A 113,393-nucleotide genomic window follows, 5' to 3' on the forward strand; every position below is an offset into this window, starting at 1 on the left:
CGCCGAGTGAGTGAGTTTACCGGAGGCCCAATCCCCTACCCTATTCCCTTCCCTACCCTCTCCAATTCCCTTCCCATCCCTACCCTCCCCTATTACCCTATTCCCTCTTAAAAGGCCGGCAACGCACCTGCAGCTCTTCTGATGCTGCGAGTGTCCATGGGCGACGGAAGTTGCTTTCCATCAGGTGACCCGTTTGCTCCTTTGCCCCCTTATTTCATAAAAAAAAAAAATGGGACAGTCTGATACTTCAAAACGAAATACTCTACCAGAAATGGGAGAAGACTAACGGCAGAGTGTTCAAACTGCAGATAGTTGCCCCAAGAACGAGAGTACCAGATGTTCTCCATGAAATACACAGCATAAGAGTCAGCAGGTATTTCTCTCCAAATCCTTCGAACACTAGCACGTTACATTATTATAATAATAAGTGTGACAAAGAAATATGCCAACACAAGACTCACACACACGCAGCAAAACTATTATTTTACTAGCAGTTGATTTTGAGTATATTGGTATAAGTACTTTCAATTGTTTCATAAATCATTATATTGTCTTGAAAACACGTGTGCGTATACAAAAATACATTAAAGCTAAAATACCGAAAAACCGGTATTTTTCTCTTTAGCACCGGTATTTAAAAATTGTCTAAACGGTGCGGTATTACCGGTTTTCCGGTAATACCGATTACCGGTATCCATGCCCTAGTTAAAACGTATTTATGTGAAAATTTTGTATGCGGCTATAAAATTCTTATGGTTTAGACGTGGAGATGAATATAATATTATCTTTCATTTGAAACCAAAATATCCTCGAAGTGTGACTCCTAATTCTTTAAAATGGTACCTGAAAATCGCTGATTTTTGTGAAAAAATGTGATAGCGCCCTTAAAAATGCGAGCGCATTCTCGTGATTTCGCGCGTCCGCGAGAGACCAACGCTGATTGGTCTCGCGCAGTATCGCTGAGGTAATGTGTGCGTTACGCTATGGAGTTAAGGTTGAATTTGTTATGTTCAATATTTTTAAGTCGTTTAGATGCGCTTCGAATCTACTCTACATTACAATACAATACAATACAATACAATACAATACAATACAATACAATACAATACAATACAATACAATACAATACAATACAATACAATACAATAACACTTTATTGCACACCATAAAATACAAAATAAAAATCATATTACATATGAAAACATGTTCTGATTATGCACAAAAGGCGAACTTATTGCTAACAAGCAATCTCTTTCAGTCAACCTTTTGTTTATCGGATTGTCTAAAAGAGATTGCAAACATCGTGTAGGTGTACAAACCTAATTAACAAAGAAAAGGTGACTTAATTAACAATAAACTTAAAAATAATAATAATAAATTTATGTCTTATTTAAGAAATGCTGTCTTAACTTATTTTTAAAAATATTAATCGTATAGCGCGACGAATTCCAGTGGCAGTGAGTTCCAAAGTACTGCAGCACGAACAGTAAAGGATTTAGAAAATAGGGAAGAGGAATGGGAGGGGATTTCAAGGGTCAGATTGTTAGAAGAGCGTAACGATAATTGGTGGGTGTCACGTAGGAAATTAAAGCGATTTTTTAAATGTAAAGGAGTGGAAGGGTCAAACAGGATATTATAAAGGAGTGAAAGAGTGTGAGTGTCACGTCGGGATCGAATAGGAAGCCAGCAAAGCTTTCTGCGGAATTCCGAAACATGGTCATATTTCCGTAATCCAAAAATAAATCTAATGCAAACATTTTGAAGTTTTTCCAGTTTATCTATCAGCTCTTCTGTTAAATCGATAAAACAGACATCAGCATAGTCCAATATAGGTAACAGAATTGTGTATGCCAGGGCAATCTTCGTAGAGATTGACAGAAAGCTACCAAGTATACGAAGAGATGCATTAGCCCGAAAAACTTTACAGCTAAGAGCATCAATGTGAGGCTTCCATTATAAGTTAACGTCAAATGTCACTCCTAAATATTTAACGCTATCCACAAAAGGAATCGGGGAGCCATCGAAGCTCAGTAGTGGAAGTTCCTGCCATATTATTCGGGAGCGAAGCTTTGGGCTACCAATAATAATAGCTTGGCTCTTGCTGGGGTTAACACTTATGCCAAACGATTTTCACCAGCTGGCTCAGTAGAGGAGGTCTTTAGTGACGCGATCAACAGCCTCCTTCAGATCCTCGACGAGAGAGTGCATGTATACCTGGAGGTCGTCAGCATAAAGATGATAGGATGATGTTAAGTGTCAACTGATGGAATTAATAAATATGGCGAATAATAAAGGAGAGAGGACACCTCCCTGTGGTACACCAGCGAATAGGTCAATCCAAGAAGAAAAGCTGTCATCGCTGCGAATTCGCTGTCTGCGGCCCCTTAGATAGCTGTCGAACCATTTCATAACACAAGGAGAAACGTTTAGTATTTTCAAAGCGGCAAGTAATATGTCAACATCAACTGTTCCAAAAGCATTTGTGAAATCAAGAAGGGTTAGGATGGTTAAAAGACGTTTATCCATATTATTGCGTATCAAAATCAAAATCAAAATCAAAATTGTTTTATTTCTCAATAAATTTAAAATAAATGTTTTCAGAAAGTCCTACATGATGCCTACCACCGGTTCGGGAACTAACCCGGCGAGAAGAACCGGCGTAAGAAACTCGCACGGGGCCCACTTTTTTACCAAAAAAAGTGAGAAAAAAATTAATCTTTTAAAATAAAGTTTACAATTTTGTAACTAAATATTATATACAATATCCACATACATAATAATTGTAAGTCCTATAATAATGAAGAAGTAGCCTTGCAAGAAGCCATCCTACTCCCAAGGTGTGCCATCGTTTATGAAATCATTGACCTTATAATAGGCTTTGGCACACAAACGTTCTTTAACTACTTTTTTAAATTTATTAATGGAAAGATTTTGAACGTTTTCTGGGATTTTGTTGTAAAGGCGTATACATTGACCTTTAAAAGATTTACTGACTTTACTAAGTCTGATCACCGGCATATCTAGCTTGTGCTTATTTCTAGTATTCCTAGAGTGAATGTCACTTTTAACTTTAAATTTACTTATATTTTTTCTAACATATATTACATTATCCAAAATGTATTGAGAAGCAACAGTTAGAATACCAATTTCTTTAAATTTATCTCTCAGAGATTCTAAAGCAGACATTTTATAAATAGAACGTATGGCTCGCTATGTCCTCTGATATATTTAACAAGGCCGTGGTTGTGCTATGACCTGAACGAAAACCGGATTGATAGGGATTAAGGAGATTGTTGGTACATAGGAAACGGTTAAGTTGATGGTAAATTAAACGCTCAAAAACTTTGGACAGGAAGGGAAGAATGGATATAAGACGGAAGTCAGTAATAACGGAAGGGTTAGACTTTTTTGGGATAAGAATAACATCTGCATCCTTCCACATAGAAGGGAAGGTGCAAGTACGGATGGAGGTATTAAAGATACAGGTTATCGGAAAAATTAAAGAGTCGAGGATTGAAATAATCATTTTTCATCCAATGCTATCACAACCTGCGGCATCAGAATTAATAGATTTAATCGCACGCTTTGTATCGTCTATAGTAACATCATCGAAGGTGAACATAGGGACATCGTGGGCTGGTGTATTGGATAAAGACTGAAGTGTATCGCCCTTTGTTGCGCTGTCAAAGGAAGGAGGAGGTGAAAAGTGACGAATGGCTGCGTCAAGGTCCAGGTTGGTCAGTGGGGGGCTGGTGCTATTTTTACCTATACCAAGTGACCTTAGAAAACGCCAAACGCGTGAGGGATATTTTTCTTCTATAACAGCCTTATGGTAATAACGCCGTCGAGCATCCCTGCATGCTTTGTTGCAACGATTACGAATGAGACGATATGTTTCCTTATTTGCATCAGACGGCTCCTTCCGGAATTTAAGTCTTGCGTTATTCCGTTTTTGCTGCAAAGATTTGATCTCCTCAGTTAGCCAAGACGCTGGACGGTGCCGAATTTTAATGGGTTGAACTGAAGCGTGAGTGTCATACAATCGTATTATTGTGCTATTTAATAAGCTCACTTGCTGATCTAGAGATTGAGCTGCTAGAATTAAGGACCAGTCTACATGCTGTGCATCCTCCTGTAGCTTTGCAAGATTAATCTTAGAAGAGTTACGTTGCATGACTATTTTGGATTTACGCTTGGGAAAATTATATTATTTCTTTATATTCAAAGAAACGCATAAATCAGATCATGGTAAGAGAAGCCAATTGCATTGTATTGACCATGCTTTTCAATTGCACAAGAGGAAGAAACCAGTATCAGGTCAAGAAGTGAGGGTTCGCAATTGGGAAAGAAATGCGTAGCGGACAATGGTAAAATTTGCAGATTTGCTGCAGTGGCAATGGATCTGAGTCTTGACGCCCGCCAGTCATTTTTTATGAGGCATGTATCAAAATCGCCCATTATTAAGACTTTGTCGTATACAGGGATTAACTTGTCAGTAATATTCTCTAACTCTGCAAAATAATTAATCTGAAGTGAGGGACTGTAAAACACTCCTAGAAGAGATTTAGTATTTGCAAGAGTGACTTCGATAAACAAGTACTCGGGTCCATTTTCAGGCTGTGGAGAAGTTAGAGCAACATTATATGGGATGTTGGACTTCAGATAAATGGCAACACCACCGCCCGTTCTGCTAGAACGATCATGTCGGATTAAGGTATACCCCGGCAGTGAAAAAGATTCGGATGGATGACACGACTTAAACCATGTTTCGGACACTAAAATAGCGTGTATATTTTGATTATAAAAGGAAGAGGCAAATTCGTTATAGTGTCCTGGAATGCTTTGGGCATTAATATGAGTCACGTTAAACTTTTTGGAGAGATTTGCGAAAGTGAACGAGAGAGATTCAGTAAGAGGGGGAATACTTTGGTAACTGTCGTTACTGGATAAACTCTGGAATTCTTCGGAACTGGATTCAAAGCTATCGCTCAGATTAATATTATTTGCTTCTGTCATTAAGTAAATAATAATAAGATAATAAGTATACTAGTCACCAATAAGCAATACTAAAGCACCATAACTCAAAAGCAACTAAAAGCATATTATTTAAATGATAAAAAAAACATTACACAAAAAAAAAGAATAAAAATCAGCCATAATAGGTATAACACATTAATATTGATCAATATAATAAGTACTTAATATTAACTGATCAGGAATCTCAAACTCAAACTTTTTTATTCAGAATAAATTTTTGCAAATATTCTCTGAACGTCTACATGATGCCTACCACCGGTTCGGGAACTAGCCCGGCGAGAAGAACCGGCGTAAGAAATTCGCACGGGGCCCACTTTTTTACCAAAAAAGTGAGAAAAAATTAATCTTTTAAAATAAGGTTTACAATGTTGTAACTTAAAATTATATATACAATGTCAACATACATACATAATTGTAAGTCATGAAATATTATGTAGAAATAGCCTTGCAAGCAGCCATCCTACTCCCAAGATGTGCCATCGTTTATGAAATCATTGACCTTATGGCTTTGGCACACAAACGCTCTTTGACTACTTTTTTAAATTTATTAATGGAAAGATTTTGAACGTTTTCTGGGATTTTATTGTAAAGGCGTATACATTGACATTTAAAAGATTTACTAACTTTACTAAGTCTGATCACCGGTATTTCTAGTTTATACTTATTTCTAGTGTTTCTTCCGTGACTGTCGCTTTTGGTTGTAAATTTACTAAGATTCTTTCTAATATATAATACATTACCCAAATTTATTGAGAAGCAACAGTTAGAATACCAATTTCTTTAAACTTTTCTCTCAGAGATTTTCTTCAGACATTTTATAAATTGAACGTATAGCTCGCTTCTGCAGCACAAAAATCGTATTAATGTCGGCAGCGTTTCCCCATAAGAGGATGCCATACGACATTCTACTATGAAAATAACTGAAATATACTAGTCTTGCTGTGTCTTTGTCAGAAATTTCCCGTATTTTTCTGACTGCGTATGCTGCAGAACTGAGCCTATCTGCAAGATTGGCAATATGAGGACCCCACTGTAATTTACTGAATTTCAGAAAATTAAAAAGTACTCTAGTTAGTATAAGTTGACCCTAAGTTTTGGGTTTACCAATGTGACAATTTGATCATCGGAACTATATTATACACAAATAATATAGTTTTATTAATGTATTTTAAGTAGTTTAAGCATATTTTTTATGCTGAGCTGATGAGATTCCATGTGGAAATGCTATAATAGAACGAAAATCACAGAACAGAACTCTAGAGCCTTTAGGGAAAGATGTTTTCACTTCTCGATCATTTCATTTTCAGCATAATATTATACAGTGTGTGGAGTGGCTTGGAGTTCTTTAAGAAATTCAGAAGTGGTAGGGACCCAGAAATCAGCTAAGTAATGATTTTTCATATTGTGAAGTTGTATCCTAAATCCAAAGTCACCAATCACTATGCAGAATAGATTAGTCTTTACAGAAAGCCTTATACATATTATCTAAAAAGAGTGAAATTATTATTTTTAACAAAATAATAATTTCATTTTTAACAAAATATTTTGTCATAAAATTCACGATTCTGAGCTGGTACTGACTTTAAAATTATGAAGATAGCATATAGAAATACTTGAGGCTTAGGCAAATTCTGAAAGAGGCACTACTAAAGAGAAAGAATTATTCATTACTTTTTAGTTAATTTAAGAATAAGTTTAATATAATTTTTTCACTTGGAAACCGGTTTTAATTTTTTTGTAAATAATAATTTAAGTCAGTTTTAAATAAAATATAAAATAACTGCTTAGTTAGATGCTACCTAGGGGTTATAGAAATAAAACCTCACATGAAAAAAATAAAATGAATATAAAGGAAAATAATTGATAAAACTTTTAGAGGCAAGTAGAATTTCACCAAAAGAGTGAAACAATAAACTTTGATTTTGCATTGTTGTTATTTGTCGAGGCATTGGTCATTAATTTATTTGATGTTGTCATTACTATAAATATTACTAGCTGTTGCCCGCAAGTTCGTCCGCGTGAATGTATGTTATTAACATCGAGATTTAGAAAATTGAACACCCATCTACGACTATTTTATTTGGATCTATATTACACACGAAATTGTACATTTACATCAAAGTCCCAGGAAACTTGAACCTTAGATACTTATCGTTTTGAAAAATCCTTTTTTTTTGTTTCAGTTGTACCTATGATGACCCCTAAAATTTTTGATAATTTTTCCATTTCTGTATCAAAATCGTAATGCGGTTAACAGACTACATCTACTTACCAAGTTTTAATAGTATAGCTCTTATAGTTTCGGAGAAAAATGGCTGTGACATACGGACGGACAGTCAGACAGACAGACAGACAGACATGACGAATCTATAATGTTTCCATTTTTTGCCATTTGGCTACGGAACCCTAAAAACGGGACCCTATTACTAAGACTTCGTTGTCTGTCCGTCTGTCTGTCTCCAGGCTGTATCTCAAAAACCGTTACAGGGAGAGTTCAGAATTTTTTACTGATTGTGTATATCTGTTGCCGCTATTTTTTTTTTATGAAATAAGGGGGCAAACGAGCAAATGGGTCACCTGATGGAAAGCAACTTCCGTCGACCATGTACACTCGCAGCATCAGAAGAGCTGCAAGTGCGTTGCCGGCCTTTTAAGAGGGAACAGGGTAATAGGGGACGGTAAGGAAGGGAAGGGAATAGAGGAGGGTAGAGAAGGGAAAGCAAGGGAATAGGGGAGGGTAGGGAAGGGAATAGGGTAGGGGATTGGGCCTCCGGTAAACTCATTCACTCGGCGAAACACAGCGCAAGCGCTATTTCACGCCGGTTTTCTGTGAGAACGTGGTATTTCTCCGGTCGAGCCGGCCAATTCGTGGCGAAGTATGGCTCTCCCACGCTATAACAACAAGTACTGAAAACAAAATAAAATCAATATTTAAGGGCCCATACAACAAACATGATTTTTTTGGCCTTTTTTGCTCGATATCAATAATGACAACAGGCAGGCTGTTGAAATTTTCACAGAAAAAAAATTAGAATATAATTTAAATTTAAGGGGGCTCCCATACAAAAAACACAACTTTTGACCTATTTTTTTCTCTATAACGGTACGGAACCCTTCCTGCGCGAGTCTGACTCGCACTTGGCCGATTTTATTGTAAACATGGTATCAAATTCGGGCAATCTTTACAACAAAAAAATAATTTTGAAAATCTGACCATTAGTAAACAGTAAACACTAACATTAAGTAAACATAAGTAAACATACAATCGTTTTAGGACCGGACAATGTGCGGCCGGGCTATACTCGACTGGTTTAGCCCGGCCGCACATTGTCCGAAATTTCTGATCTGAAACAGTTTAACGTTCGCGCTGTCTCTTACATTTTGTACTGAGCCGAGTGAGCTCGAACTCGCCGGAAGGATATTTCGGATAGTGTGCGGGGTGGCGGTCCGGCGAAATTCAACTGTTTCTGATATGATCAGATTCGGACAATGTGCGGCCGGGCTGAAACGGGCTAAGCTCGGTCGACTGCCGTCAACTGCCGTCAACTGCCGCCGACATGTGCCATCAACTGCCGGCGACTGCTGCCGACACATGCCGCCGACTGACGTCGACTGCCGCCGACACGTGCCGTTCCTCTGTAAGATGCCTTAGACTGCTCAGTGAACCAGCACAAATATTAAATATTCGAATAATTTATACAAATATTTATTCGAATGATTCTTCCGAGCTTAAAAACGTGCAATGTATTTTTAAAAATATTTGTAGATTTGTGATTTGAGGATTGAGATAAAAAGAAATTGTTTCGATTGAAAGTTATGGTATATTTGAAAGCGTGACGCAGATCGGTCGGGAGACGAGATAGATCTATCATATTTAGATGATAGCAGGACCGCATCCGCAACCGCCGTAGCCGAGACCGGTGCCGTAGCCGAGACCGGGGCCGTAGCCGAGACCGGCGCCGTAGCCGAGACCGGCGCCGTAACCGAGACCAGCGCCGTAGCCGAGACCGACGCCCTCGTAGCCGAGGGGACCGGCGGCGGCGTAGCCGAACGGAGCGGCAGCGATGTCCTCCGCGGTGATGGCGACGGCGCCGCTGCCGCAGTTGTAGGCCACGTTACCGGCGCCGGCGGTGGGCAGCACTCCCTCGAGACCGACGGTGCCCAGGAACGGCAGAGCTCCGGCGACAGCGAGGGCGCCCTCGATGGCGTTCTCGGAGGCTACGGACACGCCGACCGGGGAGATGGGGGAAGCGCTGGAGATGGCGAGGCCGGGGCCGTTGGAGGCGGCGAGGGCTTGAGCGGGGGCGGCGTATCCAAATCCAGCGTAGCCGGCACCGCAGGGAGCGGCGGCTAGTGGGGCGGCGGCGGCGCAGGGGGCTGCAGCCAGAGCTGGGTAAGCGCCCAAGCATTGGGCGGATATGCTCTGAAATACAAATTTTACTTTAAGATCTCTAGATTCTCGTTCTGCTAGGAATCTCCATCTTTCCCTGCATCTTCTTCTTTATATTACTCTTCAAAAATCAACTTTGTTTGTCAATTATTCTAATTACCTGGATGAGGAGCGCCTGGGCGCAGACGAAGAGTACGGCTTTGAACATTTTGACTTGTGTATCAAGGATCGACTTGACAATGTCCTCGAAACTGCTGCGGGTGCTTATATATTAAAAATACAATTAATTTATCGTTCGAGTTATGTTACAATGATCAATATTGGGAAAGAATACGTGACGCGAGGGATTTGTTTCTGTGGGTTAATGTGTTGGAAATTCTTATCTTTGTCTTTCAAGGTCGTGTTATTTAATTATGACGCTTCTGTCGAGGTCGTCTCTTGAATCATTTAACTAAATGACCTTGACTTCAATTAGAAAAGAAAATAGTGTCATTGCCTTTCTTCGTTAGTTATTTTTAAATAATACTTAGCATATTTCGACTAAAAATAAAGACCCTACAGTCATTCATAGTGACCATATTAATATGATTTTAGGGATATACTTAAAATTAAACTATGCAATATTTATTTAAAACAAAGATCATGTTTCGTGACAAGAAAGGTATACCAAGTTCAAAAAACATATTTGTCGTCGTCTTCCTAATTTATTAAATTGTATTATATTCTGTAAAAGTTAAAACATTGTTTACTTTTGCTGTATCAATATTTTTCAAGGATACAATATGGTGATAAGTGGGCGCTTTTGAGGCTTCGTATTAATCACGTATTTGATAGTATTTTAGTATAATATTTTAAAAGCATATAAAAAGAGGAATCAGGTCACTGGAAATCATTGTACACAACACAATTCAACCAAAATGTCTTTCGCATTCGTTGTTCTCGCCGCTTGCCTGTTGCAGGTAATTTTTTAAAAACCTTAATAATAATTGATTAAACTTTAAAAACAAATTAGTAATGAATCAAATCAAGCAACTTTTTCATTAATTATTTATTTTTCAGGGAGCATTCAGCCAGATCATCGGCAGCTACGGCATCGGTGGTTGTGGATATGGAGCTGAACTCGCCGCCCCCTTCCGCCTAGCCGGCCCGTACGGCTACGGCGCGGAGATCGCCGCCCCATTCGGCTTCGCCGGCCCGTACGGCTACGGCGCTGAGATCGCCGCTCCCTGCGGCCTCGCCGGCTCCTACGGCTACGGCGCTGAGATTGCTGCTCCTTTCGGCCTCGCCGGACCCGGCTACGGCTTCGGCCCCTACGCCGCCGGCCCCGCTTACGGTGGCGCTGGTATTGGCGAGGTTGCCGTGGCCGGCGAGCTGGGAGTATCCGGTGCCACCGCTGTAGCCGGCCAGGTGCCCATCCTCGGCGCCGTGGAGTTCGGCGGCATCGTGCCCGCCGGCGGCGCGGTCTCCATCGGCGGCAGCTGCGCCTGCGGCTGCAACGGCCCCTACTTCTACTGAAAACCCGCAATAACAAGTGCAACCGACAAATAAAACATCATTATCCTCAAATCTCTTTTGTTGAATCCAAACATAAAATTAATGCACATTTATATACTTATGGTGAAATAAAACCAATTTAAAGATATCCTTTAAATCAACTAGTACTAATGAAACTTTACAAAACGAAACCAAAGGTTCTGTATTCTTAGCTATATAAAACAATTATTATTATATTTCAAGGCTTTAACAGTTGGATGTTCCCAAGTCTCTGGGAGGAGGGAGGGACCAATAATTATCGTTTTGTAGAGTCAAATTTAATGACATGAAAACAAGACCTTAGATACGTGACAACAAGCCAAAAGTGGGATATTAATTGAGGTCGATATCCAAAGCCTAAGCAAAATATCTAAGTAAATCGTCAGTCACGTAATATTTGACTGACGATTTACTTAGATATTTATTTAGATATACGTTTGTTACATACTTAATAGATAACTCATAACTATATTATTTTTATTGTTGTTAGGGGTATTTCTTCTTACAGATATTCCTTGATATGCTCAGGTCAATTTAGGATAAATAATAATATAATAATTAGATATAGGGAGGCTAGGGTAGCTCAGAACTAGTAGAGAGCTTTTTGAGCCAAGGCGCGAGTGCGGAAATATATCCGTCCCCAATTTAACTCAATCGCAGCAAATTGGCGCAGCATTTCATAAAAACGTTGTAGTAATTTTGTTGCCTAGATACTGAAATAAACAAACGATAAAAATATACTTAATATGTGACATTTCATATTGCTGACCCCGACGTGGTACTGATGATGATGAATGTAATTTGCATAGTAGCATATTATGCTTTCAGTTCTTAAAATAGCGCCCTAGCCCCCAACCCCCGAACTTATATCCATAAGGAATCCGAACTTCTCATAGTATCTTCGGCACCATAGCATACCATGGTGCAAAATCTTACTTTTTGGTAGCATAATATGCTTAGGATACTTCTCATAAAACTAAAATCACCATGTGTTTCCATATAAATTTTGAGGAGATCCCTCGATTACTCATGGATCACATCATCAGGTCACCACTTTTGTTAACATGATACAAATTGGAGTGAAACCTATTACAACAAAAAAAAATCTAAAATCGGTTCTCAAACGACGGAGTACTCGTTGAACATACAAAAATAAAAATATATCCACAGCCGAACATAATATACTCGTAGTAATATGACTTATAAGTAACTTATAAGTCAAGTTGGTGCACAAGAACTTTGATAGGTATTATGGTTATTTCCAAAGATCTTGTCCACCTGCCCCCAAGCCTTGATTAGTAATTAATGATTAATGATAATAATAATAATAATAATAATAATAATGAAACCCATAATAATTATGGGTTTGATCATTATTATTATTATCATTGCTAATATTTGTAATCCACAAAATCGCCAAAATTTCAGCGATTTTATTTTTATAGAGTATTTTTTTACGTCCGTGAGAGAAACAACAAAAAAGTGTAGTAAGAAAACGATTTTAAACGTATTAATCACAATTAACCTCTATGGCAGGGGTTACCACTTAGTTTCGCCCGGGGTCCGTTTTAAGACATGAAATGACCTTCGCGGTCCACACATTTTATATAAAAAAAATACAAATTTTATTAGATATCAATGAGAAAAGTATTTTTAGATATCAATGAGAAAAGTAACCATTTTTGTAGCTAATTATCTCTCTGAAGTTTGGAGTGAAATATTGGTGCAAGCTATAATATTGACATTAAATCCTGGAGATGTTGAAGTCCTAAGATGAACGAAGATCATCTTCGAACATGCTTGGTCCGCACACTATGGTCCGGATGCGGACCGCGGTTTGCCATTTGGTGACCCCTGCTCTATGGTATTAACAATTATTGTTAACAATAAATATATTTGTTTTTAAGACAGCCAAAGAACATAATGTTGAGCTCTTAGAAGATATCTAATTCTATAATTAAGAAAACAGGAGCCCAAAATTGCAAACCCGAGTACATTTCTTAATAGATTAGGCTGGTTTTATAGTTATGCGTTTCGCAGCGCCGTTGGAGCGCGCGCGTTCAAAGCTGTAACAAACGTATGGACGAACGGCGCTGCTCAAGCGCGCGACTTTAAAACGCTACTACTACCCCCATACATCTTCGAACGCGCGGCGCTCCGACGGCGCTGCCGAAACGCTTAACTATAAAACCAGCCTTAGAGTCAGTCGATAAACACGTTCAAGTTATTTCAAAACTATGTCTCTAGTAGTATTACTCTAACAAATATAAAAACAGAACTATTTCTTTGGTGATCATTGTGTACCTAACAGTCAAAACAAACATGTCTTCCTTCGCATTCCTCATCCTCGCCGTACAGGCCTGCCTGCTCCAGGTAAATGATGATCCATGCATATTGCATATAATTCAAAGTCCTCTTGACTGCGTCAAATGTGTGTGAACCATCAACCATAATCACCACATTTATAGAATTTGAAATGATCTATCAATCTATCTATCAATCAATTTGTTGTTGAAAACACGAGTCTCTGGAGTATGGATACGGGAAAAAAATATGTTTCATAACGTATAATGTTATTATTGTCCGATAATCGTAAAACTCATGATCTATGAATATTATTTCAGACTGCCTTCAGCCAGATCATCGGTGGGTACGGATGTGGCGCTGAACTCGCCGCCCCCTGGAGTCTTGCCGCGGCCGCCCCCTGCGGCTACGGCGCGGAGATCGCCGCCCCCTTCGGCTTCGCTGGCCCCTACGGCTACGGCGCCGAGATCGCCGCTCCCTACGGCCTCGGCCTCGCCGGTCCCGGCTACGGAATTGGCCCCTACGGCGCTGGCATCGCCGGCCCCGCTTACGGCGGCGCCGGAGTCGGCGAGGTAGCCGTGGCTGGTGAGCTGCCAGTCGCCGGATCGACCCTGGTAGCCGGTCAGGTGCCCATCCTCGGTGCCGTGGAGTTCGGAGGTGCCGTCCCCGCCGCCGGATCGGTCTCCATCGCCGGCAGCTGCGCCTGCGGCTGCGGAGGCCCCTATTTCTACTAGATTATGAACTGACCAAATATAGTATTATTATTATCGACTGATATTCTCTTCTCATTTTACTACCTTCTTCTTAAAAATATTTAGTTATATTTATTTGATATAATAAAGAAACAGGAACATAGCAAGAATGAGGCCGACACGTAGAGCTTAGGATACCAAGGGCTAGAACTAGCTTTGTAAAATCTATTGCTGTTTCCCTAACCTCAAGCCTCCCCCCCCCCCCCCCCCCCCGCTGAGCGTGATAGAGACAACTGCAACTTGAATTGAAAATTATGAACAGAAAAGGACGATTCGTTGTTCCCTGATTTCTTCTCCAAAACTTAATCGATTTAAGTGCTTTTTTCGTTTAAGCTTAAAGCAAGGCTTTAGAGTGTGTTCCTGTTTTATTTTTTTATGTAAAATCTAGCCAAATTTGTTTTCTGGATGTTTGAATACAGCGGAAAATCTGGCATTTTTTTTGGATTTTTGAACGTACATATCTTTTTAGGGTTCCGTAGCCAAATTGCAAAAAACGGAACCCTTATAGATTCGTCATGTCTGTCTGTCTGTCTATCCGTTCGTATGTCACAGCCACTTTTCTCCGAACCTATAAGAGTTATATGCTATAGAAATTTGGTAAGTAGATGTAGTCTGTGAACTGCATTAAGATTTTGATACAACAATGGAAAAATTATTAAAAATTTGAGGGGTCCCCAACCCCATAGTGTGAAAGGCCCAACAACTGAAACATAAAAAAAATATGAAATGTTCCTAGCCGTGATAGTTTTCCTTTTAAATTCAGCATATTATTTCCTACTCCCGTGAATTTTTTTACATTTCCAGAAGCAGAAACCCCACATGATGGGGTGGACGTGAAAAAAAAATTCAACCCTGCTTGATGTGTAGGGAAGGACCATAAAAAACATATTTTGTTAAGATTTCATGTACCATTTTGTCGACATCATTAATTTATACATTCATGCCAAATGACAGCTTTGTAGGTCCTTTAGTCTCTGAGCAAAACCGCGGACAGCCGGACAAACGGACAGACAGGCCGAAACTATAAGGGTTCCTTGTTGAATACGGAACCCTAAAAACGGCCCTAGGGTCTCCTCATCTAAATATATTAGTTACAGTAAGTAGTAAAATGATATTACTGTGGTGCATTACGGTTTTATAATATGTACATATATCATCTGAAATTACTAGATTCGTCGAAGCGACCACACAACCAATCAAGCATTTAGGCTGGATTTTATTATGCGTCCACGCGAACGAGCGGTTTGGCCGCTACACTACAATATCACAGTGATCACAAGCAATTTTATTGTATGTAAGCCTTGGGAGTCTTGGGGTTTGGCTTAGTCATAGTTATAATGGCGATTTATTTTATAAATTATATCTTAACAACTAATAATATTTAAGGGAGTACTGAACAAGCTGTATCTCGGAAAATACAGAGCTTGCTAAATGCTACTACATAGGTAAGGTAAAAGAAGTTCAAGAATCAAGACAAGTCTTGGCCTTAAGAGCTTATGCTTAAACATACCTTTAGTTACAGTAGTAATATATTATGTCGCTATGCCCTAAGACCTAAGTGTCTAAACACACTAGGCCGAAGTCAAGCTTACGCGGCGTAAATTCCGCATACGTCCGCAATGTCAAACGCATACAAAATACGGACGGAACGCGACGAAATAGTGTGTCATCGGAGGTCATCGGTAATTTAAAATACATATAGTATTGCGGGCGCGGCGTTATCATGCGGAATTTGCCTAGTCTAGTGTGTTTAGACACTTAAGTCCCTGTTCATCAATATATCTTACTAATATTATAAATGCGAAAGTCCGTTTGTTTGTTAACTTTTCACGCCTAATGTCTAAACCGGTGAGCCGATTTTCCTGAAATTTGGTATGGCGATACTTTGAGTCCCAGGAAAGGACATATAGGATACTTTTTATCCCGGAAAAAGGTACGGTTCCCTCGCGACAAACAAATTTATGCGTAATGGAGTTGAGGGCGTCACGCGTTATCTAGTAACGTTATAGTTTAATAAAAAGTCGAAATATACCATCATCAAATAATACCATAGTACAGATATTATTACGTAGTTTAGTTGAAATAATATACGAGTTACAATGTTTGGTCATTTAATTTCGTTTGTAATTTGTGCTGTTAAGCAATTTCGTTACAATGTCACTCTTAGTAACAAATAAAAATACTATTAGATATTATATTATACAATTTATACAATACTACCTTACTAAGTATAATGTCGGCATTAATAAAGTTTGCATAAAATATGTTGACACTTGACAAGAATTTAGTACGGTTATAAAATTGAATTTATTATTTTTAGCTAAGTAAGTTATTTTAGGTTAATAGGTAAAACTGTCAATCATCAATAATTTGCAAATAAAAACTTTAATAAATTTATTAATTCAAGGGCGCGACTACGATCCACGAATACGTTTTTCAAAGTTAAATATAGATGGAACAACAATCACTACTTAGTATAAAATATAGTAAAATCGCGACTCGCCATAAGACGAAGATGTACTATCGAAGAATCGGTAAGAATCGGTTGGTCGGATTATGTCAATTCAATGTAAGTCGTGAATCGTGATCTGTCGGCTGGGTTTGACAAAAGGCGACCAAATAACATAGGTCCGCCATCACCCTATGAATCAACTTCTCTGATAGTACCAAAATATACGGCTCAGATGTCTTAAAAGGAGAGAAAGCTAAAATTTTGTCAGGTAGCAGGTGCTACGCTTATTTCAATAAAAATAGCATAGACAAGTTTTCATCGCTAATTAAGGTGATGAAGATTCCATGTCTTGATTGCCTAGTAGATAAGTACTTTTATTTTTGTGCGTGTACATTATAACTTTCAAGTTTTAAATTTAGGGCAAAGAGAGAGAGAGAGAAACATATTATTTGTAGGCAAAGCGTTTTACTACAAATTGGGTCTGCGAATTTTTGTAGGACGCAAAGTTTCCGAATTATCGCGAAAAGGAGGTTTGCACTCTTTCCTCCAAGATGGGACCGAGCGCACGGGCGGCTACCTCACTTGGGGTTAAGATTTTATTGATCGTCTAAAAAAGGAATACCTATTAAGCCCTTTAAATTGTATCATTTTAATTAACTATACAATTACCTAGTCATGGCAACTGAAGAAATGTTTAACGGTGTTATTCTTCGCAAGGGAAATGTTTCATGAATGGTTTGTTATTTAGAATGTTTTATGTAATGTTCTACATATTTTCACAAAAGAAATGTCACGTATTTTGAATTTCTCAACCAATTGATGGGTTTTATATAAAAGTCAGAATTGGTTTGGGACATCATTGTAATTTGTAGAACAACAAATCATCAACCAGCAAAATGTTCGCCCTCCTCCTCCTCGCCATCCAAGCTTGCATGCTCCAGGTAAATTCCTTATATTTAGTCTTATTTTTCTTTGCCTTCATTGACTTTAATCTTTTCAACTTCTGAAATTTTTAAGCTAGGTAGTTATTAATCATTTTTTTATCTTCACATTTTACTTTTTATTTTTTATGTAACTTACATTGGTTCAGGACAAGGTTGTCGTAAAATGTTTCTCCATTTACCTGTGGCGATTTTCTGACCAGACTTTTGAAATGTTTTAGAATGTATACAGCCAGTGCGCTGGAGCTGCTTGGCCCGCCGCTGCGATCGGCGCGGGCGCGTGGCCCGCCGCCGCGCTCGGGGCGGGCGCGTGGCCCGCGGCCGGCATAGCCCCCGCCGCGTGGGAGCTGGGCGCCCCCGGGCTGGCACTGGCCGCACCCGCCGTCGCCGTGGGCCCCGCCTACGGGGGCGCCGGCGTGGGGGAGGTTGCGGTCGCGGGTGAGCTGCCGGCCGCGGGCTCCACGCTAGTGGCCGGCCAGGTGCCCGTTCTCGGCGGCGTGGAGTTCGGAGGCGTCGTGCCCGCCGCCGGCACCATCAGCATCGGCGGCAGCTGCGCCTGCGGCTGTGGTGGACCACTAGTCATCTAAATTAAATAAATAAGAGTTATTATTATTATATTGTTTCCTTTTATTTTCTGGCCCTATATCATCTACTACCTGTATAGAAATTTGGAGGATTAATCTTCTTCTTTTAAGATAATAGAATATTATATACACGCGATAACCAAAATTAGCTATTTGACCGAGCTTTGCTCGGTATTCGATAAAACATGAATAAAATCACATTTTCTAAAAATGATTCCTAGCTAGATCGATTTATCGCCCCCGAAATCCCCTATATACCTACTCAATTTCATGAAAATCGTTGGAACCGATTCCGAGATTCCAATTATATATATATATTATATATATATATATATATATATATATATATATATATATATATATATATATATATATATATATATATATATATATATATATATATATATATATATATATATATACAAGAATTGCTCGTTTAAAGATATAAGATAAGATAAAGATGTCACGAATGTTCGGCCGAATATTACGTATTACGTACTATTCGGCCGAATACCGAATACCAAATGATGTAAAAAAACCACGTTATATTACTCAGAATTATGTATTTATTTCCAAATTACAACACTTTAGTAATTAAAATTGATCAGTGGTAAGTTGTGATGGATAAAAACAAGCTTTTCAGCATATTTTGGTAGCAAACGATTACGCTTTTTAACCGACTTCCAAACAGGAGGAGGTTATATGTTCGGCTGTGCCAGTTACAAAAGTTTCAAATATTCTGGCAGACTGAAGATTCAGCTACTTATATCTGGTACCGACTTCAAAATTATGAAGATTGAGTACAGAAGTACCTAGTTGAGTGTTACCTGAATTCGGAAAAAGGCATTATTAGATAGGAAAAATTATTTAATACTTTTTAGTTCATATTATAAGGATGTTATATTTGTTTTTAGCTTGGGAGTCGGTTTTATCATCGTAAATGTTGCCAGCCTCAGAAAACAACCTCTCACTATACACGCTACATCCAGGAGTTAAGCCTTTGCTTTCGAAAGGTTTGGGTATTGTTTTTCGTTTGCTAACCACCACTTGTAAGGATCGGCCTTCCGATCTAGGCGAACTGTTTTCAAATAAAAATCCAACTCGTTTGACGAAAATGACTCGTTAGAAAACGCAACGAGGAAAACAGGTTGCTACTTGTCTCAATCCAACTACCGCGCCCCCGAAAAGTATGTGTTTCGTGCCGAATATTCGGTATGAATAGTGAATTGACCGAATATAAGTATATATATATATATATATGTATGTCAGTGTGTAACAAAAAAAAGTGATAATACTTAAGGGTGTGTACGTGTTCCTTGTAGAGAGTTCACTGTGAAAGTAGCAGCTATGAAAGACGAAAAAATTTGACGCTCGGGCAAGGGCCCGAGCGTCACGAGTTTCCCCATACAAAAGTGAAAAAAAATTTTGGTCTTTCAGCGCTGCTACTTTCACAGTGAACTCTCTACAAGGAACACGTACACGCCCTAAAGTATTATCACTTATTTTTGTTACATCCTGTATAGTCCTCCTTATCTAAAATATTTTTTAATTCACAATGCATTTTACGTACGTATTGTCAGTAAGCGTTATCAGTCAGCATTTACCAATAACGCGCGTGTTCCCAGCAGTAGCAAATCAAAAGTTATGTGGGACAGTTAACAGTTTATAAAATTATAATCGGGAACACATTCTGTTTCATTAGCCAAGCCCCAACTATGGTTCTTCGAGGCATTCCCTCTCTAAAAGCGTCTTAGATACACTGGCTTGTAAACTCGCATAATGAAAAATACTTAATCATAGTTTGTTTATAAAGTACTTAAACTAACTGTTTAAACTGTTTGGAATATAAAAAGTTAAAAACCAAGAATTATAGTAGAGTGATCGAGCTCATCAAGTGTGCTTATTTCCGAAACCTCGTTGAAAATCAACTTGTTTTGACTACGAAATCTTATCCTGTTATGAACAGACATACGCTCATGTAAAATTTAATAAATGAATTATTATTTATTATAATTTCATGTTCAATCAATTAATTTAATAGGTATTGACAACGACTATTTTGCTTATCGCGTGTATATATTCTATTATCTTAAAAGAAGAAGATTAATCCTCCACAGGTAGTAGATGATATAGGGCCAGAAAATAAAAGGAAACAATATAATAATAATAACTCTTATTTATTTAATTTAGATGACTAGTGGTCCACCGCAGCCGCAGGCGCAGCTGCCGCCGATGCTGACGGTGCCGGCGGCGGGCACGACGCCTCCGAACTCCACGCCGCCAAGAACGGGCACCTGGCCGGCCACTAGCGTGGAGCCCGCGGCCGGCAGCTCACCCGCGACCGCCACCTCCCCCACGCCGGCGCCCCCGTAGGCGGGGCCCAGGGCGACGGCGGGCGCGGCCAGCGCCAGCCCGGGGGCGCCCAGCTCCCACGCGGCGGGGGCTATGCCGGCCGCGGGCCACGCGCCCGCCCCGAGCGCGGCGGCGGGCCACGCGCCCGCGCCGAGCGCAGCGGCGGGCCATGAAGCTCCAGCGCACTGGCTGTATACATTCTGAAACATTTTATAACGTAGATTAATAAAACGCCACAATTTACAACAACCACGAAGCAAACGAACTCTATTTAAGTAGCTTGTTGACCAAAGTCATCGAAGACAAAGAAGGATAAAACTAGATAAAAGGAATTTACCTGGATCAAGCAAGCCTGGACGGCGAGGATGAGGAGGGCGAAGAAGGACATGTTTGTATCGACTGAGTTCATTATACAATGACCGGACAGCTCCTACTTTACTTTTTATATTATTCAAATGCTACATAAATGTTTCTTGTTATGTAATTTGTTGAGGTACGTGTTTTCTTTCTACTCTTAGTGGAAATTTTTAAAGAAATTGCTAAATCCATTAAATTTTCTTTAATTTTCGTTTTTTTTCAATATTTCATAATCTATAACTGATTTATTTTTGCCTTTGACAAGTTTTAGGTTCGTCCGTTATTTGAAACAATGGAAATCAGATTCTAAATAATTGTGTGTGTGAATTGTTATTTTAAACCCATTGTTTTTATTTTGGTTACATCTGCATACTATTATTAATTATAAATAACATAATATCAAAATGTTTGTTTTGAATATAACTTATTTACTTACTAGCACAGAATAGATAATAATAGTACAAGTTACTAGACTAAAATACAATAGTATTACTAAAATATTAGTATTGATATTGTTATTGATTGTCCGCAACTTGTGTAGATGGAAAAATGTATTTAATTATGGTGTTGGTTGTAAATGTTTTGTTATATTGCTTATCTTATAATGTTTGTTGACCTTAATTATATGTACAACTTTAATTATTCATACTGTTAATTAGTTTCTATTTAAGTATCTAGATTTTACACAATTATTGAATAAATGTATATTTTCCTTTAACATTGTCACGTTACTCGTAACTCAATTGACGCTTGCAATTATTGAACTTAGGTTGTTAACCCTTTAAGTCACGTAGTATTTCAAAATTGGTCGTTTTACATCATGCAATTTCTCCAAATGAGTATATATAAAACAAAAGCTTTCATTGACCGTCACTCAACGTAAATAAAATAATAACAATGGTTGCTAAGGCCCTCCTCGTCCTCTGCGCTCAAGCGCTTGTCCTCCAGGTGATTAATTCATAAACCAAAATTAGTTCATTTGTTTTTAAAAAAGTCTGGTAATTGAGGTATTTGAGTTTTAGTTTGCGCAAAGAGTTAACATTATTTTTTATTTTTCCAGAGCATCTCCGCCCAGTGCATCGGAGCTTACCCAGCTCTGGCTGCAGCGCCCTGCGCCGCCGCCGCCCCACTAGCCGCCGCTCCCTGCGGTGCCGGCTACGCTGGATTTGGATACGCCGCCCCCGCTCAAGCCCTCGCCGCCTCCAACGGCCCCGGCCTCGCCATCTCCAGCGCCTCCCCCATCTCCCCGGTCGGCGTGTCCGTAGCCTCCGAGAACGCCATCGAGGGCGCCCTCGCCGTCGCCGGAGCTCTGCCGTTCCTGGGCACCGTCGGTCTCGAGGGAGTGCTGCCCACCGCCGGCGCCGGTAACGTGGCCTACAACTGCGGCAGCGGCGCCGTCGCCATCACCGCGGAGGACATCGCCGCCGCTCCGTTCGGCTACGCCGCTGCCGGTCCTCTCGGCTACGGCGCCGCCGGTCTGGGCTGGGAGGGTGCCGGTTTCGGTTACGGTGCGGGTCTCGGCTACGGCGCCGGTCTCCCCTACGGTGCCGGTCTCGGTGGCTGTGGATGCGGTGCTGCTATCGTCTAAGTGCTATTTCAGCCTACAGTTTCAACATTATGCCTTAAGTAAAGAAAAATTCCACAAAAAATACATTTTTTTCTTAAATAAACGTCTGAATGCAAGACTGGGGCAGGATGGATTAATGTTTTATATACACTTTAAGCTGTGGCTAAGTATAATGTATAAACATTCCATTATTGATTTCAGTGTAACCCACAGGTTACACTGAAATCAATAATACTGAATACAAAATCGTAACAATTGTTATGTTATGATGTATCAAATTACGTGGGACAAACAATCTTTGTTATGTCTAGCAATATCACGCGATTAAGGAAATAACTACCACCAAGCTGAGCAAGTACTGCGAAACAATATTCTTCACGTTCTGCATCTGGACAAACTTTGAAAATTGAGTTCAATCCAGTATCCCTATAAATAATACAGGACCTAGATTATTCCGGGTATTATTTGTCCGGGTCCGGGCAAAACGCAAGTTAAGTTGTACAAGTTTCTCTACATATTGTTAATAGGCAATACAATAGAATGCACCCCGTAAATGCTAACAGGAGGAAAATTGGACAAGCACGAGCAGGCAAACAAAAAACTGTATGCCTTGGAAAAACCCAAGCGGTAAAAAGATAGTTGAGAACAATGTGTTACTTTTTCTTCCTCTTACCTAAGAGCTGCTTGTACCAGAGTGTCGTCTACTGGACAAGTTAGTCCACGTAAGTGGACAAAAAGTTGGCACGTGCTGATCGTCCATGTTTCTAAGTTGAGGAATAGCACGTGCCGTCTCTAAATCCTTACTGTTATTCGTACATATTTGGCAGTGTTTTTACCACTGAGGCAGTTTTTAGGGTTTCGCAGTCAACAAGGAACCCTTATAGTTTCGGTTTGTCCGGCCGTCTGTCCGTCTGTCTGTCTGTCCGCGGTTTTGCTCAGAGACTATAGGACCTACAAAGCTGCAATTCAGCAAGAACGCACATATGAATAGTGCCGATAAAATGGTATACAAAATGGGACCTCCCCTACACATCAATAGTAGGTATCGTTGGATAGGTTTTTAAAAATATTACGAGTATTCATAGATAATTTTTCGATTTAGGGATTTCATTTGTGAAATATATGAAGTTTTAAAGTTAAAAAAATCGTTAGAGTCCAGTGTCCTCCTCCCCCCCCCCCTCTTCTACCAGCTAAACGGTTGCTTCTAATTATGTGAAAAAAATTCACGAGAGCAGGAAATATGCTGAATTTAAATGGAAAACTATCACGGCTAAGAAGACTTCAAAAGTTATTGAGTAATCTATACTTATAATATTATTTAAAGCGGAAGAGTTTCTTAGTTTGTTTGTTTGTTTGAACGCGCTAAACTACTGGTCCGATTTGAAAAATTATTTCAGTGTAATTTATCGAGGAAGGCTATAGGCTATATTTTATCACGCTAAGACTAATAAGAGCGAAGAAATAGAGCAAAATGTGGAAAAAACGGGAGGAAATTATATGAAAGGGCTTATTTGACGCGCTAATCTCAGCAAGTCCGATTTGAAAAATTCTTTCAGTGTTAGATAGCCCATTTATCGAGGAAGGCTATAGGCTATATATTTTATCACGCTAAGACTAATAAAAGCTAAGAAATAGAGGAAAATTTGGCACACCGCACAGATAAGAAGTAGACCACGTGAAGGATCAAAGACTATTTTTGACCGACTTCCAAAAAGGAGGAGGTAATACGTTCGGCTGTATGTATCTTTTTTTTTGTATGTTCAACGATTACTCAGCCGTTTCTGGACCGATTTTCAAAATTCTTTTTGTGTTGTATAGGGTTTAACTCTAATTTGGTACCATGTTCACAAAAGTGGTGATCTGATGATGGGATCCTTGAGGAATCGCAGGACTCCTTGAAATTTATATCGAAATTATAGTGATTTCAATTTTTCTGATGTATTTGAGGCACATGCTACGAAAAAGTAAGACTTCATACCAGGTTATACCCTGGATCCGAAGGTACCCAACAGAACTTTCGAATCTCTATAGATACATGTTCGGGGATTTTCGCGTTGTTTCAATCACTGAAAGCATAAGCCAATATATCAATTTGATTAATAAGTGAAATTTAAGACTTCCAAGGTAAAAACAATAGTAATATGAACTAAAAAGTATTAAATAACTCTTACTCTTTAATATTGTCTTTTTCAGAATTCGTCTAAATCTCAACTATTTCTGTACATACTACAGTCTTCATTATTTTGAAGTCGGTACCAGTTAATAATCGTGAGTTCAGTCAATGTCAGAATTGCTGGAAGAACTTTTGGGACTGATACCGACTTCAAAGAAATGAAGACTGTAGCTACTATGTACAGAAATAGTTGAGATTTGGACGAATTCTGAAAAAGGCAATATTAAAGAGTAAGAGTTATTTAATACTTTTTAGTTCATATTATTATAGTTTTTACCTTGGAAGTCAGTTTTAATTTTTTGTTAAAAATAATAATTTGTAGACTAATTTGTCTGTGAAATATCTAATTTACGCGCGGAACTTCTAGTTGAGTAATAGTCGATCAATTAAAAAAAATGTATTCGGCGAAGTATTATAAAGGAACTTTTCGTTCAAATTCCTTTGAACGTAACTGAGATGATATTGTTGTAGTGTAAAATACGTTATAAATGTATTCAGCGTATATAAATGTATATTTAAATATAAATAATTGTATATAGGGCGCATATAAATGTATATAATTTTTGATTGGTCATTGACCAATTGTCTCCAGGCGGTATCTCAAAAACCGCTACTTCTGGACTTCTGAAATTTTCACAGATTGTATATTTCTGTTGCCGCTATAACAAAAAATTGAATTTGATCCATTAGATCAAAAGTCTGCGATGGCCAGACCTTCCTTAGTTTCGGAAAGCTGAAAATTTACCTGTTTGTGGCCTTTACAGAGGTGAAAACGACCAGCAACTATGGAGTTTCGGACGCAATTACTCTAGGAGGTATCCAGTTCTGAAGGTCTACCTGACCTTCGAGAAAGAGTAGCTCAATTTCATAGCTTATATTCTTCGCGGTAAGTGGAGGAATCTCGTGTTCCAGTGATATTTTTGACAATTTACGTCCAACTGCCACACACCCTACCCTCGTAAATGCACAATTAAATGCATGCATTTTTATATATAATATAAACAAAGTGCCTACTTTGCCATAGGTAAGCAACGAGAAAATCGTTGTATGAATCATTAATGGGTTGAATTATTAATTTTATAAAAGGGTGCAAAATAATAAAACGGGAATCGGGAATCATGGTTTATTATATTTTATGTTGTAGGTCTTAGGTGGGATGTTCAGTAGAAGTAGGGGCCGTTGCAGCCGCAGGCGCAGCTGCCGCCGATGGAGACCGCGCCGCCGGCGGGCACGATGCCGCCGAACTCCACGGCGCCGAGGATGGGCACCTGGCCGGCCACGGCGGTGTTACCGGCCACTCCCAGCTCGCCGGCTACAGCAACCTCACCGATACCGGCACCGCCGTAAGCGGGACCAGCGGCGTAGGGACCGAAGCCGTAGCCGGGGCCGGCGAGGCCGAAGGGAGCAGCAATCTCAGCGCCGTAGCCGTAGGAGCCGGCGAGGCCGCAGGGAGCGGCGATCTCCGCGCCGTAGCCGTACGGGCCGGCTAGGCCGAAGGGGGCGGCGAGTTCAGCACCATATCCGTATGAGCCCAGGCACTGGCTATATACAGTCTGAAATAAGAAAAAATATACGTAAAGGAAAAGCCACAAGGATCATGTTTTGTCCTTTCAGCGAGACAAATTCAACCTATAGGTCACTGAGATCGTTGTCTAGTAAAAACATATTTACCTGGAGCAGGCAAGCCTGCACGGCGAGGATGAGGAAGGCAAAGGAAGACATGGTAATTGCTTGTACTGACTGTCAGGTACACAATGATTCCTTTACAGAGCAACCCACGTTTTATAGCACTCGCCCTATCTCTCATTGGTTGGCATATGTTTTGAAACAACAATATCCTCACGTCGACAGCAGGAGTAATTAATGTAAAAAGTGCTTTATTATAATTGATATAGCGTACATTCCTACTGCTCAAATTGATATATTAGAATTTAAAAGTTTTGAATGTCACGGATAGATGAGCCATTAGGATTAGCCAGGATTAGTAACGGCCGTTCCCAATATTCAATCTATCTCTGGTTTGACATACAACCGATCGCAGCTAACATTGAATTGTCATAAAATATATGTCTCTAATGTCTAATGTGAGCTATTCCTATCTCTAGTAGAGCAAAACCAGAGATAGATACAATATTGGGAACGGCCGTAAGTAGAATCACCAGTGACAAACGGGCCCACAGGAATAAGTTAAAAGAATCAAAATATAATATGTTTAGATATGCATCATGCGCATGTTTAATGTAAATAAGTAATAAAAATGAAAATGATAGACTTTACAGGATGTTTATTATATTATGTGATTAACGAAGGAATTAACTAACCATGATCATGCATAGCCTCAGCCCTCATAAATACTATTGGAAACAATCGAACACAAGTTTGCCACAATAAAATATAAACTAGCTATTTGACCGAGCTTTGCTCGGTATTCGGTAAAACACGAATAAAATGACATTTTCTAAAAATGATTCCTAGCTCCGATTTATCGCCTCCGAAACCCCCTATAAACTAAATTTCATGAAAATCGTTGGAGCCGATTCCGAGATTCCAATTATATATATTATATATACAAGAATTGCTCGTTTAAAGATATAAGATAAGATATGTATAAACCGGCGTGAAACAGCGCTTGCGCTGTGTTTCGCCGAGTGAGTGAGTTTACCGGAGGCCCAATCCCAAACCCCTACCCTATTCCCTTCCCTACCCTCAACTATTTCCTTCCCTTCCCTTCCCTACCCCTATTACCCTATTCCCTCTTAAAAGGCCGGCAACGCACTTGCAGCTCTTCTGATGCTGCGAGTGTTCATGGGCGACGGAAGACTTTCCATCAGGTGACCCGTTTGCTCGTTTGCCCCCTTATTTCATTAAAAAAAAAATTATGTCATTTTTATGAAGTAGGCATATTGTAATACGTATAATTTAATTTTTTCCCGTGGTGCTTCCCCCTTTATTTGGACATTAATGTCATTCCAATTTGGCTGTCTCCCGCTTTGCTTGGGGAGGGAAATTGGATATCTCCTACTGCTCCTAAATTTCTTCTGATTAATTTCGTTGCGGGTCCCAAGACAGATTTAGCTTGTCCCTCGGGCAAGTATGTTTTGTTGAGACTGAGATCATAATATTATCAAAGGGTTTTCGTGGTTGATTACTACTGTTGATTCTGGCGACACAGGAGTTGCAGTGGTGAGAATGTGTGGTGGGCCTCATAACTATGATCATTTTGTCTACATTTGAAACCCGAACAAAATGCAAGGTAGTGACTTGGCAGCCAACCGGGTATCTGTTATATTTTTTATTACATAGACAAAATGTATGTTTGTTTACTCGGTAACAATGTCACGTTTACATTTCTTCAATGTAACAGTAACATGATAAGAGATGAACAAACAATATATAAACGTTTGTGAGGGCAGCGGTAACATTGTCGTACTGCACAACAACAAACATGGTCGCCAAAGCCGTCCTCATCCTCTGCGCTCAGGCGCTCCTCATCCAGGTACTTGTTACAAATCGAAAATTCATATAAAAAAAGCGCCATCAGCATATACCGTTTGCCAAGGAATATTGGTTAAACCATAGGAAGTGTAGTAAATAGCAGATATAATAGAATAGGCAGTTCGAAAATTTGAAAGAATTGAATTGACTCTATGAAACTAAATATATTCTGTACACATTTTCAGAGCATCACTGCTCAGTGCATTGGAGCTTACCCAGCTCTGGCTGCAGCCCCCTGCGCCGTCACCGCCCCACTAGCCGCCGCTCCCTGCGGTGCTGGCTACGCTGGATATGGATACGCCGCCCCCGCCCAAGCCCTCGCCGCCTCCAACGGCCCCGGCCTCGCCATCTCCAGCGCCTCCCCCATCTCCCCGGTCGGCGTGTCCGTAGCCTCCGAGAACGCCATCGAGGGCGCCCTCGCCGTCGCCGGAGCTCTGCCGTTCCTGGGCACCGTCGGTCTCGAGGGAGTGCTGCCCACCGCCGGCGCCGGTAACGTGGCCTACAACTGCGGTAACGGAGCCGTCGCCATCACCGCGGAGGACATCGCCGCCGCTCCGTTCGGCTACGCCGCCGCCGGTCCTCTCGGCTACGGCGCCGCCGGTCTGGGCTGGGAGGGTGCCGGTTTCGGCTACGGTGCGGGTCTCGGCTACGGCCCTGGACTCGGTTACGGTGCCGGCTACGGAGGTTGCGGTTGTGGTGCTCTCCTCTAAATTAAAAAACACCTAATTGTACTCAAAATAGAAAGCAAACTAAAATACTATGTTTTGTTTCTTTAATCTATCTTCAAAAAATAAATTATTTAGACAATTATTACGAAAATTCAAAAGATTGAAAATAAGATATTTAAAAGATAAATTAATTAAATTTTGTCTTTATTGTATTGTTATAAGCCCCATTCTCTGAGATGATATCTAAGGAAGGACTCCATACCGAGAATGAGCATTGAGCAGAATAATTTTATTTTATTTATAGATGAATCCTATGGTTTGGCTTAATGAATCGGCATCATATTTAGAGGTGCATCGTAATTAGAGGATTTATTAACTATTATTGACATGTTGAAATTAAGCTTGCCATTTAACACAAGAGCGAAATTGCGAACCTCATTGAATTGAGTAATTCTATGGTAACATCGTCTTTATATTATATACTAGCAGTTGCCCGCGACTTCGTCCGCGTGGACTTCAGTTATTAGCGCGCGATGTCAACAAAATTGGTGTCAAAAGCTTTTATGAAAAAACCCTGGTACCCCTTAAATCAAAACAGTGTGCACATCTACGAATAATAAAAACTAAGGAAAAGTAACTCCGTCAAAAAACATGCTCCACAATACTTGTCAAAAAAGTGTACCTAATGGCCTGTATTCACTTTCATTAGTACAAGTGCAAGTGACTAGTAATTGTAGTATTGTAGTGCAAGTCGTGTCAAATTCTTATTTAGTGATAATTTAGTGGCCTTATTTAGTAAATTTAGTAGTAGCTGTCAACCAGCGAATGTTTTTTTTGTCAACCATGCGAGTACGGCCGAACATCGAGAAGCGAGCTTGCAATTGCAAGAAGTACTCAAAGAAGTATTAAATGCGGTGCTGTCTGAAACGGGAACTCTTTTGGAAGCTTTTGTACTTTTAATATAATAATAATATCATATCTATGGACGCTTCACACAACGTCAGTCTGGCCCCGTGCTAAGTACCTGAAGGACTTTTGTTACGGGTACCCGACAACGGAAATATAATCTATATCTATACTTACTAATATTATAATTCTGCAGAGTTTGTTTGTTTGTTTGTTTGAACGCGCTAATCTCGGGAAGTACTGGTCTGATTTGAAAAATTCTTTTACTTTTAGATAGCCTATTTATCGAGGAAGGCTATAGGCTATATTTTATCACGCTAAAACTAATAGGAGCGGCGAAATAGAGGAAAATGTGGAAAAAACGGGGGAAATTATATGAAAGGACTTATTTGAACGCGCTAATCTCAGGAACTACTGGTCCGATTTGAAAAATTCTTTCAGTGTTAGATACCCCATTGATTGAGGAAGGTTATAGGCTATATTTTATCACGCCAAGCTTAAAAAGAGCGAAAAAATAGAGGAAAATGTGGAAAAAACAGGAAAATTATATGAAAGGGTTTATTTGAACGCGCTAATCTCAGGAACGACTAATCCGATTTGAAAAATTCTTTCAGTGTTAGGTAGCCCATTTATTGAGGAAGGCAATAGGCTATATTTTATCACGCTAAGACTAAAAGGAGCGAAGAAATAGAGGAAAATGTGGGAAAAACGGGGGAAATCATATGAAAGGGCTTATTTGAACGCGCTAATGTCAGAAACTACTGGTCCGATTTGAAAAATTCTTTCACTGTTAGATAGCTCATTTATTGAGAAAGGTCATAAGCTATTTTTTTATTACGCTAAGACTAATAAAAGCAAATAAATAGAGGAAAATGAGGAAAAATCGGGATAAATTATATGAAAGGACTTATTTGAACGCGCTAATCTCAGGAACTACTGGTCCGATTTGAAAAATTCTTTCAGTGTTAGATACCCCATTGATTGAGGAAGGTTATAAGCTATATTTTATCACGCTAAGCTTAAAAGGAGCGAAAAAATAGAGGAAAATGTGAAAAAAACAGGGAAATTATATGAAAGGGCTTATTTGAACGCGCTAATCTCAGGAACGACTAATTCGATTTGAAAAATTCTTTCAGTGCTAAATAGCCCATTTATCGAGGAAGGCTATAAGTTATATTTTATCACGCTAAATTTAATAAAAGCGAAGAAATAGAGGAAAATGTGGAAAAATCGGGATAAATTATATGAAAGGGCTTATTTGAACGCGCTAATCTCAGGAAGTACTGATCAGAATTGAAAAATTCTTTCAGTGTTAGATAGCCCATTTATCTAGAAAGGTTATAAGGTATATTTTATTTCGCTAGAACTAATAAGAGCGAAGAAATAGAGGAAAATGTGGAAAAAAGGGGAAAATTATATGAAAGGGCTTATTAGATAGCGCTAATCTCAGGAACTACTGATCCGATTTGAAAAATTCTTTCAGTATTAGGTAGCCCATTTATTGAGGAAGGCAATAGGCTATATTTTATCACGCTAAGACTTAAAGGAGCGAAGAAATAGAGGAAAATGTGGGAAAAACGGGGGAAATTATATGAAATTTGATGAATTATATGAAATCTTAAGAACTACTGGAGCAATTTTTATGTTATTTGGCAAACATGAAGAATAGACCACGTGAAGGGACATAGGCTATTTTTTGCGGAACAATGTACGGTTGCGTGAAATTCCTATTATTTATGTAATAAAATCGTAGGAAATTCAATTCTGTACATTGAATATTTTTGTACAATAAATAATACTTGGGATGTGTCATGTGATCTACTATGCTAACGCGCCCGTGGTCTAGTGGTTAGAGCGTCGCTCTCGACTCCGGAGGTCGTGGGTTCGAATCCCGCGTTGGAAACATGTTATTTCCAAGTTTGGTTAGGACAATGCAGGCTGATCACCTGATTGTCTGACAAGTAAGATGATCCATGCGTCGGATGGGCATGTAAAAAGTCGGTCCTGCGCCTGATCTCTCGCCAGTCGTGTCGACCGTTCCGTCCCACTGGGTTATGAGAGTAAAAGGAATAGAGAGTGCTCTTGTGTACTGCGCACACACTTGGGCACTATAAAATTACTCCTGCGTACCCGGCCTGGTTTCAATGAAACCGGCCACCGTCACCGAAACCGGTGTGGGGAGTATTATTTATTATTATTATTATGCTAACGCGGACGAAGTCGCGGGCAACAGCTAGTCTATACTAATATTATAATTGGGAAGAGTTTGTTTGTTTGAACGCGCTAATCTCAGGAACTACTTGTCCGATTTGAAAAATTCTTTTACTGTTGGATAGCCCATTTATCGAGGAAGGCTATAGGTTATATTTTATCACGCTTAGTATAATAGGAGGGAAGAAATAGAGGAAAATGTGGAAAAAACGGCGGGAAATTATTTGAAAGGGCTTATTTTAACGCGGTAATCTCAGGAACTACTGGTCCGATTTGAAAAATTATTTTACTGTTGGATGGCCCGTTGATCGAAAAAGGCTATAAGCTATATTTTATCACGCTAAGACTAATAGTAGCGAAGAAATAGAGGAAAATGTGGAAAAAACGGGGGAAATTTTATGAAAGGGCTTATTTGAACGCCCTAATCTCAGGAACTACTGGTTCGATTTGAAAAATTATTTCAGTGTTAGATAGCCCATTTATCGAGAAAGTCTATAGGCTATATTTTATCTCACTAAGACGAGGAGTGAAGAAATAGAGAGAAATGTGGAAAAAACGGGGGATATTATATGAAAGGGCTTATTTGAACGCGCTAATCTCAGGAACTACTGGTCTGATTTGAAAAAAATCTTCCAGTGTTAGATAGCCCATTTATCGAGGAAGGCTAAAGGCTATATTTTATCACGCTTAGACTAATAAGAGCGAAGAAATAGATGAAAATGTGGAAAAAACGGGGGAAATTATATGGAATTGCTTATTATCTTATGAACTACTGGAACAATTTTTATGTTATTTGGCAAACATGAAGAATAGACCACGTGAAGGGACATAACCTATTTTTTGCAGCAAAATGTACGGTTGCGTGAAATTCCTAAATTACGCAAGCGAAGCCGCGCGGAACATCTATATAATATAATAAAATCGTAGGAAAGTCAATTCTGTATCTATATTAATATTATAAATGCGAAAGTATCTCTGTCTGTCTGTCTGTCTGTCTCGCTTTCACGCCAAAACTACTGAACCGATTGCAATGAAATTTTGTACACAGTTATTCTAGAGTCTGAGAAAGGACATAGGCTACATTTTGATGTGGGAAAATATCTTATTTCCATGAAAATATCGATGAAAATTAATTCGCATTGCGCGTGGCCAGCGCTCATCCCGGGGGTCCTGGGTTCGAGTCCCGTAGGCGGAACAAAAAGTTTTCAATGTTCCTGGGTCTTGGATGTGTATTAAAATAATATTTCAAAAATCTTAAATATATTAATTTATGTATAATATTATAAAAAATCCAGAAATATATCGATGCAATGAACATTTTAGTTCTAATACGATTCAACAGATGGCGTTTTATTTTTTACTTCATTGTAACTTAACAAGCTGTTAACACTAACAGACATTGGTGAAATTGGGGCTAAACCTATCAATGATAAATAGTTTAAGGGTAAAGTTGTGTAATTGGGGGGCTAAATAAGCTTTAAAATTTGGCATAAAATATAAAGTTTAATATAAAAAATGAAGTACTTATTGTGTGCACACTGCACAGCTGTATTGATTTAAGGGGTACCAGGGTTTTTTTATAAAAGCTTTTGACACCAATTTTGTTGACATCGCGCGCTATAAACTGAAGTCCACGCGGACGAAGTCGCGGGCAACAGCTTGAATATTTTTGTACAATAAATAATACTTGGGATGCGATCTACTATGCTAACGCGGACGAAGTCGCGGGCAACAGCTAGTATTTAATACTTTTATACTTACTGGACTAGATGACGCCCGCAACTCCGTTGCGCCAAAAATCGTTTATCGCGCGAGTACCGTACATTTTCCCGGGATAAAAAGTATCCAATGTCCTTTCCCGGGGCTCAAAGTCATATCCATACTAAATTTGAGCAAAATTGGTTTAACGGTTTGGGCGTGAAGTGGTAACAGACAGACATACAGATAGACAGAATATACATAGACAGACAGACACACTTTCGCATTTATAATATTAGTATGGTAGGTATACAATATATTGCTTAAGATTTTTATTATACTATATTATACACTTAATATATTTTCATACACATCCAGTCTCCAGACCCAGGAACATTGAAAACTTTTTGTTCCGTCGGGGATTCGAACCCGCGGCTTGAGCTGCCTTTGTATTAGCTTCATGCACTCAACTAATTGAGCCACAGAGGTCGTCTCTTTATTTTGATAAATTAAAAACTTTTTTAAATTGAAAGAAAAAATAAATTAGGTATAGTGATAAATTGATAATTATAATTAATTAGCCCCCACTATTTCCATTGTCCGCAGAATGAATTCAAAATTGATCAAAAAATTAAAAAATGGTCCATCTTATTTACTGGACCAAGAGCCTGTGACGGCCAGGCCTTCCTCAGTTTCGGAAAGCTGTATTTCAACATTCTGAAAACATTTGCTTCAAATTTATTCAGAAATAAAACAATGTTTATTTTTTTTTTGTTTATCTGAAGGTCTACCTGATCTTTGAGAAAAAATAAAGCTCAATTTCATAGCTGGCAGGCACGCTGCGAGTGAAGGGAGGGGCGCGCGGGACGTGGGTACTCGCACTTGCACTCGCAAAAAATAGAACACGCTTTTAATCACGTTACTACGCAGCCGACTAATCACTTGCACTGATCAGTTGCTGTCCACACTTACTTTCTCCTAATCACTAATGACCCGCACTAGTTACCTGCACTTAATCACTAATTAAAGTGAATACAGTTCTAATCACGTTACTACGCAGCCGGCTAATCACTTGCACTAGTCAGTCGCAGTCCACACTTACTTTTTCCTAATAACTAATTTCCTGCCCTAATAACTTGCACTTACTACTAATGAAAGTGAATATGGGCCTTCAGGTACACATTTCAATACATTTGCAATATTTAGGTGACCTTGAGCGGTACTAGGCTGACGTTACATGACAGATCAAAAGGAACCAAATCTAAAACGGTAATAGTATGGGAGTTACGATTCCTTAGTTTTTATTATTCGTAGGTGCACATAATATTTCAATTTTTTAAATTAAACTTTATATTTTATGCCAAAGAAGAAGGGGCATTTTTGTATGGGACCCGTACCCAAGCTGTAGCACGTTGAGACATACATCAAATGAAAGGGCTTGAAAAGTTGTACATTTTCTTGTATGACATAAAACCTCTAAACCATGGGAGAAAAAAGTTAAAATACTTGATTGTAAGGAGTGAGGGTTTTTGATATTTTATTTGGGTGGAGATATGTAGCCGTATGGCCTTTCGTGTCAAACAGACATAATATTATGACGGCTATATTGACACGAAAGACCCGACGGCTACGTAGCTCCACCTGATGACAAATGAAATATCGAGAATCCTCACTAGTCACTGTTAACGATTAAAACTTTAGGGCCTGTTTCACCACTTCTTGATAAGGCTATCCACCAATTAACTTGATAGATCAAGTATGGAGAATCTGTCAAAAAAGTTATGAATAGCCTGTTAGGCAATTTATCAGAAAGTGGTGAAACAGGCCCTTAGAGTTATAATCGTTAACAGTGGAATTGTCAGAGGTTCTTCCGTGTGCGTGTCGTTTTTGAGGTTCAAAATTATTGTACCGTGTAATTCAACAAAAGTGTACCATTTTCACACCAACGCACAACGTATATATTAAGCTATCTAATTAATGTTATTAAAAAAAACAACATCGGGTCATCAAAATAATGTATAAAAGATGTGCTTAGTTTGCAAGAAATATTTATTTGTGAATTGTTACAGGTACGTGTGATAAGAAATATCTTTATCTGTTTACAGGAGAGCAGCACCACAACCGCAACCTCCGTAGCCGGCACCGTAACCGAGTCCAGGGCCGTAGCCGAGACCCGCACCATAGCCGAAACCGGCACCCTCCCAGCCCAGACCGGCGGCGCCGTAGCCGAGAGGACCGGCGGCGGCGTAGCCGAACGGAGCGGCGGCGATGTCCTCCGCGGTGATGGCGACGGCTCCGTTACCGCAGTTGTAGGCCACGTTACCAGCGCCAGCGGTGGGCAACACTCCCTCGAGACCGACGGTGCCCAGGAACGGCAGAGCTCCGGCGACGGCGAGGGCGCCCTCGATGGCGTTCTCGGAGGCTACGGACACGCCGACCGGGGAGATGGGGGAGGCGCTGGAGATGGCGAGGCCGGGGCCGTTGGAGGCGGCCAGGGCTTGGGCGGGGGCGGGGGCGGCGTATCCAAATCCAGCGTAGCCGGCACCGCAGGGAGCGGCGGCTAGTGGGGCGGCGGCGGCGCAGGGGGCGGCGGCCAGAGCTGGGTAAGCTCCGAGGCACTGGGCGGAGATGCTCTGAAAATCAAGTATTCGAAAATGTTTTCAAATGCTTGCAGTATGTCTGGACTGTTGCCACTGAGTTAGATTGTTCGTTAACACGACTTTAACATTATTTTGTGATAATTTTGTAAATAACATAATTAGCCATATTTTAGCGGTCAAATTTGTACCAAGTACCTGGATGAGGAGCGCCTGAGCGCAGAGGATGAGGACGGCTTTGGCGACCATGTTTGTTGTTGTGCAGTACGACAATGTTACCGCTGCCCTCACGAACGTTTATATATTGTTTGTTCATCCCTTATCAAAATCGTGTTACGCTGAAGAAATTGTTCGATCGAAATAAACGTGACATACCGGCTGGAACATGACTGGGCAACATCAAGGTCACTGTAATTTTGTTTACGATACTTTTTATTTATCAAAATACTACTTTCATTTGCCATTTTTTTTTGTTATTATTATCATTATATTTTATTATCATTATATTCCAACAACGATTAATAAAAACTCAGGGTCTGTAGTGCGAGTGCAGGTGATAAGTGCAGATGATTAGTGATTAGGAGAAATTAAAGGACTTGCACTTATCAGTCAGTGTCCACACTTTCTCGTGATTACTAATCAACTGCACTTATCATTAATCAAAGTGAATACAGGCCTTAAGGATGAGTAACTGTTTCAAAAAATTTGTTCCGCGAGCTACAAAAAGAGACCTGAATACATGCAAGGATTATGTGTAATTATTATAATAGAACATCTATTATAATAATTACACATAATCCTTGCATCGTCACCTCTATTATAGAAGTGACAATAATTATTTTCAACGGCTTTATTTCATTTCGAGTGGTATTTGTAGCTATTGTCGTGCTATTGTCACATTTTATTTTAGTGTGCGAAAAGGAACCAAATTCAAAACGGTTGAAGTATGGGAGTTACGTTTCCTTAGTTTTTATTAATCGTAGTACCTATTCTAATTAATTTATTATCATTGTGTTTCATCTGCCCGGGCGTTAGAAATTAATGAGACCGTAAAACAATAATAATTATTAATAAATATTAAGGTGCCGGTTGGCAGCGAACGACATGAAGCAACCGCAGACGACGAGTCGTCGCAACAGTTTGTATGTATTTCTATGAAATACCCAGCGCAGCTAGCGACACGAAGCAAGCGAGACATTCATAGAAATACATAGAAATGACGTGTCTCGACGACACGTCGTCTGCTGCAACTTCATGTAGTCGGTTTCACCTTTAAGTTAAACTTTGACGCTAAATCTCATGTATTGCAAAAAATATATAGAAAGCATTGTACTGTATAGAAAGCAATCTTTTTTAGCTACCAAGGTTGGTGTGAAGTGTGCACAAAATATTTAAAAATTCCGCGTAGACAAATCAATAAAAAACGTGACGTTACCATTATTTCAAAACATGGTAAACAACGCATGCTAGAAGATACTAATAATTTAGTTACTATAAATACCGACCACTGAATGTAGTAAGCATTGTGTACCTACTGAACTCAGTCGATACAAACATGTCTTCCTTCGCATTCCTCATCCTCGCCGTGCAGGCCTGCCTGCTCCAGGTAAATGTCTCGAGTCAACAGTTGGAGAAGGCAATCGTGTAATTCATGGTACAAAAATGTAACTATGTTTGACATTTTTCAGACTGTATACAGCCAGTGCCTGGGCTCATACGGTTATGGTGCTGAACTCGCCGCCCCCTTCGGCCTAGCCGGCCCGTACGGCTACGGCGCGGAGATCGCCGCTCCCTGCGGCCTCGCCGGCTCCTACGGCTACGGCGCTGAGATTGCTGCTCCCTTCGGCCTCGCCGGCCCCGGCTACGGCTTCGGTCCCTACGCCGCTGGTCCCGCTTACGGCGGTGCCGGTATCGGTGAGGTTGCTGTAGCCGGCGAGCTGGGAGTGGCCGGTAACACCGCCGTGGCCGGCCAGGTGCCCATCCTCGGCGCCGTGGAGTTCGGCGGCATCGTGCCCGCCGGCGGCGCGGTCTCCATCGGCGGCAGCTGCGCCTGCGGCTGCAACGGCCCCTACTTCTACTGAACAATTCCTACTACGGCTTTAGAAAATGAAAATATATAATTTATGCAAACGTATACGGTGTTAAGTTTTTCTCTCACTATAACTAATTAATTTTACTCCCTCTGATGTTATTTTTAACCCCCGACAAAAAAGAGGGGTGTCATAAGTTTGACGTGTCTGTCTGTCGGTCTCTCTGTCTGTCTGTCTGTCTGTCTGTCTGTGGCATCGTAGCATCCAAACGGGTGGACCGATTTTGATCTAGTTTTTTTTGTTTGAAAGCTGACTTAATTGAGAGTGTTCTTAGCTATAGTTCATCATCATCAGCCTGTTCCGTGATGAAAAATCGCGGTTCATCTGGTTCGCGAAGGGCGTTTGGCAATTTGCAGTCGTTTGGTGGGCTTTATTGCATTCTAGTTCGTGACATTTATGAATATTAACACATTAATGGAACGTTGACCTGCTGCTGTAGCATCACCTGGTAATCAATAAGATACCCAACTCCTCACCAACTTAGAGCGATGGTTTCGTGTTTGGGCTCATTTTAATTGCGACAACTAGTAAGACGTAGATAACCAATAAATTTTTGCATGCTGCTGCTGCAGCATCACCTGGATTCTATAGGAGCCGAGCTCCATATGAACCCAAAGTGGAGGTTTCATGTTTGGACTCATATTGACGGCCTCATCCAAAAGGACATTCCTAGATGGTATTCATTGGGATATAATATGATCCTGTTGATAGGAATTATTCTGCACTATAACCAACACAAGTTTAAAAAGCATAAAATAAAATTAAATTAAGAAATTTAAAAAAACCCCCGCCTAACAACTTTCAAAAGTAATGAAATAATATATTTTACTGACTTTAAGTTTAAATAATTCCTAAGTGTAAAGTGATATTCTAGTCCATAATTGTTGTCACGGTGTGTCGGGGGGCCGCTAATGTAGATGTTTGATTTCACATAAAAAAAATATAGTTTAAAGGTCAGTTTTCAGCAAACTAAATCGAGACAATCAGTGACATGGCGATACAAAATGCAAAAGACACTGTTGGCGGTCCCCCGACACACCGTGACAACAATTATGGACTAAAATATCACTTTACACTTAGGAATTATTTAAACTTAAAGTCAGTAAAATATATTATTTCATTACTTTTTAAAGTTGTTTGGCGGGGGTTTTTTAAATTTCTTATTGTGTTGGCATTCGATGTTGTTACGTCTTTTATTACGTCGAAATACATCTTTCAATTACTTGCAAACATTGATCAAAATAACAATTATTATTTTTAACAAAAAATTAAAACCGATTTCCAAGGTAAAAACAATAATAATATGAACTAAAAAGTATTAAATAACTCTAAGGCTGCGTTTCCACTGAAGCGGAGCGGAGCGGAGCGGAGCTTAGCGGTGCCAAATTGACCAATCACCATGCTCGAAATCTCCGCTGTCATTCCGCTGGAATAGCACGATTAGTCATTTCGGGCACCGCTAAGCTCCGCTCCGCTTCAGTGGAAACGCAGCCTTACTCTATAATAGTGCCTTTTTCAAAATTCGTCTAAATCTCAACTATTTCTGTACATACAACAGTCTTCATTACTTTGAAGTCGGTACCAGCTAATTTTATTGTGAGTTCAGTCAATTAAGAATATCTGAAGCTTTTGGGACTGGTACCGACTTCAAAGTAATGAAGACTGTTGTATGTACAGAAATAGTTGAGATTTAGACGAATTCTGAAAAAGGCACTATTATAGAGTAAGAGTTATTTAATACTTTTTAGTTCATATTATTATTGCAAATAAATATTATTAATTAGCAAAGCAAACAAATCTTTTAAAGGTCAATGTATACGCCTATACAATAAAATCCCAGAAAACGTCCAAAATCTTTCAATTAATAAATTTAAAAAAGTTGTTAAAGAACGTTTGTGTGCTAAGGCTTATTATAAGGTAACTGATTTTCTCAATGACAGCACACCTTGGGAAAAATAAGCTGACAAACCATAGGCCGCTTCTATAATATAATTAATGGCACTACATTTTTACATACTTAGTGTAATTTAGCTTAAGCTATTATTGTTATTTTCCACCTTTTTGGTAAAAGCCAGTTTGCGCCCAAACCGTGCGAGTTTCTTACGCCGGTTCTTCTCGGCGGGGTAGTTCCCGAACCGGTGGTAGGCCTCATGTAGACACGTCGACATTCTATAAGTGTTAACTTTGTTAACCTACTTAGAAATAAATATTTTTCATTTCATTTTCATTCATTGTTTTTACCTTGGAAGTCGGTTTTAATTTTTTGTTAAAAATAATAATTTCACTCTTTTTAGTTATCTACAAGATAAGGCTTTATGCTTAAATAACCACTACGAATGTTAACTATTTACATTATGTTACTGTAAGCGAAATTGTGGGAAATGCTTGCAGTTATCTAAGTGATGCTGCAATTTAAACACATTTATCTTTAAAGGTTCAGGAGTTCTGTTCAGTGCCTTTGGACCAAGAGACACCTTCGTATGAACTTTCTCTTATTCGTAACATATGTTTAAGTTACTAGAAACAACATTTTAACCACTATGAGTCTTTTGATAAATTTCAAGGATTTTCCTCGATTGCTCATAGATTCCATCATCAGCTCACCACTTTCGTAATTATTATACAAAATCAAGATTATATCCTATACAACAATACAAAAATTTTGAAAATCGGTCCACAAACAGCGAAATAATCATCAAAAACATCTGCTTCGATGAAAAAAACCCCGAAAAGAATCAATAATTGGGTCATAATGTGATGACCCATAATCAACGGGCTTTGGCCCACCACACATTCCCACCACTGTATCTCCTGTGTCGCCAGGATCGACAGCGGTATCCAACCACGAAAACCCTTTGATATGATCTCAGGGAGCCCGAGGGACATGCTAAAGCTGTCTTGGGACCCGCAACGAAATTAATCAGAAGAAAATAGGAGGAGTAGGAAGAATTCCAGATTCCCTCCCCATATAAAGCGGGAGACAGCACAAAGTTGCAGTGACCGAAAGTCAAAGAACTGGAAGGGGGAAGCACCACGGGAATAAACGTTAATAATAATAGTGACTACTACGCTAGAGCTTAATTAATTTACTGTGTTAGACTGTTGCCAGTAGTAATTGTGACAAAAACGCTTGAAGGCACGGAAGTTCCTAGCGCTGTCCACGAGATCACCGTAGTATGCGACACCAGATGTAAAGAGTAGGTTGTTTAGCATTGTAGTTCTTTCGTCCTGCCAGAGACTGCACTCCCAGAGAACATGATGAGCTATTTGTTCAAACATGTTGCCTTCGGTCGAGCACTCGCACATGGGTGATGCTACTAGATTAAATCCGTAGAGTTTGGCCTTAAAATTTCCATGACCGGTCAGGAATTGAGAAACGCAGTGATCAATATCCATCCAATGTTTGGATAGCCGTTCACGAATATTAGGGAAAAAATTATAAAGATGTCGCCCTTTGGTGGAACAGTCCCATCGCGTCTGCCATTCGGAGATTAGGCTTTGCAAAGAGTTTTCTAAAGGTTCAAACAATCTTGCTATTTTAATTTTATCCCGAGCGCTTAAAAAAAACGGGTTGTCAATGTTTTATTATGATAGTACATTGTCGCACGACGCTGAATCTCAAGGTCAACGGGTAAAACTCCGGCTAGCACGGGCAAGGCTTCGGTGCGTGTGGTTCTGTAAGCTTTGCACAAGAATATAAGAGCAAGACGTTGGCTTTGTAGCAATTTGCGACGAGCCGCGCCGATAGTTGCTCTGTCGGCCCACACGGGGGCCCCGTAGCAAATGCTGCCAAGGTAAGTAGCAGTGTAAATTAATTTTAAGATTTTGAATGAGAGGCCCCATGTCGACGTAGATATTTTGGTAAAGGAGTAAAAGTTGCGTTTCGCTTTCTCACCGGTTTGAATTATATGTTCTAAAAATGTAAATTTATTTTCTAAGTAAAAACCAAGATAACAGAGTGACTGTTTGCGTTTAACGTTAACATTGTCAAGTTTGATGCTAGGGGAAGATATAAGGGATCCTTTTAAAAGAATTTGGTAAGTTTTTTGCACGGCGAATTTCAGACGATTACGCTTACCCCAGTCAGATATTAAATTAAGACTACTGTTGGCTTTAGACTCAATTTCGGAACGCGAGTTTGCTTGAACGATAAGAAACTCATCGGCGTAACCAACTAGTATACAAAGCGGTGGAAGTGGAAGACTTAACAAATCGTCGAATCCCATGTTCCATAATTTAGGCGAAATTACCGATCCTTGAGGGCAGCCGCAAGTTAAATCTTTGGCGTGTGTACAATGTCCTAGACGAAGCTTAGTTTGACCGTTAGAAAAGTAAGAATGTATTATGGAATAAATATTGCAGTAACACCCTCGATTTTTTAGTTTTAATAGCACCATCGGCCACCAAGCATGGTCGAAGGCCCCGGAAATATCTAATGAAATGGCGACCACATATTTAGTTTCCGACAAGTTAACTATTTTTCTTACTTCTAACGCCGCGTCAACAGTCGATTTCCCGGCAGTGAAACCGAACTGATGGCTATGAAATTTAGGGCCACCAGGAAGCAGGCGAGGTACGATGAGACGTTCTAGTAATTTACCTAAGCAAGGCAGTAATGTTATCGGACGGTAAGATTTTGGGTCGTCAGGAGGTTTGTTTCCCGCTTTAGGTATTAATTTTATGCAACCGGAACGCCAAATTTTTGGAAATATACCTTCTGCGATACATCTGTTGTAAACATATAGAATCGATACCCACGGTATAATTATGATCGTGATGATAATGATCAATTAAATTGATGTGTTGGCTTATGCTTTCAGTTGTTTAAACAACGCCGAAATCCCCGAATCTGTATCTATAAGGATTCAAAAGTTCTGTTGGGTACAACCTGGTGCGAAATCTTACTTTTTGGTAGCATTTACCTCGAATGCTTCAGAAAAAATCAAAATCACTATATGTTTCCATACAAATTTCAAGGAGTCCTCTCGATTCCTCCTAGATCTCATCATCAGATCACCATTTTTGGAAGTCGGTAAAAACCATAAATCGAAATACATATACAACACAAAAAGAATTTTGAAAATCGGATTACAAACGGCTGAGTTATCGTTGAACATACAAAAAAAAAAGATACATACAGCCGAACGTATAACCTCCTCCTTTTTGGAAGTCGGTAAAAACCGTCTTTGTCAACAAACCGTCCGTGTACAATAATTAACTAGATATTTACACCACCTGGACCCAAAAGTCCAGGGACAGCGAGGCCGTGGGCGGTAGCCGATGTTACACCATAATTTACACGAAAAATTACGCCAGACCCAAGTGTTAAACCTCTGCCCTCAGTGTAATTCCCGATTTACCAACTGCCTCTAAGTCCTAAGACCAAGTGCGTAGCGGTCTTTTAGGTCGTATGTATCTCTTGATACAACAAACGTTTTCCCCAACGTCCATGTGCCACCTTAATATTTCCTGAAGCTCTAAATGCCGTACTTTTGTAATATTTAGACATTAATTAGTATAGTATTAAAAGATGTAAAAGTTATAACGATTCAAATAAAATAAAAAAATACGTATAATAAATAAAAATTAACTTCAAAGATAAGAAAATAGATAGAGTAAATTTATAGCAGCAGCAATAGCAAAATGGTATTACTCGTATTCTTCGAGGGCCGAATCTATTCACACAATATCATTCATTTAGAGTAAGAGCTAGCGAAAGCCAAACTTTTATCATTTTAAAAAAGCTAAAAGTTCTCCTGTAATTTTTTTCTATAAGAACGACCAGGAGTTTCAGTCGCCGTTACTTTATAAAGTATTAAGTTCCCTCGAAGAAAGAATGTCTGGCTATCGCTGCATCTTTGGCTGATTGCAATCTGGAGGCCAACACCGAAACGGCGCATTCAAATCTTCGGATCCGACCGAAAACCATGATGTGACCTTACTACGAAGTTACTTCGGGATCCTATCGTCTATCGTAGACTAGTATCTATCGTAGTTACAAACTTCGTAAGCACATGAAAAATTTCGGTCGGCCCGAACTTTCGAACGAAAGTATTTCGGAGGAAACAGCCCGATCATTCGGCCAAAGCATTGAATTTTTCACTTCGGAGTAAGCCTCCTGGGTAATAGTAGTTTTGACAATACGATAAAACAAAAAACATTTAAACTCATGACTAGCCGTATAGACGGATAAAGATGATTGTGAAAAGCACATACCTGTTTTCCAACTTCTCTTTAGTGCGAATTTTGTCCATCTTGCAATCCTTTATGTCACAACACCTTTTTTGAAAACACTTGCACAATAACAAACACTTCACTAACCACTTTGGTCTATGAATCCACCATCAGAACTTATTCCACTTCCAAAATATGGCTAATATTTTGGACTGCAACGGTCTTGTCTCATGAACAGCTTATGTATTAATATGTAGTTAAATTCCAACAGAATTAGCTGGGATTAAAGCAACGCATTATTTTATAAGCATTGCTAAAAAGACGTGTAGTTTGATAATTGGATTGGTCTGATTAACCTGGATTAACACAATGTGACGTATTATTTGAAGATACAAACTTCAACTTCCTGAAGATTCCATTTGTCTGGGAAAAGGACGAAATCCAAAAGTAAGCACAAGTTATTATTAAATGAAATTCGAAATTTAAACCATCGAGTATAACAATGATTTTTATTTGAGAAAACTAAATCTAGTTAGACCAATTATTTTACAAGATTGCGTTGCAACCACAACCGATGGCTCCGAGGCCAACTCCAAGAGGTCCGACTCCGAGACCGGGTCCACTGATACCGAGGCCAAGAGACTGGGCACCGATGCCGAGAGGACTAACACCGAGGCCGAGAGGAGCGGCGAGGATGTCCTCCGCGGTGATAGCGACGGCGCCGCTGCCGCAGTTGTAGGCCACGTTACCGGCGCCGGCGGTGGGCAGCACTCCCTCGAGACCGACGGTGCCCAGGAACGGCACTGCTCCAGAAACGGCAAGGATACCATCGATCGCGTTCTCAGAGGCTACAGACACGCCGACCGGGGAGATTGGAGAGGCGCTGGAGATGGCCAGCCCGGGTCCATTTGATGCGGCCAAAGCGGAGGCGGGACCGGCGCAGCCCCAACCACAGGGAGCAGCTACCAAGGGGGCAGCAGCGCAGGGAGCAGTCAACGTCTCCAAAACACCCAAACATTGCGCAGGGATGCTCTGTAAACCAAAAACGTTTATGTATTTCTGGAATCCTTATCCATTCCCTAACAAAAATAATATGAAAAGTAACAATTAATTCACCAGAAATCAACGACAACCCATAATTCCACTAGTGGCCAGAATAATAATTCAATAGTTATAAAAACTTTATGTCTCAGTTTGCAAAGGAGAGAGTACTTCCAATTTCTTATCATAATTCCTGTTAAACATTATTTAACATTTTGTTCAACATTTTTAACCTAAACTGTCTGCTGAGGAACTCGATTCATTAAACTGTTGTTTGTGAGACTATTATTAAATTTTATGGGCTCTTTAATCCACTTTTGTTGGATAGACATAGACATACCTGGAAGAGGAGTGCCTGAGCGCAAAGGATGAGTAGAGCCTTGGCGACCATTTTGATTGTAGTTGAAGTGGACAATGTCGCGCTACACACCGGCCGCGGTTTATATTGTTCATTTATCACACATAATATGTAGAAATTTCGTCTCGAGTAAGAAAGTATGAATGTGTCGTCAGAAAGTTTCGTTCATTCATTTTCAATAAAATTGGTAACTGACATGAATAATTATTTTTTTACTATATAATAATATGTATTTAATATACATGCTTCTAATTTTAATCTTTCAAGGACAATGATCTATGAATATTCATCACTTAATCTGTAAAACTAAAGAGACCATACGAATAGCTTAAATTAAAAGAGGCGTTAAATGTATTAAAGTTTTACGAATCTTCTACTAATATTTATTTACTCTAATAAGTAGCTAGGCGTAAGACATCTGCAAATACAACTTACAAAATTCTTATTTTGCAAAGTTTTATACAAAAGTCTGATAACTCAGAAATTCTGTGCTTATGTTGTGGTAGTAAATAATATGTTATTATTGGTTTCTTAAACATTTAAAAATAAAAAACCTATGAATTACTTTCTCTTGAGATCTTGATTATCATGCTCGTTGCTACAAGAACAAAAATGAGGGGTGCTTTACCTACTCAGGTAAAATTTGCCTGATGTAACTTTTGCTCACCATTGCTATACTAAAACTTATGAGGTTTATCGAGCATTATAGTAAACGTGACGTGATTAAAATTTTAACAGTATATATAGCCCAGACCGAGCAGGACATCATTGTGTACCGAACTCAGTCGATACAGACATGTCTCGCTTCGCCTTCGTCGTCCTCGCCTGCCTGCTCCAGGTGGGTGTCATGAGTCTTCTCGGCTATGGAGGATATTCTTCCAAGAATATCCATCATATAACCGAAGTTTGATTACAACAAGTGAGATATTTACCTACTGAGAGAGAAATGTATGAGAAAATAATTAAGTAACGTTTTGATTCTAGAATGTATACAGCCAGTGCATCAGCGCGGGCTGGCCGGCCGCCACCATCGGCGCGCCGTGCGGCTGCGGCGCCGAGCTGGTCGGCCCCCTCGGCCTGGGCATCGCCGGCCCCGCCGGTCTTGGCCTCGCCGGCCCCACTGGCCTGGGTCTGGCCGGCCCCCTCAGCCTCGGCATCGCCGGCCCCGCTGGCCTGGGTCTGGCCGGCCCCCTCGGCCTGGGCGTCGCCGGCCCCGCGTACGGCGGCGTCGGCATCGGCGAGGTGGCCGTGGCCGGCGAGCTGGGAGTGGCCGGTAACACCGCCGTGGCCGGCCAGGTGCCCATCCTCGGCGCCGTGGAGTTCGGCGGCATCGTGCCCGCCGGCGGCGCGGTCTCCATCGGCGGCAGCTGCGCCTGCGGCTGCAACAGCCTCGCTGGACCTTGGATCATGTAAAGATGTCTTTGAGCTACCCTCATAGACATCTTTACATCATATCTTTTTAATCGAAGATATTAGGTGTTAAACGACTGACAGTTCCTAGGACGATGTAAAAATATTTATGCTTTAATTAATGTTAATTTATATCTGGGGGCACGGGAGTGCCCCCGCCAAGATGAGCCAAGCGAAGCGCGCAAGGGAACTACCTACCTTTTCTCGAAACGTTTCGTCGTATTTTTGAACCCTCGTAACTTTGGTTTGAATAATGTCAGATAGTTGAAATTTTTAAGATATAATGACATGGGTATAGTTATTAAATGCGCAAATTTCGAATATCGTAGCTATTATACTTTAGATTTTATAGGTGTCCAAAAATCCACAATTTGGTCACTGACTCACCGATCATCAAAACTGTTAGGGTACTTCCTGAAGTCTTAGAAAGCTGAAATTTGGTATGTAACATAATATTAGTACTGAAACAACATAAAAATTATCAAACCCAACTTAACCTATATCCGTACCATTATAGAGCAAAATTAGGCAAACATTTGTGTTTTTTGTATGGGAGCCCCTTTTAATTTTTTATTTTATTTTAATATAATTATTAAATATTAAAGTAGACATATAACTAAGGACTTTGAGAAAAAATCAAGTACCTACCTGTTGCCATTATTTATATAGAGCAAAAAAGGCCAAAAAAATCACGTTTGTTGTATGGGAGCCCCCCTTAAATATAAATTTCATTTTGTTTTTAGTATTTGTTGTTACAGCGGCAACAGATATACATAATCTGTGAAAATTTCAACTCTCTTGCTATTACCGTTCTTAAGTTACAGCCTGGAGACAGACAGACGGACAGACATCGAAGTCTCAGTAATAGGGTCCCGTTTCTACCCTATGGGTACGGAACCCTAAAAAATGAACCAAAAGAAAAAACAACGTAAACCAGCTTACAAAAAGAAATGAAATCCCACCAAAAACATTTTCATGTAAAAATATTGCCAAGATGAGAACATAATATTATAGTTCGTCGTGTCAAAAAGTAGTGAGATCTCATGTAGAGCCTAGCTTCTAACCTTACATACTCAACCCTAAATCTAAAAACCTTAATTTTACCCTAAAGCGCGGCAAAATATTTGATAATAATATTATAATGTGTCAGCCGCACGAGAAGAATCTAAAAACTCTACGCATTAGTCAAAATCGGTGGCTTGGCTTTTTTGTTATTCGCCAGGGCTTTGAACTTAATACACAGTAATGATAAATGGCCAGGCCACCGATTTTGACTAATGTGTAGAGTTTATAGATTCTCCTCGTGCGGCTGACACATTATAATATTATTATAAAATATTTTGCCGCGCTTTAGGGTAAAATTAAGGTTTTTAGATTTAGAGTTGAGTATGTAAGGTTAGAAACTTGGCTCTACATGAGATCTCACTACTTTTTAACACGACGAACTATAATATTATGTTCTCATCTTGGCAACTTTTTTACATGAAAATGTTTTTGGTGGGATTCAACTGTTTTGCTATACTTTGACGCAAAGTTTAGTAAGGCTAGAAGTAGATGGCAGAAAGATGTTTAAGGACCAACTTAAACTTCACTTACACCGAGAGGAGACTAGAAGAGGCGTGTCGCAGCATGCCTACTAGCAATACAAAATTGCCATGTATTTAATATTTCAATTTTGTATTGTTTTTATTACTCGTTTCAGTGTGAACTAAACCTTACTCTGCCAATTACCTGTTTTTGTAAGAAGTCCTTACAAAACTGAAATTAAAATAAAGATTTCAATACTAAATATGATATTGTGTAACTTACAGATTTTTTCCCTTTAAACCTCTAAAACAAGAATCTATTTGCTTAGCAGCTAGTATCTAACGCCACCTCAAAGCTGTCGGTCATATTTAAATGTGATTTATCTCTTATTTCAAATTGGTCGAAAAGCGCCTTCCTGCATTCGGCTCATATCTGCAGGTAGGGTTGCCAGGCGTCCGGATAAAGCCGGACACAGTCAGGCTTTCCACTTGCGTGTCCGGCCAAAATTAAAGGGAGTCCGGCTTTTGTAGACCCTAGAATCTAGATATAAAAGTCGTACAAATTTTATACGGTTGACGGACACCTAATGAGATGTAAAATTGTAGAGCTGTTAGATGTTAAATCATTTTAATAAAACAGAAAATCTGTACACGCTACCGAACGTATTGCGAATTGCGATACTAAAAGTTTAGATTCTAAGTACTCGATAGCAAGTTTCCGGCTTTTTTGCACTCATGTCCGGCCAAGCTGACTGCTTTGTCCGGCTTTTCGGTCTAGCAACCTGGCAACTCTATCAGCAGGTGTAGCATGGTCACTATAGAAACGGTTTCTTTCTACGGAAGAATAGATAAAGTGACAGTTAGACACGACAAAGTGACATTTAGACGATGGAAATCCGCCATTTTGTCGATAAAATCTGTCAGTTTGCGATTCTTTCCCATGTCTACTGTTGTTATGCTAGCCCTACTGGTGCAACCATGATTGCGAAGAATTCTTATTCTTATTTTTATTCTTAGGGTGTGCATGAATCCCCTGTATATGCAGTGTTCAACATGTTTTTGACGGAGTTAACTTTTCCTTAGTTTTTATCTAGTTTTTATTATTCGTAGATTCTGACACTGTGTTGTGATATAAGTAATAAGCAAAAGAAGACCTATACGTACTCGTACGTGCTTTTACACAGAAATAAATAGCATTTCTTTGTAAACAATAACATTGTATGAGAGTTAAACGTTGATGTAAATCACGTTGACCTCTATTTTTTAATTGACGCAATTCTTTTAAATCCATGGCAATTTGCATTGCAAAATTTTCAGTCTCTGAATAACAAACCATTTTTGACCGACTTCCAAAAAGGAGGAGGTAATATATTCAGCTGTATGTATTTTTTTTTGTATGTTCATTGTAGAAAAGTTGTAGTTAAAATCATTTTATTCCAATTTAATATAAAAAGTTGGGACTTCATTATATTTTGTAGTTCATCACGTAGCTTTCAATGTTTCACGATAAATCCTAGCGTAATATTTCTTGTCTTGTCCTATATAATAATTTATTTATTTATTTATTTAATTCAGGCATCTTGGCCCATATTATAAATACCTTATAGACTAACATACATACAATTATACTAAAAACTAACACTAATACTAAAACACTAAACACGTATTGTCTGCGACGTGGGGCGCGACGTGTTCGGAAGTCATCCTCGGAACCTCCTGTAGACGACTCCAATCGGCCAGAACTCCTCCTCGAAAGCCGGTAGATGGTGCGTCGGGACTCTCACCACAATGGAGCTAAAATTCACTTTGTGGCGGGACTCCAAGCGCTCGACCCTCAAGATGAAGTTGGTCTTGCTCCTGATGTAGTCCACGACCTGCTCGACCGTCGTGGACCAGTGCAGCCTGGACACGTAGGTACAGCGGCGTCGCGTACATGTCCAAATATAATGACTTTAGCTATAACTGGAACCAAACATTATTAGCTTGAATAACGAAAAAAAACAGCCCCACGTTGGGCGCCAATTGTCACCTGGTCCGGAGCAGGGACAATAAAAAGGAAAGAGAAGAGATAAAGAAAAGAGAATTTAACAATTTAACAAATTTATTTAAACAAAGAGAAGAGAAAAGAGAAACCTAGACAGTCGGAGAGCGGGTACGCGGGTAGGAAGCCTAGCCTCAGTCTATTTCGTAGTCTTTGGAAGTCACGGGTAGGGACACTACACTTATCTGGGTCAGACAGCGACTTGCGGGACTCCAGCTCCTCAGGTCTCCGTTGACCTTGAGACAGGCGCAGTGTCGATGGCCAGATGTTCAGGACCCCGTCGGTGGCAGCTAGTTCAGTGTGTGGTAGGTGCGTCAATCAGACGGCATGAGCAGCACGTGGTCGACTCCAGGCGGAGCAAGGTGGTTTCTCCAAACGGAGCAGTCGTCCAACCGGGACGGCAAAGTAGTGAGGTCCAGAGGGAGCACAGCAAAGTAATCCGGTCCGGTCCGGACGGAGCACAGCGGTCCAGACGGAGCAGCAGTAGCAGCCGGGATAGAGCTGAGCAGAGTTGTCCGGGACAGAGCACCCCTGGAATGTTCCGAACAAGAGTCTAAGAGGAGTGTTCACGCTGTTGATGACCCCCGCAAGCACGTGTTCTCCACCCGAAGACTTCGAGCACGTGGTTGCGGAGTCCATCACAAACATTAATTTCACAAAATACTAGCGAATTTTAGAAAAAACTTTAAAATACGTACGACAACAAAAGGTCTTTAACCTTTTGTTGTCGTACGTATTTTAAAACTTTTGACAATGACAGCCATAACTAGGTCATGGTCAATTTTGTTATGACAAATAAAAGATAAAAATATTATGACCACGGTAAAAGAACTAATACAATTAATATTTCAAATAAAATGTACTTTACAAGGTTTAAGAGTTGAACTGATTACAAAAAAAGTTGAAACAAAGAAAGTTGACGAACACGTGGTCTGTCACCAAAAGAGATTTTACAATCTAGACAAAATCAAAGACTTCTGTTTAAACTGATGTAGACGGGCCATACGCACCAAATTGTCCGCCGTTCCAATAGAGCTAATTCACACCGTTGCAGTCAGTCTTCACTGGCGCGCTGTACGCGACGGTCGTATGCGAGTGTGTACGGTTAGCAAATATTTTTTTAAACAAACTTAGTTTTATTTTCAGATACTAATTAATGTAATCAAAGGGCAAAATGCTATCTTGTGTAAAAATAAAAAGATTTTGAAAAAAAACATATAAATAAATCTTCAGGGATTACATTTCACAGGTAACTATCATAGTTGTTCACGATAGATGAATAATTTTTACCTGGCTACAGCAAAGCAAAAAGTAAGAGTTATGTGTCTCACAGGCTATGTTTGTATGTATGTTTGTATATGTTACCGTTAATTTACGTATGCCAGTTAGAGTGAAAATTCTGGGTGAGTAAGTTAAAGTGCAAAAAATTGATTATATTCTTACATTACTAGACAATCTGCAGAATATCTAGGTAATCGGCAGTCTACCGACCATGCACGGTATGTTGCATAAAAGAGGTTCTTGTTTGAATAAATCATATTATTTAGTTGTAGGTTAATGTCCTAAAAATTATATATTGAATATAATTTTTAGGACATTAACAAAGGAATAAAATATTAAAATTTAAGTAACTAAAATATTACTGCACTGATAAAATATAACAGATCAAATCAACTACAAAAAAAACAATAATAAACAATTAAAAACAGTCTAATGTTAGTTAGCCATACAGGCTACGGTCTACCGGAGAGGTCTGTGTCTACCTGTGCAGGTATGCCTGCGCAAGTAAATCGGAATGTGTGTGGGAAATGGGAATAGGCCTGTGGGATCCCGATAAATTGGAAAATGATCTTTGAGTATTCATAATATTTTTAAAAAACCTATCCAACGACATCCCACACGGTCAGGTGGACGCTAAAAAAATCACCCCCGCTTGATGTGTAGGGACCTCCCCTACCATGTTTTTTTTTAGAATTTATATACCATTTTGTCGGCATCATTATTATGTGCATTCATGCCGAATTACAGATTTGTAGGTCCTATAGTCTCTGAGCAAAACCGCGGACAGACAGACAGACGGACAGACGGATGGACACACCGTAACTATAAAGTATAAAGGTTGTTGACGAGGGAACCCTAACAAAAATGGTCGTCAGGGCTCTCCTAGTTCTCTGTGCCTAAGCACTGGCGCTCATTCTGGGATTCACATCTTACGAAGCGATATTGAAGAAATATTTTAAGGATAAAGGAAAAGGGGGTATAGTCCTATAAAAGACTTAAACGCGTACGGAGCTGTTCCTTTTTAACATAAAATGGAGTCGTCTATTAATCATGTGATTTTTTTGGCATTTTAACCTGCCCTATGTCCTCCCCTATATTCCCTTGGTTCCCTACCCTATATCACGTGTATTTTTAGTACCTACCTACAAAGAATCTGATTTTTTAAACATTTATTATAAAATACAGGTTTTAGTGTCATCAAATTTTACTATAGAAAAAATTAAAAAACTACCTATCGTTAAGAGGTAGACACACTACAAGCCGCTTTCGAATTTGTACGCGTTTGACAAAAAAATAAATACACGTATAACGCCGCTTTTCCGTTCAGTAAGTATCGCGTATTAGCCAAAAAAAAATACCCCTGGTATATGAAACACCTTTGACCCACAAAAATTCACGTGTGTTGATGATTGTTTTGTAATATTAGGCGAAAATATATTAATAGTATAAATAGGAGTAGCGCAGCGTCATCACTATTAAAGGTCTACCAGAATCTGATGGCAAATTTTGACAGCAGATTTTCAAAAAATATCCTTGGTTATTGGATAAATTTTTATATTTGCATGTTTCATACACAGAATAAGCCGCTACAAGGAAAAAAAAGGATCAAAATGTTTTATTCCAATTACCCCGGTATTGCTAGAGTCAATTTAATTTCTCACTTTTTAAATAAACATGAGTTTTCTTTCGCTTCTCATTCTTGCATTCGTAGTCTGCTTGCTCCAGGTAAATGAATTATTAAATTTAAAGGCCAAAGTTTGGATGTGTGGTTGTTTGTTACTAGAGCGTCCGTGGCCTACCGTGGGTAGACCTTTGGTTCGCACTCTTAGAGGGTGCAGGTTCGAACCCGGGTAGAGGCGTGTACCTATGAGACATTTTCTGATCTCAAGTATATAATATGGTCGCTCGTATGGTGAAGGAAAACATCGTGAGGAAACCCGCACATAGTTGGTCCCAGACGTATTGACTAGTTCTTTCCTCTGAACTAGGCCGACTATGATGCGAGGACATTTAAAAATCTTGTCCCAGGCACTACAGTATTTGAAGAGTGGTTACCTCGCTCTAAAAATACTGTATAAATCATCCATAACGGATGTAAAGGCCTAGTTTTTTGTTTGTTACTCTTTGACGGAAAAACCACAGAACGAATTTTAATAAAACTTTACAATAATATATTTTAACCGACCTTCAAAATGAAGGAGGTGTTATGTACGTTTTATTATTTTCAACACCTTTTATTTCAATTTATTACTCCGCCGTTTGTAAACCGATTTTCAAATTTTTTTCTTTTGGTGTATAGGTTATCATCCCAATTTGGTACCATATTCATATAAGTGGTTACCTGATGAAGTGATCCAGAAGTAATCGAGGGAACTCCTCAAAATTTATTTGGAAACAAGTGGGGACTTCGGATTCGTGAGCAGTATTCTACAAGTAAGATTTTGCACCAAGGTATAACATGGTTCGGAAGGTGCTGAGAGCACACCTGACTCTTTAATAAAGTTTGGGAGTTTCAACGTTGTTTAAGAACGCAAAGCATATGCTACTATGCAAATTATATTCATCATCATCATCGTCATCACTACCATAAACCATTATAGAATGATCGATCGATGATGAAAATGTATCGTCCCGTTTTGACCCTATTATTGGTCCTTTTCATACTTTTTTATTATATATGTCACTTAAACCGCGGGTAACACTGCGGGGCACAGCTAGTTGTCTGTATATTTACTTAATGAGAATTTTAAATATAATTACAGCCCTTGTTATATTGGCTAGAAAGTCATATTTTTTACCAGCCCTAAGATCGTTCTAAAAATAATTAAGTTTTCAAAAGTTAATTATAGAATTCAATTAATTCAAGACACCTTTATTTTCAAATTTTGAGCCTCAATCAATTCAATCACAGGATCCTGGGTCCAGCGAGACCGTTGCAGCCGCAGCCGCAGCTACCAGCAATGGAGACAGTGCCGCCGGCGGGGACCACGCCGGAGAACTCCACCGCGCCTAGGATGGGCACCTGGCCTGCCACCGCCGTCGCACCAGACACACCCAGCTCCCCGGCCACAGCTACCTCGCCGACACCCACGCCTCCGTAGGCGGGACCCGCACCGGCCATGCCCAGGCCAGCGCAATTAGCGATGCCGATGCCGAGGGGACCTACAGAAGCCGGGCCGATTCCCATGCCGAGAGGTCCGCCGATTCCGAGACCGATAGGGCCGACAGCGGAGCTGATGCCCAGGCCGAGGGGGCCGACCAGCTCGGCGCCGCAGCCGCACGGTGCGCCGATGGCGGCCGGCCAGCCCGCGCCGATGCACTGGCTGTACACATTCTGAAATTAAATTATGGTTTAAGTATTTTGTTTTATTTAATTTCTTTAGCCCCAATTTCACCAACGTCTGTTAATATTAACAGCTTGTTAAAATCTCATGTCTTCTCTTTCATTCATAAGAAAAACGAAAGAGGTAACGTAATACTAATGCGAGTGTTAACTTTAACAGTCGTTGGTGAAATTGGGGCTTAGTTTAACAAATATTATTATACTTCGGCAGATTTTAATTAATCCACACAGGAAGAATAAATCCCAAAATTCCTGTTCGTTTTTTTGGTTCTAATATTTACCTGGAGCAGGCAGGCCTGCACGGCGAGGACGAGGAGTGCGAAACGAAACATGTTTGTATCAACTGATTTCGGTACACAATGATAGAAAAACTGATGGCCAGTATTTATATTACAATATACTTCTTTATTCACATTTTATCAAAATAATAGTAATTATGAACATAATTGCATCATGCTACAGGAAGTAGGCACTGAAGTCTGAATTTGCAAAATTTCCAGTGATTACATGTGCTATGCCACCATACGTCACAGACTAATTTTTATCAGGACTTTTGATAGGGATAAGTAAATTGGTTAATTTTTATTTGAAATTAGTATATTAGAGAATTTTAAACTAGAACTAGTGCTTTCTGATGACACCTTCACATATTCTTACTATAAACGACGTTGCCTAATCAGTGCGACAAGTGTTTTCTTGTTTACTTCCAACAATATAAAACTACCGGACGCGTGTATCGCAACATTGTCTGCTTCGACTACATCCAACATGGTCGCCAAGGCTGTTCTCGTCCTCTGTGCCCTCGCACTCCTCGCCCAGGTACGACCAACATGACAAACTCTCTGTCAGTACGTGACTTACACGGGGCGACTACGATGATACCTTAGTTCAATACAAGTGTATAAGGACTCTTTATCGTGAGTATTATTATGACCAAATTTTACATTTCCAGAGCATCTCCGCTCAGTGTCTGGGCACTCTGGGCCTGGGCGCTATCAACGCCCCGTGCGCTGCTGTCGCTCCTCTGGGAATCGGCACTTGTGGAGCTTGGGACATCGCCGGACCCGCTCGTGCCCTCGCCGCCTCCAACGGCCCCGGCCTCGCCATCTCCAGCGCCTCCCCCATCTCCCCGGTCGGCGTGTCCGTAGCCTCCGAGAACGCCATCGAGGGCGCCCTCGCCGTCACCGGAGCTCTGCCGTTCCTGGGCACCGTCGGTCTCGAGGGAGTGCTGCCCACCACCGGCGCCGGTAACGTGGCCTACAACTGCGGTAACGGAGCCGTCGCCATCACCGCGGAGGACATCGCCGCCGCTAACGTCGGTCTCGGTATCGGCGCCCTCGGTCTCGGAGCTGGTGCTCTGGGACTCGGCGCCGGTCCCCTGGGCTTGGCCGCCGGCCCCCTTGGTATCGGAGCCGGCCCTCTCGGTATCGGTACCGGCCCTCTTGGTGTGGGAGCTCTCGGCCTCGGTATGGGAGGTTGCGGCTGCGGTGGTATCATCGTTTAAGTTGTCTGCCAAACGATACACCCTGGATCTTGAACGATTTACAGCCCATTTAATAAAATAACGATGTGCAAATTATGATGTTTATGTTTATTATGATGTTATTTTCTCTGATTATCAAGCATTGCTTGCTTGAGACATGCAAATGAAATGCGAAAAATGCAATTTAAAGAAGTCTCAGAGTGGGTAGCTTGGTGTTGGACTCCTCCTTTGTCGGCCGGTCTTCTTGGCCACGGCGCGGTGCGGGAACCATAAAGTTAATATAGCTAGCTAGGTATATTAACTTTATGGCAGGAATACTAGATTAGGTTAGACCATAAAGTTAATATACCTAGCGGAATAGAGAAACAAAGGCCTGAGCAAGAGAGATGTCACTATCAGTTATTACTGATACTGCGTGGTGAAAAGAGACATTGATACGTGATACATGACAGCAGTTGTCTTTTTTTGACTTCCAGTCGGCACGTGCCGCACGTTGACAATTTAATCTCATAGAAATCATGTTCATTCTTGGTTGTGTAAGTGTATACGTACACATATTTTTACAGACAGATGAAACCAATTTCGGTTACGTTTGACAGCTCGATATTGTTGCTCTATTCCGCTAGGTATATTAACTTTATGGGTTGGACCCAGGAAATAGGAATCGGAGACTTTTACTTTTACATTAAAGATTGACATTACAAAGTGACATAAAAAACACGTGTTTTTTTATTAAGATAACTACAACCTTAAAACTAACTAGGGTAAAATAAGAGTCATTAGAATTTTTAGTATAGGGACACTTCACACTTTGATCGTAAATATAAAAGTTTGTGGTTTTTATACGACGTAAATAATAATGGAATTAATATTGAGAGGCATTCACTCTACAATATTATTATTTTTAACAAAAAAAATAAAACCGACTTCCAAGGTAAAAACAATAATAACATCCTTATAATATGAACTAAAAAGCATTAAATAATTTTTCTTATCTAATAGTGCATTTTCCCAAATTCCGCTAAACCTCAACTATTTCTGTACTCAATCATTTTGAAGTCGGTACCAGATAGCTGAATCTTCAGTTCTCTGAGAGAATATTTGAAACTTTTGGAACTGGCACCGACTTCAAAATATTATTATGAAGATTGAGTTATTACCTTGGAAGTCGGTTTTAATTTTTTGTTAAAAATAATAATTTCACTCTTTTTAGTTACGTAGTAAACCACTGCCATTGCGGTACCATTCCGGTGTGGCGCGGCTCTTAATCTATGTGTCTAAACACATTAGGCTGAATTACGCCGGCGTAAATTCCGCCGCATTTCAAACGCATACAAAATACAGACAGAACGCGATGGACGACACCGCCGAAATTCCGTCGCGAGCCGAATTACCGTCGAGCCGAGTCGAGCGTAAAGTTCGGCAGCGATTCGTAACTTTGATTCGAAATCGTACTTGATTTTGATCAAAGGAGGAAGAAAGTGTGTATGCTTAGCGAGTTTTTATCTTTCGTTTATTGCTGACTGGCCAAAAAGTTGGATTTCTTTCAACAAAAGTCTCCATCTGGATTTTTTTTTCAAAAACACTTTTCAAAAACCCGGCCGGACGGTCCCCGGACGCCCTTCAAACTAGGACAAATCCGGGGAAATCCGGACGGATAGCAACCCTAATCGCGAGTGAAACCTAATTTTACAACAAAACAAAAATTTTGAAAATCGGGTCACGAACGGCGCAGTAATCGTTGAACATACAAAAATAAAAAAAAATCTCCACAGCCGAACATATTATAACCTCCTCCTTTTAGGAAGTCGGTTAAAAAATAGAGTATTTTTTATCAGGTTGCGGTGTAAGTGTAACCAAAATAAAACATCTTTTTATCGCCATGGCGCCTAGGTTTGAAAATGAAAATAAAAAATTAAGATACATGCTAAAGTTTTTAATAATATTTTTTATGATACACATTGTGTAAGTTATAATAAAATGTGTTAATGTAGGTATAAATAACAATCTATTAAGTATTTTTTGTACATACTTAAAAACCTTTTATCTCATTTAAAGGTTTTTCAGATAAACGTTAACATCGAGAAAACCTGTAGAGTGAGATATCTCGTTGGCGTATGCTAGCACGGCTGGCCTGCCTGTCCTACTACTGGTATTGTAAAAGTGCTGAAAAACAGTTATTGGACGTTATTAGATGAAATAATACTGATCTGCTTGATATAATATAAACACACCGGCAAAATTAGAGGAACATAACAAAATTTTCATTTTTTTTTAAATTGTTCACTGATTTTTATATATTTATTTATTTATTTACTAATTGATTATTAAAAAATAAATTTTATATAAATTTAGGGCATAAAAACGTGAAAAATAGAAAAAAAATCAGCAAAAATCAAAAAATTAAGAAAATCTTTAAAATTTCAGTAGTAAGTTTTTAAGATAAATTCTCCATTTTTATTAAAGAAATGCCATGTTAAAAGCGTGTAATGCCTTCTATGGATCTCAAGAGGGCCTGGATACGCCATTCCATGCTTGCATTTTAATTGTCAATCATTTCCTGTGGGATATTCTCCTACTCCTCCAGTAGCGCCAACTCGAGCTCCTGGACACATTTTGGAGCTGGAGTTTTAACTCGTACCGTTCACCCATTGATGTGCCACACGTCTTCAATCGGATCCACATCCGTAGACCACGCTGGCCTCTCCACCTGGGCTACGCCAGCATCGTTTAGGTAATAATGCCCGATTTTCTTACTCTATGGACGCACATAAAATTGAAATTACTACCTAAAACTGTATAAAAGGCACACCATGCAGTTCCAGGATGTCGGTGCTATAGCTCTGTACTGTCAAAGTACCATCATCTATAATCATCAGCTCCATGCGGGCTCCAAATCATATGCAACTCCAAACCATAACGAAGCCTGCATCATAGGCCACTGTTTCCGGTAAGTTTGATGGCCTGTAGCTTTCCTTATGATTTATCCACATTCTTTATCGCCTGTCAATACAATGTACACAGAATTTGCTCCCATCACTGTACAGCACAAGATTTCACTCACTTGTCTAATTTTGATGTTCACGCGCAAATCTTAGCCTGGCTCTTCGGTGTCCTGCCTCAAGTTTTGGTGCCCTTGCTGGCACTTTTGAGTTTAATTTAACTTCTTTGAGTCTTCTTCTTACTGTACAATCACTTACACGTTCATCTTGGACCTGTTCCGACAGGTTTCGTGTCTGCATAGCTGTTTGAGGTCGATTTCTTAAGTTTTGTTTCCTTACAAAATGGTCATCCTGAACCATTGTCACCCGATATCTGCCTTGTTCTCGTCTCCGAACGTAAGATCCAGTCTCTCTGAAGCGTTGAAAGTTACGATGAACCACGGAAGCCGACACACCTGGCCTGACTGACCGAACGGTAGGTGTGACCTTTCTCTATCGTGGTTACAGCTCTAGCTGTCGCTGAGGCTGGGAAATCACTAATTTTGTATCTAAGCAATGTGTTCTTCCAAAAACCAAACAATCAAATGAGCTGAGCATACCTTGCACCCCGCTAAGACGCCATTCTTATCAGGAACACTTACAACGTCAATAATCGAAAAACACTTATTAGGGCATAATTGCTATAAAAACCTGTCAACTTGCCAGTTTTGTTCAATATTTTATTTCTTGAATGAGCTTAGAAGCTATAAAAAAGGCTTTCAGACAGCTCGGCCCACTTGAGTTCAAGTTTTGGCCCTTTTTACCAATGTTCCGCTAATTTTGCCAGTGTGGTATATGTCGCAGCCGACTGGTTTAAATAGCCGTTCAATCAAACAACTAGCCCTTTGACTGAACAACGCCATTCAATCACACGTCTTGATTGAATATTTTAGTCGCTCAAAACGTTCAACACTACAGCTGATTCAAAAGCCGCCGTCTAATTGAAGTAGTTCAGCGCGCACCGCTGCGGTGCGCGCTGAACACGTTTTATTGACAATATGGCGTCAACTAGCAGGTGTTTGTAGGTGTTTGTGGTTGTTTTTCGGAAAGAAAGTAGTTAATAAAAGTTACAAGTGTTATTAAAGAGACAAAAATTATGGAGACACATACGAGTGAATCAAAATTTCAACAAATATTCGAGGAGAAATTACGGGATTCTGAAATATAGACCACAACACAGAGGGAGTCGAGTGAGCGCAGCCAACGCTGCTGCGGCAGCAGCCGGCGACCGTCACCAAATAAAAGGGGGGGCTCGGGGGGCGCAGCCCCGCCGCCAAAACAAAAACAAACACAAGAAAGTCCAAAAGTAGGTTAGGTTAGAACTGTGACTGTGCTGCGGCAGCAGCCAGCGACCGTCACAAAACACGCCTCAGAATTTTTTATTTTTACTTATTGCATTAAACTTTTGGTCACTTAATCCGAGAATAATCTTTCAATTTAAAAATACAAAAAGTTTTCCTATTCTCCCAAATTACATATTAAACTAATAGTCACCCTAGTTAATTTGCCATTAAACCAGTTGGCTAAGCGTCCTCTAGCTGTAGTATTGAACGTTGTAGTCAACAAGTCGACTAAACGACGTAAAGCCGTGTTGATTGAATGGCGTTGTTCAGTCAAAGGGCTAGCTGTTTGATTGAACGGCTATTTAAACCAGTCGGCTGCGACATATATATATTCAAAAGATGAGAGTATTATTTAATGCGAAAGTTAATTTACAGCTGACGTAGTGTGACTTCTGAATACTTCAAAAACCTACTTGTTGCCGACTGCCGTTAGTTGTATGGAATGAATAAGGGAACGTAACGCAATTTGGGGGCTTGTAAAATGCTACGGTGCGTTGCACAAGGGCATTTAAACAACCCTTTAATTTTTTTTTTCATTTTTATAGAGGAATTAGAATTTTCAAAATCAGCTAGCCTTTTTGTTTTATTAGGAAATCCCTGGATTAAGAAGTAAGTTCCAATTATTTTTGTCGCTGAATTAGGGAAATGGCAAGCCTTTAGTTTGAAATCTCTCGACTCGAAACTACAATTTTATGCTAAGCTAAAATGAATCTTATTGCGATGCATACACGACTTCGGTTGTGTGCAAGGTTATCGTTTTGGAATTGAGGTAGAACAAATCGTATACGCTTCTATGTAAACGTATATGCTTCTATATAAATCACATTCATCATCATCATCATTACCATTTACCATTACACCATACATCATCACATTATGACCGTATTATTGGTACTTTTCATAGTTTTCATTATCTATACAGTGTGTTTGTGTAAACACCGTTATCCATGAAACCATCAAATGAGACCGTCAAAATGAACAACTTTTTCTATGGGAACAATGCTGGGAACTAAAAAAAAATGGCGTCTTCATACCAATACGGATGCCCGGATCGGCAATTTGTATGGATATGACAACGGATTTTTTTGAGTTCCCAGCATTGTTCTCATAGAAAAAGTTGTTCATTTTGACGGTCTCATTTGATGGTTTCATGGATAACGGTGTTTACACAAACGCACTGTATATTAATACGTGAGCCAAAAACTTTGTGTCCCTTTTGACGAAAAATGGGGAAACGTAGGTGAATGAAATTTTGCACAGTTATAGTTTATATTATGGTGAAGGAGTGCATCGAGCTAATATTATTTTGAAATTATGCTTTTATCATAAAATTTTTTAACAAATAAAACATTACACACACTACAACACACACACTAGGAAAAATGACAGATTTTTGAGTGACAAGCCTATACATACGAATTATACTCTTTTATTTATGGTTGAAGTCTGTTGACAACAAGGTATTATAGTTTTTTTATTGAATCTTACTATTAGACAATGCTTACACGGCCAGTCTGAGCTCAGATGAGTCCCAGAGAGTTGAAAAAAATATGATCAAGTCAATATTTTTTTTACAAAATATAGGTAGTAGTCCTAACGTTGAAACTAAGGTCGAATTTCGACCATTGGGCGATCTCTAGTATATTACTTGAAAATGAAAAATGAAAAAATGAAAAAAAAGGTTCATTCAATAAACAGATACAGCTATCATACATTTTTTTATCTGCCAAACTGTACAACAGTTTGTAGGCAGATTTCGCTCACAACAATTAATTATATATAGCTAGCATTACAGTATATGTACTATATAATTTAATAACAATGATATCAGTAACCTACCAATTTAACTCCTAGGACATATTATTATAGATTATTAAAATGATCTTATGTTTAATGTTGTTTCATCTTGTTTCATTGTAAGATAGAGTATGTGAGTGCGACTCTGTCTACATAATTATGTAAATGCCGCTTAGGCATCCTAGCCCTACGACTTAGTCTTGGGATCAGTATTAATAAACCACTAGGATGCCTAATGTCAATCATCCATGCTTATCTGACCATATTATAACATAGTAAGTAGTAACAATTTCTTGATAATAATAAATATATTGTCTCAGAGGCACTTTCTGATAATAGTAGAATTAATTTTTCAATTTACGTTTTAAAATTAAAACAAAATAAATTGTTGTTTACTCCTATTAAATATAAAGAGAGTATGTGAGTGTGACTATGTCTGCATATACAATATGAGCGCACCTTAGGCATCCTAGCCCTACGACTCAGTGTTTAACTACTAGTATGCCTAAGGTTTGGTATTTATGCTTAACTAACACAATCACAAGGCCAATCCAGTATTGAGTAATAGAAATCTCTTGACATTTCTAACAAACATTCGCTTTGTCATATCAGTCTTATTCCTTAATAAATCTTTAGGTAACTTGTTAAATATTTTTGGTACTAAATGTTTTCTGTTTCTTTCACCATAGTAATTATTACAGGAAGGAACAACCAGTAGGTCATATTCTTTGTTTCTTAATGGCGTCATTCGCCTTATATAAGTTATAAACTCATCACTATTCCAATGTTCAGCCGCTATAGACAATATAAGCCGCTCATGGACCGGTAGTATCTTACATTCTGAAAATAACTGTAGGTAATCTGAACTTTTACATTGTATCTTCGTATCTTTGTCTACTAGAAATTTCATAAACTTAATCTGAAGCGCTTTTATTTTATCAAGATAAGTTTTGAAGGTTCGACCATAGCTTGTTAGTCCATAAAAGATCAAAGAGTCAACTAGCGCATAGTACACAGTGTATAAGGTTCCCCTATCTAATATTTGGCTAAGATGGTGAAATTTAACAAGCACCACTCGTAGTCTGTCACGTAATTTTTGAATTTGCAGATTCCATGAAAAGCTTGAGTCCACGATTAGTCCCAGATATCTATACCACTTCAATGCTAGCACACGTGCAATTTGTACCATTGTTATGAATACATTCCAGTGATGCCAGATTGGGGGGAATCCCCCCAAATTTGGGTTTTTTTTTTAGGTGATGGGGGGAAAATTGGGGGGAACAATTTTTTGGGGGGATTGTTGGAGGAAAAAATCTGGGAACAGACGGCGAAATCTAAGTACTATGGGCCCGCTTTTACCCTTTTTTACGACTTACGGAACCATAAAAATGATCAAGGAGCTCGCGAAGACGCTGATTCTATAAAGATTGGACGCTATTGCAGAAATAGTGTACATTCATCGTATCCATTTGTGAAATTCTCATTCATAATGAACAAAATTTTTCTTTTATAATTTGTGGGGGGATTTTTCTTGAAATCCCGAATTTTGGGGGGATTTCGGGGAACACTTGGGGAGAAACCGAGTTGGCCGTCTGGCAACACTGATTACATACATATGTATGGCCTACAATCTTAGGCATTCTACTAATGCAACGTAGATAAGGAGAATGCATGCAGTTTGTCTTTTTAATGTTAATAATTATCCCATTGTCGTGTGACCATTTAATGATGCTTGTTAAATCTTCTTGTATTTTTGACTCTATTAGGTCGAGATCAGTGTCCATATAAATCAGACAGGTACTCGTATCATCTGCATACATATGAAAACGACAATTTTTAACAAATTTGCTCATACGTTGACGTCCATTATATAGCCAAATGGACCACTGACAGAACCAGTAGGGACACCGCAGTCGACTATAGCGGGCCCTCCAGTGACGCCTGGTGAATCCAGGGACGCCAGTGAAATATATTAGATATAATTATATCAAATATATTCCACCCAAGAACCGCGGGTAACACCGCGAGTCAATTAGTAATAAAATAAAATATAATAAACATTATTTGCACATTATTATTTTATTCAAGCAACTGTTAACCGTTCAAGATCCAGGGTGTATCGTTAGGCAGACAACTTATACGATGATACCACCGCAGCCGCAACCTCCCATACCGAGGCCGATAGCTCCCACACCGAGAGGGCCGGTACCGATACTGAGAGAGCCGGCTCCGATACCAAGGGGGCCGGCGGCCAAGCCCAGGGGACCGGCGCCGAGTCCCAGAGCACCAGCTCCGAGATCGAGGGCACCGAGACCGACATTAGCAGCGGCGATGTCCTCCGCGGTGATGGCGACGGCTCCGTTACCGCAGTTGTAGGCCACGTTACCGGCGCCGGCGGTGGGCAGCACTCCCTCGAGACCGACGGTGCCCAGGAACGGCAGAGCTCCGGCGACGGCCAGGGCGCCCTCGATGGCGTTCTCGGAGGCTACGGACACGCCGACCGGGGAGATGGGGGAGGCGCTGGAGATGGCGAGGCCGGGGCCGTTGGAGGCGGCGAGGGCACGAGCGGGTCCGGCGATGTCCCAAGCTCCACAAGCGCCGATTCCCAGAGGAGCGACAGCAGCGCACGGGGCGTTGATAGCGCCCAGGCCCAGAGTGCCCAGACACTGAGCGGAGATGCTCTGGAAATGTAAAATTTGGTCATAATAATACTCTCGATAAAGAGTCCGTATACACTTGTACTAACTAAGTAACTAAGGTATCATCGTAGTCGCCCCGTGTAAGGCACGTACGGACAAAGAGTTTGTCATGTTGGACGTACCTGGGCGAGGAGTGCGAGGGCACAGAGGACGAGAACAGCCTTGGCGACCATGTTGGATGTAGTCGAAGCAGACAATGTTGCGATACACGCGTCCGGTAGTTTTATATTGTTGGCAGTAAACGTCTATCGCCGTGGTGAAGTAACGCCAGCTTAGCAATAATGTGTGGAAGTGTCATCAGATGCTTCGCGTAGAATACGCTTGAGGCTTAGGTTGAAATAATTGTGTAAAATTCCTACAGAAAGCTACCTCATTTGATACGTTCTCTCCTAAATATACGATCTGACTACATAATCTTATATATAAAATTCTCGTGTCACAATGTTAGTTACCGTACTCCTCCAAAACGCCTAAACTGATTATTACCAAATTGTATATGCATAAAGGTATTCAGTAGGTCTGAGAATCGGCTACTGAGTACTTTTTATATTGATAAACTTGCATTTGTTGAATAAATAATAGTAAATTATAACAACTCGAGACTGACGGCGATCATTGTTTGTGAGACGGGTTAGCGATGGACGTTGCCATGGTTGATGGTACCATACTTATTTAGTCACTTCAATAAAATAATCTGGGTGAAATATATATGTACCTACTTGAATTATGGCAAAGTACCCTAAAGTATTATCACTTATTTTTGTTACAGTACACTGTATATTATATTGCTTTGCTTAAGTTTGCTGGGGTAATATCACTTACCCCAGCAAACTTAAGAACATCATAATATTATAGGCTCAAAAATACTAAAATCGAATAATTATTTATGCAAATGATGCAACATTAATAGAAGTTACCTGAAAGTCGCTTACATATTATAGAAACTATCACACAAACATGACGAAGACGTGCTCAAGTCAATTTTCATAACAATCATTCACCCCTAGACACAACGCCAATATAAATATAGCTCCCCGAGACCCGTGATCATTGTGTACCGAACTCAGTCGATACAAACATGTCTCGCTTCGCCTTCGTCGTCCTCGCCTGCCTGCTCCAGGTAAATATTGAGCTCTTTATCTGCAATAGGCGCGTCATGACTATCGACCGACCTATCTCGAAACCCAGATTTGCAACAATAGTATAACAATATTAAATGTAATGTCAATTGTTGCAGAATGTATACAGCCAGTGCATCGGCGCGGGCTGGCCGGCCGCCATCGGCGCGTCGTGCGGCTGCGGCGCCGAGCTGGTCGGCCCCCTCGGCCTGGGCATCGCCGGCCCCGCCGGTCTCGGCCTCGCCGGTCCCCTCGACCTCGGCATCGCCGGCCCCGCTAGCCTGGGTCTGGCCGGCCCCCTCGGCCTGGGCGTCGCCGGCCCCGCGTACGGTGGCGTCGGCATCGGCGAGGTGGCCGTGGCCGGCGAGCTGGGAGTGGCCGGTAACACCGCCGTGGCCGGCCAGGTGCCCATCCTCGGCGCCGTGGAGTTCGGCGGCATCGTGCCCGCCGGCGGCGCGGTCTCCATCGGCGGCAGCTGCGCCTGCGGCTGCAACGGCCCCTACCTCTACTAAATTCTTAACAGGAACTGAAAATTCCTGTTAGGAATTTAGTAAAACCACGATGTTATGCGATGTAAATTATATGAGCATTTTAAATTTTTCTATTTCTTTTTCAATTCTTTATTCTAGCTGGAAACTAGTTTTTATGTTGAATTTTTAAGGTAAAATAAAAGATAATTTTACACTAAGGGACCTATCAGACAGAGAGCGGTCACGCGTTCAAGCGTTCTGCGTTTGCACTTTGCATTCTACGTTCAAGCGGTCAGTCACACGGGATCAATTCTGACGCGGTCAGAACGCCCCCTGTGTGAGCATATCCATGTTACTATGACTGATGTTTTGTACCTAGCATACCATGCTAGGTACAAAACATCAGTCAGCTTTATTTAATGGCCTGGTGAAAGCCGTTCATAGTAATATGAACCCAGGATTAACAATGCAAGGATCTAATGAATGAAATTTCGCAGTATACAGTACCGTAAAATGGGGGGAATCGGGTCACTTTCCAAGTTCAACATTGATTTTTATTGACTTTATCTTAAGATTAATAAGAAAAAATTTTATCAATAGAGTTCCGGTGGTTCCTAGTTTTGTTTGCAATACATTACAATTTTAGTTTATTAAATAAAATATACAAAAAGGTCCAAAAACTTACTAGACCCAATTCACCCACAGTCTGGGGTGAAAAGGGACGCATATGGGGTTAATAGACATTTTTGCTAGGGCTGCCACTTTCCTGATGTTTCCAAATAGGTACTACCTACTCAGGTAGGTACTTATATGAAATAATGTTTTTGGCATAGCTGTATAGGTATGAGGTATATAATATACAAGAATTAGTACAAAATCAAACAACATATCCAATCAAGCATTATCACATTATTATTATATTTTTATATAAATATTGAGTCACTCTTCTTCGTCGTCTTGTAACTCGTCTGGTGTTGCGACTTGCGTTCCTGATCTTTAAAATTCCCAATCCCTCACGGTCGAACCGGTCCATTCGTGCCGAAGCATGGTTTTTCTCCCCTTTAAACAACAAACACCTGTACGAACAATGATGATAAAATAATAACACTAGAATATATCCATCGTGACAACCCTATCCATAAAGACCCAATTCACCCATAGGCGTCCCAATTTATCCAAATTAGGTCCCTATTAAACCCATATTCGGCCCAATTTCCCCCACATACGACCCTTTACACCCCGATTTTTTCTTAAAACTACCTTAGTGATAAAAAATTTAAATACTGTTTAAAAAATACTTAAATCCACTTACTTTCTTACTTATTCAATGCCTGAATATCCGCTACAATGGATGCGATGTTCACTTTCCAACAATTATTCCAAATAAGTAAAGAAAATTAAAATGTTTTTCGGAGCAAATTTCAGACGATTTTGACTCAACTCTTTGAAGACCGTTATTTTCATCAAATTCAATGACAGGACGAGCAAATGTTGCCAGAATATATAAAAAATGTTGTAAGCTTTAAATAAAAAAGCTTACCATAGAGTGTAAAATTAAAATACTATGGGAAATTAGGTTTTCTAAAAAGGTCACACTTTTGACCCAATTCTCCCTGCAGACCCTAGTACCCCCAATTTACGGTATAAAGTTCATTAGTGGATCTATTTGAAACTACCTTCGCCCGGGAATTGATCAGAAACTTAATGCCTTTAAAAAAAAGAGATACCTACCAGGTTTACCAGACCTGTTAAAACACTACAAAAATGTAATAATAAGGATGGGACAAAAAAATAAATAGGTATGCATTAAATCGACAAAATTAAATAATTTTCTTATCAGCTTGCTTACTCAAATCCGAAAACTGATTCAATGCAGTGCTGATGATCTCGAGCTACATTCTCCGTTGGACAGGTGGTTTTAACCTGTTTCTAAGTACTTACTCTCACTACAGTTCGACAAGGCTTTATTTGAACGTGGCGAGAAAAGGAACTAAACGCTTCTATCACCTTCTATCATAGAAAAACGTCATTTTTGACATGTGTTTGACAGTTCTCCTTTACCAGCAGCGCTCCCGTCAATGTCACCCACGTTCAAATAAAGCCTTGTCAAACTGTACTGCTACCAGCGCTAATATGGCGACTTTCAAACGTCATTTTTACGTCAGATTTAGTTCTCTTCCCCCGCATTGGGGGCGCTGATTCCGCTTCAAATAGGCACAAAAAATAGCTGTAATTTCAAAGGGTATCTTGTAATTTAATAAGTCCAGCGTACTTGTATAATGGACGGAGGTCAGTGTAAATATCACAACTGAAAACACGTGCGCACAATCGACAACAAACAAATCATTCGACAGCACTAGCCGCGGCGCACGCGCCTCTCGCCCGCTCAGTGCGCCTACTAGCCTGTTATTCCACTCTTAACATACCAAAAATTAAAAAAAAAAAATTTTGCTCAAATAAATGTTTTATTTCAATAAAAATTATTGTACATAGCTAAATAAACACAAAACAATAAAACAGATTTAATCCACAAGGTTTAGGCAACAAATCCGTCCGCTGCGTACTATAATTATACGAGGAAAATGAGTGTAAGCATAATCGTTAACATTGTAGGGTTACAACAGTACGCTCCGATTCCGATCCAGTGGACGCGCATCTTTATACATACACACATAAGTATTATTACTTTGTTTTGTTACACCCTGTATATACGACAGCTGAAATCTATCGCGTGGACTCAGGCCAGCTGTGTACCACCTCACTTGATCAGAGGATTTTCCTTAGTGGCCGCACCTCTCATAATCCCATAGGTACCTTCCTTCTCCTCCTCCTTAAATCTCCATAACAACCATTGCCTGCAGACTAAAATGTTGCAAACTAGTACAGGGACCTAAAAATCTGAAATTAATGAAAAGTTTTTCATTTACTACATTTCCATACATAAATTACTTATTATAGTTAATAACCTTAACGTGCAATTAATTACTACAATAAATCAATAGACACATTTCAACATTTTCGAAATTAACTGCATACATACTGATACATTATAATATTTTCCATGAAATAATAATCTATTTTTTTCATATTATTATAGTTTAAGTTGTAAATTATTATACAAATATGCGAATAATCACTATGACATACTTTGTATTAGAACACGGAATGACATAGTTATGTTTTGCTTCAATTTATCAATTTACGGTTATATTTACATTTTACAATGGCTTACCTTTCGTTTTTCAATAATTAACCACAAATTTACAATACAAAATAATTTTCACTAACTGAAAATCGAACTTTGAGTTTTAAACTTCTTCTTAGTCTTTTTTTTTTTTTTTTTTTTTTTTTTATATGGCGACTAGCATATAACTATTGCCAGTGTCGAGTGTTAAAGGTTGAGAAACTTATGACGCGGTAAAGGTAGGGATAGCAGGGACGAAATTTTGGATAGGATCAGGAAAATTTTGGTATACAAATAAAATATACTTTTAATTATAATAAAAATAATACAATACGAAACATCAGTGATTACATATTTTATAAACTTAAATTATTACTTAATATAAATTCAGATAAAATACTTAAATATTTAATAGGGTCACTTAATATACACATCATACTAGTAGGAAGAGGAACATGAAGGGAGTGTAAAGAGGATAAAAACGATGTATGATCAAGCAAAGGACACGAGAAAAATATGTGATCTAAAGTTCCCGTGTCCTCCCCACAATCACACATATCATTATTGAATACGCCAATTCTATTTAGATGGCTAGGAATACACGCGTGTCCTAATCGCATTCTGATTATAGATGAAATCACTCGTTTTGAACTATTGATTCTATTAAACCAAGACTTTTTTGGTACTAGAGGCTGCAGATTGTACATCCGGTTACCCTTATGTTGTCCAGTAAATTCCCAATATTTATTCCATTCTCTATATAAATCAATTGCCGGTAAACTCAAAAGGTCACTGGGATAAATTTGAAATGGATACATGTCGCCACTCTGTACTGCATCCTTAGCTATTTCATCTGCTTTTTCATTGCCTAAAATTCCTGAGTGGCTAGGAACCCAAGAAAATGACACTGTATATCCTTTCTCAATGCATTTATAAAGTTTATATCTGATATCAAAAATAATATGGTGATAGGGTTTACTGCGAAATGGAAATTTTTCAATACCCTGTAATGCACTTTTTGAGTCTGAAAAGATAATGGTTTGTGTTAATTTAAACATTAATACGTATTCTAAAGCTTTGAATATGGCTAAACATTCCCCGGAATATACTGAACTTTCTACAGGCATTTTAACTTTTTGATGTATTTTATATTGACTGTGATAAACACCAACTCCTACATTTCCTGTTTCTTGTAACTTAGAAGCATCGGTATAAATATGATGCCAATTACTATATTGAGTGTTTATAAAATTATCTCTATTATTATCTTTAATTACACCTAAATTATATTTTACATCCGGTTCAATCAACAGACTTTCAAAATTATTAGAGAACAAAGGTAGTACATCAGATTGATAAATAGGAGCAGATATTGAAAGAAGTTTACGATAACTTACAATAAGACATGGCAGAGACCTTTTATAAAAGGGATGTGACTCTAAAACAGTATTCAGTTGAGCTAGTTTTTCTAATAAAGGATGGAATTTGTACTGTTTTAAACGAAAAACGAATCTGTCACTTAAATATTGTCTCCTTAGACTCAAAGGTGGCTCAGTGCATTCTACCTGTAAGGCATTAATGGGACTTGACTTCATAGCTCCACCTATTATTCGGAGAGCTTTAGATTGAATTTTATCTAATTTCTTCATTACACACAAATTATCACCTACTAATAAAAATATACCGTAGTCTAAGACACTTCTAATAACAGCATTATAAATGAGTTTTAAACAGAACGGATGAGCTCCCCACCAAACTCCCGCAAGACATCTTAACATATTCAAATTACGTTCACATTTAGAAATCACATAATCAATATGTGAGTTACCATTTAATTTATTATCAAGATGAACACCTAGGAATTTTGCACTTGTTTTAACCGGAATTGATTTATTATCATAGGAGATGTTTACTTTTGGAATAGAAAGCTTTTTGGTAAATACTACTACACTACTTTTCTCCACAGTTAAATCTAGTCCATTATCAAAAAGCCACTGTTTAAGGGCAACAAGACTTTGGTTTAATGAATTGCAAGCGGCATGAATGTCTGCACTGATAGCGTAAATAGTTAAATCATCTGCGTATTGTAATTTTTTCACAAATTTCGCAATTACCGAAGCCAAATCATACGTGTAAATATTATAAAGAACAGGACTTAAAACCGAACCCTGTGGCAGTCCTTTAAATATGGTACGAATAAGACATTCAATATCGTTAAAAAATACAGAAATTAATCTTTCTTTAATTAAATTAATTATGAACGTAATAAGGATGGGAGGAATATTTAATTTGTACATTTTTTTCTCTAGAATTGAAATAATAACATTATCATAGGCAGACTTAATATCTAAAAAGGCAGCTACAACGTATTGTTTATTTATAAAAGCTAATCGAATATCTGTAGTAAATATACTTAAATTGTCCATGATGGATTTACCTTTTCTAAAACCGAACTGACTGTTTGACAATAATTTATGATGCTCAAGGAACCATTCTAATCTATTTTTAATTAGGTTTTCAGCAACTTTAATTAAAACTGATGATAGTGCTATTGGTCTATATGAAGTAATTTTGTCTGCGGGTTTATTAGGTTTTAATATTGGAATTACTTCCTGAGATTTCCAAGAGCCAGGAATGTTTCCAGAAATCATGACCGTATTAATAAGATTTAAGTAGTACCCTAATGCTTTATCCCCTAAGTTAGCCAAAAAAGAATACGGAATACCATCCATGCCTGGAGTAGAATCATTTACACTTGATAAAACACCTTTGAGCTCAACCATTGTAAATGGAGAATCTAATGCAGAATACGAATGTTCTCTTATGAAACAGGATGGAGAAGGGATCGGAAAATATTCTGCTACTGAAGATGGAGCTAATAGATTAATGTAATTACTTAAAAAGTCTTTAGGAAGTACCATGGTCTGTTCTTTGAATACAGATCGAAATCGTTTTATACTTTTCCACACTTCTGATGGACATGTGGATGGGGATAGAGATGAACAGAAATTTTTCCAACCCTGTTGCTTCTTTTGTTTTAAAAAAATTCGAGTGGCTTTATTAATTTGTGTTAATTTATCAAAATTTTCATTAGACATATTATTAGCATATTCCTTCTCAATGATTTTTCTTTCTTTAACTGCTTCCGAACATTCGGAGTCCCACCACGGAGGGAATGGAACTTTGGTTCCCATTGCTTTTTTTGTAGGGAAATGCTTATCAGCAACTTCAATAATTGTCTTAGCTAGCAATTCAGAAGCAGTTACTTCGTTTCCCACTCGAATTTCAGGAAGATTCTTAACTTCACAATCTATTTCATTTTTAAAATTACTCCAATCAACCTTATCCAATTTAAATCTATTTCTTATTCTTTTATTATTTATACTATTACTTTTATAAGCCAAAGATAAACAAATAGGGTAGTGATCACTACCATATGAAGAAGACAAAGTTTGCCAAGATATATTCGGTCTAATGAAGGAGAACATATGGAAACATCAACTGCACTTTTGTTTTCATTAATGTTCACGACCCGTGTGGGATCCCCCGTATTAAGTACACATAAATTAAATTTATCTATGATATCTAATAAATCCTCACCATCCCTATTGGACACATCGCTTCCCCAACACTGATGATGAGCATTAAAGTCGCCCATTACTAACTTTGGGCCAGAAAAAGAATTAAGCAAATTATTTACATCTAAAAATGTGGAAGAAGAATTTTGTGCTATATACAATGAGAAAATATACATATTAGGATTTAGTAACTGTACACCGACTCTATTGAAATTAGTACTATTTACATGTGGCAATGTCAATACTTTAAAAGGTATGATATTTTTTATCAACATGGCAGCCCCACCATATCCGTCAGGTCTGTCATCTCGTACACAATAATAACCTGGAATACGAAACGCAAAATATGGTCGTAACTCGTAACCAAGTTTCAGAAAGGGCAATAACTATTGGGTTATATTTATTTATTAAGTAAATCAAATCAGTTTTTTTAGTAAGTATACTTCTACAATTCCATTGCATTATGTTGGAATCCATTGTTGATGTTGTTATCAAAAGAGTTAATCAAATTGTTTAAAGAAGCAACGTTGGACGGTTTAAGTGTATTATTTTGTTGCAAAGCACTAACAAGAGCAGATAATACGTTTAAAATTGTGTTTGTGTCAATCTTTTTGTCTGATAATTCCTTTTTTGTTTCAGAGTCAACATATGCACAGCCGTTTTTAGATGATGGAATTTGATATTCTCTGATAATACTGTTATGAAAATTTTTGTCATACCCCTTACCAGTTGGAATTTGTGGAGTACGCTTTGAATAAAAAGTTTTTTTATAAGATCGAACATTATTATCCTGAGATGTCATAAAAGAATCAGAAAATTGTCCATTGGATGTCAAAACATCACCATAAGACCTTCTGCCGGTTAGAATAGGAGGCTGCAATTTATTAGCCTCACCATAAGATATATTTTTTTCAGCCATACAAGTTTTATTGCTTTCTGTCTAGAAAACTCGGGACAGTTTTTATTCGTAGCATAATGATTACCTAAACAATTTATACAATTTTCTGATTCACTCATGCATGAATCTGCTGAATGCTCTTGACCACATTTGAAACATCGTGGCGTTGAACGACAAATTGTCTTTGTATGGCCAAATCTACAACAATTGTAGCACTGAATAGTCGGATATATATACAAATCTACAGGTAATGAATTGTAGCAAATATAAACTTTAGGAGGCAAGATTTGTCCATCAAAAGTAACAACCACAGAACGAGAAGGTTTCCATTCGACAATGTTTTCTACTTTGACCTTATAATTAATCCTCCTAATTTTTAATACTTTGCCAAAACCTACTGGTGTTTCTAAATTTTCTAATATTTCAGTATCAGTCCATTCTGTTGGGATATTTTTAACTACACCCATTCTGGTTACATTAAAATTAGGAATAAATGCCTTTAACTTAAAAGACTCTAAATTTTTATTAGTAACAAAATTATTGGCATCTATGTATGACTTAAAAGCTACTGTACATCGGTTCCTACCTACTTTCTTAATACTACCTGGTACTATATTACTTACATTATTCGTTTTAAAAAATTTGCCTAAAATAAGGGGGTGCAGAGTGGTACCATCCTGTAAAGATGATGTTATCCTTTGAACGTGTACAACATATGGGTAACTATCAGTAGTAGTGTACATACGAGGTTTAATAATTTGTGAATCAATAGATTCTGATGGTTTTGTTGGCGTATTCGATACTATATTATCTGTTAAAAAGTCTTGTTTGAAAGTTGTTTTCGGCCGTTTGCGGCTCCCACTCATATCATGTTCATAGTCCATATCCGTCGTAATAGTTACATTCAGGCCTACATCAGGACCGGGCCCCGGGCCCGGCCCCGACGTAGGGTCGGGCGGCTCATTCATTGAACCACCCAAAATAGTTTATTTTTTACAATTTATACAACAGGACCTACTAATATATACAAGAAAAAAAACTTACCAATTATATACAGCTAACTACACTAAATTTATTTATACAAGTAATAAATAATAAAAATACTTAATAATTTACAACTTTAACCCTCCTTATCCTATTTTTAATAATTTTGCAAAAAAATTTTCCGAGAAAACACTCCCGCCTACTCCGAAGTTTCCCGCGCTTTTTTCTTCTTCGTCTTTTTTATCAACCAATCACAGTCGATCTTGCTTAAAAATTGTACAGATTATCCAACTTAGTTTAGGTGCTACGTTGGAACCCAACTTTTTTTGTTCGAAAGTTTCACCCACCTGGTAAAGTATTATTAAAACTAATTTTTATCCTCGTTATTATTTAAAAAATCCCTGAACCTGTATCCTCGTATAGTGCGTCAAGAATGTCTAGGAGGCGAAACTTTTTTTTTAAGCAATTAGGCCGAGATCAGTGTCCATATAAATCAGACAGGTATCATCTGCATACATATGGAAACGACAATTTTTAACAACTCTGCTCATACTGTTGACGTGCATTATATAGCCAACTGGACCACTGACAGAACCAGTAGGGACACCGCAGTCGACTATAGCGGGCCCTCCAGTGACGCCTGGTGAATCCAGGGACGCCAGTGAAATATATTAGATATAATTATATGTAATATATTTCACCCAAGAACCGCGGGTAACACCGCGAGTCAGTTAGTAATAAAATAAAATATAATAAACATTATTTGCACATTATTATTTTATTCAAGCAACTGTTAACCGTTCAAGATCCAGGGTGTATCGTTTGGCAGACAACTTATACGATGATACCACCGCAGCCGCAACCTCCCATACCGAGGCCGAGAGCTCCCACACCGAGAGGGCCGGTACCGATACCGAGAGAGCCGGCTCCGATACCAAGGGGGCCGGCGGCCAAGCCCAGGGGACCGGCGCCGAGCCCCAGAGCACCAGCTCCGAGACCGAGGGCGCCGATACCGAGACCGACGTTAGCGGCGGCGATGTCCTCCGCGGTGATGGCGACGGCTCCGTTACCGCAGTTGTAGGCCACGTTACCGGCGCCGGCGGTGGGCAGCACTCCCTCGAGACCGACGGTGCCCAGGAACGGCAGAGCTCCGGCGACGGCCAGGGCGCCCTCGATGGCGTTCTCGGAGGCTACGGACACGCCGACCGGGGAGATGGGGGAGGCGCTGGAGATGGCGAGGCCGGGGCCGTTGGAGGCGGCGAGGGCACGAGCGGGTCCGGCGATGTCCCAAGCTCCACAAGCGCCGATTCCCAGAGGAGCGACAGCAGCGCACGGGGCGTTGATAGCACCCAGGCCCAGAGTGCCCAGACACTGAGCGGAGATGCTCTGGAAATGTAAAATTTGGTCATAATAGTACTCACGATAAAGAATCCTTATACACTTGTACTGAACTAAGGTATCATCGTAGTCGCCCCGTGTAAGGCACGTACGGACAAAGAGTTTGTCATGTTGGACGTACCTGGGCGAGGAGTGCGAGGGCACAGAGGACGAGAACAGCCTTGGCGACCATGTTGGATGTAGTCGAAGCAGACAATGTTGCGATACACGCGTCCGGTAGTTTTATATTGTTGGCAGTAAACGTCTATAGCCGTGGTGAAGTAACGCCAGCTTAGCAATAATGTGTGGAAGTGTCATCAGATGCTTCGCGTAGAATACGCTTGAGGCTTAGGTTGAAATAATTGTGTAAAATTCCTACAGAAAGCTACCTCATTTGATACGTTCTCTCCTAAATATACGATCTGACTACATAATCTTATATATAAAATTCTCGTGTCACAATGTTAGTTACCGTACTCCTCCAAAACGCCTAAACTGATTATTACCAAATTGTATATGCATAAAGGTATTCAGTAGGTCTGAGAATCGGCTACTGAGTACTTTTTATATTGATAAACTTGCATTTGTTGAATAAATAATAGTAAATTATACCAACTCGAGACTGACGGCGATCATTGTTTGTGAGACGGGTTAGCGATGGGCGTTGCCATGGTTGATGGTACCATACTTATTTAGTCACTTCAATATATATGTACTTGAATTATGGCAAAGTACCCTAAAGTATTATCACTTATTTTTGTTACAGTACACTGTATATTATATTGCTTTGCTTAAGTTTGCTGGGGTAATATCACTTACCCCAGCAAACTTAAGAACATCATAATAATATAGGCTCAAAAATACTAAAATCGAATAAATATTTATGCAAATGATGCAACATTAATAGAAGTTACCTGAAAGTCGCTTACATATAGAAGCTATCATAAAAACATGACGAAGACGTGCTCAAGTCAATTTTCATAACAATCATTCACCCCTAGACACAACACCAATATAAATATAGCTCCCCGAGACCCGTGATCATTGTGTACCGAACTCAGTCGATACAAACATGTCTCGCTTCGCCTTCGTCGTCCTCGCCTGCCTGCTCCAGGTAAATATTGAGCTCTTTATCTGCAATAGGCGCATCATGACTATCGACCGACCTATCTCGAAACCCAGATTTGCAACAATAGTATAACAATATTAAATGTAATGTCAATTGTTGCAGAATGTATACAGCCAGTGCATCGGCGCGGGCTGGCCGACCGCCATCGGCGCGCCGTGCGGCTGCGGCGCCGAGCTGGTCGGCCCCCTCGGCCTGGGCATCGCCGGCCCCGCCGGTCTCGGCCTCGCCGGTCCCCTCGGCCTCGGCATCGCCGGCCCCGCTAGCCTGGGTCTGGCCGGCCCCCTCGGCCTGGGCGTCGCCGGTCCCGCATACGGCGGCGTCGGCATCGGCGAGGTGGCCGTGGCCGGCGAGCTGGGAGTGGCCGGTAACACCGCCGTGGCCGGCCAGGTGCCCATCCTCGGCGCCGTGGAGTTCGGCGGCATCGTGCCCGCCGGCGGCGCGGTCTCCATCGGCGGCAGCTGCGCCTGCGGCTGCAACGGCCCCTACCTCTACTAAATTCTTAACAGGAACTGAAAATTCCTGTTAGGAATTTAGTAAAACCACGATGTTATGCGATGTAAATTATATGAGCATTTTAAATTTTTCTGTTTCTTTTTCAATTCTTTATTCTAGCTGGAAACTAGTTTTTATGTTGAATTTTAAGGGTAAAATAAAAGATAATTTTACACTAAGGGACCTATCAGACAGAGAGCGGTCACGCGTTCAAGCGTTCTGCGTTTGCACTTTGCATTCTGCGTTCAAGCGGTCAGTCACACGGGAGCAATTTTGACGCGGTCAGAACGCCCCCTGTGTGAGCATATCTATGTTACTATGACTGATGTTTTGTACCTAGCATACCATGCTAGGTACAAAACATCAGTCAGCTTTATTTAATGGCCTGGTGAAAGCCGTTCATAGAAATATGAACCCAGGATTAACAATGCAAGGATCTAATGAATGAAATTTCGCACTATACAGTACCGTAAAATGGGGGGAATCGGGTCACTTTCCAAGTTCAACATTGATTTTTATTGACTTTATCTTCAGATTAATATGAAAAATTTTATCAATAGAGTTCCGGTGGTTCCTAGTTTTGTTTGCAATACCATTCGTGCCGACGTGCATGGTTTTTCTCCCCTTTAAACAACAAACACCTGTACGAACAATGATGATAAAATAATAATACTAGAATATATGCATCGTGACAACCCTATCCATAAAGACCCAATTCACCCATAGGCGTCCCAATTCATCCAAATTAGGTCCCTATTAAACCCATATTCGGCCCAATTTCCCCCACATACGACCCTTTACACCCCGATTTTTTCTTAAAACTACCTTAGTGATAAAAAATTTAAATACTATTTAAAAAAAAATTAAATCCACTTACTTTCTTACTTATTCAATGCCTGAATATCCGCTACAACGGATGCGATGTTCACTTTCACACAATTATTCCAAATAAGTAAAGAAAATTAAAATGTTTTTCGGAGCAAATTTCAGACGATTTTGACTCAACTCTTTGAAGACCGTTATTTTCATCAAATTCAATGACAGGACAATCAAATGTTGCCAGAATATATAAAAAATGTTGTAAGCTTTAAATAAAACAGCTTACCATAGAGTGTAAAATTAAAATACTATGGGAAATTAGGTTTTCTAAAAAGGTCACACTTTTGACCCAATTCTGCCTGCAGACCCTAGTACCCCCAATTTACGGTATAAAGTTCATTAGTGGATCTATTTGAAACTACCTTCGCCCGGGAATTGATCAGAAACTTAATGCCTTTAAAAAAAAGAGATACCTACCAGGTTTACCAGACCTGTTAAAACACTACAAAAATGTAATAATAAGGATGGGACAAAAAAATAAATAGGTATGCATTAAATCGACAAAATTAAATAATTTTCTTATCAGCTTGCTTACTCAAATCCGAAAACTGATTCAATGCAGTGCTGATGATCTCGAGCTACATTTATTTGAACGTGGCGAGAAAAGGAACTAAACGCTTCTATCACCTTATATCATAGAAAAACGTCATTTTTGACATGTGTTTGACAGTTCTCCTTTACCAGCAGCGCTCCCGTCAATGTCACCCACGTTCAAATAAAGCCTTGTCGAACTGTAGGTACTGCTAAGCTAAGCGCTAATATGGCGACTTTCAAACGTCATTTTTACGTCAGATTTAGTTCTCTTCCCCCGCATTGGGGGCGCTGATTCCGCTTCAAATAGGCACAAAAAATAGCTGTCATTTCAAAGGGTAGGTATCATAAGTCCAGCGTACTTGTATAATGGACGGAGGTCAGTGTAAATATCACAACTGAAAACACGTGCGCACGATCGACAACAAACAAATCACTCGACAGCACTAGCCTCGGCGCACGCGCCTCTCGCCCGCTCAGTGCGCCTACTAGCCTGTTATTCCACTCTTAACATACCAAAAATTAAAAAAAAAGAAATTAGCTCAAATAAATGTTTTATTTCATTAAAAATTATTGTACATAGCTAAATAAACACAAAACAATAAAACAGATTTAATCCACAAGGTTTAGGCAACAAATCCGTCCGCTGCGTACTATAATAATTATACGAGGAAAATGAGTGTAAGCATAATCGTTAACATTGTAGGGTTATAGCAGTACGCTCCGATTCCGATCCAGTGGACGCGCATCTTTATACATACACACATAAGTATTATTACTTTGTTTTGTTACACCCTGTACATACGACAGCTGAAATCTATCGCGTGGGCTCAGGCCAGCTGTATACCACCTCACTTGATCAGAGGATTTTCCCTTAGTGGCCGCACCTCTCATAATCCCATACCTTCCTTCTCCTCCTCCTTAAATCTCCATAACAACCATTGCCTGCAGACTAAAATGTTGCAAACTAGTACAGGGACCTAAAAATCTGAAATTAATGAAAAGTTTTTCATTTACTACATTTCCATACATAAATTATTATAGTTAATAACCTTAACGTGCAATTAATTACTACAATAAATCAATAGACACATTTCAACATTTTCGAAATTAACTGCATACATACTGATACATTATAATATTTTCCATGAAATAATAATCTATTTTTTTCATATTAATAAAGTTTAAGTTGTAAATTATTATACAAATAGGTATGCGAATAATCACTATGACATACTTTGTATTAGAACACGGTATGAAATAGTTATGTTTTGCTTCAATTTATCAATTTACGGTTATATTTACATTTTACAGAGCGTCCGTGGCCTAATGGGCAGACCTTCGGTTCGCAATCCTAGAGGGTGCAGGTTCGAACCCGGGTGGAGGCGTGTACCTATGAGACATTTTCTGATCTCAAGTACATAATACGGACGCTCGTACGGTGAAGGAAAACATCGTGAGGAAACCTGCACATAGTTGGTCCCAGACGTATTGACTAGTTCTTTCCTCTGGACTAGGCCGAATATGATGCGAGAATGCCGTATGCGCTTGGGCAACCATACGGACATTTAAAAATCTTGTCCCAGGCACTACAGTATTTGAGAAGTGGTTACTTCTCTCTGAAAAATACTGTATAAATCATCCAAAACGGATGTAAAGGCCCAGATTACATTTTACAATGGCTTACCTTTCGTTTTTCAATAATTAACCACAAATTTACAATACAAAATAATTTTCACTAACTGAAAATCGAACTTTGGGTTTTAAACTTCTTCTTCGTCTTTTTTATCAACCAATCACAGTCGATCTTGCTTAAAAATTGTACAGATTATCCAACTTAGTTTAGGTGCTACGTTGGAACCCAACTTTTAACTAATTTTTATCCTCGTTATTATTTAAAAAATCCCTATAAGAACCTGTATCCTCGTATAGCGCGTCAAGAATGTCTAGGAGGCGAAATTTTTTTTTTAAGCAATTAGGCCGCTATCTGTGTCCATATAAATCAGACAGGTATCATCTGCATACATATGAAAACGACAATTTTTAACAACTCTGCTCATACGTTGACGTCCATTATATAGCCAACTGGACCACTGACAGAACCAGTAGGGACACCGCAGTCGACTATAGCGGGCCCTCCAGTGACGCCTGGTGAATCCAGGGACGCCAGTGAAATAAATGACGCGGGTAACACCGCGAGTCAATTAGTAATAAAATAAAATATAATAAACATTATTTGCACATTATTATTTTATTCAAGCAACTGTTAACCGTTCAAGATCCAGGGTGTATCGTTTGGCAGACAACTTATACGATGATACCACCGCAGCCGCAACCTCCCATACCGAGGCCGAGAGCTCCCACACCGAGAGGGCCGGTACCGATACCGAGAGAGCCGGCTCCGATACCAAGGGGGCCGGCGGCCAAGCCCAGGGGACCGGCGCCGAGCCCCAGAGCACCAGCTCCGAGACCGAGGGCGCCGATACCGAGACCGACGTTAGCAGCGGCGATGTCCTCCGCGGTGATGGCGACGGCTCCGTTACCGCAGTTGTAGGCCACGTTACCGGCGCCGGCGGTGGGCAGCACTCCCTCGAGACCGACGGTGCCCAGGAACGGCAGAGCTCCGGCGACGGCCAGGGCGCCCTCGATGGCGTTCTCGGAGGCTACGGACACGCCGACCGGGGAGATGGGGGAGGCGCTGGAGATGGCGAGGCCGGGGCCGTTGGAGGCGGCGAGGGCACGAGCGGGTCCGGCGATGTCCCAAGCTCCACAAGCGCCGATTCCCAGAGGAGCGACAGCAGCGCACGGGGCGTTGATAGCACCCAGGCCCAGAGTGCCCAGACACTGAGCGGAGATGCTCTGGAAATGTAAAATTAGGTCATAATAATACTCTCGATAAAGAGTCCGTATACACTTGTACTAACTAAGTAATTAAGGTATCATCGTAGTCGCCCCGTGTAACTTGTAAGTAGGGTTGCCAACTATACTGTTTTGAACAGTATTATACTGTTATTCACTAAATTATACTTTTTACTGTTGAACAAAAATAAAGTATACAAAATACTGTTTTTAGCATCAAAGTGAGAACACTTTATTATGCCATATTAAACTTAGACGCTTAGACATTTTATTTTTATTTTTAGTAAGTTTGGCGAGAAGCTCTAATAATGTACGTATTTAAACGAATAAATAAATAATATACTGTTCATTTTTCTAAAATACTGTTTAAAATATTTCAGTGATCTGAATATACTCTATTTCTTGTGAAAAAAGTTGGCAACCCTACGTGTAAGGCACGTACGGACAAAGAGTTTGTCATGTTGGACGTACCTGGGCGAGGAGTGCGAGGGCACAGAGGACGAGAACAGCCTTGGCGACCATGTTGGATGTAGTCGAAGCAGACAATGTTGAGATACACGCGTCCGGTAGTTTTATATTGTTGGCAGTAAACGTCTATCGCCGTGGTGAAGTAACGCCAGCTTAGCAATAATGTGTGGAAGTGTCATCAGATGCTTCGCGTAGAATACGCTTGAGGCTTAGGTTGAAATAATTGTGTAAAATTCCTACAGAAAGCTACCTCATTTGATACGTTCTCTCCTAAATATACGATCTAACTACATAATCTTATATATAAAATTCTCGTGTCACAATGTTAGTTACCGTACTCCTCCAAAACGCCTAAACTGATTATTACCAAATTGTATATGCATAAAGGTATTCAGTAGGTCTGAGAATCGGCTACTGAGTACTTTTTATATTGATAAACTTGCATTTGTTGAATAAATAATAGTGAATTATAACAACTCGAGACTGACGGCGATCATTGTTTGTGAGACGGGTTAGCGATGGGCGTTGCCATGGTTGATGGTACCATACTTATTTAGTCACTTCAATAAAATAATCTGGGTGAAATATATATGTACTTGAATTATGGCAAAGTACCCTAAAGTATTATCACTTATTTTTGTTACAGTACACTGTATATTATATTGCTTTGCTTAAGTTTGCTGGGGTAATATCACTTACCCCAGCAAACTTAAGAACATCATAATAATATAGGCTCAAAAATACTAAAATCGAATAAATATTTATGCAAATGATGCAACATTAATAGAAGTTACCTGAAAGTCGCTTACATATAGAAGCTATCATAAAAACATGACGAAGACGTGCTCAAGTCAGTTTTCATAACAATCATTCACCCCTAGACACAACACCAATATAAATATAGCTCCCCGAGACCCGTGATCATTGTGTACCGAACTCAGTCGATACAAACATGTCTCGCTTCGCCTTCGTCGTCCTCGCCTGCCTGCTCCAGGTAAATATTGAGCTCTTTATCTGCAATAGGCGCATCATGACTATCGACCGACCTATCTCGAAACCCAGATTTGCAACAATAGTATAACAATATTAAATGTAATGTCAATTGTTGCAGAATGTATACAGCCAGTGCATCGGCGCGGGCTGGCCGACCGCCATCGGCGCGCCGTGCGGCTGCGGCGCCGAGCTGGTCGGCCCCCTCGGCCTGGGCATCGCCGGCCCCGCCGGTCTCGGCCTCGCCGGTCCCCTCGGCCTCGGCATCGCTGGCCCCGCTAGCCTGGGTCTGGCCGGCCCCCTCGGCCTGGGCGTCGCCGGCCCCGCATACGGCGGCGTCGGCATCGGCGAGGTGGCCGTGGCCGGCGAGCTGGGAGTGGCCGGTAACACCGCCGTGGCCGGCCAGGTGCCCATCCTCGGCGCCGTGGAGTTCGGCGGCATCGTGCCCGCCGGCGGCGCGGTCTCCATCGGCGGCAGCTGCGCCTGCGGCTGCAACGGCCCCTACCTCTACTAAATTCTTAACAGGAACTGAAAATTCCTGTTAGGAATTTAGTAAAACCACGATGTTATGCGATGTAAATTATATGAGCATTTTAAATTTTTCTGTTTCTTTTTCAATTCTTTATTCTAGCTGGAAACTAGTTTTTATGTTGAATTTTAAGGGTAAAATAAAAGATAATTTTACACTAAGGGACCTATCAGACAGAGAGCGGTCACGCGTTCAAGCGTTCTGCGTTTGCACTTTGCATTCTGCGTTCAAGCGGTCAGTCACACGGGAGCAATTTTGACGCGGTCAGAACGCCCCCTGTGTGAGCATATCTATGTTACTATGACTGATGTTTTGTACCTAGCATACCATGCTAGGTACAAAACATCAGTCAGCTTTATTTAATGGCCTGGTGAAAGCCGTTCATAGAAATATGAACCCAGGATTAACAATGCAAGGATCTAATGAATGAAATTTCGCACTATACAGTACCGTAAAATGGGGGGAATCGGGTCACTTTCCAAGTTCAACATTGATTTTTATTGACTTTATCTTAAGATTAATAAGAAAAAAATTTATCAATAGAGTTCCGGTGGTTCCTAGTTTTGTTTGCAATACATTACAATTTTAGTTTATTAAATAAAATATACAAAAAGGTCCAAAAACTTACTAGACCCAATTCACCCATAGTCTGGGGTGAAAAGGGACGCATATGGGGTTAATAGACATTTTTGCTAGGGCTGCCACTTTCCTGATGTTTCCAAATAGGTACTACCTACTCAGGTAGGTACTTATATGAAATAATGTTTTTGGCATTTTGGTATGAGGTATATAATATACAAGAATTAGTACAAAATCAAACAACAGATCCAATCAAGCATGATCACATTATTATTATATTTTTATATAAATATTGAGTCACTCTTCTTCGTCGTCTTGTAACTCGTCTGGTGTTGCGACTTGCGTTCCTGATCTTTAAAATTCCCAATCCCTCACGCACTCAGCAAAACACAACGCATGAGTTGTTTCACGCTAGTTTTCTATGAGGTGATGGTATGTATCCGGTCGAGCCGGTCCATTCGTGCCGACGTGCATGGTTTTTCTCCCCTTTAAACAACAAATACCTGTACGAACAATGATGATAAAATAATAATACTAGAATATATCCATCGTGACAACCCTATCCATAAAGACCCAATTCACCCATAGGCGTCCTAATTCATCCAAATTAGGTCCCTATTAAACCCATATTCGGCCCAATTTCCCCCACATACGACCCTTTACACCCCGATTTTTTCTTAAAACTACCTTAGTGATAAAAAATTTAAATACTATTTAAAAAAAAATTAAATCCACTTACTTTCTTACTTATTCAATGCCTGAATATCCGCTACAACGGATGCGATGTTCACTTTCACACAATTATTCCAAATAAGTAAAGAAAATTAAAATGTTTTTCGGAGCAAATTTCAGACGATTTTGACTCAACTCTTTGAAGACCGTTATTTTCATCAAATTCAATGACAGGACAATCAAATGTTGCCAGAATATATAAAAAATGTTGTAAGCTTTAAATAAAACAGCTTACCATAGAGTGTAAAATTAAAATACTATGGGAAATTAGGTTTTCTAAAAAGGTCACACTTTTGACCCAATTCTCCCTGCAGACCCTAGTACCCCCAATTTACGGTATAAAGTTCATTAGTGGATCTATTTGAAACTACCTTCGCCCGGGAATTGATCAGAAACTTAATGCCTTTAAAAAAAAGAGATACCTACCAGGTTTACCAGACCTGTTAAAACACTACAAAAATGTAATAATAAGGATGGGACAAAAAAATAAATAGGTATGCATTAAATCGACAAAATTAAATAATTTTCTTATCAGCTTGCTTACTCAAATCCGAAAACTGATTCAATGCAGTGCTGATGATCTCTAGCTACATTCTCCGTTGGACAGGTGGTTTTAACCTGTTTCTAAGTACTTACTCTCACTACAGTTCGACAAAGCTTTATTTGAACGTGGCGAGAAAAGGAACTAAACGCTTCTATCACCTTCTATCATAGAAAAACTTCATTTTTGACATGTGTTTGACAGTTCTCCTTTACCAGCAGCGCTCCCGTCAATGTCACCCACGTTCAAATAAAGCCTTGTCGAACTGTACTGCTACCAGCGCTAATATGGCGACTTTCAAACGTCATTTTTACGTCAGATTTAGTTCTCTTCCCCCGCATTGGGGGCGCTGATTCCGCTTCAAATAGGCACAAAAAATAGCTGTCATTTCAAAGGGTATCATAAGTCCAGCGTACTTGTATAATGGACGGAGGTCAGTGTAAATATCACAACTGAAAACACGTGCGCACGATCGACAACAAACAAATCACTCGACAGCACTAGCCTCGGCGCACGCGCCTCTCGCCCGCTCAGTGCGCCTACTAGCCTGTTATTCCACTCTTAACGTACCAAAAATTAAAAAAAAAGAAATTAGCTCCAATAAAATATGTTTTATTTCAATAAAAATTTATTGTACATAGCTAAATAAACACAAAACAATAAAACAGATTTAATCCACAAGGTTTAGGCAACAAATCCGTCCGCTGCGTACTATAATAATTATACGAGGAAAATGAGTGTAAGCATAATCGTTAACATTGTAGGGTTATAGCAGTACGCTCCGATTCCGATCCAGTGGACGCGCATCTTTATACATACACACATAAGTATTATTACTTTGTTTTGTTACACCCTGTACATACGACAGCTAAAATCTATCGCGTGGGCTCAGGCCAGCTGTATATCACCTCACTTGATCAGAGGATTTTCCCTTAGTGGCCGCACCTCTCATAATCCCATACCTTCCTTCTCCTCCTCCTTAAATCTCCATAACAACCATTGCCTGCAGACTAGAATGTTGCAAACTAGTACAGGGACCTAAAAATCTGAAATTAATGAAAAGTTTTTCATTTACTACATTTCCATACATAAATTATTATAGTTAATAACCTTAACGTGCAATTAATTACTACAATAAATCAATAGACAGATTTCAACATTTTCGAAATTAACTGCATACATACTGATACATTATTATATTTTCCATGAAATAATAATCTATTTTTTTCATATTATTATAGTTTAAGTTGTAAATTATTATACAAAATATGCGAATAATCACTATGACCAGTGATGCCAGATTGGGGGGAATTCCCCCAAATTTGGGGGTTTTTTTAGGTGATGGGGGGAAAATTGGGGGGAACAATTTTTTGCGGGGATTTTTGGAGGAAAAAATCTGGGAACACGGCGGCGACGGCGAAATCTAAGTACTATGGTCCCGTTTTTACCCTTAGGTTACGACTTACGGAACCATAAAAATGATCAAGGAGCTCGCGAAGATGCTGATTCTGTAAAGATTGGACGCTATTGCAGAAATAGTGTACATTCATCGTATCCATTTGTGAAATTCCCATTCATAATGAACAAAAAAATTCTTTTATAATTTGTGGGGGGATTTTTCTTGAAATCCCGAATTTTGGGGATTTCGGGGAACACTTGGGGAGAAACCGAGTTGGCCGTCTGGCAACACTGACTATGACATACTTTGTATTAGAACACGGTATGACATAGTTATGTTTTGCTTCAATTTATCAATTTACGGTTATATTTACATTATACAATGGCTTACCTTTCGTTTTTCAATAATTAACCACAAATTTACAATACAAAATAATTTTTACTAACTGAAAATCGAACTTTGAGTTTAAACTTCTTCTTCGTCTTTTTTATCAACCAATCACAGTCGATCTTGCTTAAAAATTGTACAGATTATCCAACTTAGTTTAGGTGCTACGTTGGAACCCAACTTTTTTTGTTCGAAAGTTTCACCCACCTGGTAAAGTATTATTAAAACTAATTTTGATCCTCGTTATTATTTAAAAAATCCCTTTATGAACCTGTATCCTCGTATAGTGCGTCAAGAATGTCTAGGAGGCGAAACTTTTTTTTAAGCAATAGCAACACTCTTTTGACATTTGTCCCTTTGTTGTATCAATATTCAATACCAATGATGAAAAACTCAAAGCAGATATGTTACTACCGCGTTCGTTTTGAAGCTTCAAATACGGCCCAACTGGGCCGTCAGTTGTTTAGTTGGCATCGAGTGCAGTCACGAACGTGCCGCGTCTTGTCTTACCTAAATAAATTGAAAATGACGTCGTGCGTGTTTCGAAAATGTACCAATTATGACTCAAAAGAAAACAAAACATATGGAATCTCTTACCACATGTCTTGATTGCAATAAATACCTCGATTATTTACATTTTCAATTATTTTTTCGAACAATCTGGAAAAAATCGAATTTTCGTCATAGCTCAGGCAGAGTAGACAGAATGTATGTATGAATGAATCAGGCGAAGAAAGAGACAGCGATACGATTCGACGTTTAAAAATAGAACTGTCTCTTATAAGTAAATGGTTTTACAGCTAAGTGAAACAAAAGATTTCGTATCTTTTGTTTCACTTAGCTGTCAAATTTGTCAATGTTTGCAATTTTGAATTTGAAAATTGTTCGGAAGAGATTTTATCCGGAAAATAGTATGGACGTAACAAATCTGTATAGGTAGAATATCATTGATCAATGCTCTATTAAAACGTAGTGATTATATTCTCTTTGTGCTCTATGACATAAAATTTACAAAACAAAGATTTTCAATTTCCTTAAATTTAGTTTTGCAATGTGAAAACTACATGTTACTGTGATTAATATTAATAATTAAAGTGAAAGACGTGTCATGGTGCTGAAAATTTGAAGATTTTCATTGAAGAAAAATAGTAATACGCGAAAATATCACTGAAATTCTCGCGTCCACATTTCCGATTCTGATCGCACAATCGCCATAGTAGCAGGTAATTAAGCGTTTGTTTTATCAATTTTATTTGTTTATTTTATTGTATAATGCAATTCTAAGTAGCCTGAGTAAGTATTATGTGGTACTTATAATAAAACAACAATTTTACTTAAACCTTATGTTTACGTAAACAATGAACTGTCAAAGAAATCTATCATATAACGCGCCTAACAATGATTGATACTTTGACTTAGGTGCTTTGCGTAATTATGTATCTTAGACGTAGGTATATAAAATTCTCGTGTCACAGTGTATGTGCTTAACTCCTTTAACACTTTGATGCAGCGTAATATAATATTATAATTATTACATTTTATGTGTACAGCAAGCAGAAAAAGCGTTTAACGAAATAACCGAAATGACTGGGAGAATTTATGCTATCATTTTGAAACACTGAAAATAAATACAAGGAGTGGGAATTAACCCTTTATTAGGATATCCTAAATTCAATATTGAAGAGCTGATTATTGAAGATGAAAGTGCCTCTTCACTGTGACACCACTGCTGTAACTACATGAACCTAGAAAATTGCGATGATTCCGTTTCCGGCTGCATTGTAGAATATTATTTGGATGATCATATTTTATTAAAATAACAAAACCCTGTCTTTCACTTATTTATTTTTTGTATTTTCTTAAATAAGTAGTTCCATAATAAAAAAGGAGTGAGCTTCTCGTCTGTCGCCAGGCTGTAACTCAAGAACGGTAATAGCTAGAGAGTTGCAATTTTCACAAATTATGTATTTCTGTTGCCGCTATGACAACAAATACTAAAAACAAAATAAATTAAATATTTAACCCTAGAGTGAGCGCGCTATGAGCATTTTGCCGCCCGCGCTGAAAAATCGGTAATAATTCGTAAAACAATAGCTCGTTAGTCTTGCGCTTTATGGTAGCTGCCCCTAATCTCTTTAGCTATGCGTGCTGAAAAGCTGGACGCCGTCAGAACACGGGGGCCCACTTAAAGTTAAGGTTCTTACTATCAGGTGTCGCGGGGCGGCAAATTGCTCACCGCACGCCCACTGACGTAGGTCAAAATTTTGATATTATTTTTTTCCAAAGTTGCAATACTGACTTTGTTTTATGGTGGATTGGTTATAAAAACAATTTTAATTATACAATTTAAAAGTATTAAGTAATAGCAACGTAGTATTTGAAAGATTTCTTTCAAATACTAAATCAATTGCTAAGGTGCCAGTCAAGTCATAATAAATGACCACAAGGTCAGAGTAGACAGAATGTGACAAGGTCTTCTATAGACACATTTCATATTTCTTTGCAACCTTGCATCATCTTCCAAGAAGGTAGATGGATCTTCCATCGCCTATATTTTTGTGAAAATAAAATATAATTTTTGAAAATATGTGCACTAAAAAAGGTGTTACAGATGGCTAAAGTTTCTGTGCAATGAACATTGCTTATACTTTTGTGAAGACTGTTCAGATAAAACATATCCTGCAGATAAGGAAAACATATAATTTTGATCCTTTTTTCTTAAATTTTTCAGTATTATTGGGTATTATTTAGGACAAAGTAAAAAAAGTCAGTAAAAATATTAAGTTTTATAAAATGTTTTGTAAGCCAAAGTCCTTAAAACAGATTTTAATAAATATGGTGAATTTTCAATTTTTATTTGTGTTATTTAAATCGTGTCAAAATAAATTATTAGTATTGCTTAATTCCTACTAAAAATAACTAAAGAAAAGGGGCGGCAAAATGCTCCACACGCGCCCACTGACGTTTCGCGGAATAACGCGCCCACTCTAGGGTTAAGGGGGGCTCCGATACAACAAACATAATTTTTCAAACATTTTTTGCTCGATAACAGTGATGACAACAAGTAGGCACTTGAAATTTTCACAAAGGTCATAATTATATGTGTTATTTAATAATTATTAATAATATTTAAATAAAATAAAAATTTAAGGGGGGCTCCCATACAAAAACACAATTTTGGCTGATTTTTGCTCTATAACGGTACGGAACCCTTCGTGCGCAAGTCCGACTCGCACTTGACCGATTATTTCTTAGATTGATTTGAAAGGGATGACACTACGATGTTGCCACTTTTTAATTTCTTCACTTTCTTGACTAAATAAAATTGGAGAAATCGGTTCAGCCGTTCTCGAGATTAGCCCCTTACCAACACATTTAGCGATTCGTTTTTATAATATTATAGAAGATTTTTAATTACAGCTTAATGTCAGGGCCGGATTTATATTTTTATGAGTATAAGCCGCCATCCAAAGACTCTGCCGCCGCCTCCCCTAGAATGCCATAGGACGCTGCCACCCATAGGCCATGGCCTATACTGCCTAATGCTTATACATAAATCCAGAGCTGCTCTATGTTAATTGTTTTTGGGTTCTGTTGGGTTACAAATTTGCAATTCGGTTGTAAATCTGTCGTAATTTAGTTTACTTAATTTTTTTTTATGAAATAAGGGGGCAAACGAGCAAACGGGTCACCTGATGGAAAGACAGATGGACACTCGCAGCATCAGAAGAGCTGCAGGTGCGTTGCCGGCCTTTTAAGAGGGAATAGGATAATAGGGGAGGGTAGGGATGGCAAGGGAAGTGAATAGGGGAGGGTAAGGAAGGGATTAGGGTAGGGGATTGATCCTCCGGTAAACTCACTCACTCGGCGAAACACAGCGCAAGCGCTGTTTCACGCCGGTTTTCTGTGAGAACGTGGTATTTCTCCGGTCGAGCCGGCCCATTCGTGCCGAAGCATGGCTCTCCCACGTATAAATTATCTATGTTCCGATACGGTCGCAAGTGTTTTTCAATTCAATCGCAATTCAGTCACAATTTTTTCTACCACTTTCAATTAAGTTTGACTTGAGTTGAGATAACCCAGCGACCACATAGAGATAACCACAAGAGAGTCAATCAATTAGCATTGAATTGATCTGCATGCCTGACACTATTCTTCGCGCGGGAAGCCGCGGTAAAAAATTGTCGTCGTTAGTCGTCAGTAGACTTATGTGGCGCGACGCGTAGATGCATTTGTAGACTTTAAGGTGCGGGCCCACCGGATCGGATTCGGAGCGTACGCAACGGACGGATTTGTTTCTTTGTATTACTGCGAGCACTGGAACGTCATTTCTATGCCTGACAGTTTTATAAATGACTGACGCTTCGACCGTACCGTACGCTCCGATTCAGACCCGGTGAAGGCGCAGCTTTATATGAATTTGACAGATTTGCAAGACGTCTCACGCAGTTGAAATCTGTAATCTCATCAATCCAGTCAAATCATCATGTCATGTCATCAATCCATACAAATTTAGAAACGCATTACGCATCGCACGCGTCTCGTTGTGGTCTGAATTCTTACTCATAAGGTACTGACTATAGATTGCAGGACAACCGAATTGCCTTGGCTAAATTGTTTTCAGAGAAGATTAGTCATACAATGAGGTGTAAAAATTACCTCCAGATAATTTGGGTGTACTTACTTCAGTCTACTGACGCTCACTTACAGAGTACAGACGTTAACTTTAAAAGCAAGTTCACCTGAAGTGAAAAAAATTTGTTTGTCGATTTTTGAAGCATCGTACCTATAAAAGAGTTAAACGAGATTTATTAATTTAACTAATAACAGAACCCTTTCAACTATCTTAACTTAGCACCTCGAGTCTAAACAAAAAAATATCCAGATATATTGAAAAATGAATGAATGAAAGAATGCCCTAAACTACAAAACCTTTAAGTCTTACATTGTGACCCCAAACTTTTATTCACACTCAGACTCTAGTAGGTACCTAGTTGAAAATACCCACTAATTTCATATCACGTAAAAGAGAAAATAACATATTTCAAATGATCCAGGTATATATTTTTTCAGAAGATCAGGGTCGCTTATAGACATCTTTACATGATCCAAGGTCCAGCGAGGCCGTTGCAGCCGCAGGCGCAGCTGCCGCCGATGGAGACCGCGCCGCCGGCGGGCACGATGCCGCCGAACTCCACGGCGCCGAGGATGGGCACCTGGCCGGCCACGGCGGTGTTACCGGCCACTCCCAGCTCGCCGGCCACGGCCACCTCGCCGATGCCGACGCCGCCGTACGCGGGGCCGGCGACGCCCAAGCCGAGGGGGCCGGCCAGACCCAGGCCAGCGGGGCCGGCAATGCCGAGGCCGAGGGGACCGGCGAGGCCGAGACCGGCGGGGCCGGCGATGCCCAGGCCGAGGGGGCCGACCAGCTCGGCGCCGCAGCCGCACGGCGCGCCGATGGCGGCGGCCGGCCAGCCCGCGCCGATGCACTGGCTGTATACATTCTGCAATAATTGACATTACATTTAATATTGTTATATTATGGGTTTCGAGATAGGCCTATTCGAGATAGGTCATGATGCGCCTATTGCAGATAAAGAGCTCAATATTTACCTGGAGCAGGCAGGCGAGGACGACGAAGGCGAAGCGAGACATGTTTGTATCGACTGAGTTCGGTACACAATGATCACGGGTCTCGGGGAGCTATATTTATATTGGCGTTGTGTCTAGGGGTGAATGATTGTTATGAAAATTGACTTGAGCACGTCTTCGCCATGTTTGTATGATAGCTTCAACATGTGGGTGACTGTTCACTATATGTAACTTCTACAAAAGTTGCATCAGTTGCATACCTAGTTCTATTATAATTTTTCTTCATTAAATTTTGGTTTTTCTATGTTTAATTTTCGAAATTCATAACGTATTGCCTGTGTAAGCGTAGTCTATAAGTTTAGCTATTAAATAAGATCTTTTTTATATTTATAGGATATTTACATGAGAAGTATTGGTCAGATTAGTGTGAAAGCCCGAGAAAAACTAAAATGGCTGCCATTTTACAACCGTTAGAGAAAGAAAAAATTTGAGAGCCGATTTATATTATTGATGAAATATGTTATATGCCATACATTAAAGGATCGGACACCGGTGTCGCGACACATTGAAATTGGCGCGTTTCCGACCGGAGGCACAGGTTAACCTGAAGTGATACTGTGACCGCGTGCTCTCCGCCCTCTTTTACGGAAACGGTTCACCGTATGAAAAATAAATTTTAACAAAAGTTGTAAAGAATTTAGTATTAAGTATACATAATGGTAATAAAATATACAAATAGCAAAAAACCCATAGGAAATTAAATATTTACAAAATAAGTGCAAAAAACCGATTTTTGTGACCTTTTAACCTTGAAATTTAATTGTTGCGCACACCCTACCATTTGTAGAGAGACAACATTTAGGGTGCCAATGCCCAATATACAAATATTTACAGACTTACAGCTGGGTATCTCGAATTCCGAGGTGAACTTACTATACTAATTGGACTACATATCTTTTATAAGTTTTCTATGAAAGTACTCTAGATATTTTTTCTATTAAAGTACTATATAAAGTATCGATAAAGGTACTAGATAAGATACTTAGTATGGACGTCAACATGATCCAAAACGCAAGATTTTGCACCAAGGTCAGCGTTGCCAGATTTTTTTTGTGCCAAGTCGGGACTTTGGAACTTTTTGAGTGAAAAAGCGGGATTCTTCAGTCAAAAACGGAAAAAGTAAAAAAGGTATAAAATCAAAAGTTTTAGAATTTTTACCTTTTATTTGCCTATTAGATCTAAGCTAAAGTAGCCAAGGAAAGTCCACCCCTCTACCTACCACACTCTTATCTTCATTACGCACCTTTCTTTTACAGCTCGCTGCACGTACGTTCGGACCTTCCAACGTCAGTTCTTCTAAGTAGTATGTGGGCTTTCCCCGAAAAGCGGGACTGAGCCGGAACATTTACTTAATTTACTTAGATGAAAAATAGATACTTATTATTATTGTTTTTACGTAGGTTTTTAACTTGGAAGTCGGTTTTAATTTTGATATTATATTATGTTATGTTATGTTATGTTATGTTATGTTATGTTATGTTATGTTATGTTATGTTATGTTATGTTATGTTATGTTATGTTATGTTATGTTATGTTATGTTATGTTATGTTATGTTATGTTATGTTATGTTATGTTATATTATATTACACTTTGCATAGACCCAAATTGAGATGGTTTAATAAGTAAAGGCATTTCTTGATCAAAATATTTGAAAGTTTCACCAAAAATACTGACTTGCATACTAATTATGCACCCTAAATAATGCGAAATTAGCATACTATTTAAAGTTATTTGCAAAACTGTTTTACTGAACGAATAACTATTATTAAAATTGTATATCTAACAATTCCTTAGTTCAACAAACATACCTACTCCAACTTTTTAAAGGAAAACCATCACCTAAATTACTTTTAGGAATATCATTTATTCTTAATAAAACCTAATTAAATCTGTTATGTTCATATAATTAAGAACACATAAAAATCATCAAGTGCTAACTTAACATGGACTAAACTTTGGCACAGTGAATGGTAAGTCAGTTTCTAAACAATAATAATAAACAGTCGGCAAAGAGCGAGTCGGATTCGCGCACAAAGGGTTCCTTACCAAAATAATTAAGCCTCCGGCTTAGGAATTGCACTCTAGGGGTTGACAAGCTACTAAAGAAAAAAAAACAACTGGCTTCAATTATAAGTCGACGGAGCTTCGCGACGCGGGGCTCCTACTTCTGGGTGGTTCACAAAAAAATAACCACGATGGAAAACTAATCTAACCTAACCCAATCAAGTCGTATTGGGCCAACATTGCTATTAATTATTTAAGAATCATTAATAAATTTATTAGCCCATACAATTACAATACAGTAATAAAATTTTGATCATATTTTTTTTTTTTTTTATCAAGAAACCTTGAATTATATAGTTTTGGAATGATAAAATCTTTCACCATAATATCTCATCATAATTACCAAAAATCTTTGTCGCTAACACAGAAATAGATCAAGATATATCTGTGGTCCCCAAAGAGTAAAGAGCGAGCGCAAAGGATTGAGTGCGGCGTTAGATGAGGAGGCCCCAACATGTTTTTCAGTAAAACAGAGAAACAAAAAGAAAATAAAGTTAAGTTAAAAATATTTTAGTTTTTTTTTTTTTTTTTTTTAATACGAGCAAACGGGTCACCTGATGGAAAGCAACTTCCGTTGCCCATGGACACTCGCAGCATCAGAAGAGCTGCAAGTGAGCTGCAATCCCTTCCCTATCCTCAACTATTACCCTATTCCCTCTTAAAAGGCCGGCAACGCACTTGCAGCTCTTCTGATGCTGCGAGTGTCCATGGGCAACGGAAGAATTAGGGGATTGGGCCTCCGGTAAACTCACTCATTCGGCGAAACACAGCGCAAGCGCTGTTTCACGCCGGTTTTCTGTGAGAACGTGGTATTTATCCGGTCGAACCGGCCCATTCGTGCCGAAGCATGGCTCTCCCACGTATAAACGTTGCACGATTTGTCAATTTGTAGACTTGTTTTGATAATAGAAATTGATTTTATTGTGGTGCACCTTTCGATATCGTTTTTAGAAATTCCGTTGTAAGATTGTCCAATTTAGAGTGCAAGTTAGTATTTTTGATAAACAATTTAAATTTTAGTTTTACAAATAATATATCCGATGTATGAACCATATTTTTGGTGTGAATTCGGTTATAAAGGTCGTCTCGTTTTGTATGATGTTTAAGTTTTTTTTGAAGGACATGTTCAGTTAATCAATTGTTTTTTTGATCAGTATTAGTTTTTCTGGTATGCATTCAGTTAATTAGCGGAGTTAAGGTAGTGTGCTGCAAAATTATTCTAATGTGCATTTAATAATATCCCATAAGTAAATAATAAATTAAAGTTAGATTTTTGAAAATTACCTAACTTTCAAGGGAAAGCTGCGCTGTATTCTTATTATAAACTTAGAGATTTCACTGAAACAAGTTTAAGGCCGGTATAAATAGTCAGTACTTAAGATGCGATGCGGTCTCAAGACGCGGTTCGACTCTGTGATTGGTCCAAATTTTGACAGCCAACCAATCACAGAGCCTGAACCGTGTCTTGAGACCGAGATGCATCTTGAGTACTGACTATTTATACCGGCCTAAGTATAGAGGAAGTGAGACCTGCATTCTGATGACACTTCCACACATGATTACTAAGCTGGCGTTACTTCACCACGGCGATAGACGTTTACTGCCAACAATATAAAACTACCGAACGCGTGTATCGCAACATTGTCTGCTTCGACTACATCCAACATGGTCGCCAAGGCTATGCTCGTCCTCTGTACCCTCGCACTCCTCGCCCAGGTACGTCCAACATGATAAACTCTCTGTCAGTACGTGACTTACACGGGGCGACTACGATGATACCTTAGTTCAATACAAGTGTATTAAGGACTCTTTATCGTGAGTTTTATTATGACCAAATTTTACATTTCCAGAGCATCTCCGCTCAGTGTTTGGGCACTCTGGGCCTGGGTGCTATCAACGCCCCGTGCGCTGCTGTCGCTCCTCTGGGAATCGGCGCTTGTGGAGCCCGGGACATCGCCGGACCCGCTCGTGCCCTCGCCGCCTCCAACGGCCCCGGCCTCGCCATCTCCAGCGCCTCCCCCATCGCCCCGGTCGGCGTGTCCGTAGCCTCCGAGAACGCCATCGAGGGCGCCCTCGCCGTCGCCGGAGCTCTGCCGTTCCTGGGCACCGTCGGTCTCGAGGGAGTGCTGCCCACCGCCGGCGCCGGTAACGTGGCCTACAACTGCGGTAACGGAGCCGTCGCCATCACCGCGGAGGACATCGCCGCAGCTAACGTCGGTCTCGGTATCGGCTCCCTCGGTCTCGGAGCTGGTGCTCCCGGTCTCGGCGCCTATCCCCTGGGTGTGGCCGGACCTCTCGGTATCGGTGCTGGTATCGGAATCGGAGGCTGCGGTTGTGGCAGAATCATTTAAATTGAGTATTCACAAAAAAAGGAATAATCTACTGATGAATTATCGCTTTTAAATAAATAATTATTCAGCAAATAACATTGTCTCTTAATAAGTGGGTGTGGTCGTGGACAGAATCAATTAATTCTAAACAATATTCTAAATGGACTTACGTACAGTCTGTCAAAAAAGTGAAGATAACATTTTAAACTTTCGCGTTGCATTATAATTAAAACTTTTTAATCGGTATGTAAGTATGTATTCGTAGTAGCATTACTACTTGAATAAGTCGCGTTAAGTCCCGAGTAAAAAGTTTAAAGAAAGTGAAGAAATTAAAAAGTGGCAACATCGTAGTGTCATCCCTGGCCTTTTTTCTTTGTCGGCTGTATACTCTCGCCGAGACACAGCGAGGCGGCCCGAGTGCGAGAGTGTAAATGGGTGCGCTCAGTGCGCTCGCCTCGTCTCGCCTGTCTCGGTCCGGTGTCGGTATTTTGCGCCTGAGACCAAGGGTCTCGCGAGGAAAGCGAGCGCATTACTGTACACTCTCGCGTTTTTCACTACTAGTCGCGCCGCTAGACAGTGCAGAACAGAAAAATAACAATAATAAACGTCATTATCAGTCATTATCTGTGAGAAATAAAATTAAATACCTATGATTATAGATCTTTGGATTACAAATTTTACAATGATATCTTTCGATGCATGGTGAATGGTGATCATTGATCGTAGATACGTTTTCGCCATTTTTTTAATTTTTATTATATACTAATTATTTATAATAGCTCATAGCACAGAGAGCTACGGCAGCTGCAAGAGAAGTGTTTTCGTCCATCTCATAGAGAAAAATAATGGTCCATCTTCTCTGAGTTCATAACTGCGATTGAACTAAGCGAGAATGTACATGATCGCACTCGGGCAAGGGGCTCTCGCACGAGACTCTCGCCCGAGAGCTCTCGGCGAGAGTGTACAGCCGACATTAGATTGATTTGAAAGGGATGACACTACATGGACACTACGATGTTGTCACTTTTTAATTTCTTCACTTTCTTGATGTCGGCTGTACACTCTCGCCGAGACACAGCGAGGCGGCCCGAGTGTAAATGGGTGCGCTCGCCTCGTCTCGCCTGTCTCGGACCCTCTCGGTCCGGTGTCGGTATTTTATGCCCGAGACAAAGGGTCTCGCGAGGAAAGCGAGCGCATTACTGTACACTCTCGCGTTTTTTCACTACTAGTCGCGCCGCTAGACAGTGCAGAACAGAAAAATAACAATAATAAACGTCATTATCAGTCATTATCTGTGAGAAATAAAATTAAATATGATTATAGATCTTTGGATTACATTGATATCTTTCGATGCATAGAGAAAAATAATGGTCCATCTTCTCTGAGTTCATAACTGCAATTGAACTAAGCGAGAATGTACATAATGGCACTCGGGCAAGGGGCTCTCGCACGAGACTCTCGCCCGAGAGCTCTCGGCGAGAGTGTACAGCCGACATAACAGACTGTGCTTTTTATCACCTTTTGCCGCGGCCGCACATGCGTCTATCGCAGGTGCTGCCTACTGCCCGCCTGATACTGCTTTATTAAAAAAAAAACCATCTGAACCATCGACATCTGACATTGACGTTTATAATACTAGGTGTCAGGTGTGTTTCCATACAGCATAGACATAATATATACTGTCGTAAAGACCACCTGACAACTCGAAAATGCGTGACCATTTTTGATCTGTCAATGTGTGCGTGTGCTAGTGATGTATATTTTACTATCGATAGTATAGTATTTTGCTATCGATAGTTTAGTCCGTTCGAGTTATTTTACCTGAGTTTCTATAAGAAATAAATAATATGCAACTTTGATAGATTTGTATTTCAAATTAGGTATCATAAATTTTAATTGGCAAAAAAAGGTGACGATTGAAAAGTAGATACACATATTCTTTTGGAATGATTTTTCAATCGTCGGATATGTTATGACATGAGGTTCTTATAGGGGTAAATAATTTACACTTAACACATTATAAAGTTACTTATTTATTACTCAGGTAAAATCTATCTGGTAAATCAGTCCTTACATTGAAAGTAAACGTTGAAAGTAAACAACACACATAGTATATTATATTTTATTATTAAATTAAATACATATTATAAAATATCATAATATCTTATTACAATTATTTTGAACCGACTTCCAAACAGGAGGAGTCTAGACGTTCGCCTGTGGATATATTTTTATGTATGTTCAACGATTACTCCGCCGTTTATGAACCGATTTTCAAATTTTTTCTTTTGCTGTACATTGTATTGTTCCGAGTAGGTATCATGTTCACAAAAGTGGTGGTCTGGTGATGGAAACAATGAGAAATCGAAGTGACTCCTTGATATTCAAATGGGAACATATGGTCCCAGAAAACGTTCAAAATCTTTCGATTAATAAATTTAAAAAAGTAGTCAAAGAACGTTTTGTGCCAAAGCCAAAATGATTTCATAATTGATGGCACATCTTGGGAGTAGAATGCTGAATGACTGCTTGCAAGGCTACTTCTACATGACTTACAATTATTATGTATCTATCTATGTTTACATTGTTTAATTTTTAGTTACAGCATTGTAAATTTTGTTTTAAAAGATATATTTTTTTCTCACTTTTTTTGGTAAAAAGTGGGCGTGCGAGTTTCTTACGCCGGTTCTTCTCGTCGGCTTAGTTACCGAACCGGTGGTAGGCACCATGTATTCTGAAAATATATTTTATTTTAGATTTGTTCAGAAATAAAGCAATTTTGATTTTGATTTTTTAAAACACCAACTGTAAGTATAGAAAACGTTAAGGACAGCTAAAATGAGTAAAATTATTATTTTTAAACAAAAAATTAAAACCGACTTCCAAGGCAATGACAATAGTAATATTATACTTAAATGAACTAAAAAGTATTAAATAATTCTTATTCTGTACTCAGTATAATTCTGTTCTCAATCTTCATTATTTTGCAATCGGTACCAGCTAACCTAATCGCCAGTTCTCTGACAGAATAGGTATAACAGCAACTTATATACTTAGGACTGGTACCGACTTCAAAATTATGAAGATTGAGTACAGAATAAGGATTATTTAATACTTTTCAGTTCATATAAGTATAATCTTAAATGAACTAAAAAGCATTAATTGCTTATAATTGCTTATTTTTAATAATTGCTTCAGTAACAAGTGCAACAGTATGTCAAACTTACTGGCACAAATAAAGTTGGCATAGCTCCTTTAACCAAAATAGTATTTATTCTAATTTTTCTTTAAAAATTTTCAATGAAATGTTTGCTACATATTGTTGAATTTTTCTTGGGATTCCAACCAACACGCCCAATTAATTTCAGCCATTTTCCTCTTATTAGAGGATCTTGAGGGAATCTGTAAAACAAATGATTATGATATATAAATATAAACCTTCCTCTAGTTTTAGAGTCACTCTATATTATAGTAGTTATATTATATTAGCTATATTATAATATACTATTAGTTAAAATAAGATAATATGTCCTTTTAGTCCGGCCGCACATTATCCGAATTTGTGATCACTAAAATTCAGACGCCCCGCCCCGCTCATACATTTTGACACGTCAGAAATTCTTTTAGTATGATGGGTCTACAACAAAATGTATGAACAGAGTGCGTTCCGAAATTTCGGATAATGTGCGGCCGGGCTTAAGGTGATAAATATAAAGGTAAATGATTTTTATTTTAGATTTATGTTATTGTAAAATATCGATAAGCATATCGATAAATTTGATTCAAGCACTAGCGTATATGTAAGAAATTTTGATGAAAAATTTTTCTTCAAAATTTGTGTAATATAGGAACAATAGTACCTTTAGTTACGCAAAATATGAAAGTAAAAGGGAGGATTCACAATATTTTATTTGAAATAGAGAACTAAAGACCAGAATATAGCAAAAATAAACACATCGTAGCAATTAGGACATGAAGATTAATTACGGGTGAAATGTATATTTTTCAGGATTATTCCTATGATTTACACTGCAATCACTCACAGCACAAGTTATTATTGTTATATATAATAGTATTTGTTGAAAATAACATACGATTTAAATAATAAATTGCAAATACCGAAAGGGCATAAAAACGATTGACGACTTTTGACGACCTGTCAAATAAAAGTTGTTACAATTTTCATTAGACTGCCTCTCTCTTTTCATCTTGTTATAATTCCATAAAGGATTTTCTTCTCTCTCGCACTCTTTGTTGGTCTTTAGGTATATATTATGTCTATGCCATACAGTATATATTATGCTTAGAGTATACATTAGCAAGCTATAGAGCGCGCGCATCGCTCGTTCCCCGTTGTGCCGATCGTAAGCAGAAGTTCTATAGATACTTGTCAAACGTATAATGCAAGTCTAGTGATGTTCCATGCGCCATCGTAAGACGCTTATAGGAAAATATGTTCACACTCGTGCTTACAGTTCATACCTTGTTAGAAGCACTCTATAGCTTGCTATAATGTTTACTCTATGATATTATGTCTATGTTCCATCCAGTATTTAATAAAGTACTCTGTGGTTTCCATATTGGTAAGCAGTGAATTGGCTTATTGGCCTAACCTTACATGCTTTTAACGAAATTTTATTGGCTACCGAGACGTCAAAAGTAAAAAACGTGTAAAAAAACCATTAAAAAACTAAGCTTCTTGGGTGGTCAAAACCATAGATAAAGTATTATAGTATAGATTCTTAGCCCGTCATCGCGTGGCCATTTTGTGCTTATTTTCATACAAGTAGTGTGCGTTTATTTTCTTGAATATTTCTATTTATCGATTATTTCGAAGCACTTTATAATACAGGAAAGAAAGTCAATTAGTTCATGATATCGATTTACTATAGTTCAAGTGATGAGAATCCGTAAACACGTAAAAAGCTATGCAATTTTTATAGCCAAATTATTAATTAATGTGACATTTTTAGCCCTAATGCCTTATATAGCACGAATAAGGGAATAAACTTATAAATTATCTTTTTAGCTTACAAAAATACCGATTGAAAAGCCCAAAAAACGTTGTTCAAAACTTACGTATTTAAGGTTAAATCCACGTGTTTGAGGCATTCTTTGGCCATTCTTATGGTTTATTATTTAGCGGAACCACAAAACTCAACAATATCTAGCATTAAATGTTCACTAAAAACCTTTATTAACACTTTTATTACATGAAATATGCCGACCGACTCCTTTGTTATGTCCTAGTAAGTAGGACATAACATTACACGCTTTTGACGCTTATACACCGATATAAGCATAGACTTATAATTATATACTGTAGCATTATAGGTTTATGGATATAAGGCTCTCTCCAGTTTATATAGTACCTCAATGCACTAAGTTGTAGACCGGTACTTAATGTTGACTGTTGTAGCATGGTTGTAGCACCCATAGACTTAATATATATGGTAGCACCCATAGACATAATATATACTGTCGGTAGCACCAGCCAGCAGGGTGACCATATGTGGCAGGTTCCTGCCATTTTGGCAGGATTAGCGTCTTATTTTGGCCTGTGGCATGATCGGTTGACGTTTTAAAAACTTGGCAGGTTTTGGCAGGATTGGGGTACGAAAAATAAATGTTATTTTTGCATCAAAGAAGTCAGTGATTTATTAGAATCTGGTGGTAGTAATTCAAATTAATATTACCAAATAAATTTATTTTCTTTCATTCTTTCAAGTTCTGTTTTAAGTGTAGATAATTCATGAGGTGTAATAGGCAGAATGCGAAATTCTAATAGACAGTATAATTTTAAATGTTTCAAAGGGATTGTTATGTTTACCAACGCTTCATGCAAAAGAATGTTCTCCCAAACATGGGCGTACCCAGGTTCTGGGCCAGGGGGGGCAAATTACCCAGGTTCTTGGCCAGGGGGGGCAAATTACGCAGATTCTCGGCCAGGGGAGGCAAATCTGATTTTTTATAAGTTAGGTGTTTATAAAGAATAAAAAATTCATAATTTTTAGTTGTATTTCAAACAAATGCCAAAAATTCGTTATTTTTATAGATGAAAGTACTAGATAATATACTTAGTAGGGACGTCAACATGATCCAAGGGGGGGCAGCTGCTCTCAAATCAATACAAAAACTCGGAACCGTTATTAGGGTTCCGTACCCAAAGGGTAAAAACGGGACCCTGTTCATGAGACTTCGATGTCTGTCTGTCCGTCTGTCTGTCTCCAGGCTGTATCTCAAGAACCGCTATAGCTAGAGTTCTGAAATTTTCACAGATTGTGTATTTCCGGTGCCGCTAAACCAAGCAACCGGAGCAACAAATACTAAAATCAAAATAAAAGTAATATTCATGGGGGGCTCCCATACAACAAACGTGATTTTTTTGCTCGTAATCAATAATGGCAATAGCTAAACACATACCCCCTTACTAATAAATACAGGGTGCAATTAAACCTTCCTGCCAAATTTTTTCCAGGGCTTAGGTATTATTAGGAGAGTCTATTTAACCAAAAAAAATTGGGTGTTATTTTTTTTTTTCAATGACATATTTTATCCCATTTAAAATCGTTGAAGAACGGTCACCCGCGGCGGGAGCAATGAGCGCGAGTGAGTCACGTACGGCCGACGCATCGTGTCCATTAATTGTAATGTTTTTAGGATAACTTTCGGAAGCTATTTCTCAACATTTTAATACTGAGTGATTATAAAAGAAAAAATATGTGTATTTTTATTTTTAATAAGGATCAATATATCAAAATTTAGCAGAAAGGTTTAATTGCAGCCTGTATAAGCTATGAATAGTTATACAGTGTTTTGTTCCTGTCACACAAGTGACATTTTTAATTGAATTGAACAAGACAAAATACTGTATAACTATTCAAAGCTTATACAGCGTTTATTAGTAAGAAGTTTTAAATTTTCACAAAATCCTTAATTATATACTTTGTAATTTAATTATTAATAAGTAATAATAAAATTTTAATAAAATAAATATTTGATCCCATAAAAAAACACAATTTTTTGCCTAAGTACTTTCTGATATCTCTCTGTAACGGTACGGAACCCTTCGTGAGCGAGCCCGACTCGCACTTGGCCGATTTTATAAACAAACATGTTGCATCTATGTTGCATGAATGGTGAGCATAGTGATTGCAAATTTTCCTTCAAACCTACAAAATAAATTTTGAATCGCATGAACAAATCGATGTATAAAGATAAAAAAATGGAAGAAGACAATGCGAATGTTTAATCTTATAAAAAATGCAATATATTATATCGTCCCTTAGCTAACAACACCGCTCAAGTCGAAAATTGGCGGTTTTTACATATTAATGCCATTCGATAGAGCTGCGCATTGCGCGTCGAACCATTGGACACATGATATAGATTTCAGCCAATTAGAAGCCGTAATTTAAAAAATAGTAACAGCGCTCAAGTCGGTAACCTCACAACACCGCACAAGTCGTTAATCTGTCATACATTTCGCGCGAAAATACTTCGCGCTCCGTGCATATTCAATTTTTATATGAATTTTATCGCTGAAAGGACTATGCACGAAGTTTTAATAAAAGATTAAGAGGTAAGCTATAGAATAAAGTAATGTTTATTGATTTACGCGTATTATAATATAGAAATAATTGATAATAGGATATCTTCACTTACTTATGCGGTGTTTACTGACTATTTTTTCTTTACTTAGGCGGTGTTTCAAATTGTATTTTATTTCTTTTAAGAAACTCAATAATTGAAATACACTATGGATTCTATTATCTTCGAGAAGACGGAGGTTATAGCAATTGGTCTGTGGTTGGAAAGATTTGTGCGGTTACCTTTTTTGGGGATCGGTTGCACCAAAGCTTGTCTTCCAAGAAGCCGGGACAATACCAGAAGAATGGGAAAGCCGAAAAAGATGCGTTAAGAGCGGAGCCAACTCTGGAACATACTTTTTCAAAATTCCGTCAGGCCCACTCGACTTTTGGATATCATGGAAACGAAGGGCTACATCCGACATGATGCTCGTGTATCGCGGTATGGTCAGTGATTTCTGTCATCTAGGGTCGCCTTTGTCTTTTGCGTTGTGGGCCAGCGATCCTTTTCCTTCGAGGGATGGTACGGTTGGCTTGCAGAAATTCCCTTCAATAGCTTTGCCCAGAGACCAGACTCCTGCTTCCGGCGAGAAGCTTTTTTGGAGGATGAACCAAACCAGGGACGAAATCTGCCACCAGTCGGCACTACAGAGGACGGCCCTTAGCCCTTGCATCGCCACATTGGCAACAGAGTTAGCAAATAGCAGTGTTGTCGAGATAATCCGGGGAGAAGCACAAGTGCCCCCAACTCCCAAGGATAGGAATTAGGATGCAAAAAAACAACCGCATCCCATTATAGTCTGCTATGTTGTAGTGCCACACACGACGGTATTTGACAGCACGCTGTCGCAATACCGTCGTCAGTGGCACAGAACTCCTAATAAGGCAATGATCCGATCAGGATTTGAAGTCAGCAGAAGGTCCAACAGGGAAGTATTCTGACCTCTACGACATCTGGGGTTCACGTAGGCGCAGCTATGTTAAGTCGTTCGTAAGGGCAAAGTCACAGACAGATCTCCCCGCATGATCAGTTTTACTGGAATTGAGCCAGTCGGCGTGGTGGGCGTTAAAGTCGCCAAGTATTATGATCTCTGCGGATGGGATCCTCTGCTGCACTAAATCTGAAGCAGCTGGCAGGTGTTTAAAGAGTCGGTCCGTCCCGGGGTCTCCACTGTGGGATGCACGCATAGACGCGAGGGTGGTTGTCGCAATCAAATCGGAGCCACAACGTTGAGAGGTCCCTGACTTTAAGATTCCTGAGGCGGCGAGAGTTGATATCATCTCTGATATACACACACGCTCCAGCTTTGGGTAGAAAGGAGTGCTCGAGATAATACCCTGGGTGGGAGAGGTATGATGTGTCACTCGGAGATGATATCTGCGCCTCGGTTAAAAAGAGCATAGCCGGCTTTGCCGTCTCAAGGTGGTAATGGACAGCATTAAGGTTGGAGTGTAATCCCCTGATATTACAGAAGTCCATATTTAATATGGGGGGGGGGGGGGTTCGCAAGCGCTGTTTCACGCCGGTTTTCTGTGAGCCCGTGGTATTTCTCCGGTCAAGCCTGGCTATTTGTGCCGAAGCAAATGTTAATTATCTTGAAATTCAATAAAAGCTTTTCTTTGCAAATCTTCTTTAAATACCTTAATGCCTAACATTTCCGCAAACAACACCGCCTAAATCTAATAAAGTATCAGTCAACACAGCCCAAGTCATAAAATAAAAGTTTAAATAAAGTAAATCGACAAAATAAGTATAAATAATTATTTCTTAACCGCTAACTAGAGACAAAAAAATCCACAGAATTTTAAAAATAGACAGTTTTTTTCGTCTCCTGTAAAGTTGGTAAAAATAACTTAGGCGGTGTTGTAAGCTAAGGGACGATATGTGTATTTTTAATTTTCTTACTTTAAAACAACAGTAAATAAAGATGGCAGTATTTAGGCATTTTTTACTATAGGCTTTGGCAGGATTTGGCAGTTTTTTGACCAAAGTTTGGCAGGATCTGTAATTTAAGTATGGTCACCCTGCCAGCCAGCTGTCAAAATTACAGAAAAATAATGACAAAACTCCTAAATGGGGAGGCTTACGCCAAAAGAAGAAGAAGAAGAAGAACTCACAAACAAGTCTTAATTCTTTGTATAATTCTCATCAATCTCATATATAATAATATAACACTGGTTTAGTTCTCTACTTATAATTTATGAATTAAAATTATAAATTAATGTTTAGCAAAATAAACAAATGAGTTACACGGTAGGTTCATACAATACTTATATTATGTTGCTAACTCTTGGTCCCTCATTTATTATTGTTTATTCTCTTGTAAATAACCAGAACTCAAAGAATGGTTCATAATTTTTTTGGCGTACCGAGTGTAAACTAGGTGCCAACTTCTAAATAAGGGCAGGACAAGTTTTGTGAATCGGCCCCCATGACAAGTAATTCTCATTAACATCGGCATATCACGAGATAAATTCAAAATGAGGTTGAAGGCAGTGTTAGAGAATACATTTTTATATTAAACTAGCTGTCCCGGCGTTAACGTTATTTTGCCATAATATAAAGACTGTATTTCACCTACCTATATTTTATTGAAGTGACTAAATAAGAATGGCACCATCGCAACATCAGTGGCAATGGTCGTCGTCAGTCTCTATGAGTCTAGTTGTAATAATTTACTATTACCTACTAATAATAAAAACTAATGAATCGTAACTCCCATACTATTACTGTTTTAAATTTGGTTCCTTTTGATCTGTCATGTAACGTCAGCCTTGTACCGCTCTAGGTCACCTAAATATTGCAAATGTATTGAAGTGTATACCTAAGGTACACTTTTTTGACAAGTATTGTGGAGCATGTTTTTTGACGAAGTTACTTTTCCTTAGTTTTTATTATTCGTATGAAAACGTAACTCACATACTTCAACCATTTTGAATTTGGTTCCTTTTTGCACACTAAAATATGGCATTTGGCAATAGCAATTTACGAAATAAAGCCATTGACATTAATTATTGTCACTTTTATATTCACACAAAATTGTGTACCGAATTTACATGCAATAATATGTATGCATGTATTTTGGTCACATTTTGTAGACTCGTGGACAAATTTTTTGACACAGTTTTTTTCCTTAGTTTTTATTATTTGTAGACTATTATGTATTTATTAAACAAATGCACTTATCAATATCAAAAGTAGCCAGTAGCCTATTCTCAGACTTACTGAATATGCATATAAAATTTGGTAAAAATCAGTAAAGCTGTTTCGGAGGAGTATGGTATGGTATAATATAAAATTCTCTGCTGCTAATTTTACTGCTGGTAATTTTATATTTAACATAAATAATTACCAGCAGTTTTATGACAAACAAATATATTTTTTTGTGCTTTCTCTATAACACTTAAAAAGTATATTATGCACTATGCAGTAGTACTTGTCAAAGCCACTTATTATTAAAATTTTATTGTGTGTACTACACAAATGTATAAACTTAAAATTTTGTTAAATAATACAATTTAATTTTCTTTTTTAGATTTCTGAAATTATAAGATATCATAATTTAAAATGTCTGTATCACTTTATGGTGAAGAAATCATACAGGAGCCTGGTGTTAACAATCAAGGACCTTGTAGCACAAATGGTGAGATAATTTCTTTGACTACAAACTATATTTTACATTACAGATCACTCTTATAACATTAAAAAATTAACCTGATGAGAACTATCTAAACACAGGTATATATAGACTGTATAACATAAGGTTACTTGGGGCATTTGTAAAAGTAAATAACATTAATTTAAGCCTTTTTCCAGATTTTGAACAAGCCAAATTAATAGATCCAATAGATATCAAAGTGGAACCTGATATGGCACTTGTACATTCTCTATGCTATGGAAACAATGACGGCCTGGAAAGTCCAGATGCCAGGACAGAGAGCAACGAGGAGGACTATACACCATGGCATAGTATCTTTCAACAAACATCACAACAAGAATCGATTCAACAGTTTGAGGACAACCAAGTAAGCAGCCCATTATATCGCTGCAAGTTTTGTTCGTATCACAGTGAGTATAAACACCTTCTGGACGAACATGAGAAAATACATGCAACCACAACTGAAGATAAGTTTACCTGTGTTATTTGCCTTGAAATATGTGAGGATGAACGTAGTTTGAATAAACATGAACAAACACACACAAGAAACAAATCATTGAGCTGCAGGTTCTGTGGCAGAACATTTGCCCGAGCCAGTCGACTGAAATTACATATTAGGACACACACTGGTGAGAAACCTTACAGTTGTGATGTTTGTGATCGTAAATTTGCTCGAAGCTACTATCTGACTGATCACAAATTGAATATGCACTCAGACACTAAAAAATACAAATGTGAGATTTGTCAACGGGAGTTCTCAAAAAAATATTATTTGAATGAGCACAGAATAACACATACGGCTGAGAAACGCTTCACCTGTGAAATCTGTGATAGGAAATTCTCATTTAAAAACAACTTTATTGCACACAAAAGTATGCACACTGGTGATAAGCGTTACACATGTGATATTTGTAAAAAAAAATTTGCAGCTAAATGTAATTTGAGGCGACACATCATCGGACATAGAGGTGCTAGGCCCTTCAGCTGTAGCATTTGTCAAAAGTCTTTCACACTCAAAGGGAACTTAAAAATTCACATAAGAAAACATACAGAAGAAAGCCCATACCAATGTGAAACATGCATGTGTAAGTTAGCATCAAAAAATAACTTAAAAGAGCATCAAAAAGTCCACACAGGGGAGAAGCCCTTCAGCTGCGATAAATGTCACAAGTCATTTGCACGGAAACGCAATTTACAAGAACATCAAAAAATCCACATAAGAAAATTGTCTAATATTGACAAAAATAACTCGAACCTTCACATCTTTTTTCCACGGGACAAAAGCACACAAGAAATTGGTTTAAATAAATGATGTGCCCTACTCGAACCATATTCAAAGAATCTTAAACTTGTTATAAAAACTCTAGTTATATGTTTTTTCGTAAAGCAAAACTGTTAGAAGAAAAAAAATATGGACTAAAAAGCCACCAATAAGAATTGCAACCGGGTGGATAAACCTTGAAAGAAGTTATGAAAAGCAAGAAGCTGAGAATTTAGCTAAAAAAAAGACTTTAAACACTTTCTACTACCCTATCCCATATTACAGAATAATATGGTTGTATCACATGGTCTGCTGCAAAAAAAAGTATGTCAGATACGGTAGCGATAGCAGCAGAGATCGAAAAGCAAGAAAATGTGAAGACAACCTTTCCCCTTTGGATGAGAATACTATAGACAGAAAGCAATGGAAAAAGTTGGAGGCCTTAGCAGATAGGTATTAGATACATTTTGTAAAGGTGGAACATACAATTTAGCTATCCAAATTCTTTATATTGTATTCTAATATCATATAATGCATAATAAATTAATAGAACTGCTCTGGTTGAGGAATAAAAGCTTTATTAATTACCCGTCGATCGTGAAAAAACGAGGCACAATAGCTTATGTATTGTTTTCGCACGCTTGATGAATGAATGATTAAGGACCACTATACCTATAGAGGTGTGGATAGCCACATTCTACATGGTATATAAAACCGTATTTGTACAAGAGCATAAAGCAGTGTTTTTTAAGGTTCAACTTAAATGGCGCAGAGTCGTAGCGCCTCTGCGCCATTGTAACATTTCTGCGACCCGCGAAACCACTAGACTCCAACCGAGTGCTGAAGCTACAGAACAACATTACTTACGTACCGCGGGGGGGGGACAGGGGGGGGCTGCCTCCCTGGATCATGTTGACGTCCCTACTAAGTATATTATCTAGTAATTTCATCTATAAGATACGAAATATTTATTTCGTATCTTAATATTTTATCTTAAAATACGAAATATATACTTCGTATCTTAATATTTTATCTTAAGAAGCGAAATATATGAATACAGGGTGTTTTTGTGTCGGGCAGCGGGCTCATCGGTGATTGGACGAGTGGGATGCTCCTGATAGACTATATAGACTATACTACCTACTGATAGACGCTCTTCAGTGGAAATGCTTTGTCGCATGTTTGTATTTTGCTTTTTTATATCTTCCCTAATCAAATCATGAATCGTAATGAATGTTTCTCTTGAATTTCTAAAATACTCTTGAAACTTCTTTGTTGACAGATCTTGATAAAGGTTAAATTCGCCGCAGGTTTTTCCCTTTTTTTATGTGAGGCTCTATCCAAATGTTTCTCCTTTTGGAATGTACTACTGCAATCTGCATTTCACATTCTATATCAGAATCATCGTCTGAGGAGCTGTCTAACAAATCAAGAAGTAAGGCAGTATCACTCATAGTCAATCACCCTGTATATAGAACTTTAACAAAGAATATGTGTGGCACCAACGGAGACTCGTAAGGAAATGAACAGATTTTTAATAATATCGTATCTTAGCCGTGTGTGATAGCTTAAGATACTATAATATTTTATATTTGGGCATCTTAAGAAAAAACATTATACTATCTTCACCGTCTGTGATGCGCTTTAGGCCAGGCGCGCACTAGCGGCCAGGTCGCGGCGGCAAAAGTGGCCGCTGGCCGCCATTTGGTTCTGCAGATACAAACATTTCTAACGTCTCGGGCATAAATGTGTTAGCTTTTCTTTTTTTAAGTTTACGCATGCTACTTAACAATGGATCAGAACTAAGTAGAAGGCGATTGAATATGTCTTCATTGCAATTTTCCCTAGAAAATTTTCTCGCAAAATCTTGGCGGTAATTTCTAAAATGTTTGTTTCGAGCTTCAGCTGCCTCCTCAGAGAGCTGCCCGATAGGTAAAAGTGCTTTTTCTATAATCACTGCGCCATGGATTAAGACTTTATGTATTGTTGGCGTCATAGGATGCCAATTACATAAATTTACATAAAGACGAGCCGTTTCAAAAGCATAATTTTTATATTTTATGGGATCAATTTGAAACCCGCTTGAAATTGCTTCCAATATTACTTTTAGCCTATAAATTAGTTCATAG

The 113,393-nt window shown here is 39.1% G+C and overlaps 21 protein-coding genes and 3 long non-coding RNA genes across 25 annotated transcripts; 12 read left to right on the forward strand and 12 right to left on the reverse strand.

Moving 5' to 3' along the window:
- Positions 1 to 8,838: 8,838 nt before the first annotated feature.
- LOC121735617 (chorion class B protein PC10-like) lies at positions 8,839 to 9,740 on the reverse strand. Its single transcript, XM_042126494.1, has 2 exons — positions 9,588 to 9,740; positions 8,839 to 9,460 (listed from the first exon to the last, which is right to left on the reverse strand). Exons 1-2 carry the CDS (start codon positions 9,633 to 9,635, stop codon positions 8,912 to 8,914), a joined length of 597 nt encoding a protein of 198 aa, XP_041982428.1. The 5' UTR covers positions 9,636 to 9,740; the 3' UTR covers positions 8,839 to 8,911.
- Positions 9,741 to 13,202: 3,462 nt separating this feature from the next.
- On the forward strand, positions 13,203 to 14,039 carry LOC121735657 (chorion class A protein Ld5-like). The gene is made up of 2 exons (XM_042126561.1): positions 13,203 to 13,333; positions 13,585 to 14,039. Exons 1-2 carry the CDS (start codon positions 13,283 to 13,285, stop codon positions 13,996 to 13,998), a joined length of 465 nt encoding a protein of 154 aa, XP_041982495.1. The 5' UTR covers positions 13,203 to 13,282; the 3' UTR covers positions 13,999 to 14,039.
- Positions 14,040 to 17,345: 3,306 nt separating this feature from the next.
- On the forward strand, positions 17,346 to 17,996 carry LOC121736153 (chorion class A protein Ld19-like). Its single transcript, XM_042127239.1, has 2 exons — positions 17,346 to 17,409; positions 17,631 to 17,996. The coding sequence occupies exons 1-2, from the start codon at positions 17,365 to 17,367 to the stop codon at positions 17,994 to 17,996; spliced, it is 411 nt and encodes a 136-aa protein (XP_041983173.1). The 5' UTR covers positions 17,346 to 17,364.
- Positions 17,997 to 20,154: 2,158 nt separating this feature from the next.
- LOC121735707 (chorion class CA protein ERA.1-like) lies at positions 20,155 to 20,796 on the reverse strand. Its single transcript, XM_042126625.1, has 2 exons — positions 20,683 to 20,796; positions 20,155 to 20,545 (listed from the first exon to the last, which is right to left on the reverse strand). The coding sequence occupies exons 1-2, from the start codon at positions 20,752 to 20,754 to the stop codon at positions 20,180 to 20,182; spliced, it is 438 nt and encodes a 145-aa protein (XP_041982559.1). The 5' UTR covers positions 20,755 to 20,796; the 3' UTR covers positions 20,155 to 20,179.
- A 772-nt stretch (positions 20,797 to 21,568) lies between these two features.
- Positions 21,569 to 22,402, forward strand: LOC121735622 (chorion class B protein PC10-like). Its single transcript, XM_042126520.1, has 2 exons — positions 21,569 to 21,650; positions 21,763 to 22,402. Exons 1-2 carry the CDS (start codon positions 21,600 to 21,602, stop codon positions 22,288 to 22,290), a joined length of 579 nt encoding a protein of 192 aa, XP_041982454.1. The 5' UTR covers positions 21,569 to 21,599; the 3' UTR covers positions 22,291 to 22,402.
- A 3,149-nt stretch (positions 22,403 to 25,551) lies between these two features.
- On the reverse strand, positions 25,552 to 26,231 carry LOC121735702 (chorion class A protein Ld5-like). Its single transcript, XM_042126612.1, has 2 exons — positions 26,114 to 26,231; positions 25,552 to 25,995 (listed from the first exon to the last, which is right to left on the reverse strand). The coding sequence occupies exons 1-2, from the start codon at positions 26,162 to 26,164 to the stop codon at positions 25,603 to 25,605; spliced, it is 444 nt and encodes a 147-aa protein (XP_041982546.1). The 5' UTR covers positions 26,165 to 26,231; the 3' UTR covers positions 25,552 to 25,602.
- Positions 26,232 to 27,808: 1,577 nt separating this feature from the next.
- On the forward strand, positions 27,809 to 38,151 carry LOC121736200 (fibroin heavy chain-like). Its single transcript, XM_042127292.1, has 6 exons — positions 27,809 to 27,938; positions 28,123 to 28,644; positions 35,526 to 35,983; positions 36,194 to 36,266; positions 37,501 to 37,623; positions 37,706 to 38,151. Exons 1-6 carry the CDS (start codon positions 27,888 to 27,890, stop codon positions 38,096 to 38,098), a joined length of 1,620 nt encoding a protein of 539 aa, XP_041983226.1. The 5' UTR covers positions 27,809 to 27,887; the 3' UTR covers positions 38,099 to 38,151.
- On the reverse strand, positions 35,452 to 36,371 carry LOC121735620 (chorion class B protein PC10-like). Its single transcript, XM_042126509.1, has 2 exons — positions 36,216 to 36,371; positions 35,452 to 36,053 (listed from the first exon to the last, which is right to left on the reverse strand). Exons 1-2 carry the CDS (start codon positions 36,264 to 36,266, stop codon positions 35,520 to 35,522), a joined length of 585 nt encoding a protein of 194 aa, XP_041982443.1. The 5' UTR covers positions 36,267 to 36,371; the 3' UTR covers positions 35,452 to 35,519.
- A 6,625-nt stretch (positions 38,152 to 44,776) lies between the features above and the next one.
- Positions 44,777 to 45,769, reverse strand: LOC121735649 (chorion class B protein PC10-like). Its single transcript, XM_042126551.1, has 2 exons — positions 45,663 to 45,769; positions 44,777 to 45,313 (listed from the first exon to the last, which is right to left on the reverse strand). The coding sequence occupies exons 1-2, from the start codon at positions 45,711 to 45,713 to the stop codon at positions 44,828 to 44,830; spliced, it is 537 nt and encodes a 178-aa protein (XP_041982485.1). The 5' UTR covers positions 45,714 to 45,769; the 3' UTR covers positions 44,777 to 44,827.
- A 671-nt stretch (positions 45,770 to 46,440) lies between these two features.
- LOC121735686 (chorion class A proteins Ld24-like) lies at positions 46,441 to 67,299 on the forward strand. Its single transcript, XM_042126590.1, has 4 exons — positions 46,441 to 46,518; positions 46,665 to 47,097; positions 53,747 to 53,753; positions 67,254 to 67,299. The coding sequence occupies exons 1-2, from the start codon at positions 46,477 to 46,479 to the stop codon at positions 47,091 to 47,093; spliced, it is 471 nt and encodes a 156-aa protein (XP_041982524.1). The 5' UTR covers positions 46,441 to 46,476; the 3' UTR covers positions 47,094 to 47,097; positions 53,747 to 53,753; positions 67,254 to 67,299.
- Positions 46,991 to 75,362, reverse strand: LOC121735764. The gene is made up of 2 exons (XR_006036907.1): positions 75,070 to 75,362; positions 46,991 to 47,106 (listed from the first exon to the last, which is right to left on the reverse strand). It is a non-coding gene; the product is annotated as an uncharacterized LOC121735764 (long non-coding RNA).
- On the reverse strand, positions 54,799 to 55,658 carry LOC121735677 (chorion class CA protein ERA.1-like). The gene is made up of 2 exons (XM_042126582.1): positions 55,563 to 55,658; positions 54,799 to 55,272 (listed from the first exon to the last, which is right to left on the reverse strand). The coding sequence occupies exons 1-2, from the start codon at positions 55,611 to 55,613 to the stop codon at positions 54,844 to 54,846; spliced, it is 480 nt and encodes a 159-aa protein (XP_041982516.1). The 5' UTR covers positions 55,614 to 55,658; the 3' UTR covers positions 54,799 to 54,843.
- LOC121735584 (chorion class B protein PC10-like) lies at positions 56,005 to 56,863 on the forward strand. Its single transcript, XM_042126444.1, has 2 exons — positions 56,005 to 56,100; positions 56,234 to 56,863. Exons 1-2 carry the CDS (start codon positions 56,050 to 56,052, stop codon positions 56,783 to 56,785), a joined length of 603 nt encoding a protein of 200 aa, XP_041982378.1. The 5' UTR covers positions 56,005 to 56,049; the 3' UTR covers positions 56,786 to 56,863.
- On the reverse strand, positions 64,942 to 65,802 carry LOC121735609 (chorion class B protein PC10-like). Its single transcript, XM_042126480.1, has 2 exons — positions 65,707 to 65,802; positions 64,942 to 65,566 (listed from the first exon to the last, which is right to left on the reverse strand). The coding sequence occupies exons 1-2, from the start codon at positions 65,755 to 65,757 to the stop codon at positions 65,021 to 65,023; spliced, it is 597 nt and encodes a 198-aa protein (XP_041982414.1). The 5' UTR covers positions 65,758 to 65,802; the 3' UTR covers positions 64,942 to 65,020.
- LOC121735714 (chorion class A proteins Ld24-like) lies at positions 66,621 to 67,299 on the forward strand. The gene is made up of 2 exons (XM_042126638.1): positions 66,621 to 66,704; positions 66,822 to 67,299. The coding sequence occupies exons 1-2, from the start codon at positions 66,663 to 66,665 to the stop codon at positions 67,212 to 67,214; spliced, it is 435 nt and encodes a 144-aa protein (XP_041982572.1). The 5' UTR covers positions 66,621 to 66,662; the 3' UTR covers positions 67,215 to 67,299.
- On the forward strand, positions 74,149 to 74,714 carry LOC121735756. The gene is made up of 2 exons (XR_006036906.1): positions 74,149 to 74,367; positions 74,574 to 74,714. It is a non-coding gene; the product is annotated as an uncharacterized LOC121735756 (long non-coding RNA).
- Positions 75,363 to 76,575: 1,213 nt separating the features above from the next.
- Positions 76,576 to 77,435, reverse strand: LOC121735592 (chorion class B protein PC10-like). Its single transcript, XM_042126455.1, has 2 exons — positions 77,336 to 77,435; positions 76,576 to 77,202 (listed from the first exon to the last, which is right to left on the reverse strand). The coding sequence occupies exons 1-2, from the start codon at positions 77,384 to 77,386 to the stop codon at positions 76,651 to 76,653; spliced, it is 603 nt and encodes a 200-aa protein (XP_041982389.1). The 5' UTR covers positions 77,387 to 77,435; the 3' UTR covers positions 76,576 to 76,650.
- Positions 77,436 to 78,182: 747 nt separating this feature from the next.
- LOC121735736 (chorion class A proteins Ld24-like) lies at positions 78,183 to 78,902 on the forward strand. The gene is made up of 2 exons (XM_042126653.1): positions 78,183 to 78,307; positions 78,425 to 78,902. The coding sequence occupies exons 1-2, from the start codon at positions 78,266 to 78,268 to the stop codon at positions 78,815 to 78,817; spliced, it is 435 nt and encodes a 144-aa protein (XP_041982587.1). The 5' UTR covers positions 78,183 to 78,265; the 3' UTR covers positions 78,818 to 78,902.
- Positions 78,903 to 82,456: 3,554 nt separating this feature from the next.
- LOC121735601 (chorion class B protein PC10-like) lies at positions 82,457 to 83,653 on the reverse strand. The gene is made up of 2 exons (XM_042126466.1): positions 83,555 to 83,653; positions 82,457 to 83,083 (listed from the first exon to the last, which is right to left on the reverse strand). The coding sequence occupies exons 1-2, from the start codon at positions 83,603 to 83,605 to the stop codon at positions 82,532 to 82,534; spliced, it is 603 nt and encodes a 200-aa protein (XP_041982400.1). The 5' UTR covers positions 83,606 to 83,653; the 3' UTR covers positions 82,457 to 82,531.
- An 807-nt stretch (positions 83,654 to 84,460) lies between these two features.
- On the forward strand, positions 84,461 to 85,140 carry LOC121735721 (chorion class A proteins Ld24-like). Its single transcript, XM_042126645.1, has 2 exons — positions 84,461 to 84,545; positions 84,663 to 85,140. Exons 1-2 carry the CDS (start codon positions 84,504 to 84,506, stop codon positions 85,053 to 85,055), a joined length of 435 nt encoding a protein of 144 aa, XP_041982579.1. The 5' UTR covers positions 84,461 to 84,503; the 3' UTR covers positions 85,056 to 85,140.
- Positions 85,141 to 93,806: 8,666 nt separating this feature from the next.
- Positions 93,807 to 94,406, reverse strand: LOC121735694 (chorion class A proteins Ld24-like). The gene is made up of 2 exons (XM_042126599.1): positions 94,322 to 94,406; positions 93,807 to 94,212 (listed from the first exon to the last, which is right to left on the reverse strand). Exons 1-2 carry the CDS (start codon positions 94,361 to 94,363, stop codon positions 93,808 to 93,810), a joined length of 447 nt encoding a protein of 148 aa, XP_041982533.1. The 5' UTR covers positions 94,364 to 94,406; the 3' UTR covers position 93,807.
- Positions 94,407 to 98,061: 3,655 nt separating this feature from the next.
- LOC121735631 (chorion class B protein PC10-like) lies at positions 98,062 to 98,846 on the forward strand. The gene is made up of 2 exons (XM_042126529.1): positions 98,062 to 98,141; positions 98,276 to 98,846. The coding sequence occupies exons 1-2, from the start codon at positions 98,091 to 98,093 to the stop codon at positions 98,774 to 98,776; spliced, it is 552 nt and encodes a 183-aa protein (XP_041982463.1). The 5' UTR covers positions 98,062 to 98,090; the 3' UTR covers positions 98,777 to 98,846.
- A 6,562-nt stretch (positions 98,847 to 105,408) lies between these two features.
- Positions 105,409 to 109,149, reverse strand: LOC121735770. The gene is made up of 3 exons (XR_006036908.1): positions 109,139 to 109,149; positions 108,677 to 108,681; positions 105,409 to 105,549 (listed from the first exon to the last, which is right to left on the reverse strand). It is a non-coding gene; the product is annotated as an uncharacterized LOC121735770 (long non-coding RNA).
- LOC121735546 (gastrula zinc finger protein XlCGF52.1-like) lies at positions 108,497 to 112,106 on the forward strand. Of its 2 annotated transcripts, none has more exons than XM_042126397.1 (3): positions 108,497 to 108,598; positions 109,881 to 109,988; positions 110,162 to 112,106. In XM_042126397.1, exons 2-3 carry the CDS (start codon positions 109,913 to 109,915, stop codon positions 111,313 to 111,315), a joined length of 1,230 nt encoding a protein of 409 aa, XP_041982331.1. In that variant the 5' UTR covers positions 108,497 to 108,598; positions 109,881 to 109,912; the 3' UTR covers positions 111,316 to 112,106. The 2 variants fall into 2 exon arrangements, with proteins under 2 accessions (XP_041982331.1, XP_041982339.1); XM_042126405.1 differs by lacking the exon at positions 108,497 to 108,598 and adding an exon at positions 109,607 to 109,625.
- The last annotated feature ends 1,287 nt before the right edge of the window (positions 112,107 to 113,393 follow it).

Source organism: Aricia agestis, chromosome 2 (assembly GCF_905147365.1).
Source record: "Aricia agestis chromosome 2, ilAriAges1.1, whole genome shotgun sequence".
In the NCBI taxonomy this organism is placed as follows: domain Eukaryota; kingdom Metazoa; phylum Arthropoda; class Insecta; order Lepidoptera; family Lycaenidae; genus Aricia; species Aricia agestis.

Excerpts from the sequence above, each read along its gene's own strand:
- LOC121735617 (XM_042126494.1), bottom strand. The coding sequence starts at position 9,635 with ATGTTCAAAGCCGTACTCTTCGTCTGCGCCCAGGCGCTCCTCATCCAG. Across the intron at positions 9,461-9,587 it reads CCCAGGCGCTCCTCATCCAG|AGCATATCCGCCCAATGCTT; the intron begins GTAATTAGAATA and ends TTTGTATTTCAG.
- LOC121735657 (XM_042126561.1), top strand. The coding sequence starts at position 13,283 with ATGTCTTCCTTCGCATTCCTCATCCTCGCCGTACAGGCCTGCCTGCTC. Across the intron at positions 13,334-13,584 it reads TACAGGCCTGCCTGCTCCAG|ACTGCCTTCAGCCAGATCAT; the intron begins GTAAATGATGAT and ends ATATTATTTCAG.
- LOC121736153 (XM_042127239.1), top strand. The coding sequence starts at position 17,365 with ATGTTCGCCCTCCTCCTCCTCGCCATCCAAGCTTGCATGCTCCAG. Across the intron at positions 17,410-17,630 it reads TCCAAGCTTGCATGCTCCAG|AATGTATACAGCCAGTGCGC; the intron begins GTAAATTCCTTA and ends GAAATGTTTTAG.
- LOC121735707 (XM_042126625.1), bottom strand. The coding sequence starts at position 20,754 with ATGAACTCAGTCGATACAAACATGTCCTTCTTCGCCCTCCTCATCCTC. Across the intron at positions 20,546-20,682 it reads TCCAGGCTTGCTTGATCCAG|AATGTATACAGCCAGTGCGC; the intron begins GTAAATTCCTTT and ends AAAATGTTTCAG.
- LOC121735622 (XM_042126520.1), top strand. The coding sequence starts at position 21,600 with ATGGTTGCTAAGGCCCTCCTCGTCCTCTGCGCTCAAGCGCTTGTCCTC. Across the intron at positions 21,651-21,762 it reads CTCAAGCGCTTGTCCTCCAG|AGCATCTCCGCCCAGTGCAT; the intron begins GTGATTAATTCA and ends TTATTTTTCCAG.
- LOC121735702 (XM_042126612.1), bottom strand. The coding sequence starts at position 26,164 with ATGTCTTCCTTTGCCTTCCTCATCCTCGCCGTGCAGGCTTGCCTGCTC. Across the intron at positions 25,996-26,113 it reads TGCAGGCTTGCCTGCTCCAG|ACTGTATATAGCCAGTGCCT; the intron begins GTAAATATGTTT and ends TTCTTATTTCAG.
- LOC121736200 (XM_042127292.1), top strand. The coding sequence starts at position 27,888 with ATGGTCGCCAAAGCCGTCCTCATCCTCTGCGCTCAGGCGCTCCTCATC. Across the intron at positions 27,939-28,122 it reads CTCAGGCGCTCCTCATCCAG|AGCATCACTGCTCAGTGCAT; the intron begins GTACTTGTTACA and ends ACACATTTTCAG. Across the intron at positions 36,267-37,500 it reads AGGACGGCTTTGGCGACCAT|TTTAGTTACTATAAATACCG; the intron begins GTTTGTTGTTGT and ends AGATACTAATAA.
- LOC121735620 (XM_042126509.1), bottom strand. The coding sequence starts at position 36,266 with ATGGTCGCCAAAGCCGTCCTCATCCTCTGCGCTCAGGCGCTCCTCATC. Across the intron at positions 36,054-36,215 it reads CTCAGGCGCTCCTCATCCAG|AGCATCTCCGCCCAGTGCCT; the intron begins GTACTTGGTACA and ends CTTGATTTTCAG.
- LOC121735649 (XM_042126551.1), bottom strand. The coding sequence starts at position 45,713 with ATGGTCGCCAAGGCTCTACTCATCCTTTGCGCTCAGGCACTCCTCTTC. Across the intron at positions 45,314-45,662 it reads CTCAGGCACTCCTCTTCCAG|AGCATCCCTGCGCAATGTTT; the intron begins GTATGTCTATGT and ends TTTGGTTTACAG.
- LOC121735686 (XM_042126590.1), top strand. The coding sequence starts at position 46,477 with ATGTCTCGCTTCGCCTTCGTCGTCCTCGCCTGCCTGCTCCAG. Across the intron at positions 46,519-46,664 it reads TCCTCGCCTGCCTGCTCCAG|AATGTATACAGCCAGTGCAT; the intron begins GTGGGTGTCATG and ends TTTTGATTCTAG.
- LOC121735677 (XM_042126582.1), bottom strand. The coding sequence starts at position 55,613 with ATGTTTCGTTTCGCACTCCTCGTCCTCGCCGTGCAGGCCTGCCTGCTC. Across the intron at positions 55,273-55,562 it reads TGCAGGCCTGCCTGCTCCAG|AATGTGTACAGCCAGTGCAT; the intron begins GTAAATATTAGA and ends ATTTAATTTCAG.
- LOC121735584 (XM_042126444.1), top strand. The coding sequence starts at position 56,050 with ATGGTCGCCAAGGCTGTTCTCGTCCTCTGTGCCCTCGCACTCCTCGCC. Across the intron at positions 56,101-56,233 it reads CCCTCGCACTCCTCGCCCAG|AGCATCTCCGCTCAGTGTCT; the intron begins GTACGACCAACA and ends TTACATTTCCAG.
- LOC121735609 (XM_042126480.1), bottom strand. The coding sequence starts at position 65,757 with ATGGTCGCCAAGGCTGTTCTCGTCCTCTGTGCCCTCGCACTCCTCGCC. Across the intron at positions 65,567-65,706 it reads CCCTCGCACTCCTCGCCCAG|AGCATCTCCGCTCAGTGTCT; the intron begins GTACGTCCAACA and ends TTACATTTCCAG.
- LOC121735714 (XM_042126638.1), top strand. The coding sequence starts at position 66,663 with ATGTCTCGCTTCGCCTTCGTCGTCCTCGCCTGCCTGCTCCAG. Across the intron at positions 66,705-66,821 it reads TCCTCGCCTGCCTGCTCCAG|AATGTATACAGCCAGTGCAT; the intron begins GTAAATATTGAG and ends CAATTGTTGCAG.
- LOC121735592 (XM_042126455.1), bottom strand. The coding sequence starts at position 77,386 with ATGGTCGCCAAGGCTGTTCTCGTCCTCTGTGCCCTCGCACTCCTCGCC. Across the intron at positions 77,203-77,335 it reads CCCTCGCACTCCTCGCCCAG|AGCATCTCCGCTCAGTGTCT; the intron begins GTACGTCCAACA and ends TTACATTTCCAG.
- LOC121735736 (XM_042126653.1), top strand. The coding sequence starts at position 78,266 with ATGTCTCGCTTCGCCTTCGTCGTCCTCGCCTGCCTGCTCCAG. Across the intron at positions 78,308-78,424 it reads TCCTCGCCTGCCTGCTCCAG|AATGTATACAGCCAGTGCAT; the intron begins GTAAATATTGAG and ends CAATTGTTGCAG.
- LOC121735601 (XM_042126466.1), bottom strand. The coding sequence starts at position 83,605 with ATGGTCGCCAAGGCTGTTCTCGTCCTCTGTGCCCTCGCACTCCTCGCC. Across the intron at positions 83,084-83,554 it reads CCCTCGCACTCCTCGCCCAG|AGCATCTCCGCTCAGTGTCT; the intron begins GTACGTCCAACA and ends TTACATTTCCAG.
- LOC121735721 (XM_042126645.1), top strand. The coding sequence starts at position 84,504 with ATGTCTCGCTTCGCCTTCGTCGTCCTCGCCTGCCTGCTCCAG. Across the intron at positions 84,546-84,662 it reads TCCTCGCCTGCCTGCTCCAG|AATGTATACAGCCAGTGCAT; the intron begins GTAAATATTGAG and ends CAATTGTTGCAG.
- LOC121735694 (XM_042126599.1), bottom strand. The coding sequence starts at position 94,363 with ATGTCTCGCTTCGCCTTCGTCGTCCTCGCCTGCCTGCTCCAG. Across the intron at positions 94,213-94,321 it reads TCCTCGCCTGCCTGCTCCAG|AATGTATACAGCCAGTGCAT; the intron begins GTAAATATTGAG and ends CAATTATTGCAG.
- LOC121735631 (XM_042126529.1), top strand. The coding sequence starts at position 98,091 with ATGGTCGCCAAGGCTATGCTCGTCCTCTGTACCCTCGCACTCCTCGCC. Across the intron at positions 98,142-98,275 it reads CCCTCGCACTCCTCGCCCAG|AGCATCTCCGCTCAGTGTTT; the intron begins GTACGTCCAACA and ends TTACATTTCCAG.
- LOC121735546 (XM_042126397.1), top strand. The coding sequence starts at position 109,913 with ATGTCTGTATCACTTTATGGTGAAGAAATCATACAGGAGCCTGGTGTT. Across the intron at positions 109,989-110,161 it reads AGGACCTTGTAGCACAAATG|ATTTTGAACAAGCCAAATTA; the intron begins GTGAGATAATTT and ends GCCTTTTTCCAG.